This window comes from Colias philodice, chromosome 22 (genome assembly GCF_061535455.1).
Source record: "Colias philodice isolate Cphi_HAF_F1 chromosome 22, ilColPhil1 Martin Lab GWU primary, whole genome shotgun sequence".
Taxonomy (NCBI): Eukaryota; Metazoa; Arthropoda; class Insecta; order Lepidoptera; family Pieridae; genus Colias; species Colias philodice.
In genome coordinates, this window is record NC_143107.1 from 7908869 (window position 1) to 8032665 (window position 123797).

The 123797-nt window shown below is 32.5% G+C and overlaps 3 protein-coding genes across 5 annotated transcripts; 2 read left to right on the top strand and 1 right to left on the bottom strand.

The window, feature by feature from the left end:
* The first annotated feature begins 23999 nt into the window (after window positions 1-23999).
* On the top strand, window positions 24000-90799 carry tup (LIM1_Isl and LIM2_Isl domain-containing protein tup). 2 transcript variants are annotated; one of them, XM_089709356.1, is made up of 10 exons: window positions 24000-24437; window positions 62661-62850; window positions 79927-80057; window positions 80586-80653; window positions 81342-81447; window positions 85643-85760; window positions 86373-86535; window positions 87038-87142; window positions 88229-88336; window positions 88756-90799. In XM_089709356.1, exons 1-10 carry the CDS (start codon window positions 24335-24337, stop codon window positions 88858-88860), a joined length of 1197 nt encoding a protein of 398 aa, XP_089565482.1. In that variant the 5' UTR covers window positions 24000-24334; the 3' UTR covers window positions 88861-90799. The 2 variants fall into 2 exon arrangements, with proteins under 2 accessions (XP_089565482.1, XP_089565483.1); XM_089709357.1 differs by having other exon boundaries at window positions 87041-87142.
* LOC149478538 (uncharacterized) lies at window positions 25222-28422 on the top strand. The gene is made up of 2 exons (XM_089709393.1): window positions 25222-25509; window positions 26473-28422. Exon 2 carries the CDS (start codon window positions 26474-26476, stop codon window positions 27956-27958), a length of 1485 nt encoding a protein of 494 aa, XP_089565519.1. The 5' UTR covers window positions 25222-25509; window position 26473; the 3' UTR covers window positions 27959-28422.
* A 4846-nt stretch (window positions 90800-95645) lies between the features above and the next one.
* On the bottom strand, window positions 95646-121255 carry LOC149478539 (uncharacterized). Of its 2 annotated transcripts, XM_089709289.1 has the most exons (19): window positions 121199-121255; window positions 120797-120998; window positions 119199-119336; window positions 118429-118486; window positions 117150-117236; window positions 112628-112719; window positions 111431-111839; window positions 110989-111060; window positions 108736-108838; window positions 108056-108178; window positions 107495-107588; window positions 106735-106853; window positions 104899-105158; window positions 103251-103401; window positions 102092-102207; window positions 101790-101863; window positions 101355-101423; window positions 100669-101145; window positions 95646-95876 (listed from the first exon to the last, which is right to left on the bottom strand). In XM_089709289.1, the coding sequence occupies exons 1-19, from the start codon at window positions 121207-121209 to the stop codon at window positions 95745-95747; spliced, it is 2787 nt and encodes a 928-aa protein (XP_089565415.1). In that variant the 5' UTR covers window positions 121210-121255; the 3' UTR covers window positions 95646-95744. The 2 variants fall into 2 exon arrangements, with proteins under 2 accessions (XP_089565415.1, XP_089565417.1); XM_089709291.1 differs by lacking the exon at window positions 110989-111060.
* Window positions 121256-123797: the final 2542 nt, after the last annotated feature.

Here is a 123797-nt window from a genome sequence, read left to right on the forward strand (position 1 = left end):
TTTATGTAAATAAGCCGCAGTTCGCGACAATAAAAATAAAACAATAGTTTTATTCAACACTTCAAAAAAAACTTTATCGAGTAGGAACGTTAAGTTTTACATTTAATACATAGGTAATATTTTAATTAACAAGACAAATGTGAAAAGTAAATCGTAATAAACATTATTTCAAAATTCGAACAATGCGTCGAACACATTCATTTCAAATAGAAACATAATATGGCGCTTGCAAGAGAGATAGATATATGTGTCAATACAAAAACTTTTACTTTTATTTCTATTTATTCGGTATAATTACGACTTAATAGTGATAAATATGATCATTATAAATACAAATAGGAATTAACAATATCACAAACACGTGACACAACGAGTATTTTACCGATTCCATCCGTGGTCATACAATATGTTTCAAAACACAAACTTTTACTATTATTTCAATTTATCCGGTATAATTAAGACTTAATAGTAATACATAATAATATGATCATTATAAATACAAATAGTAATTAACAATATCACGAATACGTGGCACAACTAAAATTTTACCGATACCACCCGTGGTCATTCTCCTTTAAGAAGTCGGACAAAATGGTATAGAAGAAAATAAATTTGTGTCTAAATAAGGAAGTTAACGGTCAAGTCTGTAACATTGCAGACAATGGCTAAACTAACACATACATAAGAATACTTTTAAAGAAACAATTGTCTTGTAATTATATGGCCAAGTACCGTTCGTCCAGTACCTAGTTAAATGATGTCAGAACCGCATTTTTATTATTTTTAAATTATATTACAATTGATTGAACTTCTAAAATTGCTCTTAATTCTTGGAATTTTATGCCTTTCACCAAATTGTATAATTACTTAGATATTTATTTATTGCAAAAGAACGTTGTAATATTACATTGAAATACAATTTAAGACTTGATTACTATAATTATATAGCTTGTAGATATAGCTTAAAGATAATTTAGCCTAATCATTATATATATAAATAGGATATCGTAGTTTCATACCACAATCTTTGCCTAGATAAAGTGTAATTTTTTTTACAAATTCTTTACTTGGATACAGCATTATAGACCGACGTTTTTTTTTTGTTTATTTTTCATATTTTTTTATACAATCACTAATAACATTAAGGATTATAACTATATAATTTAATTAATGTTAAGTAGAAAACAGCCACAACCACAAGGGCGCGTATAATCGTATGATGCAATGCGATAATCTGACGTGTCTGATGTGTGACCACCCTTATCAAGGGTCGGACTTTGCCCTTTATTGTGAGACTAGCTTTTGTCTGTGATTTTGTCTGTATTGACGAGATGTTGAATTCTTATTTCTATTTATAGGAATGATTAAAAAATGGTTTAAGTTTAAATTCAATTGTTTATAAAAACTATTGGTTAGTGAAAATCACATCAATTAGGTACCTAAGTATCAATTTACATTTTTTGAGGTGCGAATTTTATGAAAAACGGTTCAGTTTTTTTACCTTATAAATAATTAATGAAAAATAAGATATGTAACTTTTAAAAGTTTAGTTTGGTGTAAGACCACCGATGTGTTACACAAAAATAGGTATCAAAATAACCTCCATTCACACAATCGGTTAAAAACAGCATAACGCCGTCCCTGTGATGTTTACAAGCAATTTCCCTAATGCACAAGATAGTATTGCAACCGCACACATGGCTTATATGAAATATTCATGACTATACGCCGAGTTATTGAAATTATTGGACGAGTTTATGCTGTAGTGTGACGATTTTGTATCAGAATTCTGTGAATATTCTTGTTTATTATGTTTGTCATTATAGATTTGGCCAATGCGGTATATTATCGTCAAACTAATAATTTTTTTTTATCAAACACTCATCTAAAAACAATTATCTTAGTTTTTATAAAGAAACTTGGGCATGTTCGTGTTAAAATGCGGTAGGTATTGTAACAGGTACATGTTTTTTACATTTTCAGATTACTGTACTAACACCATAGCTGCAAAATTTTCCTCAAAATGTTCTTTAACTTTTCTCGATTGGAGCAGTTGTTTATATTATTATTAACCTATGAGGTTTTGAATTTTTTTGCTCCTTGCCAACTGTTGAAGACCAGACCTTTGTAAATTGGTCTAGTACATAGAACATTTATCTTTTTTTCATATAATTAAAGAGTAAATAATTAATAAATAAGGAAAATTAAGTGCCAACTGAGTTTATTAATTGAACGAAATTTCATTGCCTGATGTCACAGGCCTTAGGAAGCCACACAAAATTTGTTTTTGTTATCCTAATACTGTAATACAATATTTTATCTTATGCCATAAATAATAATTTTATCTTACTGTCACACTGTTGCATACCACAACACCAACTTCTCATTTCAATTGAACACAAAAACTGTACATTATTGGTTGCAATGACAGATTGCTGTAAGCCGCTTCGATTCCCTGTTTGCACATATCATTAGCTATTAACACCCCACGATTAGACTTATTATGTTTTGCAGTTATTTGAAATAATATAAAAAAACATGTTTATATTAGATTTGAACCTTTACTATTAGATTTATATGTAAGTAGGTATACCTACCTAGATACATAAAGGTTTTATAAGTAAAGTACTTTTTTGTTATTTGAATAGGTATTATGTGTTTGATTGTTATAAGTGAATCATAATTTAAATCAAATCAAATGGTGATTTGATTCTTGATTAAAACGAATTAAAAAAATTTTAGATTTGATTTAGCTGAGAAGCTACATACTTCTAACGTGGGAAGAAACAATTTAATTTCTAAAAAGTAGTAGTAGTAGCTTTAGATTCTATTAGTCCATGGTAGTAGTCAATTTTGTGATAGTACGAAAAATATCACAACCATTAATCATAAAAAATAAAATACATAACTACCTAAATAGGTACATCAACATCACGTAAAATCATCCAAATTTTTTGCAACAATAACTAACCGACCAAATAAATGTATCCAAAACAGAATTTATCATCTTTTCTTGTCAATCCACATAAACGATGAAGGCGGATGTTTTGCAACGATTTATCATAAAAAACCGCCTAAGGCGCGGGTCAAACACAAGCGGCGCGGGCGCGGGCGTGCCATAAGCGCACCTCTTGAATCTGTTTTGCACCACGTCCTTCTTATACATTTTGTATGAAAGAATTTTGGAAAGGCGACGAGGCGGCACGCCACGGTTGCGCCGCGGGCGTACCGCAGGCGTACCGCAGGCGCGCTTCCCCCATCGCATCCAAATAGAGGTCAATTCACGGTCATACACAATCAAAAACAAATCGGGTGGTATAGACCGGGAGATACTGACACAAAATTTCGAGTCATTTGTAACAGGATGGCGGTTCTACGGGGGTCTTAGTACGCAATGACAAAAACGAAAATGATGGTGTGAACGCTGGTACCGGTGGCTTAGTCGCGTGGGCGTTAGTCGAACTCGTCGGAAAAATAGCGAAAGTCAAACGATTTGTAACACAAAAATTTTAGAATTTACCGATAGCCCATAAAAAAGAAGTAGGCGGTAGTGTCATGCCATACTTTTCCGGTGTGACTTACAGCCCGCCATACCGACGCGAATGTGTTGATTTAAATAAAACAATTATTCAACCATTTGTACCAGGCTAACTTTTGCACAGGTAACCATCGTCGTGCAGCCATTTACGAAAATCGCCATGCCATACTTTTCGGACGATTCCAAAAGGTCGCCATACCGCCGAAAATCTACAAAAAAATTTATTTCGCCAAATTTTTTGTACCAGTATTGCATTTGGATTTTTGGAGAGTATTTGATAAAATGTGACCATTGTTATATTTGCCATACTTCTAGTAGGGGGAAAAAGTGCTGTCATACTTAAAAAAATAATTTATTATTAATTTATATAAGTGAAAATTTCCAACACCTAGATCTTTGAAATTTTGTATTTATATTCGTTGATCCTCAAACTTACAGGAAAAATAAGTGCCATACTGTTACAAATCGTTTGACTTTCGCTATTTTCCGACGAGTTCGACTAACTTCCACGCGACTAAGCCACCGGTACCAGCGTTCACACCATCATTTTCCTTTTTGTCATTGCGTACTAAGACCCCTGTAGAACCACCATCCTGTTACAAATGACTCGAAATTTTGTGTCAGTATCTCCCGGTCTATAGTAGGAGACGGTAGTCTGTCAGTCAAAAATGTGTTCTCTCTGTGTGGAATTATATAGAGCTGCTATTATATACCCTTCTTCGTTTTGTTTTTAAAGATGAATTGAATTAATCGATGAAATGATTTACACAGGTGATGGCAGTAGGGAAAGTGAAAATGAAGAAGAGCATAATGAAAGTTCCCATGTATTTACAATGTCAGAAATAAAGATAATCCTGATTTTGATTGTGTTTTTTATTTATTTGTAATTGTAATAATATTGTGGAATGATCAGTACTGTAAATACTTTTGAACTGAGATTTTAATGATAAGATTATATGGTTTAAATGTAAACCTGTGTTTGAAAACCATATTTTATCTATACTAATATTATAAAGAGGAAAGGTTTGTATGTATGTATGTATGTATGTATGTATGGTTTTCACGCATAAACTAGGTACTGGACCGATTTTGATGAAATTTGGCACAGATAATCTTTAGACCCTGAGAAAGAACATAGGCTACCTTTTATTGCGAAATATGTACCACGGGCGAAGCCGGGGCGGACCGCTAGTACAATATAAATTTTGTGTTATTTTAACCTTCTTTTCTTCCATCATTACACCAGTACTACTTTAAAATTACTTTAAAAGTACTATAAAATTTTCCAAGTAAATTCCAACATTTCCAACAAAGATATATTTGCAATCGTGGGGTTATCCTCGCTATTTACTTACAAGGAATTATCAAAACAAAATCGTTACTTTCAAATTAATGTTAATCTCTTTTAGTTTTAGCACAAAAAACATAATTTTACTAAATTATGCATGAAGAAAATGCATTTAACCACTCTATATAAATATCATTTTCGGACGCCAACAGCGCGCCCGATGCGCGCCGGCAGCGCGCCCGAGGCGCGCCGGCAGCGCGCCCGAGGCGCGCCCGCGGCGCGCCGGCTGGCGCGCCCGCGGTGCGCCCGATGCGCGCCGCGCCGCTTGTATATGTCCCGCGCCTAAAAGCCATTTACAAGATGGCGGAAATTCGCGCCAATATTAAATGCAATATGGCGAACCGGCACGCGCCGTTCTGTTGACGAAAATAATAAATTAAAGGAGGTTTTATGGCAAAACGGTTTTTTCTATTGGTTAACCTTGCTTGGAGATATTTTAAGTGTTTTCGATTTTGACATTATACATTTTTTATACGATTTTTAAATCCTTTGAATGTTTAAGAATACGATGTCGATAAGATTATTCAAAACGACAAATCCAAAAGAACCCGTCAGTTAAAAACGTAATAAGTTCCCACCTAGAATCAGTTATGTAAGTAGGTAAATGTATTTTCATATTAAAGTTCTTCAAAACAATAAATAGACCCATTCTATAGACACACTTATGGAATTAAACAAAAGATAAATCGAAGCAATTATTAGTCGCAATTCTTACTTCCGAACACATTATTGTTGACAATAAGGATAATTTTGCAATCACCACCAATATGTCACTTTTATTACTCAGCCAGAGACAATAAAAACATTTATAGATAACTCTTCAAGCTTTATGTATAGAGTTGACATTCCTCTATTTCGTAATTCGAATCCCGAAGAATTTTCGAACGATTTTTTCTAATTGTTCTTTTGTCTACACAACAATGAACTATAGCTCACAAGAAATAAAGTCGACATTTGAACAATCAACATTTAATTGCGATTCCGTATTATCAATAAAATATTTCGTAAACGTTACTATAATTTAAATTTAGACGCAACAACCATAGAGTTCGAAATGCGTTCGACCTCCTTTGTCAGAAATTTGAAAAAGAAACGTATAGAACAATAGCGTCCATTTGGCGGCACGCGGCGCGCACGCTCCGACATGGCGTCGAATTTTGACAGTCATTAGAATGTTTTGTGTTGATTAGATTAATGTGCGGTCTTCGATTTCCACTACGAAACTCGGGATATTTATGGCTGAATAAAATGTTTTAGTGTGTAATGTTTCCTTTGCGGTGCGCGGCTGCTTTTTTACTATGTTTATTTTTATTACGATTCGCCTTTGGCGTATTTATCCCTTATTATTTTTGTTTGTTGAGTCAATAGTAAATGTTCAAGATAGTTTTAACTTTTATTGTTGATATTAATGCAATAAAATCTCGATTATTTTAAAATAAATATGCAATAACAATTAATTATACTTAGGTATCTATAGATACGTAAAGAATGAAAAGCAAAATGACTGTGATAAGAAACCTGCTAAACTATAACTACCACCTACTAAAGGTCAACAACTTATATATGAAATAGGATTTAGATTACTATCTACTATAAGTAACTTATCTAGCTGTGAATCTTCAGTAAAACCTATCTATTTTGTTCTATAGGTGTCGCCAGAAATAATGTAGGTACCTACCTACTTTTTCTTAAAGTTACAACTTTAAGAAAAAGTACATTATTTCTGGCTTTCTGTGTATAGGTCCTTATAAATACGATGCCAGGCCGAGACAAATGGCAGACTAATAGAATAATAAGGAATAGAAGCTGTTATCGCTGATTATTGATATAAGCTCATGACATAATATGTTGGTACCTAATTGTTCGGTCACACTACCAACGACGACGACGGCCTCGACCAAAATCCCCATCCAGCCGAAATTTGTTCAAAATAAAATATTAAAATTATCCCAAACCGTAACAATTTTACATGTGACACGTGGCCTCATGAAAAATTGTGTCAAAAATCGATAAATTTGATCTCCCAACGGGCTACAAATTGGATTATGGCTTGGAAAATAATGAAAAAATAATACAACGGTTGTTTTTGACCAGCTGGTGAAGGCACGTGACTGCTATGGCCCCGCGGGGACGATAGGTGACATGATATTCACTTCCTAGATGTATAAATAACTTTGGAATTGGCAGACGTTTGTATTCACATGGGTGTAGGAATGTTTGGAAAACATTAACGCATTTTTATAAAGTAGGCAAGATATTTGAAAAATTTGTTAGGTGGAAATACTAGTCTCTTTAAACATAGGTAGGTATAAATAAGAATTACTGGTAGGTGTGCGATATTTAAAATAATTTGTAAGTGGTGAAGATGTACGCTAACAAATAAACCTGTTTATTTATGTATTTATTTATCATAAGTGTAATACTTGCTATGCTTGCTATATTTTACGATCCATTTCAGATTTCTATTAACTATATTCCAAGTAGGTACCTGCCTATCTAAACATTAAAACAGAATCTATATTTTAAAACAATATTTTTGGGTATATTTTCTCAAAACCTGTGTTAAAAGTATAACCCTACATGAACATGTGTGACACGAAAGAGAAATATTATTCTTGAATCATCTAATTGACATTCTACATTTTTTGACAAAAACATGCATAACAATAAAGTATGAGACCTAAGCATCACCCTTGCGGCACACCCCCGCATTAACGTGAGTTTTAATCAAAAAATCATGGGTGTGAAATCTAAACACGAGGGGAATAGTTTTTCCCATATCGATAATGAATATTGAGGTAAAAAAAAACACGTTTTTTTTCATACATTTGACGTGTGCATTTAATCAGAAGACAATCAGGAAATTATTTTGTGTCAATACACATAATCGTAGGGTTGTGATTTTGACGAGCGATGCACCGATGACTCCGTGATTTGTTTGCAGGAAATTACTAAAATTGTTTTTTTACGTGTAATTGTAAGGTGGGGTGGATATCCGGGTGTTGATAGGATCTTTCATTAATTTAGCTTTTGTTATAATATATAGATTTGGCTTCTAGGATATATTTTGTACGACACTGTTAGATTTCAATTAATTTTGTTTAAGATGATACATGGGATAAATGTTGTTCTGCAAACATAGTCTCAGATTTCAGATTTTTTATTCGGCTTTTATGAAGAATATAAAACTCAAAAATTTATTTATTCAATTAGACTTCTTTTAGAAGCACTTTCGAATCGTCAATACATTTTTTACATTTACCACCGATTCGGAAAGCAGTACAGTACCTATCTACGGAGAAGAACCATAGTTGCTCTTTAAATACCTAGACTGCGATTTAGATTACAACTGACTCGAACAACTTTATATGACTGCACAAATTTGGTTAAATTCTATTCCTAAATTTAAACAAAATAGTCATAGTATACTATGTATATATAATATGTGTACTGTAAACTGTTGGGTACAGAACATACATATTTATAGACATCATAACACCATTTTTTATGTATTCCTACAAAATACAAATAAAATATGACACTGCCTAGGTAGGTACATACATTTTACATAGGTAGCTGATATTATGAAAAGACAAAATCGTATTAGTGCTTATATTAGCATAAATAATTATATGTTATGACAAAGAATATACATATAGACTCAATAAAAATTCAGAAATATATTAAATTTATATTAATTTTATTAAATTTTTGCTACATTTACGTTCTAGTTCAAAATAATATAGATATATCTTCCAATTAAAATATCCTGCTGATAACAGAAAGAGCCTGTTAAGTGTTAACATAAAATTGTCATATAAATGCTATAAATAAAGGTCAAATTTAGCATTATTAACACCAAAAATGATAACATCGTTCATAATATCCTTGAATTCCTTTCAGATCGTCTATCAATCTTTATCTTTAAAGAGTCACTGTTGCCTGTATTACGCAATATTATTATTTTAATAGTTGTATTTTAATAGTTTAATTTGTAGACTGATTACCTAGATTGTACCTATATCTTCTAAGGGCCGATTTTTCAATGCTTGGATAAAACTTATTCGTCGAATAATGTATAAAACTACCATTTTAAAAACGTATTCTATTTGCCCGTATTTGACAGTTTACGTGACATTTTAATATTATCGTGTAATACTTTATTGGACGGATACGTTTTATCCAAGCATTGAAAAATCGGCCCTAAATAAAATAAAACCAATTGAATACCTATCATGGTAAATGTACAAAAGACGACCTTAATAACAGAAAGCAATTTCTTTAAGGCAACCTGCAACACAAAAAGACAAAAGACATGAAACGTCACGGCTTGCTGATGGAATTACTAATTACCTATTATAGTACCCACCTAATTCCAATTTTAGTTGACTTTATTTTTTTTCATTATTTGTCATCTATCACATCTCCTTTTTGAAGTCGGTTAAATATTTAAAAGCGTTATTAGAGTACAATAAGTGGTGTAGCAAGGATCAATGGAGTGTGCTAAGTTACAGCACCCCATATGTTGGAAATTCGTATAGCGCGACTAGGTTTTGATACTTTTGACACGTTTACAGTTAAATAGTAATTATAGAAAAGTGTACGTATGAATGTTTTATGCAATTGTCCGTTGTTGTGGTTGTTTTAAAGGTTTTCGAATAAGGTATTATTGTTGTCTTTATGTACTTAATTAATTAATAGTAATTTAGTATTGATTCAACTTAGGTAATTGAAACCGTGAAATTTTAAAGTAAGTATCTAATGTGTAATAAAAAAATTATAATATGTAAAAACTAATCTTTAAGCATTTAAAATTTAAATACAATTTAAATTATTCACAATATTCAGTGAAATAAAAAGAAACACTAGATAAATTAAACAAACACCGTTCAAACTCAAACTCAAATGATAACAGCTTATTATTTAAAGGATTAAAACTGTTCTGCCAACCGCCACCCCTCAAGCATTTGCGCGTACGCAATGACGGACGTATCAAAAGAAATTGTTTTCAATACGTATGAATATTAATTATTATAGTGGAATAATGCACAAAATATGCCTCCCCCGACCTGTTGTGCATTTTGATTTTTTAATTTAATTATTCAATAATATGCAAAGGGCTTCTTTTCTTCTTTTTGTATAGGGCTGTCAAATTGTGAAAGATTTGATTGAGGTAACTTATTTTGTGATGTTATAATAACGAGTTTTTTTAAGTATAAAATAAGTAATAATTTAATTGTATAGCGAATTTGTTATGTTTAAAATGTTTATAATTAGCCTTTTTTGTTTATGTTTTAAATGTAAACTAAATGTTCAATATTAATTTGTTTGTTATTGAGTTTATTTTAATAGGTCTGAGTGAGCTGTCAAGTTACTCCTAATACTCCTAACCTAAGTTACTCCTTATAATGTATTAACTATATAATGTCAGTCAAAGTCCCGTCAAAATCAGTCCAAAGATTAGCCGGAACAGACAGGCAAAAATTACTTAAACTCTAAACTCTATTTTGGAAATTGGTTTCACCGGCACAATATTCATGTAAGATTTTTTTACTATGTATTTCATTTTTATATTGATTCAACCTGTGTAGAGACAGGGTGTGCAGCTAGTCAATGTATAATAACATATAATGGATGTTCTACCCCTTTTTCACTACAATGACTGTCATTTTCCCAAATCGCCTGCCATTTGTATCAATTTATGTTCCCGCTCTTTTTACCGATTATGTCTTGTGAGTTGCAGTTTTTTCTCATTTATTCTAATAAAATATACATTTTATGTGGTTGGTTTTAGCTTAAATAGCAGAAATAATTCTGGAGAGTAAAAATTCATTTCATTCATTCGCGACGATAGACGACGATAGACGACGCGGTTGGCGCAGTGGTAAAGTAACTGCCTACTGAGCCGACGGTCCCGGGTTCGATCCCCGGTCAGGGCAAATATTTGTGTGATGAACTCAATTATTTGTTCTTGGGTCTGGGTGTTATTATCTATATATGTATTTATTAAATATTATATTTATCGTCGCCTAGTACCCACAACACAAGCCTTAATTGAGCTTAATGTGGGACTAGGTCGATTTGTGTAATAATGTCCTATAATATTTATTTATTATTTATTTATTTATATTCATTCATTCAGGTAAAAAACCTACGCTTTTATTTTTTAAACTCCTCAAAAGTTTACTAGAATTAGAAAAGTCTGATGAAACTATGTTATTATCAAAGCTTATTGCAGTTTGTCTATATACAGATAACCTCTTAAATAGCTGAATTGATTTTCATGAGTTGCTTACGTTACGTTGCTTCGAAGTGAAAATTCATCTGTCATCATATTAGAGTTACAGCCTACGGGTTATATTATATTATAGACATTCAAACAAAGAGAATAGTTATATGTATTTTAGATCGCATATTATACTGGTGTATTTATAATTAAATGATATGCATAAGTTTCAAAACATATAACAAATCTCACTACTTAAAAACTTATAAAAATTAGATACACATCTACCTAATAAGAAAATTTAAATAGATTTTCGATAAATCTCAAATCAGGCTACATCCCATCCCCAAAAAGGCTTTAGATTATCATATTATTATGTCGATACAATGAAGAACTGTCCCTTCGATTAGGATTAACACGGTTAAGCGCTGGTGTGCGCGGCCAAGCGTGGATGGGTCGTCTATTGTTGGAATGTGGTCGATTATTTTATGAGTTTTTAATGATATTGATAAAGGTTATTTTAACACTCTTGGTAAAAGAGTGTTAATAAGAATACAATACGATCAGAGATAGTTGTCAAAAATCAAAATCATCTTAAATTTCATCAAATTCAATTTCTTTGTTTGCGAGAAAAACATGCGTTGTGCGTTTTAAAATTTCATCACTGGCCGCGAAAGTACCCAAACCCCTTTGTAAGAGGAATTAGGACAACAGAAAAACTTCATTTAATAAAATAAATTCCTTACTATCACGACGCTTTCCGTATATTAAATAAGAAATGTTTACCTTACTTTTCACATAAAAATAGTCTTGAGTGTTTAATGTTTGTAACGTGGTATATTTTTAGAAATTAGTGATTTTTCCTTTCCTAATAACATTGAGACTTGAGAGCTTTAGGCTGCTTTTCCACAAATAATGTGCGAGATTGTGTAGCGAGGAATGTTTGTAAATAACCAATAATATCGCTTCAAACTTCAAACTAAATGAAGTTCCTCGCTAGTCGCTACACATCTTCATTGACTTTATACTAAAACCTCCCTCGTGAATCAGTCTATCGAAATCTAATAAACTCATCGAAATATGTTGCGTAATTTTAAAGATTTTAAGCATAAAGAATACAAACAGACACGGCGGAAACAGATTTTGTTTTATCTATACGATTTGCTAATATTATAAAGCTGGAGATTTTGTTTTTTTGAATGCGATAATCTCAGGAACTACTGGTCCGTTTTGAAAAATTCTTTCCGTGTTAGATAGCCCATTTATCGAGGAAGGCTATCTTAATACTATTATAAAGGCGAAAGTTTGGATGTATGGATGTATGGATGTTTGTTACTCTTTCACGTAAAAACTACTGAACCGATTACAATGAAATTTAGCACACATATAGAGGGTAACTTGGATTAACACATAGGATAGGTTTTATCCCGGAAATCCCACGGGAACTATGCGGGTTTTCCTTTGAAAACGCGGGCGAAGCCGCGGGCGGAAATCTATAGGCTATATATCATCACGCTAAGACCAACAGGAGCGGAGCCACGCGGGTGAAACCGCGGAGCGCAGCTAGTACTATATAACTATGTAGTGATGTACTAAAAATGTCTCAAATTCTTTAAAGTGACAAATATATTTTTTATGTTACAAAGGAATGTATTTTGTTAAACACCAGTAGGGATTGCTCGCTAATCCCATCACACAGTCAAGCGTGAAACGGTCTTATGGGATGCATGTGCTGACAGCTTTTGATGGATTACGTTGGCTTTTTTGGAGCTTTTCAACAAGCTTATTGATTTATATCTATGTAGCTTATTCGTGAATACTGTTGGAGAGGTTAAAGAGGCTAGGCTGTTACTTGAACGCTTGGCTAGTTAGCTAATAGGTATTTACTATTTAGTGTTCCTTTTTTGCATTCATACCTACATAATAATATGTCGTTGTTTTTGTCTCTTAGTGCTTTATTTATTTTACAAAAATATAATGTGTCTTTACAAAAGTAGAGACCTCTTAACTTTTGTAAAAATCATTCAACATACAGAAGCTCGAAAGATATGAAAAGCCATACTCAGAAAGGGAAAATTTCCAATTCTAAAATCGATTAGGTACCAATAATTACTACCTACTATATGTCAAACCCACTACATCAATAAACAACTGCACCATGAGCTATACTTACACATAAAACAACAGCTGTATGGCGCCAGACATCAAGAAAACTCAAGTGGTTCGGTGTGTTCAAAGGGACAGATGAACAGTAGCTCGGAACACTTGAAATCAATGCTAGCTCTGTAAGCGCGGGTTACTTGAGTGTGTTTTGAAGGAATTTAGGGGTTTAAAACACGTTTTTATTTGTTTTTTCTTTTTTTTTTTTTTTATAATCGATAGGCAGACGTTTGACCACAATCCCACGGCCCACCTGATGGAAAGCGGCGATGTGGTCTACTTAGGTGCACGTCTGCCTAGGAGGAGCCTATTCACCCTAGCTTTGAAGAGGTCCAGGTTGTATTGCTCAGGAAAAATAGTGGTAGGGAGTGAATTCCATTGTTTGGCTGTTTTAATTATGAAAGAAGACTCGAAGCGACGAGTTCGAATGTTGGGGATATCCACAATGAAAGGATGAAACCCCTCGGCACGCCTCGAGTTACGATTGAGGAATGGAGAGGAGGGAATTAAGTTATGTAAACCTAACGCACACTCACCGAAGTGCAACCTGTAGAACACCGAAAGACATGCCACCTCACGACGGTGCTCAAGACTCAAGAGTCGAGCATCAACTAAGGGAGAGTTGTTAATAATACGTTTGGCACGTCTTTCAATTGAATCCAAAGCTCCAAGGTGGCATCTAGCCGCGCCTGCCCACAAGTGACTGCAATACTCCACACACGAGCGGACTTGAGCTTGGTAAAGATTAAGAAGCTGTCCCGGTGTGAAGCATTGCTTGACCTTGTTCAGAATTCCGAGCTTTTTGGCGGCAAGATGGGCCTTGGATTCAATAAACTGACCGAAGTTGAGTGTAGAAGATAAAGTGACACCAAGCAACTCCAGACAGTCGGCTATTGCTAGAGGCACATCTCGGAAGATCGGAGTGGATGTTATAGGACTCCGTTTTGCGGAAAACAGACACGCTTGAGTTTTGGATGCGTTAAACCCTACAAGATTGGCATCGCCCCAATCGGACACAGCCTGAAGAGTTAGGTTTAAGCGAGCAATCATGTCCTCCCGAAGAGATTCGGTCTCAACCTTTGAAGTGCGGGCACTGGACTTGTATCTTTCGACAATAGTGCTGTCATCTGCATAACTGAACATATTCGGAGCAATCATGTCGTCTATGTGCAGAAGAAACAGTGTTGCCGAAAGAACGGACCCCTGCGGAACGCCGGCATTGATCGACATTGGCTCTGAAGAGCTACCATCAACAACAACTCGTATGGACCTGTCCCGCAGAAAGTCAGCAATCCAAGTGCAAAGGTCTCTTGGAATTCCATAAGAGGGGAGCTTGTTTAGAAGACCTTCGTGCCAAACCCTATCGAAAGCCTTTGAGATATCCAAAGAGACCGCAAGGGCCTCTCCGAATTCCTCAACGGCCTCCCCTACAAGATGTGTCACATGCACTAAGAGGTCGCCAGTAGATCTGTTACGCCTAAAACCGTACTGGCGGTCATTCAACAGGTCGTTGGCTTCCAGGTGCATGAGGAGCCGATTGTTCAATATACGCTCCATAGTCTTGCAGAGTATGGAGGTTATTGAAATCGGACGATAGTTAGTTGGATCTGACCGACTGCCCTTCTTTGGAACGGGTTGAACGTTGGCAAGCTTCCAACTTTTAGGGACAACTCCAGTTTTCAACGAGAGGCGAAACAAACGTGTCAGGATAGGAGAAAGTTCAGGAGCACATGTTTTAATTGTTGTTGTTGTTTTGTCCGTATGTTAAAGTATTATTGAAATAGATACAGCAGTAAGGTGGAACAGATAGACGGATTGAATGATTCTATATCTATTTTATATTTTTAGAACACACGCGTGCTTCTCACATAGTATTGCCAAAAAAGTCCCCTGTACAAATTTTCTCAAAGAAGGACTCATTTCGGTCCATTCCTACTTGGGCTTTTTTGCAACTAGAAGGAGCCTATTGCTTTATTTATTTATTAAATTTATTTGAGGTAACAGATATAGGATTTATTATACCTTACAGATTAACATACCTACATAATATGTATAATAATTTAATTATTAATACCTATATATACTCTTCTCAATATATATCTATTATCTACTCTCTCTGAAAAATTTGTTCAGTGGCTGCGGGGAATTGTAACATACCTACCTACAAACCCACAATATATGTTACGATTTCAATGAAATTCGAGGTACGAAATTTACCCCTAAATAACAAGAACAACATTTCAAACTCAAAACTATTTTTTTTTTATTCATGTCACTTTTATTTTTAAGTCATTTTTAAATTGCCCCTGTATTTAAATAATATAAGTAAGTACTCAATATATGGGATATATATTGCATAATGTTATGTCAATACAGTTTTTTTATAATAATAAGGTAGACACAGACGGACGGACATACCGACCTGGCGTCGCTTATCACGGATATAAATTCTCTCAGCTTGCGTTAGTCACATGTTGATAGGAAAGAATGTTCTCGAATATTTGGAATACCATCGAATTTAGTGTTTTATGTTTTTATTTTTCTATTAGTGTATTTGTTTTTATCAACTAAATAGATGTTTGATGTGTCTACCGTAGATTATTGTCTGGTTCAGGTAAGGTAATGTATGTAGATGAGATTATGTTTATGTAACTAATTAGGTATTAAATTACATGGTTTTTGGAGATTATTCTGTAATAAGAGCATCCTTTTTAAACGGGAAAAGTATTCGGAGCCACGCGGGTGAAACCGCGGAGCGCAGCTAGTGTAACATACCTATGTGTGTGCGTTAGTGTGCTGTTTTTGAAGATCGAATGTTTTTCTATCTACTTTTTACTAATAATATCATTGTTTACAACACAATAAAACAAATGTTCATGTTTTAGCCATATGCCAGTAGCACTTATCGCCTAACCAAGTGATATTGATACAGGAATTAGCTTATCAACGTTATCTGATATCGAAATGTGCCTATATTTATTCTCAATAAAATGTTGATAGTGTTATACTTTTTGTTAGTTATCACTTGATTGTAATGCACTTTATTGTAAGCTCTTGACTAATTTTCGTCAAGTATTTTGGGTTATTTTTACAATAATATGTAGTTAAAAAAAACTAAAAAACACGCTTTTCATAGAAAACCGAACTAAAAAATAGAAAATGTTATCAAATTATTGTATTGTCATCGGTCCTCAATAAATCTACAAAGTTTGAACGAAATCTGGCCGTTTAAAGTGGGTCAAAATCGCGCCCAAAGAAGTCGGTTACAAACATACAGGTGAAGCTAATATCACAAATAATGGTAATACTGTGCTAATATAGCTTGTAAAAAAGGAAATAGTAGTAGTAGATATGCTTAGGATTTGTTAATTACTATAAGCTTGTGCTATAAGTATGCTATTATATTATTCTATGTTTTTTCTATTTATGTATATAAAATAAAATGAAACATTTTTTTTTTCAGGCTAAATATTTTCAGGACAATTTTCACACACGGCACGATGTGATCCCATAGTAAGCTTACGCTTGTGTTATGGAAACCAGATGGCTGATAAACATACATATATAATTTTAAATAAATACTTATAAAGATAATTAACACCCAGACACAGAACAAACATTTATGTTCATCACACAAATATTTGCCCCGGCTGGGAATCGAACCCACGAACATTATTATGGAACATAGAAGAATACCAGAGAAGAGAAACTAAATGCTCTTAGATAAAATTTAATCCCTCTTTTCAGTGTGCCTTTTGAATTGACTATAGGTAAATAATTTCAATGTTCTTAAAATTGCTGAATATTCACTTGTAGGTACCTACTTCTGATATTGTTTGAGTTGAAATACTTAGGTACCTTTTAAAATTTTAAATACCTAACTAACATAGGTAACTAACCTAACCTTTTAAATACCTGTTAAAACAGCTGATCCTTCTTGTATGAAATTCGGCACATAGAATTTAGGCTGGATTAGTATATCGGCTATTCTTTTTACCCGACTACGGCAAAGCAAAAGGAGGGTTATGATTTTGACAGGCTATGTATGTATGTATGTATGTATGTATGTTCATCTGTTCCCTCGTAACTTCTAAACTACTTATCAGAATTCGACAAATGACATATCATTAGAAGCGTCTTAATTGTCCGCTGGTTATAGGCTATATGGGGTTTCACAAAATCTAATGTGGCGCCCTCTAGCGGACAAAACATACAGAGTAAAAAAATAAAGTTAAGATAAATATGCCGTGTTTGGTATCATTTGAAAGCTTTTTACTTGCACATTTTGAATATATATATATTACTAGCATTTGCTTGTGACTTTACCTGTATTCATGGGCTGATTGCATATAATTCACATCTTTTCGTTCATAGCTTCTTTATTAGTTCATCAATTTAACTTTTGTTTTATACCTACTTTTTCAGCGTCGTTTTTTGTCGTAGTTGGGTTTTAGTTGTTTTACTTTTTATCTTGTTGCCTGTACAAAGTAGCCGTAAAGTTTATGGTGTCCATTAAGTTTCCTTCTTTCGTTTTCCATAAATACCCAGTTTAACCATAAACAAGGAGTATCAATGGCGAAGTCCCCTCGAAAATGAATTAGCCGCAATCAATAAAATGGCGGACGTTCTGGTTACATCCGGTTTCACCCCGCTTCCGGTCAAGGGAATTAATGCCTTTGTGTCTTGCGATTGCAGATTCTGTATTGATTTTATGGTAAGATTGCGTGTTGAATGCTCAGGGAGGAAGACATCTCAATAAGACCCAGAATAACAGAATTAGGTAGGTACCTAATGTCGATGGAGACGAAAAAAAAATGTCTAAAGATCACATACTTTACGAGTAGAACCGATGAACCAACTATAAATTTATATTTAAAACTTAGAAATCTGCATGATGTAACTCCCCTTCAGTAAAAGAGTTTTCAAAGCCGATGAAAAATTATTTGTTTGTTTACTACAAACATACAAAAAAAATACAGTCCTTTAAAATAAAAGTGTAGATGTTACAAATAAGGATTTAATTAGACACACCATATTGATAAAAGGACATTTCTCACGCCACTAAAACAAACTACATATTCTACTCCCTAATTCAATTAGTACCAGTAATGTAAATTTAAACTGGACCGAACGTGATGTGTTTATTAATTTGTGTAGCTCTAATAGGGTAAACAGTGCTGTCAAATACCGTTCTTCTATAACATGTTTATCAGATCTCAGTACTGAATATCATTGCATAATGTTTCAGCAAAAACTGAGGACTGAGAAATTGCTGTTTCGATTTTTTTTACCTACTCTTTTTTAAAAATAAATTTAAAATGAGGACTCTATTTTAAAGAAAAAAATAAAACTAAATTTGTAAAAGAAAAGGTGTAAGATTAGTGTGGGTATGTATGTGTGTTGCAATGTAATCCGAAACGGTTGATCCGACTTGATAAAGTTTATTTTAATTAAAAGTTTTGTAAGCCAGTACTATTCTATTGTTATTTGTTAAATCTAATCCTAATTACCTATACCAATTACGACTTTTATTATTATGAAATACAATTTTTATTTTTTACAAGCCTTGTTTTTATTCATCACTTTTTATTTTAACAAATCGTGTCGTTTTATGAATAAAATATATCATTATTTCTAGAACCTAATATTCTATGTGCATAATTTTAGTAGAACTTCCCTCATAGATATTATTTAATAATCCGTGAACAAACATATTGATATCATGGAAATATATTTAAAATTGTAAACACATACCTATCTCGTTGTAATTAAAAATGAAAAACATTATAACTTATCAATGGTAACTGGTTCACCTTTGAGAAATAATAAGAATAAAAAACTTGTTAAATATGTAACTAGTTTTATACGAATATCATTTAAAAAATATAGATAAATTATATTTTGCATAATATGAGTTATCAAGACTTCATTATATATGGTAAGTTTATTGAATAAGTTAAAAGTCGAAAATAAAAGCAAGGATCAAAACACCTTGTAAGTAGGTTCATACCTAATAATATAATAGGTACTTACTATGTATTGGCTTTTTTTTGTGAATTAAAATAAGGGCAGAAAGCTAGTATATTTATAGATATGTATATGTATACCTACCTAGCTGATATTAGGTTTTGTAAGTGACGGGTAACCTTAGGTAAACCGTGGGCGGACAGCCAATATTCACATAAATCTTAATAGATTACTCATAAACGCAACACAACACTACAATAAATAAATAACATTCAAAGCCTCCTTTGTCAAAACAAATTAAAAAAAAACTAAGCCACGAGGTGCGATCACACTACGCTGACCGCCATAAGTATAATACATCATAGTAGCTAAGCTCAGAATCCCATTAAACAACTACAAAAGTGATGTCTCATGCCACAAAAAGAACACGCCTCGAGTAGCATCAGAATATTTTTTGTCACGCGATCTTTTATCTGTGAAAGCCGACAAAAGAGCAACGCTGAAAAAACTTGTCCATTCTTTGACGTTCCCGCGCTAAATACTGCGCTTGGCGCGAAAAGTGACATTGTACTTTTTTTTCTGTAATGGCACAGATCAATACATTATCTGATGGATTTCCCGCCTTATGTGAAAAAACAGATTATAGTAAAACCTCTTTTGTCAAAATAATATAGATATTTAATACGGTCGCGCTCATTTAGGATGCTCAAAATTTAGTCACACTCTAGTGTTTTGAATAAAGGATTCTGTTTGTAAACATGTAAGTATGGATTTCAGATAAATTTCAATGAAATGAAGTGTCATTGTGAAGCCGAAGGTGTTATTACAAGATGTTTAGGCATATAGATAAAAGTAGGAGCTCATTTACAAATGAAGAAACAACCTAAAACTATCTTAAAAGATTTAAGTCGTTTATAAGACTTGATAAAAATAATTTAAAGAATACTTTTAATAGACACTACGTAAATAATAAATTTAAAAACTTTTTTCTAGTCTGCTTATTTCGCTTAGGTATACCACGACGTCACGACGCGGGACGTAGATTCGAATTAAATTTTGAATATACATCCTAAATAGTCGAAAACACAGCATAACTATTTTTGTTTTTACAAAAATCAATCGGTAAAGAATCCGAATAGTGCGGAAGGCTTTTTTGACAATAGTTTTGCGAATAAAACAAACAAATTGCGTACAAATTATATTCAAATATATTATAGAAACAAAAACTACCACAATATTGGAAAAATTCCCCTTTCGTTCCTGTTATCATGATTACAATATAATCGGATGAACACATCTGTACATCAATTCTAATTCCGACCCCATGTAATTAACTAATAGTGATCACGCGACTTTGGTCATGCTATACCTACGCTATTTTATTGTAAAGTCAACTTGTATGATGATGATATTATGATCACTTGTGGCTAGCTTTATGCCCGTGACTTTGTTCGTAATCATTCTTTATTTCTATCTTAAAACAATTAGGTACCTACCTACTACCTATAAAATCTATACAATTACTGACACAATACTTAATAAAAAACTATATTTAGTTTAAATATAGGATTATGTATTCTGTGATATAGGCATAATTGACCACAATATGCTGCCTATAATGCTAACAAAATAAGAAAATCGAGTCAAAGGCAATTAAAAAATACGATTCGAAAGTGTTTAGATCTAGGTAGTTAGGTACCTACACAAAACAAACCTCTCATGCTCCAATTACGTCATAAATCATGAATTTAAAGACGAAACTAAAACAATAGCCACATTCCAACTAATTATATTGTCAACGTGTGAGGTTATAAAAAATTGGCGCCAAAGTTCGCGCCGAACTTCGTTAGCCATAGATAAAATAGTTCCAAAGATAATAGAGATATCTCACAGATGTGACAATGTAGATTAAAAATATTTTATGAAAATAGACCTTAGGTTAAAAGAGCAAGGGTTGTTTTCCTATTTAAATGTTTTTGCGACAGATTTTGTAGGAAACGGAAATAAGTGCAGATGTTTTTTAAAGTGACGTAATAGGGTGCTTATGTTATCTCTGATGTGTGAGCTTTTTGCGTATTTTGTGCTTAACTAGTCTTTCTTCTTTTTCGTGTTTAAATGATTAATAAATTACTTTCTAATTATATTTGATGAGATCACCAATATTATATATAATATTGATCACGAATATGTCATAGAAGAAAGATATTATCTACCTACCTATAAATGATTAATGAATGTCCTTCACGAGCCGGTATTCAGAAGTTAGAAGTTACTCTCTTAAAATAAATTTAATTTTATACGATGTTATAGTTTTTGTTAATTTCATATTGAAGTTATTATATTCCTATTTTATACCTATTTAGGCAATAATTTAAGTTTTTAGGTACTTAGATACCTAGGTATCTACTTAAATAATTAAATTATTAATTTTAACCATTAAACATTGTAATATTATACCAACCGTATCAAAGCTTTTGAGAATATTTTCACATTTGCCTTCACCGGGAATCGAACCCTCGACTGTAAATCTAAGCACTATAAGCACTCTACCAAAGGAGAGATTATTTATTGAGAATAACATTAACGTTTTTATTAAACTGTACTAAAACGTATTTGTTTTATTTTCACTCATCGATGATTAATTCTAAGAAATTATTGTAATTTATAACAACTATTATTGTTACATTACGAATAACATTACTTTTTATAAAACCATACTTTTATTAGTCATATGATTAATGGTGTTTTATTTTATTATCATAAACTAGCTGTGCTCCGCGGTTTTACCCGCACTGCTCTACACCTTAGTGCGAAGATATAATATAGCCTATAGCCTTCCTCGATAAATGGGCTATCACAGTGAAATATTTTTCAAATCGGGCCGTGGTTCCTGAGATTAGCGCGTTCAATTAAACAAACAAACAAACTCTTCATCTTTATACCTAATATTAATATCCTATTAGGATGAATGTATGTGTAGATGTGTATGTTTGTTACTCATTCACGCAAATACTACAGAGCCGATTACAATGAAATTTAGCACACATATAGAGGGTAACTTGGATTAACACATAGGATAGGTTTTATCCCGGAAATCCCACGGGAACGGGAACTATGCGGGTTTTTCTTTGAAAACGCGGGCGAAGCCGCGGGCGGAAAGCTAGTGGATCATAAATGTAAACTTCTAAGAACTCATTGTAATTTATATCAACAATATGTCAAAATAAATAATGACTGGTATGAATGCGAAATGTTATCTATAAAACTAATGGATCTATTTAAATTCAGTTTTTTGAAGAGATTTATTATTTTAAATGTCAGCTGCGTTAAAATAAAAATACCTACTTAGGTACCTACCTATTCTAAACTTTTAAGATTACTATAACCATATATTTAGGTACTTATGTAGGTAGGTACCTACCTAGGTATCCGGATGCCACAGTTTATACCTTATTATTAATTCACTAGCCTCTCGTCCCGGCTTTACCCAGGTTATATCAACATAACCTATTTCATTTAGGAATAAATCATCTTTTCAAAGAATTTTTTAAATAGGTAGGTAATAACTAATTAGTAAATACTTCCCTAATAGAGTACAGTAGGTAGAGTAATAGAGTACCTAATTTTTAGTTTATGTTAATAATAACAATTATAAACAAGACAGAAGTTTTATTCATATAATAACTTATTAGGTAGGTAGGTAGGTATAATTATAAATACCTTCCTATTACTTAGGTATACAAAATAAATATATACCTACCTAGAGCAACACCACTCGCTCTACAAACATGTTTTTAGAAGATACTAATTGCAAAAGTAGGTATATAAAATATACCTACCTAAATATCAGGTTTCACAAGAAGTTAAATTCACCTTTTGGGAAATCGGTTAAGAAGACAACAAAAAGAGCTTTTCAAACACATATAGAGCTACATATTTCAATATCTGTGTAGGAAACTGTTTTGTAGTATAAAAGGTTGTTATTATTTTTAGCTTACCGCCTGCGGCTTCGCCCGCTTTGTCTAAAACCTAATAAATTATATACTAAAACCTTCCTCTTGAATCAGTCGTTCTATTAAAAAAACCGCATCAAAATCAGTTGCGTAGTTTTAAAGATTTAAGCATATACAATGGGACATAGGGACAGAGAAAGCGACTTTGTTTTATATCTACTATATGTAGGTACCTAGTGATTTATTATGATAATAAAATATTGCAGAACAATTTTATCTGAAATATTAAAACACCAATAAACACTTAAAAATTCCAACCAACTTAACCTGCCTAATAGACACTTAGATAACTACTGTAAAAACTGTGTTAAATAAAATATAATTTCATTTTACCTACTTAATTAAGTTTCACCAATTAATCCATATTCGAATACTCACAATTATAATCCGAAAAGCAAAAGCCAATATTTAAATCAGTCCACGATTAAAACCTAAAACATGAAAGATCAACAAAACTAGATTGCAGACCACAAAAGGACCGAAACATAAATCATACTCATTATATCTGAACAGGATTATTTTTTACCCAAGAAAATGTTCAAAAAAACATCAAAAGCCTGCGAGGGGGTCGCCATTTTGTGAGGGTCTATAACCGCGGGGCGGGAAAATGGGAAGCTTCCGACCAATCAGAACGCAGCATTCGATGAGGCGTTCTGCCAACCGACCAATCAGAAAGAGGGCCGGTTCACTCATGCGCTTTGGCGTCGATCCATAGAATTATACATATAGTACGGCAGTATGGGCTTGGCTTCTGCCGCGAGAGGGTGTGCTGCTCTTTTATTTTTTTTATTGATTTAAAAAAAATGACGAAGTGCCTAAGAACGGAATAGTGTTAGTGTTCTTTGTGATAGTAGTAGAGTTTAATAGTATTAATAGCCTTATCTTTGTAAATCGATTATAATAATTAGTGTTAAAACTGTGCTTTACGTCGAACCATTGTGTTGGTGTTCAACGAAATAAGAAAAAAAAAATAGTGCCGAAAAACTTAACCCGAAACTGCGCGCGTGGTATTTGACATTAAACAGTGACTGGGTTTTTGGGGCCCGTGTGTTCAGACGCGGGTGGTAGGATCTGATATAGGGATGGTGATGGCCAGTGGTGGTGGCGGGATGGTGCAATCCCCGCCGGACATGCTGCACCATCACAATATCATGGACACCTCCTCCCATGTGGAGATGATGCCGAGTGAGTACTGAGAATATGATTTAAAACAAAAAAGTTTCAAAAGCTCTCAGAAATATAGCAAGAACAAATTGGTCAAAGATAATTTGTGTTTATTTTGACAACTCTACCGTTGCTTGTTTTCCTGTTAGGTGTAGAAATAAAAAAAATGTCGATTGTGTTAAAATACTTAAATTTTAAGTTTGTGAAAATTCTACTCGACACGGATATAGAGTCAATTAAAATATTCTATATTATAATTAAAGGCATTTTCTAAAGCCATAAAATAAAAGATGCACATAATTTATGGAAAATTGTTGTATGTTTTACGACTCCCATTAAATATTTTAACGGTGTGAAACATTTATACCAATCGGATGAAATATCCAATTAAAATCGATGCGATTAATTAATAATTAAAATTCCACATCCATCTTCATAAAATCCAAAGTGAAACTAATAACAATATTTTGCAAGGTATCCCGCATGACAAAATCGTGTAAAACCTAACGCCAAAGTTGTATCGGAGTGCAATCTGCTAATTCTGATAAAAATCTCGGAGCAGCTGAGATATTTTGTTGAAAAAATTTCGATCACTATCTTTATATAGCGGCTCCATGCCACCGGGACACTAACGTGTGACCTTATATTTAACCCATTGACCACCGAGCGGCCCGATCGGGCCGAGACACAATAGATTTTCTATTGTGTCTGTGATCCGAGGACTGACGGATAGCGTATCTAATAGTGCAGCTCTTTGGTTTTGGAAATTGATGTATTTTTTATTGCATTTATTTACACCATCGTCGATTAAATGGAAAAATGACATTTTTCAAATTTTTTGGAAAATAAGATTATCACCTAAAACGAGTCTACTTATATGATTCTTTTATATGTAAAAACGACACTTTAAAAAGTTCACGCTAAGTTCACTAGATGTCGCAAGTGTCATTTCGATTCTCTGTGGTCATCCGCCATTTTGATTGTAGAAAAATGTCCCTCTGTCATTTGCCACCGGCCACGACACTGAACACACGTGCGTTTTTGAAGAAAAGTGACATTTCTAAAAAATTGTGTTTGGATAAGACTATAAAAGGTAAGAAATATTATAGAAAAATGTATTTCTTTGAGAAATTACCTTGTTACTTTGAAATTGAACTCCAACTATGACAATATCTTAAATAGAAAAAGGTCATTTTTTAAAATGTGACTACGTTTTGTGAAATGGAGTTAGTGAAACATGACATATTTGGACAAATTACATTTTTCTATATAGTTTTTGCAAATTTAGTTGCATGAAGTTTATCAGAAAAATGTCATAATTTTTAATATGACTGTGTTTGTTTATTAAAAATACTTTTTGTATGGATTTTGTAAAGAAATGTCGTTTATCTTGTAAAATTAAACGCATTTTATGAGATCTTAGCGTTAAAAGTACAAGTTAATAATTATTATACTACTAGCTTTTGCCCGTGACTTCGTTCGCGGGGAAAAGTTACTTTCGGCAGTATTTTGTTTTGACCAATAGAGGGCGCTATATGTCCGGAATAATTTTTTTTTTTTAATAAAAACTATCCTACTTATGTACTTTCTCAAGTTCCAAACTATGTCTGTACCAAATTTCACATTTATAATATTAGTAAGGATTAGGATTTGTTGATTCTATTGTTTTATAATTTTTATTTCATTTTTATATTTATTATACTTTTTAGGGTTCCGTAGCCGAATGGCAAAAAAACGAAACCCATAAAGATTCGTCATGATTGTCTGTCTGTCTCGTATGCCACAGCCATTTTATTCCGAGACTATAAGGATTACACAGTTGAAACTTTGTAGGTAGATGTATTCTGTAAACCGAAAAACGGAATTATTTAATCGGATAGGTCTTTAAATTTACCTGGAGGTTCTTAAAACCCTTCAAGAGCGAGTCCGACTCGTACTTTTCCGGTTTTTTATTTGTGTCTGTTTTAGCAGACGTGGTATCAAAACGTAAATCATATTTTACAATTTAAAATTATATTACATCAATTGGCTTGATTAGTTTAATTCTTTGTTTTAGGATGAAGCGTGGTGAAAAAATGATAAAAATGATTATGTCCAAGGGACTTTCTGAAAATAATCTTGAGAAGAATGAAGAACAGATAACTAACGTATCTGAAGTAGTTGTCCAGGGCTATATCTCAGCTACAGAGAATATAGAACCATCAAACATAGTATCCACATCCAAATTTTGCGAGATTATTAACGTAGAGCCACTGCAAACTGATTTTAATTCCATACGCACTCCATTGAATAATTTGAATAACAATGTTCAGACGTCGAATCTTATTAGCAAAAATTCTTTTTCGGATTCACAAATTACTCCATACCTGCCGATTGATCAACCTGGGCCTAGTAGGATTATTGTGCGAACTCCCGTAAGTGATTCAGTATCAGAAGAAAGTACTGACGTTCTCCATTCCAAGATTTCAAGCAATATAATAATATCGGAATCGGATATATCCTCTGATGATGACGATAGTTGTTCCAACTCCATACCTGATAGTCAAAATGACTTCTCGCCTGACGATACAGATAATGACCCGGATTTTGTACTACGCGAAGATCTTGCAGTGTCATCATCTTCGGAGGATGAAACCGCTACAATTAATGATAATACAGTTCAGGATGGAAATGATAAAGCGAAGAAGGGCAGAAAAAGAAAAGCTGTTCCTGAAGAATGGAGAAAAAATAAAGCTAAGCTATTAAGAAATTGTGGAAAAGCGTATATATCGACATCGAAGTCACAAAAACCAATGCCAGAAAGACAAATGAAACCAACATGTACTGAAAAATGTAAACTGAAATGTTATAACAAGATTAGTGAGGAGAAGAGGCAACTTATTTTTATGAATTTTTGGAAACTGGGAGATTTAGATAAGCAACGTCAATTTATCAATAAACATGTAACTGCAATTAAACCGAAGTACAGATATATTCGCGAAGGAAGTACAAGAAAAGATTATAATCATGCATTTAATTTTGAAGTTGACAGAGATTTAATTCGAGTTTGTAAGACTTTTTTTAAAAATACTCTGGGTATATCAGACAGACCGATTAGAACAGTAATTTCAATGCAAAACTCTGTAGTTGGGGGTTTTCTGAAAGATGACAAAAGAGGCAAGCATGGTAAACACAATAAGCTTGACACTGCAATTATTGATGGGATTAAAGAACATATCAATTCTATACCTAGAATTGAAAGTCATTACTGTCGAGCTAGTACGAGCCGGGAATACATTGAAGGAGGTCTCTCTATTGCACAATTACATAGAGACTATGTTACAAAATATCGTACAGAAAATGTTCCTCATGCTGATTATCAAATATATTACAATATATTTACCAAAGAGTTCAATATTTCATTTTGGTCTCCAAAAAAGGATCAATGTGAGGATTGCGCAGCTAAAGGTGCGTATAAATTAAGCGCGGCAGCCGCGCGAGCCAATGTTCGACCAGAGTTGACGTTCATTTGCTGCGCGAGCCAATATGTAGATATATTTTAAGTTGAACGTAGTTGCCGCGCGCGGCAGGCGATCCATCACGAACATATCTTCTGTAGGTCGCCAAAAGTGTAGTCATTTTCTTTTTCAAGTTAGGAATAGGTATATCCATTTTCTTACTGATTTCTACCCACGCATCATACCTCAGCGATTTATTGTGGCATTGGGAGGATTTGCTGTTCCACAAAAATTCATTAGCACCATACAAACGGCACTTTTCGTTGTCCATTTTTACATATACGCCGCGCGAGCCAAATCTCCAAAACTACAAACCGTCCACACGGCGCGCGAGCGAACGACTGAAGCTCCTTTGATGCGGTCTCAAAAACCGACAGCGAGCGGATCGCCCCGCGGCACGTTCGAGCGCGGCAATGTTCGCGTCGCCGCGCGCGGCGATCCCGTCTACATAGTGCGCGGCCGCAACGCGCGCCAATGTTCGATGGTTTGCCGCGCTTAATTTATACGCGGCTTTATAATAATGCAGAAGATAAAGAGCCGTTAAAAGCCAAATACGACTCTCATCTAGAAGAAAAAGATTTAGTAAGAAAAGAAAAACAGTTCGATAAAGAAAATACCAATGGAAAATGCATAGTTGCCGTATATGATTTGCAAGCCGTGATGCCGTGTCCAAGAGGGGATGTTTCTAATTTTTATTATGTTTCAAAACTAAATGTTCTAAACTTTACTATTTACGAACTTGGATCGAAAGACGTGAACTGTTACGTTTGGCATGAAGGTGAAGGCGGAAGAGGAGTCAATGAAATTGGATCCTGCGTTTTAAGTTATTTAAGAAGCCTGCAAGAAAATACTAAGGATGATTTTGAAGTTATATTTTATAGCGACAACTGTTGTGGGCAACAAAAAAATAAATATATGATTGCAATGTATATTTATGCAGTCACTAATTTAGAAAATTTGACGGCTATTACCCACAAATTTCTAATAAAGGGCCACTCACAGAATGAAGGAGATTCTGCACATTCTGTGATAGAGCGTAATATTTCAAGATCCTTGAAATCCGCACCTATTTACGTCCCGGAACAATATATTACTTTGATTAGAACCGCTAAAAAAAAAGGAAATCCATACAGAGTCCATGAACTAAATCATGAAAGTTTCTTTGACATTAAGAAAATCGCAGACGGAGTTGGATCAAATTACTCAATTAATGAAGATAGAGAAAAGGTAAAAATGGGGGATATTAAAGTTATAAGAGTGGAGAAAATTCACAATGATCGATTCTTTTACAAGTGTTCCTATAAAGAAGATAGCTTCAAAACTATAATGGTCAAAACTCGAGCTAGCAAAATAAAAAAGAATAATTTTAGTTCAGAATTACAACCGCTGTATTCGTCAAAATTACCTGTATCTGAAGGTAAGAAAGCAGGTATACTTACACTTATAGATAAAAATATAATACCTAGATTTTATAAAAACTTCTATGAAAATCTGTGACTTCATTGTTTTTTGATATTTTTCTATTTTACCATTGTTATTTTTCTAGAAGAGTTTTGTTTATTTTAGACTACTTTTAATTGAGAAGAGACTGAAGTTTTAAGTTAATGCTTTAATTCTATATTTTTGGTAGTATTTTTGTTTTTGGATTTTTAATTGTTACTAAAAATCAAAATAATGGTACCTCTATTTGATTTTTAGATAAAACTTTTTATTAATAGAAGACTTTTATTTTAGTTTACTGAAACTAATTGTTCTTTTCTTTTTACAATTTTTTTTAAGTATGTTAAAAAAATAGCTTTAAGTTTAAGTTTGATCTCAATAATATTCTAGCCATTGATTTATATAATTAGACAGTGTTAATTTTAAGATAGGGGTTTGTTAAAATGTTTTATTTCATTATAAGTAATTTTAAGTGGATGTGTCATCCTTTATAGATCTCAAATTGTAAAATAAACTCACTTAATAAAACAATTTTTCCATTATGAATTTATTTTTTTTAGAAAATCCGTGCTTGTCATATTTTTTTTTTATGTAGAAAAAAGACACTTCTTGCTAGAAATGATTCTATTTCAAAAATAAATAATTAACACACACACCACCTAAATCCCCTCGTAAATACCTTCTAAATGATATATGACACTTCTATGTAAATATAACACTTTTATAGAAAAACGAATTTTAATGAAACTAAAAAATTCAAACGGTTGTACTGTAAAATTTGTACTTTTTGAATAACGTCATTTTTCTATTTAACCGACGAATTATGAAGACGTTTTCTTGTACATAGGTGATCTGTATGGTAGGTACAGGTTTGCTCAAGATGTTTTTTTGGGAATAAACTGATTACTACTTATTATCTAGGTACTTTTAACTTGAGAACAAATAGGTACACGCTGTGTTTTATTCCTACCAAAATTGAATCATACCTACCTAGATATTTATTTTATTTCACATAAGTACCTAACACAAATCTAATGATCAAAAGTTACTATCAATTTATTTTATCAAATAGGTAAATAATTTTGAATCCAAATAAAGTCTTATACGCATTTACGCCTTTCATTATAAACATCAGCATCTATCCAAAAAGAAACAAACATTTCCAATCAACAAATGGACCGTAACTTCTCTAAAACAATACTAATCAAAAATCCAAAATCCATCCAATCTCGAAGTTTAACCAATAAACGTAATGTGGGGGGTTGATTGATTTATAAACGGGGATCGTTTCAACCCCGCTATTATTTCTGCTAATGCAACCCCCGCGATTTGGGGTTACGTGATTTATTCCTGATTTTAACTTTGCGTGAATATATTTTTTGAGACATTCCTAGGTAAAAATCTATAAATGATCTTTCAATATAAATTTAATGAAGGTATACCTATTTATATAATTACTAGCGGTCCGCCCCGGCTTCGCCCGTGGTACATATGAAAAATAGATGTTGGCCGATTCGCAGACTTACCCGATATGCACAGAAAATTTCATGAGAATCGGTCCACCCGTTTCGGAGGAGTATGCAGACTAACATTGTGACACGAGAATTTTATATATAAGATAAATTAATACAATTTCTTCTACCTATAAACTCAAACAAACATTTATTTATTCAATTAGACTTCTTATAAAAGCATTTTTGAATCGTCACAACATTTTTTAACATTATAGGTAAAGGTAAGTATAGATACCATAGTTGTTATTTGCTTGGACGCGCTTCACTTTCTTTATTTTATAAAAAAGTAATTAAAGTCTATTAGACCATAAACAAGGTCTAGACCTAATCAATTATTAGCCTTAATAAAAAGTTGTTATTGCAATATCCTTTTAAAAATAAATGATAAAAGACAGGAATAATTAATAACACCTATATTATACATTTAAGTAGGTACTTACCTACTTATATCACTCACGCAAATACAACACTTTTTTCAGCCGTTTATCTAAACTTAGGTATATTATAGACAGGAAATATCTGTTTTTTTTTGTTTGCTACAGTTATACTGAAAAACTACTGATAAGTAGATATGTAATTACTAATTAGGTAGGTACCATTAGGTACCTAGCTTCAATTTGAAAGCTACACCTTTACCGAGGAACGTAATAAGCCCGCGGGACAAGTGGCTTGTTTTCAGTGTAGGTACCTACATTAAAATGAATATAAAATACTAGATTGGTACGTTATCTAATATCTAAGTATGACTACCTAACGCGAAAGTAGGTTTATCTGAATCTTCGCTTCTTCTTCACACCTCAAGTCTCAACCACTAAACCGATTTAGATGAAATTTGGTAGGTACAGAGATACTTTGAGACCCGAGAAAGGATAGCTTTTAAACCGGAGTCCCGGGAACGGGAACTATGCCGGTTTACCTTTAATACGCGGACGAAGCCGCGGGCGGAAATTCAGTTTATAAATTGAATATTATAAATTGATTGATAAATTGAATAAAAACCGTAAAAACTAAAAAACAGAAAATAAATTTGCAACAAATTTCCCAGCCAGCTCTCGGCCTAACAGCTGTTAACGGAGCATCGATCAAAATAATAGTTTAATTTAATTACAATTTATTTAGTTACATAATTATCCGTTTAACAGCAGGTGTAGTTAAGCCTTAAAAATACTATATATATATTAGTTATCCAACCCGACTTGTGTATCTAGATATCTACTATTATCTATGTAAGGACGAAAGTATTTATGACTTGATACTAACTATATTAAAAGGTAGGTAAATAGATATCATAATAATTAATATAGTCAAAAAAACTAAACAAAACGCATAAACTCATGAAATTATTGCATTGTCAGCGAGCCTTGATAGGTGTAAGTAGGTACAAAGTTTGAATTCAAATCAAAATCGAGTCAAGGAGTCGGCTACAAACAAATATACAGGTAAAACGAATAAAAGCGTGTTAAAAATTAAAAATTAACGTGGTCATGCGCTTCACGTACAATGTATATTCATAGGTAGGTACCTACCTACCTACTTAAATGTTTGTGAATAGTTTTCTTTTAATTTTCGTAGCATCGGAATGTCCTCAACTGATTTTGATGAAATTTGGCACAGACAATCTTTAGACCCTGAAAAAGAACATAGGCTACCTTTTATTGCGAAATATGTAGGTACCACGGGCGAAGCCGGGGCGGACCGCTAGTCGGAAATAAACTTCAGTTATTTAATCACGACATATTAACAAAATATCTAGGTACCTACGTGATAGTGAAAACTGTTTTAAAATCCGTTGCGTGGTTCATTTGTTGGATAAACAGACAGTTTGATATAAAACTTTCCTTTTTAACCAATGTTTTTAACCGACGTTTTAAACAACATTTGAGCCAACACGTACCTAGTATTTTCTTCCCTTTTTTACTAATGTATATTATTTAGTTGATTTATTTTCAATGTCAGTGTAGTATAGGTGTTTTGAATGTTGAAGATGATGATTCTAGATAAATTCCTCGGTAGGGGAAAAATCTAAACTTTAAAAACGTTTACCTACTTAGGTACTCTAGATTTTTGGAAGCTTTTTTTAACTCTCATTTAACCTCAAGATCATATTTATTTTATTTTTATATACATTTTTAGGGTTCCGTAGCCAAAATGGCAAAAACGGAACCCTTATAGTTTCGTCATGTCCGTCTGTCCGTCTGTCCGTCTGTCACAGCCGATTTACTCGGAAACTATAAGTACTACAGTGATGAAATTTGATGGGAATATGTGTTGTATGAACCGCTACAAAAATATGACACTAAATAGTAAAAAAAAGAATTGGGGGTGGGGCCCCCCATACATGTAACTGAGGGATGAAATTTTTTTTTTCGATGTACATACCCGTGTGGGGTATCAATGGAAAGGTCTTTTAAAATGATATAAAGTTTTCTAAAAAACATTTTTCTTAAAGTGAACGGTTTTTGAGATATCAGCTCTCAAAGTCGTAAAAAGTATGTCCCCCCCCCTCTATTTTTATAACTACGGGGTATAAAATTCTAAAAAAAATAGAGGTGATGCATGCTAATTAACTCTTTCAACGATTTTTGGTTTGATCAAAGTATCTCTTATAGTTTTTGAGATAGGTTGATTTAACTGTAATTTATTATATTTGCTGCTACGGAACCCTTTGTGCGCGAGCCCGACTCGCACTTGGCCGGTTTTATTTTAAAGAATAATTCAAGTAATTATTGTATTATATTTCTACCTGAATCATAACCTTAGGTACATATTGCCCTACCCACCAAGGCTAAGTATTACCTAAGTAGGTAAGCAAATCTACAACTTTATGCGTAATACCATGGACGAATAATTTAACTGTTCCTAAAGATCTGTTTATACTTGATATTAAAAAATATACCTATTTTAAAATTGTTTGATTGGCCAGTTCGTAATTATTATTTTATTTACTCTCGTTTTATACCTATATAGTAAAAATATTACAAAACTAAACTAAACACAGTTCTTTGGCATACCTAACTATGAAAAAATTAAATTTTAAATTCATATGATTTGAACTGAGAAACTACAATTTCTTGTCGGCTCCTCTCTGTAAACGGCTGTTCAAACCGGAGGTAAATAGTTTTTTGTACTTCGTAAAGCGCCTCTAAAATATTTCTAGTGATAAAGTCAATATTTAGGATTCAAGAACGAAGAAGAAATCTTAAACTATAGTTCTTATGAGATAGGTATATGAATTATGTTGATACGACTACCTACGTCTAGCTTAGAAAAGAATCTGAATAACTATAGATAAGAGATAATAAATTCAATTTACCTATTCAGTATAATATTATTCGATATGTATAACATATCTATTCAGTATATGGACTATGGAGCTATGTTAAATCTATACTATAATATTATAAAGCTGAAGAGTTTGTTTGTTTGAACGCGCTAATCTCAGGAACTACTGGTCCGATTTGAAAAAATTCTTTCGGTGTTAGATAGCCCAATTATCGAGGAAGGCTATAGGCTATAGGTAATATATCATCACGCTAAGACCAACAGGAGCGGAGCCACGCGGGTGAAACCGCGGAGCGCAGCTAGTATTATATATGTATTCGTCTAATTACGCCGTAAATTTAAAACGAAGGTAAAATAATTGAAGAAAAATGTTTCCCATCATAATGTACCTACTATAAATAATATTACCACATAAATAAATCTCAAACGGCCCTTAAATTTCTAAACATCGAACTTAGAGAAAAATCTAATATTTATTTACTTTCAAAATGACTCCCAAACGAGCCAAAACTTGTACTATGGAAAGTAGACAACGGATAAACATACATAAACATATATTTTAATATAAGCATAGGTACCTAATATTAACATAAATGTATGATGTTAAAACTAAAATTTTAAACTGACTATAAATTACATTACAAATTCCCACTTTTTTATATTTCTTTCTCTTTCCCTCACACACACACAACGTACACATGGTACCTACACACACAAACATACTTACATTCAAAGAAACTAAAATATTTTTAAAGTTTTTGTAGAAACTGCTTTTCAAACCGGTGGCAGTTAATTTATATGTAAAATGATGATTTAAAAGCATTTCTAAAAGAATTCTTTGATAAACATGTGTTTAATTTAATTTTGAAAATAAAAATTTATGTTGATGTGAATCATTTTTGGTTTTACGGAAAAACTAATGATCAGATTTGACTGAAATTGCATATGAAAATTATAAATTATGGACTCAAAATTGTCGAAAATTGTCTTCTAAGGGCTGATTTTTCAATCCTTGGTTAAAACTTATTCATCGAATAACGTATTAAACTACCATTTCAAAAACGTATTCTAATTGCCCGTATTTGACAGTTTACGTGACATTTTAATATTATCGTGTAATACTGGATAATATTGGACGGATAAACCAAGGATTAAAAAATCGGCCCTAAGAGCGTATACGCACTATGCGGGTAGCCGGCAGCCGCATTGCGGGTAGCCGTCCGGCTGACCGCAAGCACAATTATGTATGTAATATTCATTTCTATGCGCACTGTGCGGTCTGCGGTAGCCGCATCGCAGTGCGCATAGAAATGAATGCTCTAAAACTACTACGAGAAGCCGTGATAAAAATATTGACAAATAAATATATCTGAAACCGCAACATTGTAGGAAACTTGTGTGCCTATAGGTATTGTAATAACAAAAAGCACAGCTTTAGATTTCTTATACTATCTGTGCCCTGCGGTTTTACCCGCATTGCTCCGCTCCTGTTGGTCTTTAGCGTGATATACCTACACAAACATTTTAAAAACATGCTTGTTTATTTTACATTTTGAAACCTAAACTATGTCCTGATAAAACTAAAACTTTATCGATAATATATAAAGCGTTCACGCAAAAACAGACAAACAGATTTCAAAATAATTACCACACATTATTACGACCATATAACAGTAGCTTACCTACAGAAGTTCAAAATCCGTCGGTATCGGTAAAGCAATTTAGTATATAGGTGTGAAGCTACCGCTTTAACGTAACAATAAAATCTGTGTGGTGGTCCCTTTACTAATATTTATAAAAACCCTGGAATGCCTTGAGACGAGACGGTTTAATAAAAAAGCTTTGACCGACATTGAAAATGGAGGTTGTCGATTTAACACGTAGTTAGAGTAAATATACATAATTTTATAGGTTTGTTTATGTAGGTATTTAAAAAAGATTTACTCGTTCTGTACAAATGTGATTACAGGGGCTGTACCTAACTACCTACCTACTAATATGACCTCTTATTCCCAGTCAGTTTACGCCGTGAATTGAACTGACGGGCAAATTCATATAATACCATAATGAACCATGGCTGGTTATTGCGTCGCAATTTTTTCGCGTCATTTGTAACAGGATGGCGGTTCTACAGGAGTCTTAGTACGCAATGACAAAAAGAAAAATGATGGTCCGAACGCTGATACCGGATGCGTTAAGATACTGTAATATAAAATATAACAGTATCTTAAGATAAAATATTATAGTATCTTCACCGTGTGTGACGCGCTTAATTTGAATTTGCCTGTCAGTTCAATTCACGGCGTAATCTGTCTGGAAATATGAGGTCATAATACGGCCCCTGAGGATTTATAAGGAAGAATAATCTCTTTAATATTTCAATAAGTAATTTAATTTTTGTCTATTTTCGGTTATAACATCAGATTGTTGTGGTATAAAAGGCCCTTCAAACTGTTAGAAAATTCAGCCTATTTTCCTCATAAAATATAATGTAGTGCCTATTTGTTAAATGTTTTCAAAATCGCTTCAACAGTTACGGACCATAATTGGCACATACAAAAAAAATCCTCTTCATTATAAATGATAGCCTTAAAAGACCTTTAAAACAAATATATATTTATATCTTTATTGTAATATTTCTTTAAATAAATACAAAAATAATTTGGAAAATCCAAAAGTGCACGCCTCATAATTTTTTTTTAATAAATATTTATTAATTATTATTTTTGTTTATTTAATAACAATTAAACCACATCGAATCAGACCCTGAAAAATGAAAGGGTTCTATTCCTGAGCATACTCAAGCGTAAGAGAAAAAAAAAGACTCGATTAGTAAAGTATTTCGGTCGCTATCGTGTTAACAAGAAAAAGGATCCGCACATACAGACACACGGACGTCCAAGACAGAACTTTTTTAAACTGTTTTTTAACTAGTTTAAATAACAAAAATGACATCAAAAATATCATGAACGTTAAAAATAGTGTTTTTTCTTAATATATGTGTGTATGTATTATCTTACAAGTGCAATGTATGATACATAAAGACATTTTAAGTTTGAAAAATCAGATGTTTTGCGCGAAGTGACAGTAGTACCCACCTCAACGCTTCGCTTATGAGGCGTGCAAAATAAACAGTAGCCATACCATCCCCCAACAACATATGTTTAACTAGATACGAACTGTCTGTTTGTTCGTGATAAGAATTATGTATACACATGTTATTACTTACCCCTATTTGAGGTTATTCGCTTGGAAAATCGACAATTAGCATACATGGTGTTGTTACTATTTATGATAAGGAAGGAGTCAATCTTGGAGTAAAGTTCAGAATAGAAAAAAAAAATAATGTAAAAGTATCATGAATTTATGAGAATGATTAAGATGTGCCGCGCGGTTTCACCCATATTGCTCCGCTCCTGTTGGTCAGCGAGATGATATTATATTGTGATGATATATAAGCCTAGATAAATGGTCTATCTAACACCGAAAGATTTTTTCAAATCGGACCAGTAGTTCTTGAGATGAGCGCGTTCAAACAAACAAACTCTTCAGCTTTTTATTATTAGTATACCTAGATTTCCATTCGTTTAACTATTTAGGTAGGTATATAAAATCTAACCTTCTGGTTTAACTAGTTAGTTAGAATTTAACAGAAACGGCTAGGCCGATTTTTATGAATTTCTTTGTGCAAGTAGGTACCTATATTCAATTCTATGGATGTCAGATCGTGAGTTATATAAAGATTTTTATTTATTTGTTACATTCATATACTAAAGTAAACTAAATAATTTAAAGGCTAAATGTCCATGTCGTTCACAATAATTTACAAACTATAGAAAAATACATTAAAATTATAGTTTTAGAACCGTTAAAAATATCCAAACATGCCTACCTAAGAAGGTAAAGTTGTTTAATTATTTAGCGTGGCTGCAGTTGCAGTTAAATGGGCAGAATCTAAAAATATCCAGTTATTTGCGAAGATTGTTAGCGCGTTATAAAATACTGTGTGCGCTTGCGCATCGAACGCGCACTTACGTGTGAAATGCGTTATTGTGAATGCATGGAATTATTGTTAACCGACTTCGAAAAATGATTCTTAAGTTGGCTGAATTTTTTAAATGGGTTTTTTAATGTTGTCTAAATATTTTTCTTATGGTGTTTGGTAGGTTTGGAAAGCAATTAATATCGTAAAACAATATTAGGTATAGTGTGCAAAAAAACCATGAGTAGGTAATACATGTCTGTCTATGTAAACACTCGATAAGAATGACCCGACGTTTGTGGCAGTCGGTAAAAATAGATAAGCTTGGTAAAAGCCTATAAAATTATCTATATTCTATACTAATATTATAAAGCTGAAGAGTTTGTTTGTTTTTTTGTTTGAATGCGCTAATGTAAGGAATTAGTTATTTTGATTTGAAAAATTATTTCTGTGTTAGATAGCCCGTTTATCGAGGAAGGCTATAGCACGCTATAGGCTATAGGTAAAACATCTGAAATTAATTTTACACAAATAGATACAGTCTATGTTAATATCAAATTAGTCGAAGCTAGTTGCAGCAATTTATTATCTTTAGATCTATTGTGAGGAGAGTAATACATTTTTAAACAATTTACGATAGCAACGAACACATAATTAATGATCTAGTTCTTTCTTAAAAACATTAATTAAAGACTTTTTAACGGATTTTAAACGCGATTTAGTCAGCATAAGCTGATATTTCAAAAATTTCACAGCGAACGTGGTCACGGGGAAACAGATGTTCCTGACCACTATATTCTCATTTCTCGTATTCTACTCTCTTTACAAACTTACTACCTAATATTGGATCAAACTCAAATACTACTCAATTAATTTGAAAAATTATTTTGCTACTAGCTTTCCACCCGCGGCATCGCCCGCGCAGAAAGATCAAAGAAAAACCGGCATAGTTCCCGTTCCTGTGGGATTTCCCGGATAAAACCTATCCTATGTCCTTTCTCGGGTATCAAAATATCTCTATACCAAATTTCATGCAAATTGGTTCAGTAGTTAAGGCGTGATTGAGTAACAGACAGACAGACAGAGTTACTTTCGCATTTATAATATTAGTATGGATTATTTAACTACATCTTTACAGAGTAATATGTATATTGTATATAGGCTTTTTTATATTTTTGATTCGGAATACCGAATCAACCGGACACTACAAAAACTACCTACCTATATTTACTCAATCTATCTGTCTAATTACCTTTAAATAATAACCTACAGGCTATAACCTAGTGCTAACCTTAATAAGCACTAAAAAGCACGTTTTTCCATTTACAATACTCAATAAATCCAAATTCGATATAAGCAAATAGAATGGTACGTGAGACAACAAAAGACGAATTTGTCGGCACCTATGAGATGTTTTTATAGTTTACCTTTTTCTGTCTTATGAAAACTTTAATCTTTAGTAGTGGTATAAAAATTGGAGTCGAGCTTTATGATTTAACTAGCTGCGCCCCGCGGTTTTACCCGCAGTGCTCCGCTCATGTTGGTCTTATTATCCTGATGATATATTATATAGCCTATAGCCTTCCTCGATATATATGGTCTATATCTAAAACAGAAAGAATTTTTCAAATCGGTCCAATAGGTCCTAGTTCCTCAGATTAGCGCGTTCAAACAAACAAACCCTTCACCTTTATAATACATATTAGTATACATAGTAATTAAAATTAGCTATAGGAATATAACTAGATTTCCTGCCGCAGCTTCTCCCGCATTTTCAAAGAAAAACCCGCAAAGTTCCCGTTCCTGTGAGATTTCCTAGATAAAATGTAGTCTATGTCTTAAACTGGGTCTTCAGCTACCTACATACCAAATTTCATTGTAATCCGTTCAGTAGTATTTGCGTGAAAGAGTAACAAACATCCATCCTCACCAACTTTCGCATTTATAATATTAGTAGGATGTACTCACTTTGAATTATTTGACTCAAACTGGTGTCTTCGCAATATTTAGTAGGTACATTTTGCTTCTAATTCCCATATTTTTTTGAAATTTTCCCTTATTTGATTATAGTCATTCTTAAATGAATATTTTTTTCATCCGTCATCACCACGCCGCGCTGGCCTGCGTATAATATTTTTAATTATTAATTTACCATGTTATGACTTCAAATTACATAGTTTCCGGCTCTCTGTAGAAACTGCTTTCCGAACCGGTAGTACCTAAATGCCAAATGGTAGTACCTACTATGATATTAAGATGATTCAAAAGAACTTCAAGAAAATTTAGAAAAAGACTGAGATAGCTTCAATACAAATTACCATTTTAAAATAAGTTCCATACATTGTGTAAAAACAAAATGACTGTATAAGGGTGCACTCACACACATCAGTCACCGTCAAGTCACCGATGACTGATCGGTGACGGTTCGTGTACGTATCCACAAACACCAGTCACCGTCATGTTGTCCGTCAGTCACGTCGCCGGTTTGACTGAATCATTGAACACATACATCAGGTTAGTCAGTGATTAGACGTGTGTCACGCTAGAGAACATGTAGCAATTGACGGTAGCACGACGCTGACTGAACTGAGACGTGACGGCACCGGGTGAGTGGGGATAAAAGTATGATACATGTATGGAAAGATTATTTGACGTGCCTGACCGGTGACGTCACTGATAGATTTCGTGCCGGCGACTGTCGTGTGGGAACAGAGTCATACTAGAACTATTGATACATATTTTTTTTTAATCCTGTCCGGTGACGTGCCGTGACGGTGACTGATGTGTGTGAGTGCACCCTAAATTGTATTTTTTAAACTAATAAAACAGCAAAAATATCCATGATAAAATATTGTATGAGCCACTTCCTAGTCGCTGTTTTCGACTATCGTAATAATATTATAACGACAAAAAACCTTATATTACCTATATAAAATAATTCTAGTCTATCAGAACTTACGTCTATTATTTTTAATTTTTTTTTATTTATAATAATTAAGTATAAAGTTCTTAATAACAACACGACTTTTTTTCCACTTCCCAAACATCTATCAATTGAACAAAATTCACCATAATACGTTCAGCAGTTACGAGTAATAACAAAATACAAATGTATATTACTAAATTTTCAGTCAACCATAATAGCCCTTAATCATTCCATATAAGGTAATAACGATCAAGTATTATTGCTAATTGGTTAGAACTGTCATGGCGCCTGCAATAACTTAAGGATTAATGAGATATAATGATAAGAAAGGGGTAGCCTTACCAACTTAGGCTGTTTGCATACGAAGCGGTTTTCTAATACGCAAGCGTTTTTCTGAGCATGAAACGAGTTTCTGCACACCAAGCGTTTTTCAAATAAGCGCTCAATCGAATAGTATATCTGCAAGATAGGCCGTTTTCGGTTCACTCTGCAATTTTCTAGATAAAGCTGTTTGCAGCAGATTAAGCGCTTTCTCGAACAGCAAACGGTTTTCTGAGCGGCAAGCGGTTTTCGAAGCACCAAGCTATTTCCTGCAATAATCGTATTGAAATGTAAATAGCGCTAGATGATTACGTGATTTTGGTATTCCAAAACTAGGTTTCCTTAACAGCTAGTAGAAAGTTAATCGAAAAGTAATTTGTTTGAAAGCTAGGGCCTGTGGCTTTACTCGCGTAATGCCAGAGTAATAAGTAGCCAATGGGCTATGTGATTTATTTATTATAATAATTAAAACGGTATTATACCAATAATGATATTATACCAATAGTGATAATTCAGAAAATAATTTATCTGTACCTATCCGTGTTACTTATTATATAGTACAGATCCGATCTACTGCTTTTGTGTGACACAGTAACAAACATCCATCTATCATCACAAACATACAATTTTATAATATTAGTAGATTTTTAGAAGTTTTAAGATTCATCATAAGTATTTATAGCGTTTACACGCCTCGTGTGTGGACAGCCTTAAGTCCCGGCTTTGATGCGCCGTGTAGGTGTTATGTGCGTTATCTTGATCTATATATAAAACGGGTCGGCGTGTCCGTCAGTACGGTGATCCAATTTTTATATGGGCCCGGAATTCAATTTCGAAAGTGAATCTTTTAGTTTGTTTTTATTTTTTATCTGGTTTTGTTTCTGTTTGTATCATTTTTATATTATTTCGTTAGTTAGGTATAACAAGAGACTAGCAAAATTTTACATTGCATTCATTTTTATTTTTCTATAAGTAGATATGAACTTATTAAAGTTATACTTAAATTAAAAACAAAAACTACAATAAAGATAATATCTACTTAGTTAATATGTACTTATAATATCTAATTAGACTCAGAAAATTATAGAATTATTAATCTACTTACCTTATCTAAAATCTAATTATGTTTCTAATTAACCGGACAACAGTCAGTCAATCTTTGCAAACATTTTCAACTATCTCAAACATATTTATAACACTACTAATAATTAATAAACTAAACACAGTAAAATACAATATTCACATATAACTGTAAAACGTAAATAAGTTCCTACAGGCCATCGTTACCAAATCTAATAAAATCTAACCATTACGAAATCAAACATGGAACGTAAAAAATGTTAATTTAACGTTCCTAATATGCAAATTGTACCAACAACTGGCCATAGAGCATTGAACACAAAAAAAGAACAAAAAAAAGTAAAATCAACCAGTTTAATAAACCTCCTTATCGGATGCGTAAATTCTGTCAATTACAGAAGAGGCAGAGGCCTGAATTTCGCTTTAAAAAAACACCCCGCCACTGGCGCCGTCCAGAGATAACGCGGGATTTTTTTCTGACATTTCTTTTGTTTCTTTTTTTTATAATCTGTGGACGTTATAGGTCCTTTATGGTGGACAGTCGATAAGTCGAGGTTACACGAACCCGTTTATTTAATCTTTGGATTTTTATTTCGATTGTATTGCGTTTTATTAACGTCGTTTTGAATGTTTTAAATTGTGTGTAATGTCATTATTGCGGGATTATTATAATTTTATGTTTTAATACAGGTAAAATCCTTGACTAGTTAATTAAAATATAATTTCAAAACATTATTAAATTTGGATAAATAATCTCTGTACCTATTTATTTGTGCATGAAAGAGTTAGGTACATCCATTCGTCACCATAAAGCTTCACGTTACAAGTTTTTATCCAAATAACATTTAATCATTTGGAACAGTAGGTAAGTAACAAGGTAAATGATTATAAATGGACAATTTTCAATTCTACCTACATTAAAGTCTAAATATTCCTTATAGGACCTAAATAATATAGCATTCTTGCGTAATAGGTATAATGTTTTGAATTGAATTTGTTTATATATAACATTCGAACTATTTAATTACCCACTTACCTTCAAATCGTCCCAAAAATGCAAGTTAACATTTCAAATCTCCAAATGACTGAGCGAAAACAATAATATTTCACAAACCTATCACAACGGTCAATCATAATTTGCCACAAACAACGCCCCTATTGACAGCTGTCAAATTAAACTGACATCTCCATAGCGCGCGCTTTTGTTGCGACCAGAGACAATGATTTTTTTTTTTACTTTTTTTTCTCGGAACTCTATGGGCTATGACCAATGAGCTAAATATTTTGCTAGAACAACAAAAGATGTGATAAGCGTGGCGCCTCGTACGTACCTGTCGAATCTCCAAATTTGATTAGAATGTTTGCTTTACCGTTTCGTAAATATTTTATAATTGAGTCATGGGTTTTGTGAGTACTGTAAATAATTGTTGTGTACGGTATTTAAAAATATAATGAAATCATTTTAACCGCCACATGTATTTATATTTGGGACAATTTTATTTAGATTTAATAGTTAAGTGATAAAAAAAGGCTATAAAATAGATAAAAGTTAGTAGTAGGTAAGTAGGAGTAGAATCCAATGAAAAAAATTTATATGTTCTATAGGTACCTCTTATTGATACATTAAATTTTTTGAACAAACAACTTACTACACATAATGTGTTATGTGGCAGTAATAGGTAGATACCTAATCATGTAGGCATGTATTAAAATTATGTAGAATATCTTCAAACAATAATTTATTTACTAAAACATTCGTTATTTAAGTAGTAAAGCGTAACAGGTTTATAAAATTAGCAAACAAACTTAAGATTATTTATTCACATTAAAATATTCTTCAAGCTCCAACGCAATATTTAGAAGCCACTTATCGCATTCAAAGCCACAATAAGAATATTCTAATCCTGTTTTTGTTCAGAAATTTGAGAAACCAACGCGTAAAAACAATAGTTTACAATTTACATCGACGGCCAAATATGTTCTAACTTCTAAGCTTACAAAATAAAACCTTTTTCCTTTCACTTTCGGGTATATTTTGTCTGTAAAAAAAATAAGGCGCCAGAATTTTGTCGCCTGGCCGTTAATTTCCGGTGTGGGGTTTTTTTTTGTCTCTGCCCTGCCGTAGGTCAGTGACCATGTTGAAACATTGTCTCTGCCCCAGCTAATGATTTATAGATTTGGCTGACGCTTGTTTTTTGTTCTTTTTTTTCCAATTTCGGAAGTCGACATCTTGACGTTAAATATTTTTCCAATAGTTAAACTGGTTGTAGGTTTATTTGATTTTTTTATGTAGATAATAAATAGAGATTTTCATGTTTTTGTTTTTTATTACCGCCATTTATGTCAAAGGTTTTATATAGCGAAAGTGGAGGGAATGAGGACAAAATTGTAATATGCAAGTAATAAAATATTTCAATAGGTACGAGTATTTTGGCTATATAAATATAAAACGGAGAAATTTTGTTTACATTTATTGTATGATGTAACCTTTATATAGGTATATAAGATATATTTACCTATAGTAGATATTATAGCAAGAGCTTAGAACCGCGTATGGTTCTCCGTTCAATTGATGATACAAAAACAATTCCTCTCGCACAAAAGTCTAACCAGTTACTAAAACATAAAGGTAATAATATACTAATATTATAAAGATGAAGAGTTTGATTGTTTGAGCGCGCTAATCTCAGGAACTGGTCCGTTTTTAAAAATTCTTTCGGTGTTAGATAGCCCATTAATCGAGGAAGGCTATATAATATAGGCTATATATCACGCTAAGACCAACAGGAGCGGAGCCACGGGTGAAACCGCGAAGCGCAGCTAGTCAGAGATATTGGAAAAATCCTCATACCCTCCTAGATAACACAAGACTTAAATTAATCACATTACAGTTTTTATTTCAGGTAGGTAAATTAATTTATATACAAATTACTAGGTACAACCTACTTAACTAGTAGAGCGGTAATATGAAATATGACTGCTAAGTATTTAAAAACGAATCGATCATTTTAGTATGAAGACAATCATTTGTACCATTTTAACTACATTTCACGCTTTGCAGAGTTTTATTAAAATAAGGAAAAATAATATGTGTAATAAATACAATATTTAACTAACTGTAACAATGAATCATCATAGCACATTTTAGTATTATGAGAAATGAGGAAAAATATTACAATTATTTGAAACAGGTTGTTGTTAAAATTTTGAAAACAATCGATGCAGAACATGAACTTAAAAACAAGACATACTAAATTAAAAAAAAAATGTTTATAGATAAAACAATAGAACATAGGTAGTGGCTATTATTCTCTGTTATTTTTTATTGTTAAATATATATTTTAATATATAACTTATCAGTGGTCAACTAGTATATAAAAAAAATGTGTGCGTGTAGATACTAGTGTACACACGTAAGAAGTGAAACTTCTTTATGACCTTATTTTTCAAAACATAATTTACTACATATATGCAACTTTACAGAAAAAATGTTACACTAAATTTTTTCCAACCCCGATGAAGAAGTTTCACTTTAAAAATCAGTATAGGAGGTGCAATAAGTGGTCAGTATTGAATCGGAAACTATTACGTGTAAAAACATACATACCTAAATAATTTTTACATACAGCAAAGATAATAATAATTACTATATTGAATTTTCATAAGATCAACAGATATAGGTACCTATACTAGTCTCATAATTTTATAGTTTCTAATCCCATTTTTTACACATTTAATTTTTTATTGCGTAATAATAAAAGATTTTTTACATATCAAATTAGGGTTATCAACGAATTTTTTCGTTAAACAGACGTCAAGAAAAAAATAGTTTCAACTTACATTTGAACAGAAGGCTCTTATAATCCGGACTAACCTTTTACTATCCTTGTCATAAAACCTTTACGGTAGCAGGCTTGATTTTTTATTTTGGTCTTAAGCTGGGAGCACAACGAGAGAAGTAATATGAGCTTTGAATTTATTATTTTTGGCTAAGCCTCCACGTATTAAACGGAATTCATAAAAATAATGTACCTAATCGATGTAAAAATGTATTTACTATTTATATCTACAGATTAAACTTTTTATTAATATTTTTCGAACTATTAATCTAAAGTTAGATATGTATAAAGATATTTAATTGCAGTAGGTCATAACTAATATCTAAGTAAAACAAATCATCACATTTATCAATTCAAATAAATTTCATTTCTATAGGTAGGTACCTATTATGTGATTATTGTCATTTTTTAACGTTGAAGATAAAACTGTACAATTAATAGATTGAGATAAAGATATGTTGTAGTTTAAATCTCACTACTCGCTAAAAGAAACACTAATTAATTATATCTTACTTTTCATTACTTTTAAACCATAAATAACAAAAATCCAGATATCTGTTGGTAATTATCCAAAATATGTACACTACATACCAAAAATTACACGAATAAACACATTTTTCGAAAACACGAATATTCTAAGTGTGTCACAAGCTTAACTTAAGCTCAGCTTAGCCGAAGTAATCCGACGTACAATGTTCTTAAATAAAAATCCTTCACAACAGCGTTAATATAACGTTTCTCATTTTATAATTACTTTTATTTTACCAATTAATATGCGATAATTAATAAAAAGTATATTTGTACAGAAATAAAATAAAACGAATCTTTTAATAACTTGAGAACGTCTGGATTTTATTGTTTTATTTGTTTACTTAATCTCCGTCTCTTTCAGTCTAATAATAACAGTTAAATCATTTGAAAAAATTATTTATAAATGATAAATCATAAAACTTTAACGTTTACTTGATGGAAAGCTATTGAAATGGATGGACTTGTTTTAGTGATACTCATGCTGTTGTGACAGCTTTAACGTCATATCCGGTGTAAAAGTGTTCTATGAAGTGTTGATACTACCTAAGTATTTGTTATGATTTTACACTATTTTACTCATAATTTGATGAGCGATCTTCACTTTGTGATAAGTATACCTACTTAATTAAGTATTTATAGAGTTGACAATCAGTAAAAAGTCACTCAAAATTGTAATTTTGTAGGTACCTCATTAAAAATATACATATATCAAAATCAAGCTCATTTATTTACTCAATTAGTCGTACAGATGTACATTTGAATCGGTAATCGAAATCAATATAAATTAATCACACACGAATCGTAAGCAAAGCCGCGGGCGTAACTTAGCTATCTTATCTTGAGCTAAGCAAGATCTCGCATGAGTCAAGCGTGAGAAGCTAAACTTACAAGTCATTAGAAGTTATCTATATGAATCATATCTTGCTACTGTACTGTGGCTACGAAATCAGCGGGTAGATATGAAATCGCTATAAGCGTTATGGCGACATGGTTTAATAATGACGTCGTTGGTTGGAAGGTAGAAAGAGTTAAAACTAGTGTTGTTTCTTTCTAGCACTAGAGTTCGGTCCCTTTCTGTCTGTCTTTTGTTCCTTTCTAAAGCTTATAAATATTAAATTCACTTCCATAATATTACACCTCTTTTTGTGATCATATAGTTAGGTATAGGAAATGTGAAAGATCTCTCAATAACGATTAAAAATAAACAAATATCTTGTTATATAGTAAAACTAGCTGCTCCGCGCGGTTTCACCCCCGTGGCTCCACCCCTATTGGTCGTAGCGTGATGATATATAGCCTATAACCTTCCTCGATAAATGGGCTATCTAACACCGAAAGAATTTTTCAAATCGGACCAGTAGTTCCCGAGATTAGCGCGTTCAAACAAACAAACATACAAACAAACAAACTCTTCAGCTTTATAATATTATAGTATAGATTATGCATCAAGAGCTATTTTTACACTTTCATGTTTACACGATGAATGAGAGATATTTTTAACCCACTCAAAGCCGTAGTAGGTACGTACATGTAGTTAAAACTCTCCCTATAAAGTGTACTTATTACGTACTACATTAATTTTAATGTATTTTTTTAAAACCGCTCCCGCGTCCGCTTAGCGCATCCAACCCGCTATGGCCCGCCACACATCTCATTTGACATCTACATCCGCGTATCGGACGCCATCTTGAATCGGGCCTCACCTGATCGGAGATTATTGTTATTATTGATATATCATTGAATTTGACTGAGTAGATATTAATGTAGGGCTGGTATTTTATTTAATATGATAAAAATATAGATAGATAGAAATTAGACGCCTTTTTTATGCTTTTGGGAAATAGCGTGATTTATTAAGTGTGTTATATTGTTATTTATGTCACAATCCTTTAAAACTTGGTTTTAATATTATTTTCATTCATTTTTTTTGTATACCTATTAGCTACATTTCATTCCAAACTAAGCGAAGCCAAGTCAGGGCAAACAAGTAGTATACGGTCTACTGTCCTATATAATTTATATTTATTTTTTATACATTTATGTTCAGTTGTCATACTTTACTTAACTGCACTGGGTGGTTTATTTTGTTTAAAATTATAATTTATAAGTGAAATTGTAATGAAGTTTAACCCGTATAATAATAACTAAGTAGGAATTATCATGGTATTATATTTAAAAGTATAAAAATAACAAAAAATAAAGAGCGTAATTTAGAAAGTTAATGCAGTGTTTACGTTTCTATCTATTTTTAGAAAATTAGCAAACTCATACATATTTAATCATAGAAATTAAGTTAATTAACTTTGCACAGTAGGTACACATTGTAACCTTTACGTTAAGTATAATATTATAAGGAGTAACATTTGTCGCAAAACGTGACCCACGTCTGCCCTTTACCCGACTATGGCAAACAAAGGAGTGTTATGGTTTTAAATATATTAGGAAATATTATCACGTAGTTGTCTTTGTACATATAACTACATTCATAAATAATTATTTAGTTAAATCGCGAATCATTTATAGTTCAAGTGTTTTTTTGACACAAAAAATATATTGCTAAAGAAAACGTTAATAAAATATACATACTATAATAATTAAAAAAAACAGTAAAATATACAGAATAAGGATTTGAAACTCATGAATAAAAAAAATATTTAATTCAACACACGTTAACAAGAAACATAGTTTTTAATTAAATTCTTAATGATCTTAAAAAAGTTTTTATTAAAATTAAAACATCTATAGCAACAGTAAAAAACACTTTTTATAAATATCAAAATATGTTACTAAAAAAGCTATGTTGCAACCAAGAAGCTTATATCTAATACCTACACTGGAGATTTCAGTATGAACATTAACTTATTACAAGTCATATTTTCTTGTTACAAGTTAATGTTCATACTGAAATCTCCAGTGTATTAGATATGAGCTTCTTGGTTGCAACATATAATATCTCCCGTATGTATTACTTTACTCTTTGATATATCTCTAGAAAAAAGTACTGCCAGTACACCACGTTCTAAATACCCGAAAATTAATCGGGCCAAAAACAAAGACTACACCTGACCGGTTTTTTAATAAGGTATCTGTCCCGCTCTCAAGTGTAGGCGGAAGTGTCACCCAATTACGTTTTGGTTATTTTTTATTTATTTTTTTTTATTTCGGGTCAACGAGCTAGGGCTCATGTGCTTTCCGATTTGAGGTTATGAACTAGCGCGTTAGATTTTTAGGGTTCCGTAGCCAAAATGGCAAAAACGGAACCCTTATAGTTTCGTCATGTCCGTCTGTCCGTCTGTCCGTCTGTCCGTCTGTCACAGCCGATTTACTCGGAAACTATAAGTACTACAGTGATGAAATTTGATGGGAATATGTGTTGTATGAACCGCTACAAAAATATGACACTAAATAGTAAAAAAAAGAATTGGGGGTGGGGCCCCCCATACATGTAACTGAGGGATGAAATTTTTTTTTTCGATGTACATACCCGTGTGGGGTATCAATGGAAAGGTCTTTTAAAATGATATAAAGTTTTCTAAAAAACATTTTTCTTAAAGTGAACGGTTTTTGAGATATCAGCTCTCAAAGTCGTAAAAAGTATGTCCCCCCCCCTCTATTTTTATAACTACGGGGTATAAAATTCTAAAAAAAATAGAGGTGATGCATGCTAATTAACTCTTTCAACGATTTTTGGTTTGATCAAAGTATCTCTTATAGTTTTTGAGATAGGTTGATTTAACTGTAATTTATTATATTTGCTGCTACGGAACCCTTTGTGCGCGAGCCCGACTCGCACTTGGCCGGTTTTTATTTTTTAACCTAGCGCATTTTTTATTTGTAATCTGTGAATGGTGGATTTATTTTTGAGTTTTATTCTTTAATTTAGTTTGTTATCAAATTATTCAAAAGCATGTCGAAAAATATCTGAATAAGTGATATAATTATGAATGTATAATTATTTTTAATGATTTCTGACGTAAATCCTTTTTTGGCGTTCATTATACATATTATTATCTAGGTACATTAATTTTTAAGAATAATATTAAGCAGAACAGGCAAATAACAGGTTATTTTAATTATTTGTCGATTTATGATACATTGTTATGCCGCCAAAACAACAGCAAAAAAGTCCCAAAAAAAGTCTCTCAAAAAAGAAATACTGAATGAACTTTCGAACTTTATTATTAAACGAATTTACGAACTTTCTTTCTTCTGTATTATTATTTCTACCACACCTATTTTATTATGAATTTAGTAGGTAATTTACCTCAAAATGACTTCACCCCACCGCGCGCCGTCCGCCATAGAGCAAACACGAAAAATTTTCCAAACCATATTTAACTTTTTAATATTTACCCTTACTATTACCCACGAATACTTTGAAATACCGCGGTAGGACTCGCTAATTTTAAACCGTCCTCAATAAACAAACGGACAAACCAACAAGACGTGTAACAAGGGTCAAAATCGCGTAACAGCAAACGAACATTTTAACACATTTTTCGTATACAACGTCCGGCGGTTTCACGCGAGTATGGCTCTTAAGTGCAGTGTAAATTTGATTTAATATGTTTGTCCAGTCATTACACTGCACGTTTCTGTTTTTATATTTCAAAGGGATGCCTTTTTCGAATTTGTATTGAGATGTTATTATGTGCTAACCGGTGTATCACGAGAGAACTTACCTTCATATAAATTTGTTTTATCTACTATTCAAAACTTACCTATAAACATAGATTGATGCGATTTGCACAAATAGGTAACAAAGGAAACTAATGTATTTACGAGAAGTATAAGTAAGCCATTTTTTATCTCAAATATATAAATCTGTATGCAAATTGCATTTTATTACACAGTTTAAGTAATTTCCGATACGACATTTTTTACGTTTCAATGATATTGAGTATTTGTTAACCTTAATAAATAAAAATATAGACTAAAAAATTATATAGTTTTGGACGATACTTCACGATATTACGACATTCGAACTTTAAATACTTATTCTATTTTTAAATATTTCGACTATACGTATGTGTTATCAATTTATTACTAAAAATTTAAAATAAAAACTATTATAAGATCAGTATCTTTAATTACTCTTCTCTATAGAAACAACTTCCTCTACCTAAATACTTTTAATATCTATTGGTACCTAATATTATTTTTGTGATTATTTCAATCAAAAAACGATTCTTAGAAGTTCAATTACTTAGAATTAAAATGCACAGATAATATTATAGATAATAATAATATGTATGTACTTCCACGTATAAAAGCGGCAAAAATAAATAAAATTACCTTCAAAATAATTAGATTGAAACAAAAAATATCTCGATAACAGTGTGACATTTAATTGACCTTGAAAGTAACATTATAAATATTCAATTGTATCTGTTTAAAATTTTTGTCTCTGGTTTGATGAACTTTGTATTTTTTTTTAATTTATAATCTGGAACGTCTTTCTGTATTTTTTTTTTTAATTAATTAATATTTCACGCGTTTATTATTATAAAGATTATTGTGAAAAATTTATATTTATATTTATAAAAATTTATAAAATTTATAATTATTGTGAAAAATTCGCTCATTGTCAATTTTAACAATATGAGGTAAGTCCTAAACATTTTCTGACTAGTTTTTGACAAGAAGTGGTTTAAGTATTTTAATTTGATTAAAGTATTGTAGACTAAAAGAATATGTGTATAGAATCTTCCTAATTATCTACTAACATAATATGTGAAGTTTTATAAATGTAAATAAAATAACGGTACAAAATAACTTGATTACGTCATAATATTATTGCATCCATGGCGAAGCCGGTTGTATGAGAAACTCGGGATTTGATATACGGTTTCTAGGTTTTTAAAATCTCCTGAAGGATATTTTGTTGTCTGTTGAGATAAAATATGTATCTATTTTCGAAAGCAAATGATTATGAGTATTGTTGTTTTATATTACAAGTTTTGCGTATTAATCGATAGTGACGTCACTATAAATAGCGACATATTGTACCACGATCGTGACATATTATGGGCCCTCTTCACAATGGGCAGCGTTGGGCGAGTAAAGGCAATCACGATAGTGTCAACTACACTATATGTCTACTAGCTTTCCACCTGCGGCCTCGCCTGCGTTTTCAAAGAAATACCCGCTAATAATAATAATAGTTCCCGTTCCCGAGGGATATCCGGGATAAAACCTTGCCTATGTTGCTCAGTGAAGATGCAGCTTTCTAATGGTGAAAGAATTTTTGAAATCGGTCCAGTAGTTTATGCGTGAAAACCATACATACATACATAATTACAAACCTTTCCTCTTTATAATATTAGTATAGAAGTACATATAGATGATCGGCCGGGCCGTCATTGTAGATGTTTATTCATAATCGCCGTAATGGCGACAAACATCGACGATTTGTTGGACCAACGCTGCCCATTGTGAAGATAGCCCATTAAATATTCATTTTGTTTCTATGTAACGGAGAGTCTAAATTCAAATTATTCTAACTTGATGAAAGTGACGTCACAAGATGGCGGGCGCATGCATGTTCCCGCGTATAATGGTCGAAACATTTCCCTTAAAGAAATACTGGATACTGGGATAATCGCGCGATAAGCGACACGCCGCGGCGTCTTTGTGTTGCCACTTTACGTTCGCCGCCTCTCGTTCTGATTATTGGACGTAGGGTTGCCATGAGCATTATTTTAATTATTTTTAGTTTACTTCATCGTTAAAAAATTAAGTTTTATTATTTTAGTGATGTGTAGAAGTGAGATTTCATGTGTTGTTCGTTAAAATTAAAAGTGTTAAACCATGTTTTTTTTTTGTAAATTTATAAAATAAAATGTGTATAATAGATAATTTAAATGAAAATGTATATGCGTACTTTTAAGTTTTAAGTTAATGTTTATCATAATATTAAAATATGTTATTTATAATTTATACAAATTACTACTTTTTCCTTGTTTGACTTCGCGCGAATGTTATAAAAAATGTGAAGGTCTTGAAATGCGTCCAAAAATGCTTGTAAAGGAAGTCTAGATGATTAAAATAATAAATACATGAATTTTTAATTTAAGCTAGAGATTATATGACCTTGAAGGACTATTGTTTTATAAAGCTTTTTTTACTTTTCCCACGATTTTTAGAAAAATAAAACGAAATGTCCAGTAGTCATATAAAATTTTTTTAAAATTTAATAAATAGCCTTTTTATTTTTAAATATGACCTTCTAAGCATGTTTAAAAATAGATTTTTTTGTATTTTTAAATAAAAAAGTCACCACTTAAACAAAATGAACAAATCAGTTATTTTTTTATATTATTGTCATTTTATATGCCAATTAGTGTCACAAAATTTAAATTATTTGCCTTAATTGGAATTTTTTCGAATATTCCGCGATTAATTGAGGATATTTGTAATCATTTATTTAAATAAAGACTATTTTTAGCTCGATTTCTGCACTTGATATGTAAATAGGTATCGTATTACAAAATGACAGAGAATATTTATAAAATTTAAATCAATTAATAATACGAAATTTACCTTAATACTTCATATAATAATATTTTTTGTATTAAGTTAATTGTTATAATAACAAGAACTGTCACATCATGCAAAAACTGATGAACTGATTATGATGAAAATTTACATAAACAAATATTAACAGTGTTATGTGCAACTTAAAAATGTCACAAAAAATAGGAAATTTCAATTTTATTATATTCAAGGAAAATAATAACCTTATTGATATGATCTGAATTAATTTATGAATTATTTATTTTTCTGCTATATTCTTTTTATGGTTTAAAAATATTCTTATTAACATAATCAAATATATCGAACGGCACGTGACTTGCATAATCATATTTATTTTATATTTAAATTCAGATTTAAGATAATATCTATGGTAGTAACAGACAAGCAAATATAGTTTTATATTTCCTAATATTTTTCACTTCAAAATACATATATATAAAATGAATTAAACATCTTAATACCGTTATGTAAAAAAGAAAGAACATTCTAAAAATAAATATGTACTTACTTACTTTATTTTAATATTTTTCACTTCTATAAATATATAAAATGAATTAAACATCAGCTAATACCGTTAAATAGAAAAGAAAGAATATTCTAAAAATACTAAAATTACTATTTTTAAAATAATTATGGATCTACATTAAAATATACCGTTCTTGGTTAGTAGTTACCTAGTACCTTCTCCGGAAATATTCTAAAATAAAATATGTTTATTGCAATAATTATGTTCGTGTAGGTATGTCTTTCATCATACTTAATTATACATAATTAGCATTTTTAAAAGATTTAATCAGGATATTTCCCACACAAATACTAAAATAAAACTTTCCAAAGGGAATCTGATCTGCTATAGAAATCCAAATTGAAATTTTTTGAATATGTGTAATTTATGTATAAGTTAGCTGTTATTTTTGACGTGACAACGTTTTATAATTCGATAGAGCCGGCTGCACGCACAATCGGACGTTGTCACGTTCAACTATCGTCAGTAAACCGACTTTACAGACAACCAATTTTTTATCCCTTGCAATATTAATAACTCTGTTTTTGTTTTTGAAGTGAAACTTCTTTATCGGGGTTGGAAAAAAATTTAGTGTAACATTTTTTCGTTACGCGTGACATTTTTCCGTTACCTACACGCCATCTTTTTCTTATCCCTATCACGCGTGATTCGACGTATTTCTGTAGTTGCATATAGTAAATTATTTTTTGAAAAATAAGGTCATAAAGAAGTTTGATTTCTAACGTGTGTACACTAGTACACGCACACATTTTTTTTTCGTAAATTGTTTTGCAAACAGTTTATAATAATATATTCTGTAACAGGTGAACTAATAAAATCATTAAAAACTAAATTTATACATAGATAATAATCAATACAAAAATGCATGAACTGATTTTTAATCTGAATTTAAATATATATAATATTTGTTTATCTTTTTTTGAAATGCGTACAAAAATAATACTTAATACCCGGGCAGAGACAAGACCAGTAGTTAATATGAACATAAAAATTACAATATGGTACTAAATTATTTACTAAAAAATGTAAGCTTCTTGAAAAAAATACACTTACCGTTAAGCAACCTCCTTGCTTTGGAGTGGGCGAAAGATAAAAATAGCGTAAAATAATCACACAAAAAACGTACAACGAAATTGTTATTTTTAATGTTAGTTAAAAATAGAGTGTAGGTATCTACTTTTTACTCATTAATTATTTATGTTATAAAGTTTGTGTAATTTTAGTTTGCATTAGTTTGGCATTTTATTAAAAAAAAAAATCACACTACTAACTTTATCTAAGTAGCTCCCTATATTTCGTCTTCTACCATTTTATTGAAAATAAATATCTAGAGTTATATCATTTGTGTATTATCTAAATAAATTAATATTAAAAATAATGTAAAACAAAAAGGTGGCAACCCTATAACTCCGGGCTCATTATTGACACTATAAATTCTAACGCACATTTTTAAACTTCAGCTGTGTGCGTGCACACACACATACTCAACTAATTTACAATCGATTTTGAAAGAGCGTAAGATAAAAATGTATTGTGTATGTTCTTCTTAATTAAATGTAGCGTGGATTATTTTAATTAACTACCTGTTTTCTTCGTCTTTGCTTGCGTTGAAATAGAGTAAAACAACTAGCTTTTAGTAAACGTATTTAATACACTAATAAATATTATAAATAATAAAATCTGTCTGTCTGTTTCGCTTTCACGACTTAACGACTGCGCCGATTTCGATGATATTTCAAAAGAATAGCTGTTGGAGACCCAGAGTTAAAAGCAGGCTATTTTTAAGCTCAAATCCTAAAGGGTTGAAATGAGGATGCAACTCAGCAAGTCTTTGTCCGCGGGTGAAACCGCGGGGCACAGCTAGTTTCATATACCTAATTAATTAACCGAATACCTTGTTGAATTTAATTACTTATACTTACAAGTTCCATACCATAATAAAAAAACCCCTTGGTTTTATGTACGGGAGTTAATTTAAATTGTAGCAGTCTATATTCCTAGAATATTATTTTTAGCTTACCTACCTCATCATCATCATCATCATCATCAGCCCATATATTATGTTCCCACTGCAGGGACACGGGCCTCCTATGAGGGTACAGGCCATAATCCACCACGCTGGCCAAGTGCGGGTTGGCGGATGACACATATCGTCGAACTTTTGATTCTTCGACATGTCGGTTTCCTCACGATGTTTTCCTTCACCGTTCGAGCAGTGGTGATGTTACAACATGCGCAGATAAATTGAAAAATCAATTTATTTCCTGCGCGCTCGCCCGGTCTCGAACCCCGGACTTATCGATTCGAAGTCCGAGGTCTCACCACTGAGCCACCACCGCTGCTTACCTACCTACCTACCTCAAAATTAAATTTTAAACATAATTATTGTTTTTGCGTAGTTTTTAATTTTTTATTCGTAAACAGGAAATTTCAAATTAGGTACACTGTACACATCGAAGCAAATTTTTTACATACAGTATAACTCCAATTATCCGAATTAATGGGGACCGGGACCCATTCGGATAATCAAATATTCGGATAATCGGATTTAAAAAAAATATTGCCATTGGAGAGAATAAAAGCTACGTTTTGATATTGCACTATTTTTTTATTGAATTAAATGAAAGAAACATGAAATTTTCACATGTTTTAAATATTTTTGCAATCATTTTTCTTATTTCCTCTAGTGACAACGCATCTTTATCATCATCATCCTCTCCATATTCTTGTTAGGGGTAGAATAATAGCGCACTTAGACTTTTTTTGGACAATTTTTTGTGATTCGGATAATCGGCGATTCGGATAGTCGGAGTTCGGATAATTGGAGTTCTACTGTATATTTTTTTACGTAGGTAGGTACTTACCCACACAACAGTATGTTAAGTTACCGTTAACTCAACCAAATTATCGCAACTTAAAACACTTGTACTTAACACATCCGGTTCAGATCAGCGCAGCGTGGTGCAAATGAACAAACATTATCACTTTCGACACAGCACTACTGAATTAGTAACGTGACAATCATATAAACTGGTTATATTGACGCCATGTTGATTAATACTTAGTTGGACATGTGATTTCACTTAGCCTTAAATTCATTCTAGCTGTGCCCCGCGGTTTTACCCGCATTGCTTCGCTCCTGTTGCTCTTAGCGTGATAATATATAGCCTATAGCCTTCCTCGATAAATGGGCTATCCAACACCGAAATAATTTTTCAAATCGGACCAGTAGTTCCTGAGGTTATCGCGTCCAAACAAACAAACAAACTCTTCACTTTTATAATATTAGTATAGATGTAAAATATTTCAGCTACTAGATACTAAATTAAGATCGCATCATTTTTTGTTCAGTAGTTTATGAGCTTTACTCTAAAGTACATACATTTTTTATAGATGACTCAAATAAAAGTTAACAGTTACATTTTTATAACTAACCAATTAATTATAGTTAAAATTATTGTTAACTCCCATAAATTAGTCATTCATGGCTACCGAGTCATTAATAGATTAATTTACGACTTCTTTATGACGTCATTAACGACGAATCATTTCGAGTTTTATTGCATTCCTTAAACAGACTGATTAAAATTTAATTATGTACCTACCTACTTAAAAAGTTATTTTTGTTTTCTCTGCTATATTTAAAAAAAATCTCTTATCATCTTTCTGTATTCAACCGACTTCAAAAAGGCTTATTTCAACTTATTTTTGGGTTTGTTACCACTGAACTTTTTTGATGATATTTTTTTGTTTGATAGCTTGTGCTTTAGTTGGTCCGATACAAATTTTGTCAAGCTCTGACCATTTTAAGGTTTAGTACGTTGTTAAAAATCCATAAAAATCATTTTAAACAATAAGTATTACCTAAGTATCTACGCGTAAAACCTAGTTATTTCTTTTTCTATTTCTATTCCTTAGATAACGAGGAAGTTTAAGTAAATCCACGAAGAAAACACAACACAATTACATTTAAATCACCGCCCCAAGTGACGCACAGACAAACGCACAAGTTCATATTATTAATAACAACAAATATAAAACAAGGCTCAGTACTAAATCCCAAGTTTCCGCATCAAGAAATCAATTAAAAACCCCTAATTAGTGCAAAATAAAGTACAATTAGCGATTGTAAAGTTTGTAATACAATAATAATTGCATTTCGCTTTATTGACAGTTATTTTTCATTAACACTTGTTAAAAGGGAACGGTTTATGCGTAAGTGTAACAGTACCTTCAATATAAAATGTTGGTACGAAGTATTTTTTTTAATGAGGTTTTTGCCATATTGTGGCTGACGCTGAAGTAGAACCTAGATATTGAATGATAGCTATGTTTTACATAATTTATTATTTTGGTAGTTGGCTTGTATTAGAGGTTAAAGATTACTGTTACAGTAGCTTGGTAGAGATGGCCTAAAAATGTCCCAGACTTTCAAGCATTGTTCAGTAGCATTTCCTTAGTTTTGTTTTATAGGTGTTATAACATAATAATACAATATGAAAAGGAACTGTTCCTTTGCATTTAAATAGGTATTATGATTTACGAGAAGATAGGTGGTCTTGAATGACTCCTTCTGCAAAGTTAGATAACTAATTAACTTCGATTAAGAGAAATACTTCATTACTTTTAAATGGAACAAAATTTTTAATTATCTGAAAATCGAAAAGTATAACAGTTGTAGGTAGGTACAATGCATCTGCCCCATTCCTAGTATCTAATCTGCCCCCATACCCCACAAGGGGACAAATATTGTCACAGTATTGCATAAAACATCCAGTCATGCTGTTTAAACACGCATTAGTTCAGTTAACTGTTTCTTGCAAGTGAAACCTCATAAGTCATGTGTTCGTTTGATGTATTGACACAATAACTGGACCGATTTTGATGATTTTTTTTTCATGTTTGTTGAATGCATTTTCAAAATTGGCTCAATCGTATTGGAGTAAATTGATAGCTAAAATGAATGTTTGTTCAAAAAGCTAACCTTTCAAAGTTGAAATTATTAACATTGGGTGATCAACAAGTTTTTAGTTTTACACATCTCTAGTATTAATTATTTATGTCATTTAAACTTGGCTAGCTAGTTACCTACCTAAATCTGTGCCTATATGGATAGTTTTTTTTCCATAAATAGACTTCAAAACAGAGTTTATTGCCACCTCTATTCTTGAAGCTGCTTTCTGAATCAGACTTCAGAGGTAGGTAAATGGTAAAACTGTATTATGATTTGTTGTACCTATGCCTACGCTATTTAATAAGTACCTATGCTACAGTAATCAATTGTACTTAAAGTTGATAAACTTACCGTTTAGGTACTAACTTATTTTAATAAAAATTATAAGATTATTGAGTTGTTCTGACTTCTGATAAATGATAGCAAACCTACAATATTTATTTACACCATTATGTAACGCATTTTCGTTATACTAGTACAGATAGTATAAATTATAAAATATACAGACGATACAAAACAGTAGCATAAAGAACATAGAAAGAGATAGCAAAGCGAAATAGATACAGTCTCTCGGCTCCTAAGGCGTGGCTTGAATACGCCCATCCGATCGATTTTTATATAATTTATTCATATTTTTATTCACGAACCCCGTGGAGTTGTAAACAATGAATGAATGAATAATTTTAAGTGTGTATCTTGTAGAAACATCGATTGATAATTTTATAATACCTATAATCGACTAGATCCGCCCGCGGCTTCGCCTGCGTTTTCGAAAAAAAATCCGCATAGTTCCCGTTCCTGTGGGATTTCCGGGATAAAAAGTAGCCTGTGTCCTGTACTGGGTCTATCTAAATACAAATTTCATTGTAATCTGTTCAGTAGTAGGTATTTGCGTTATAGAGTAACAAACATCCATCCATCCTTTCAAACATTCGCATTTATAATATTTAGGTAAGTAGGTAGGTAGGATAGGATGTTATACCTACCTATTAAAGAAAAATATTGTTCAGGAAGTTTGTCACTATTAAACTACGTAACTATTAAGCCGATGTTGATGAAACTTTTGTTTAACAAAAGCTCTTGGGAAGCAAAATTGAATTAATAAAAATATTGTTGGTAATTTAGTTAAATATTCTTATTACGTACCTAGGACCTAGGTCATAAGTAGGTAATATAGTCTTTAGTCTTATAAAATGATTTATGAATTAGGTACCTATAGGTATCTATATCACGGCATCACGTGTGAACGGGTGGACCGATTTCGATAATTCTTTTTTATTATATTCCTTGAAGTACAAGGATGGTTTTTATGTAGAGAAAACGTAAATACCTATGTACCACGGGCGAAGCCGGGGCGGACCGCTAGTTGTAGAATAAAATTAACAAGGTAGCTAGGACCTAGGTATCTACTTACCTACTAAACAAGCACTCTTGTTTACAGTTTACAGTTAAATGAACAGACTTTTCAACTTTTCTGGAAGGTACCTACAACAATATTCTAATTTCTTGATACATAAACATAATAATATTTGTGAATTTAATAGTAATTGATGTTACATGCCAAAAATCTCACTCAAAACCGTTCATCCGTGTAGGCGTAATTATCACACAAAGATACATAATCCACTGAATTTTTAACATTTTGGTCTACCGATTTTGATAAAACTAATTCTGTCTCATAAATTTAAATAAATATCAGGTAATAAAAAATAATGGTCTGCTTAATGAATTCCCGACCAATCGGTGGACAAACATCTAAGATTTTATTCATTGAAAAATTTTATAGTATTTAAAATTTAATGCAAAAAAATAGGTAGGTGTACCTAAGTTTTTGATTTCAGATGGATTATGGCAAAGAACATGGTATAATTTTATTTATTTATGCTACATTCTCTAAAAAGCATAATAAATTGTTCAAAACAGTAGTTTAATTTGTGTTAATGTGGCCTTGGCTTAAAGAATAAAATATATTTTTTTGGTTTCCAAGCATCATTTTAAAAATTACAGAACAGGTTATGAAAATTATACCTACAACAGATAGAAAACTGCGTTGTTTCTCACTGAAATATTATCTGTATTATTTTTATTTTTTCTGGGTAAAAACAGCAAATGCCCGGGTAAGCGGATATTTAAATATACGTAGGTATTTTATGTTCCTATAAAACTAGATAGGTACCTACCTATGCATACGAATTTAATCTTACCCTTTAAGACTTTAAAGAACACCTACAAGACACAAACAATATTTAAAACTTAATTATAACTTACGCAGGTATTTTTATAAATAGGAATACATATCTATTAGGTTAAGAAGGTATTTGATTGAATACCTAAACCTTAAACCGGCTACTCACATACCTGCAGCAGGGGCAATATTAGAATTGGACCATTTATTGGCTCCTATATTGTGATGTGTATAGGCAAGCAGGGGCAATTTAAAGAACAACTGAAATTGTTACGACTGCCGTACAACCGAGATTGTTACAATATTGCCCCTGCTGCAGGTACGTGAGTAGCCGGCTTAAGCTAATTTGAATTTCCTTTATAAAGCACTAGCTCTCCGCCCGCGGCTTCGCCCGCTTTGTCTAAAACCTAATAAATGATATACTAAAACCTTCCTCTCGAATCGCTCTATCTATTACAAAAAACCGCATCAAAATCCGTTGCGTAGTTTTAAAGATTTAAGCATACATAGGGACATAGGGACAGAAAAAGCGACTTTGTTTTATACTATGTAGTGATACAAACTCATTAAATTACATTCTAAACAAGCCTACCCATTACATATTTATATTTATGCCTCATTTCTCTTGCAGAAAAACTCCGCCTCTCCCTCTGCGTGGGTTGTGGTGGCCAGATCCACGACCAGTACATCTTGAGGGTAGCGCCAGATCTGGAGTGGCATGCCGCGTGTCTCAAGTGCCAGGAATGTAGGCAGTTTCTGGACGAATCCTGTACCTGCTTTGTGAGAGACGGGAAGACGTATTGCAAGCGAGATTATACCAGGTACGAATCTACTTAATAACTTACTTTGAATTATTAATATTACTAGCTGTGTCCCGCGGTTTCACCCGCGGACAAAGACTTGCTGAGTTGCATCCACATTTCAACCCTTTAGGATTTGAGCTTAAAAATAGCCTGCTTTTAACTCTGGGTCTCCAACAGCTATTCTTTTGAAATATCATCGAAATCGGCGCTGTCGTTAAGTCGTGAAAGCGAAACAGACAGACAGATTTTATCATTTATAATATTTATTAGTGTATTAAATACGTTTACTAAAAGCTAGTTGTTTTACTCTATTTCAACGCAAGCAAAGACGAAGAAAACAGGTAGTTAATTAAAATAATCCACGCTACATTTAATTAAGAAGAACATACACAATACATTTTTATCTTACGCTCTTTCAAAATCGATTGTAAATTAGTTGCGTATGTGTGTGTGCACGCACACAGCTGAAGTTTAAAAATGTGCGTTAGAATTTATAGTGTCAATAATGAGCCCGGAGTGATAGGGTTGCCACCTTTTTGTTTTACATTATTTTTAATATTAATTTATTTAGATAATACACAAATGATATAACTCTAGATATTTATTTTCAATAAAATAGTAGAAGACGAAATATAGGGAGCTACTTAGATAAAGTTAGTAGTGTGATTTTTTTTAATAAAATACCAAACTAATGCAAACTAAAATTACACAAACTTTATAACATAAATAATTTATGAGTAAAAAGTACCTACACTCTATTTTTAACTAACATTAAAAATAACAATTTCGTTGTACGTTTTTTGTGTGATTATTTTACGCTATTTTTATCTTTCGCCCACTCCAAAGCAAGGAGGTTGCTTAACGGTAAGTGTATTTTTTTCAAGAAGCTTACATTTTTTAGTAAATAATTTAGTACCATATTGTAATTTTTATGTTCTGAATATTAACTACTGGTCTTGTCTCTGCGCGGGTATTAAGTATTATTTTTGTACGCATTTCAAAATTTATCTATGTATAAATTTAGTTTTTAATGATTTTATTAGTTCACCTGTTACAGAATATAGATATTATTATAAACTGTTTGCAAAACAATTTACGAAAAAAAATGTGTGCGTGTACTAGTGTACACACGTTAGAAATCAAACTTCTTTATGACCTTATTTTTCAAAAAATAATTTACTATATGCAACTACAGAAATACGTCGAATCATGCGTGATAGGGATAAGAAAAAGATGGCGTGTAGGTAACGGAAAAATGTCACGCGTAACGAAAAAATGTTACACTAAATTTTTTTCCAACCCCGATAAAGAAGTTTCACTTCAAAAACAAAAACAGAGTTATTAATATTGCAAGGGATAAAAAATTGGTTGTCTGTAAAGTCGGTTTACTGACGATAGTTGAACGTGATAACGTCCGATTGTGCTTCTTTGTCGCTCGTTCCGTGCTCTCGCTTGCACTTCAAGCCATACATGGAACGCCTCAGAGCGAGGTAACGCCGCATGAGTCATGTTTTTTCGTGCGTGCAGCCGGCTCTATCGAATTATAAAACGTTGTCACGTCAAAAATAACAGCTAACTTATACATAAATTACACATATTCAAAAAATTTCAATTTGGATTTCTATAGCAGATCAGATTCCCTTTGGAAAGTTTTATTTTAGTATTTGTGTGGGAAATATCCTGATTATTACTTTTAAAAATGCTAATTATGTATAATTAAGTATGATGAAAGACATTCACGAACATAATTATTGCAATAAACATATTTTATTTTAGAATATTTCCGGAGAAGGTACTAACTCACTCAACTAACACTCCACTCCCCTCAGCGTCAAGCCTAGCATCGCAATTCTTGGCGTCAATGTTTCTAATGATGTTCAGTTTCGCGATCATTTGGAAGGTAAAGCTTCTCTAGCTTCTAAAAAACTGGGCGTCCTTAATAGAGCGAAGCGGTACTTCAAGCCTGATCATCTCCTTTTACTTTATAAAGCTCAGATACGGCCACACATGGAGTACTGCTCACATCTCTGGGCTGGTGCCCCGTTTTACCAACTCCTTCCACTTGATCGCGTACAACGTAGAGCAATTAGAATGATTGGCGATCCAAGACTTAGCGATCGGCTTGACCCTCTTGCTTTGCGTAGGGACATTGCCTCGCTGTGTGTCTTCTATCGCATATACCATGGGGAGTGTTCAAATGAGCTATTCGAGCTCATACCTGCTGCGGAATTCCATCACCGCACCGCCCGCCACAAAGCCAAGTTCCATGCACATCATTTGGACCGCTGGCGAACGAGTACCGTACGCTTCTCGCGTCACTTTTTTCCACGTACCACCACCCTGTGGAACAGTCTACCAAGTTCGGTATTCCCGCACATATATGACATGGACTTATTTAAAAAGAGAGCCTACACCCACCTTCGAAAGTCGGTAACAGTCTCACAAAGGTAACTTTGTGAGTGCTCATGGGCGGTGGTGATCACCTCACTAGGTGACCCACCTGCTCCGTTACCCGCTCTATTATAAAAAAAAAAAAAAAAAAAAAAAAAAATAACTACTAACCAAGAACGGTATATTTTAATGTAGATCCATAATTATTTTAAAAATAGTAATTTTAGTACTTTTAGAATATTCTTTCTTTTCTATTTAACGGTATTAGCTGATGTTTAATTCATTTAATATATTTATAGAAGTGAAAAATATTAAAATAGTTGTAAGTACATACATATTTATTTTTAGAATGTTCTTTCTTTTTTACATAACGGTATTAACTGCAGGCCGAGACTAATGGAGTAATGGCAGAGAATGGAATAACGCTAAGGAATAGAAACTGCTATCGCTAATTATTGACATACTAGCTGTTGCCCGCGACTTCGTCCGCGATTCGGTCGTTTTTCGTCATTCGTCGTTTAAAAAAAATACGTGACACTTTATTTTTGAATGTTCTTAATTGTCTCTTATAAAATTTAACTACATTAAAATTGAATACTCTGATAAGAAAATCTTAAAATCATCGAAAATCATAGACATCGAATATCTGAGGAAAACATGAATGAATGTGATTTAAATTCTACATTTCTTAGTAATTAAAATAATAATCTAAATTAAATGTAGATTAACAGTTTGAGCGCACCATTATAGAATATGTACCTAAGTAATAAATTACGTTAGTTTACATAGTAACTTTACTAAAAACACGATGACTTTCTTTCGCGCTCGGTACCACAAACTAAACATGTTTGTGGTACGTGGCCCGCGTCACTTTACCCCCCACGAGTTCCCCTCCGTTGCTATGTGAAAATACATTCGTCGCCCTACTGTAGGAAAAATTGTAATACTGCGGCCTGGGCGTTATAACACGCTCAGGGAATTCCTGAGTGCTGATAGACTTCCGTCTATCGGCATTTATACCAATTTTATATTAATATCACCATCTTGAGGAAAAGCTTCTAATGTCGATTTAAAACGCATATATACGGATTAACCTGATGAATTAACATGTTCTAAAATTGTGAAATGAGTTCAGTTTTAAATTCGAGAAATATTGATTTCTTGTATTCGATTATTCGTCGTAGTCGAATACAAAATATATTTAAAGAAACTTAGGTTGGCCTTCAGGCAAAAGGGATCCTATCAAATGATAAACTTGACCTTGTATCTTAAAAGTAAGAATGAAAGGAGCATCTGATAATTGTTGAGCACCAAAGGATCATTTAAAACGCAATACTATAAGAGCTAATATTGTCTAAGAACTGTTTAGATTGCACATGTTCCTCTAAAACTTAAAAGTAGTGATTTCAAAGGTTCCGGCGTATCTTCAAACGAAAGCCGACTCCTTACTCCACTTTAAAGCATTACAAAAAGAACATACTACGTTAATATCGCCTATACAGAAGATGATCTGTAATCAATTGTGAGGTTATAAGCAAACCCACTTTTATATTATTTTGTCGGACCACACCACCGAATTTGTAGATTGATCTTCTATGTTTACCTCTAAGTCATTAAGACTATGTCGAAATCTGTCTGCAATAAGACGGGCCTCTCGCTATTCGTCCGTTTAAAGAGACCAATAGTTTCAATTCTTAATCTTTCATTAAACAAACTTATTAATCGTTCTTGTCTCAAATAATGGTAATATTCGCGTCCCTACTCTAGTCATTGCTTATGCTCATGTTCATCTTCGAGAGATCGAATAATATTATGGTGCACCCTATTATTTGTCAAACGGTCTTCATATTGAGTAAAAGTTTCAGAATTCTCGAGATAAAATATGACGATCGTGATCAGCTGTGAGACGTAATTCCCTCTCAGTGAGGGTTTCGGTCTCACGGGATAGTACAATATGCCATTTGCAATCAGCTGTGAGACGTTATATATACCCTCAGTGAAGGTTTCGGTCTCACAGGATAGTACATGCCGTTCGCGGTCAGCTGTGAGCCGCAATTCTCGTTGTGAAGCGGTTTCAGGTTCGGCATAACACATGTTGTTTTCGGTCAATAGTAAGCCTCTTATCTCTAACGAATAACGATCCTTGAGAACTCTTATTTCTCATTTTCTTAACTTTGCTCGAATTTCGATATATAAAGATTTTTTAGGTGGCACTGATGCGGGTGAATAAAAATTAAAACGGACTAAGAGTGTTATAATCTCAATCATCATCATCAATACATATAATAAAATTGTGGAAAAGTGATGTCTGTACAATTAAAATATGTAGAAAAAAATTAGCAGGTGTTATTATTATCGAGAAATCGAGAGAAACCATTTTTTTCTCTTAAAAGCTCCCCCCCTCCCACTTCCCGAACTCCGATTGACCGTAATTTATTTTTCCTTATATTTTTATCATATCCTTTTCTAATGGGTTTCATCCTACTGCGATTTTTTTTTGTTTCAAAAATTATCTACCCTGGTGTATAGGTAAATTTTCCACATAAAATGTCCTTTAAATTATGTCGTATTATATTTTTAACCCCCGACGCAAAAAGACTGGTGTTATGTGTTTGACCGCTATGTATTTCTGTGTGTGTGTGTGTGTCTGTCTATGGCACCGTAGCTGGCTAACAGGTAAACCGAATTAGATGCGGTTTTTTTTGTTAGGCAGAATATTTTCCGACGCTGGTTCTTAGATAAAGTGTATCAAAATTGGTTCATCCACTTATTATACCTACATAGGGGTAAAAGTGGGAATGAAAAAAATGAAAGTTATAATTTATTTTATATGAAGTTTATGAAATTATTTATTCCTTTTTCTATACACTTTTCTTCGTCTAAACGGTTTAGTTACGTGCTCTCTCTCTCTTCAGCCTTTAGTTACGTGCGTGAGACAGGAAAGATCTAATTTGGATTTGTTTCTGGATTTGATAAAAACTGAGTATCGATTAAGCTGATCAGTGGCTACTGGCTACACCATAGATTATTAAAAACATCCGTTTAAGAAAGGAAGGAAATAGAATTTGCTCCTCTCCCCCCCCTGGTTCCTAAAAAATAATATGACATAATTTAAAAGAAATTTTACGTAGAATTAGTTAGGCATTTCTTTTTTGATTTTCGATATTATATACTAATCATAATTTTTAATTACAATATGTAGTAACTATTTGGTATAGGTTAGGCATTTCATTTCTTGATTTTCTTTAATAATTTGGTACGTAAGTTTTTTAGCTCAGTTTAGTAAGAAATTTTAATAACAATTCTTTAATTATTTATGGTAGTACAACAGTACAGTATGGTTGTACGTATTTACTCAATAATTGTATGTTAAGTAGTAATTCAGCATGGGCGTAGCCACGGTGGGGCTGGATGGGGCGCTTACCCTGGCTTTGATCTGGTAGGTACTAATTGTGAAGGGGAGTGGGCGTGGGCGTGGGATTGGGACTGAACGTGGCATATGGCGTGGGAGTGCGAGTGGGCGCGGGAGTGGGAGCATGAAAATAAAAATGATTTTTTATTGTTGCCCCACCCTGAGCCCATGGTCATAGGTCCCATAGTCACTATTCCACGCGAACGAAGTCGCGGGGACAGCTAGTAGACAAATATAATCAGAAAGCTTTGAACTCCTAAGCTCAACCATAAAAGATAGACATTTATGATGTCGGGAGATATTTTTTATATAATATGGAGAACATTTCTTTCATACTTGATTTCTGTGTAGCTTTAACCATTAAGATACACGCATTAAGAACGCACACGCGACGAAAGCTTAAAAATGGAGTTGCTGCTCTGCTCACGAATATGAAAAATAATTGTACCAAGTTTCGTTTAAATCCGTCGAGTAGTTTTTGTTTCTATAACGGTTATACAGACAGACGGACGGACAAACATTTTTGACGTCGATGTCGATCTCTAATCACCTCGTGATAGTTATTTAGGAAATATATTTCATGTGCAGAATTGACCTCTACAGATTTAATATAAGTAGGTATACATATATTTAGATTCCAATTTCCATGTAACGTTAAATTCGACTATATAATAACTAACAGACAACGCAGGTTACTCTCGTTTCCGTAAGTTGAGGCGGCTACATATTCGGTCCTAATAACATGACTTTTTGTGAACGAAACGACAGCGCGGTTTAATTCGATGGCAACACCATCAGAAAAAAGGAAATATTTTTAACTTTGAAAAAATATTATGATTTACACTATTAATACTATTTTAACATTAACACAAAATATAAGACTGTGAGTGTGTAAAAATAAATCCAGCTAGTTTCACATCACACTTATGTTTATAATTAGGTATACGACATGAAAATATATTAATTACCAAGCAATAATCATACAGATAAATACTGAACAAAAGTATTAACAGTCAAAGTATATTTTTACTAACAACATGTAAATGATGAAGGAATAATAATTATCAACGAACTAACCTTTTTGTATTAGAGTCCCGCCTCGTGATCGAATTATTAAAACACGAAGATTTTTAAAAATGTAACCAATGAACACAATCAATATTAGATTAACCTCAGAGATTAACTGTAATGGTGTCTAGTTTGACTTAAAATAATATACATCTACCCTCACTTTTAAAAATGTAGTATATTCACACGAATTATATAAGCGCACCTTATAGGGAAGGGAAGATTTATTATGGGTTAAAGAGTTAAATAAATAAATAACATAATTATATTTAAATTATTAATTTTTAACATTGTGTTCAGTAGTGTTAACATGTAAATTGATTTGATTTTTACGAAATCTCATAGATGGCGCTGAATCAAATTTGTCTTTATAGTACTAAGATTCATTAAACAGTTTCTCTGCCCAAATTACGTAAATGACGTAGTTTTTATAGTGTAAAGCTAGATAATAGCATGGCTTACTCAAAAACAACATTTAAACATGAGTCTTTAGATTGTACGCTGTCGTAGTACACGGAATACGTAAGAAAAGTAAAGGTTCACAGCTCCTCCCCCGGAGGTGATAGCATGATAATATGTTTAAAAAAACCTCACACGACCTGTTAGTAATATTCATGCAAAATTTGAAGTCAATCTATGCAGTACTTTTCGAGATTAGCTCGGACAAACATACAGACAAACAGACAAACAGACAAACAGACAAACAGACAAACAGACAAAAATTCTAAAAACTATATTTTTGGCTTCTATATCGATTATAGATCATGGATTATGTATTCTTTTAAAAAAATATTCAATGTACAGTTTTGACTTTCCTACGATTTTATTATATGTATAGATAAATGCGAAATTTTGTATGTTTGTTACTTCTTCATGCAAAAACTGCTGAACTGATTTTCACGAATGACACACAGAGAGAATAGTTTTTATTCCGAAAATCCCGCGGGTATGGAAACTATGCGGGTTTTCCTTTGACTACGCGGACGAAGCTGCGGACGAAAAGCTAGAATACTAAAAGCTATTATATTACTAGGTATAGCTATTCTGGCTGTTATGTTCTATTGCTTCTTTTTCGTGTTTTCTCTCAATAAAAACTGTTGCTTATCAAAAACGTAAAAAAAATCGCCGAATTGAATTCAAAAATTTATTAGGATAGCTATAGAAAATATTACAAATTAAATATAAATAAAATATAATAAAAGTAGCCTTTAAGTACTTGATGACGAAATGCGATTTTTTGTTGCCGTTATTAAATGTCTCTACCTCAACGTGGAAACTTTGAACCAATCGGTCAAATTTAAGCGGAATCGCAATGAATATTAAACCCAGTCTTTTATATCAAACAATAAATTAACACAAGTTTCACTCATTTTATCTCACTTCAAGCCTCCACACATTCTTAGAAATAATTTGAAAGTAGGCACAACTTAATGTGAATAAACCCACGCTAAAATTGAAAAAGTATACCTTATAGGCCCTCTTCACAATGGGCAGCGTTGGGCGAGTAGAGGCAATCATGATAGTGTAGAGCCAAAATGTCTATGATCGGCCGTCATTGTAGATTCATATTATCGCCGTGATGGCCGCAAACTTCGACGATCATTTGTTGGACCAACGCTGCCCATTGTGAAGAGTGCCCATTTAAGTTTAGCTGATATCTTATCGCGGTTCTGTCAAAAATATAGCACCAGAACATTTATTAAAAAAGTAGTTTTATATTAATATATTTTATTTTATTAAACAGTTATAAAAACGACTATTCTACGCATTTCAGTGAACAGGCATTATATTTTTTATAGAGATCGCAATGGAACTGCATAAATTAATCTGCAAAAAGTGGAAGAAAAAAACAATTGACTAAAAATTAGAGTTTTCTTTTTTCGAACGTTCAAAGATGGATTCTGTCAATGTCCACTATTATTCGGTTGCACACCAAACTTAGGCAATGGCTCAAAGCTAGACAGCCTGGTTACATTTGCCGCTTTTTTTAGCAACGCTATAAAAACACGCAGATAAAGGCAAATCCGCATACGAATGATTCATTATTAAAATACTACGTATGATCGTGTATTTAGCAGAAATTATCACAAAAGGACGTCATTCAAAACACTAATTTTTTGTGTAAATAAATGACACTGTTATTTTTCGTTTATGAACGAATTTTCCGCTGATGGATGTTATTTTACATAGTTTTATATCTAAAGTATTTATTTACATTTAAAGTTAATATAATTATGTCATTGTTATTGTGTTATATCTAATTTGTTAAATACGTTGACGTTATTTTTATTTGATGATTTCTGATGACTATTGATTTAGAATAATTTAACTCGTGATTGTGTGTCTTTGAAAAATTGTGAACGGTCATTGATTTTTGGGCAATTATTATGGTATCTATCTATTTATTTTATTACTCTTATCATATAAAACTTATTGCTAATATAAGTATACAAAGCAAAAAAAAACAGTATAGTATATTAGGCGGCCTTATCACTTAGAAGTGATCTCTTCCAGGCAATATCTACTGCAATGTAGGAATAAGTTCATACTAAATTACTAGCGGTCCGCCCCGGCTTCGCCCGTGGTACCTACATGTTTAAACTATAATCCTATCTCTCAAGTTGGATCGAACTGCACATGGTGTGTGAATTTTATTATAATCGGTTAAGTGGTTTAGGAGTCCATTGAGGATAAACATTGTGACACGAGTTTTATGTAAATATGTATTAAGATGTTATTCTTCTAATAGTCATTAGAGCCTACTTCATAATTTGAAGACCAAAGTTTCAAAAATTTCGAAATTATAGATTCCCATTATAAAGTTGATATTATTATAGCTATATTATCAACTGAACACCGTTTTCCCAATGCCCAAACAAACGATATAAAGTCATTAACCTCTCAAACGAAATGAACTCCCATTTATACACAATCACATAAAATGACTGACGCATAAACACAACAATCTAATTATACACCCGTTTACAATTACGATTTTAGATCATAGTTTACAATAAAACTTTAAAAAATCATAACCGCACGTCAACATCGGCGCCACTTTTTAAACAACGTCGCATCTACGAAAATAACCTCTGTTTACATTTCTACCCTTCCATCTCCCGGCTAAAATATAGAATTACACATTAGCAAACACAGCTTAGTCTATGCGCGGCCGCGTTCGTGTAGACGCAGCTTTATGCACCATAGGTACGGAATATAATCGTTTGATTTTCTGTCAAACCCATTTGGCTGTATGCGGGGATTGTCTTTGCTTTATGCGCCGAGAAAAACAAACCGGGCTCTATGTATTTTGGCGTCAAAACAAACGTCACTTTGACAGCGCGGCGGGCGGTTGGAACCCGATATGTCTATAGTATATTTGTCCGTTATATCGGAAAAGCTGTCCGATTACTTTTTGTAATGTACTATTTGTTTTTATTTCTTCATTTAAAGTTTGTTTGCGCGCCGGATTTCTCACGATATCCGTGGTATTTGTGACGTCTGTTTCCCGCGCTACACATTTTTTCATCAGTCATGCTTCGTTGAATTAACGGCATCGATGAGTTTTTAATGAATTGATTTATAAATCTACTTTTTAATGCTTACTTTGAAAGTACTTTTAACACACATAATAGACAATCTATTAATTAGATATCTATTTATAGGTACAAAACATAGCCTATCTCTATGAAAACATAAACCTGCCATTTTCTTCTATTTACAACGAAGTTAACATCGTATTTGGATAAATCAGTTTTTTTTAAACAGTTTGTCTAAAAAGTTCAGGAAAATTACCAAAGAATCTCATTGTATAAAATTATCTACTAGGTAATTAATTATTTTTAAAATGCACGCTCCTTTGCTTTTGTTTTACAGACTACACTTGCAGAAAAAGGTTAGTTATTTTCCACATAGGTGCAGAAAAATCTAGTATTTATTTATTCCACTAGATTTCATTAGGTACCTACAAATGCTTTTAAATCTTCCTATTGAAAATGAAAAATTTTTAGTCTTGCAAATAATCTTTACCTATAAGATTTGTCTTAGTAAGCTCTATTAATTTATTTAAAAGCATTGAGATAATATTACTACGTATGGAGGAGACACCACGAACAAAACCTGTGCGCCATTTTTTTGCTCTAACTCAGTTTTAAAAATTATCTAGTTAGGTACTTACCGATAAAAGTTATTCCTTTGCACTTTTCCGTATTATTTGTAATATTTGTGCAATATCGAAACACACACGAAGGCATATTTGATGCGTTTCACTTTAAAACATATAAAAAATGAGAGTGCAGTTACGCCATATGGCGTATGTTGAGCGTAACATAAGTGATGTAGGCGGTGTCGTCTCCATATGTATATCTCAATGTTTAAAAGCAGCATTTTCTATACCTGTAGGTTAGTAACGGTGCTTTGTATTATTTTTACTATTTGCAAATGATACAAAAATATAAAAGGCAAAGAAATCAAAACAACTCAACCCTTTAGTAAGGAAATCCGTGTGTTTACATTACCTCAAGTATCGTATGTCCGTTCGTCTAAACATCCGAAACATTAGTATTTTATATTAAAATGTTTTTCTACCGTTCGGAAATTGGAAAGGAAGGATACATCAATTAATGCAAGTAATTAAATATATTTATGGTGTAAGAATTGTTCCTTCCGTAAGTAAAGAACGGAAATAAAAAGTTTGTGATGTTGGCAATTTCCATAGGTAGACTGATTACATAATAAATTTTAATTATATGGTTGTTGTTTATTAAACTATAGAATTTGAACTATATCATAGTGGAAGCAATTATTACATTGTCACAAAATAGTAGAAAAAAAAGTCTCTTCACCTGCTTAAAACTACGCAATGGATTTGCGTGCGGATTTTTCCGCGAGTAAAGCGGTGGTGCACAGCTAGTATACAGTGGACATTATAATTTAAAATAATTGTGTGTCTGTTATGTTATCACGCCATAACAAGAGCTGTAAATGCACTAGTGCCCGGCATTGCTTCGCTTTTATTGATCTAAGCAAAAGCATGATGATATATTATAATTTATAGCCTTATGAACGAACTTTTCACTGAAAGAATTTTTCAAATCTGACCAATACCTACTTCCTGAATCCTGAGATAGCCGCGATCAAACACACAAATTTTTCAGCTTTATACTAATATTGTAGTCTAAATATAGATAGGTATTATAATTGTAGAGCTGTACTTGAGCAAACTTATCACGAAATTATAAAAGATAAGAAAGAAGAATTAACAATGTGTGCCATGTATTAACTACTTCGTTAACATATACTACATACCTACTAATTCTTTTTTAATTAATTTATTATAAATAAAAATTAAGCTGAATTCTTCGTATGCGTTAAAAATAACTTTTGAATAATTAAACATTAAAAACTTTGAATAATTGGGTAGGTACATTATCTGCATCACCAAAAAGTTCTTACAAAAAATCTTTATCATTTCGCATTTAAATTAATAAATACAGTTTTAACTCAATTATCTTGTAAATTGAATGAAATCATATCTGATTACAATCAATGTACTTGTTATCAGATTCATTGATATCTTTAAACATGATATTAAATGAACTGGAAAAAATACCTATATCTTGCTCAATTTAACGATTTAATTTGGGTAATCTATTTATATAAAAATATTAAGGTATCGTATATAAATACCTACCTAAGGGTAAAAAGTCTAGAATTTATGTCAAAGTACATTTATAAAAAATCTATTGCTAACGATAAATGGGCTATCTCACACCGAAAGAATTTTTCAAATCGGACCAGAAGTTCCTGAGATTAGCGCGTTCAAACAAACAAACAAACTCTTCTTAGTATAGATTTGTCAGTAACTTCAAAAAGCCTGTAGCTAATCATAGAATAACAGTATTCAGGTCTAATTTTCTCTATAAAGATAATATATTTAATAGTTGCGCAACAAGGCAGTGGTATTTTACATTCATATTTAATCAGTAATATATTAAAAAAGCAGTTTGACAAGTCCGTTCAATGCCACCAAGTCGAAATTTAAAATACACCATTTTAATACGTGTTAACAAATAATTTGCATGTTCGTATTCCTTAATTTTACTAACGATCCATATTTTTTTATCAAAAATACATAAATTAGGCTTTAAATGCACATTATTATCTATGTATGTACTAAGGAAAATAACAAAAGGTTCTAAAAACTTGCAATTTTTAACCATTGTTTAATTTTAATTATAAAAATATATGAAAAAATAGAATAAATGATGGAACGCTATAAATTAAACTGTCTCATAAGAGTTAATTTGTGTTTTTCTTTATAGGAAAGAATAGGTTTTAATATAATTCCAAACATTTGTGTATATTTAGTATTTACCTACCTAGTAACGAAACTTAGATAGTAAGGAAAATTAGAAATAGTCTCTCATTCGAATAAAAACTAAACTAAACTCTCTTATTCGTCAACTACTCAACTAGTATATTCTTATAATTTGACTTAAGTACTAGCTGTGCTCTGCGGTTTTACCCGCAGTGCTCCGCTCCTGTTAGTCTTAGCGTGATGATATATAGCCTATAGCCTTCCTCGATAAATGGGCTGTCCACCGAAAGAATTTTTCAAATCGGACCAGTAGTTCTCGAGATTAGCGCGCTTAAACAAACAAACAATCTCTTCAGCTTTTATATTAGTACAGATAAAGATAAGTATAGATTTACCAAGCTACTGCTGTTTTCTGCTATTAAAATTTGATTTTAAACAAGTAGCTCAATAGAAACAGCCATCAAAGAACTCGACAATAAACCCAAAAACATTCTCCATCATTAATAATATATAAATATAACCAGCTGTAGGTATAACCTAAATCTAACCCTACAGCGCTCACCAATTAGCGAAATGCGATACCATCCGACGCATCTACAGTTACCGGGGCACAGATAAATAATATTTTGACACGTGCTAATGGCGGGGTGGCGGGAAAATTGACGTTGGTTTTTTTTTCAACGCGATGACGTTTGGCCATGGTATTGCTATTTTTAGCGAGATGTTAAATTATCAAGAAGCTTATATATTAAAAAATCCTTTAAAAACGTGCAATATAAAAAAAATATAAAACAATTGTTCATACTTATATAACGTAGGCAGGTAACCAAATTAACGATAATCCCACTAACGCTATATCGGCAATAAATTTATACCTAATTAAAAAAATTCTCAAATAGTTAGGTATAGGTAAACCAGAATCTGATGGCAATTAGGGAAATCAAAATTTTGAGTGTGCAACCCTGGGGAAAATGGACTGAACGATCTTGATACTGCTTATTTTTTATTTTGTCCTCAATATCATTAGTCACATTACATAAGTGGACAATACTGTACTTAATAATGAGATATCCACTTAATATTATGTAGGTACATACATGTATAATATACAATTATACATATTACTTTTATACAGGTAATACATATTATTATTTACACATACCTATATTTGTATATTCATTACCAGTATGCCATGTGAAAATATCGATATAATGATAATGTAGATCAAAACTGCTTATAATTTTTTATAAAATAAAATAAAAATAAAATAAAACTATGTTTATTTTCGTAAGTATTAACAGATACACACATTATAAAATTGACTTGGACAGCTTGGACTTGACGAATAGCCGTATTGGAAACTCCTGTAATAAGTTTTCATAAAATTATATTCTAATCAACAAATAATATTATAGTTACCTACATATAATATTTTTTTAATTTTAAGTATCAAAACGGGTAAGTCCAATTTACCAATAAAATCTTCAAAATTGAAAATTGTGATGTGTTTGACCCTTATTCATCGAATGTTTTTCTATACACATTATAAACAACACCTCTTGCTTGTGATCGCAGCGGCTTTTTCGACATTTTCGAAGATTTTTTAGACAAAATCCTAAAAATTATTCATCAACTGCAAAAAAGACAAATAATTTGACAACCAATTTGATAGTTGTCAAATAAGTTGCCACATGAAAATCTTTTATTTCTTAAATATAAATATGCCATCAGATTCTGGTAGACCTATACACACTAAAATTTTAGCTACTATTATGTATTCTGTGCTAAAATATAAATTTTGACGTACTTTTTTCAAAACTTTCATTTCCACAGCCAGATGTCAAAGTTGTAATTAAAAAAAAACATGCCCGCCATTCCGCCAATGACATGACATGTCATAATTTTTCTTCTCAGACAAAAGCGCGGGAAAACTTACCGTAAACTAATATTTAATTGTTATAAAATATGTAATAAAATAATGTTCTGTGTTAATAATATCTCGTATAATATATTCGTCTTATGATGTGTGTGGTCCAGCCAGCTGCATTATGTTGGACCATCTGTATTTATTCAAAGTAATCAGATATGTTGGCGAAAATAGTGCTGTGTTTTGTTGTATTTTGGTGATATTCTTCATTCATAATAGTTGGTAAGAACTTTGTTAATATAGGTAGTTTAATATAGATATTGAAATTAAAGAATTGATAGACTTAGAGCTGATTTATCAAACTTAAAACTTATTCGTCCAATAACGTATTACCTAAACTACCATTTCAAAAATGTATTCTAATTGCCCGTAATTGACAGTTTATAGGTGACATTTTAATATTATCGTGTTGTACTTTATGGGACGGGTAAGTTTTAATCAAGTATTTAAAAATCGGCCCTTAGCAACTTAAATCTAGCATTGGATAAAAATATTACTTGATAATTTTAATTCTGTGATACCTAATTAATAACCAAATAGTATCAACTATCAGCTAACGCTTAGGATTTATATTTTTAAATAATTACTTATTAAAATCATTAAAATGTAGTGATGACTAGGTACCTATAATCCATGTAAAAAACGAGACAATAATATATAAACGAATAAATAAGATTTATTCATTATCTTCATTATTTTATCGTAGATATTACCTAAGCTAAGGACATCTGTGTTTCTTATTGTTAATCCAATAAAAATTTGAGTTGAAATTAAATTCGTTCTAGTAGGTATTTATAACATTGAATCATCTTGTCTTGTTTCTCGCGAATATTTTCATAAAAAACATATCAAAATCTTCTAATACAGATAGGTACCTAGGTATTTGAAAATTCTTCACTAAAAACAAAAACGTGGCAATCACTATAAAACGCTAAAACAGACAAAGGGTGTCTGAAACCCGCATTACCCCCAGGTTATTGACCGTCACTTTCACCCTCCCAATCTTGCTAAAAGCTTTCCGTATATAAGGTGGGTTTAATCGGCCTAATGCGTTATAAAGGGTATATAATTGTATATAAATATCGTAGGTGTTTGTAGTGCTTAAAATTTTGAAATTACGACTTAGAAATTAAAACTAAATACCTACACTTTTAAATCGATCAATACGATAAAAATCGTAATGATTAGAATTTTGTACGGCCAGACTGTTTATTCAATTAAAACAATATTCAGTTGTGGAAAATAATAAAAATTGATACTTACTTATACATAATATGTATATAAGTAAGTATCAATAGTTATGTAGGTATAGTAAATGTAGAGAAGATATTTTCGAAATATTTATTTTATTTTTCTCGATTTATACTGGGAATATAATAATAAAAAAATATTAAGATACAGAAAAATAATATATTGGAATGTAGGGGATGAAAAATACGCGAGCGAAGCTGCGGGATTTTCACGGGGTGTAGATATAGCTGAAGGCTCCGATATGGAATGTTCTACCCTTAGAGGTTCTACCCAATATATCTACCTAAATAAATTGTACATAATATTATTATTTCATGTTACCTATATTATGCCTAATTTAGCGTCAGTAAGCGCTGGCATTTTTAAATAAGTTTAAGAATATAATCACTACATAGTTATATAAAACAAAGTCGCTTTCTCTGCCCCGATGTCCCTTTGTTACATGCTTAAATCGGTTAAATAAAAAAAATATTGATGCGGTTTTTTTAATAGATAAAGTGATTCAAGAGGAAGGTTTTAACTAGTATATAATTTATTAGGTTTTAGACAAAGCGGGCGAAGCTGCCGGCGGTAAGCTAGTAGATTATATTTGTCCCAATTTTTTGAGTGCATGTGTGCATTCCAAATTTAGTGAATTAAAAATTTTAATTCGATGTTATTTTTTTCTCAAAACAATTATTATGTTTTTTGTTATTTATTATTCAAATATGTTTTATATTTCCGCAGGTTATTCGGCACAAAATGCGACAAGTGCGGCGCATCGTTCAGCAAAAACGACTTCGTGATGCGCGCCAAAACGAAAATATATCACATCGACTGCTTTAGATGTTGCGCCTGCGCACGACAATTAATACCTGGTATGCTTTTGTATATTGTTAAAATGAAACTTAAAAAAATAAAAACATACCTAGATAAAACTATGACCTATTATTATATTTATACATGAGATTTTCAAAGAAAAAGTAAAGACATGTGATTATTTTATTATATTAAAACTTTGAGATTAGATATGCTTTCTTTTTAGTTTTGGACGTAAAAAGGTTGCCTGGAAGAGATCGCTGTTTTAGCGATAAGAGATATGTGGGAATTAACTATTAAGTGTTATCATTAATTAATTCATTCAATATTTATAAAAATAATAATAAAAAGCTAAAGCATGGGCTTCCGAAGTAAACCCACTATAGAATTTGAACATCATAAAAAAACTTCGTGAAAATTCGATTCGTTTCATTTTTGTAACATTTAATTTCCCTGATATCGCCTGCACCTGTGTCTTTTGCCTAACCTCTAAAAACAACTTTTCTTCCCAATTAATAATAGCCTTTTGGTTCTATTATTTATTAATTAAATAAATTAATATTAAGAAAATAATAATAACTTTTCAGGCGACGAATTCGCGTTAAGAGAAGGCGGCGCGCTCTATTGTAGAGAAGATCACGATGTTTTGGAAAAGGTAAGTAGATATTTTCAATATTTTGTTTATTGAATGTTTATCTATCTAGGCTTCCATGAAAAAACTTATGTGAAATACATTGTGATCTGCTAAATAAGCTTCAACGCTAAAAAGTTTATAATCCGTTCAGTAGTTTTAGCGTGATTGAGTAACATCCATTCCATACCTACATGTTGTGAAGTCCCGTGTCCCCAAGTGGGGTAAGGGGCAGATGCATTATCCATACATCTGTTTCACTGATCGATTTTAGAGACAAGTAGGTGATCAGCCTTCTGTGTCCTACCAGACCGAGACATTTTTTTTCTTCGTCTCCACCGGGAATCGAACCCAGTACCCCTCGGTTCTACGCTCACGCGTCAACCACTGTAACAAGAAGGCGGTCACCAATACATAGATGATTCTATAAATCAGACATCTTGAGTAGAGTATCCTTTATGGCAAGCAATCACAAAATATAATCGTTTTAATATTTACTTACCTTTTCTTTTAATGTTACTAACAAAAATGTGTCTTATAATTGCTCGAATAAATGAATGAATTATTATTATTGAATTCTTTCATTCAAATGTCCCAACTTACGAATATTTATGTACCTAATTAATTAACTCTTTATTAACTTACTTTATCATGTGTAGGGAAATAAAAAAATATATTTTTCACACCATACAAAACCCTTCCTTTACAACAGAGTGCAAACACAAGCGGCAGCAGCAACAGCAACACGGAGAGCAACAACAACACAACATTGAGCAACAACAACTCGCATCTGCCCCACGAACTGGGCTCTATGAGTGGTGAGTTACAACAACTATGTAATTAAATAAATAATAGTTTAAAAAAACTAATAATAAAAAACACGCTTTATCAAATTAGTGTATTGTCATCGGTCCTCAATAAATCTATAAAGTTTGAACGAAATCTGGCCGTTTAAAGTGGGTCAAAATCGCGCCCAAAAAAGTCGGTTACAAACAAACATACAAACATACAGGTGAAGCTAATAAAAAGCGTGTAAAAAAGGGTGTTCTTTGTCAGAAGTGAAACTTCTTAAAAATTTACCATTTATACGGTCTGGTAAAACGTCTATGGTCTGGTGAAATGTCTTTAGAAAAGTCACTTAAATAGTCTTATGATTAATAAATTGTTTTATTTCAAAGCCAGAAAAAATAACATTACAGTAGTAGGTATATAATATTAGACATGAAAATGGGAAATATGTTTGTTTTATAATAATTTCATTCTTATACTCCAATTTGCCGGTTGGGGAATTTCCTAAGACATATTTTATCAGACAATACCACCAATGGTTATTATAATATCTATGATTACGATCGTAAATAAAAATAATGATAATATCGAAATCAATACTTCCTTCATACTACGAAATTCATGAATCTCCGAAAATAACTAATCTCTCTATTTCATCTATTGATCTCTATCTATTTATCTATTATTATAAATTTAACCTAACTACCTAAGTAATAATTTTAATCGATTCATAATACTTTTTTAAAAATTATCACTCAGTCAAAACTCAAACATAATAATAGTTGAAAAAGCCTAAAGTTTTCAATTCAATCCCACATAATTTTCATCCTACGATCTATGTATAAGTATACGATTTTATTTCGGGAATTTCTATTCGAATTAAAACTTTGTTTTGTTGGATTTAACACGAAAATATATTAAAAATTTGCCGAATGTTTGTATGTAACAGACTCCTCGATTTTGACCCACTTTAAACGGACAGATTCAATTCAAACTTTGTACACTTATCAAGGATCGGTGACAATACAATAATTTCATGACTTTTCTTATAATAGCGTGTGCTTTAGTTTTTAGAATAGATATATTTATTTTTTACTAGCTGCGCTCCGCGGTTTCACACGCGTGACTCCGGTTGGTCTTAGCGTGATGATATATATAGCTTATAATCTTCCTCGATAAATGGGCTATTTAACAACGAAGGAATTTTTCAAATCGGACCAGTAGTTCCGGAGATTAGCGCGTTCAAACAAACAAACAAACTCTTCAGCTTTATAGTGTTAACGTTAAGTATAGATTTGAACGTAACTTAAAATCCTAAGCTTGAATAATTCGTAGATTATAAGTGCAAAATATCTGTACAAGACAGAATATTGGAAATTGAGATTTAATATTGAGTATTACACCTAATACCTTATCAGCTTATCAGCACGGATTCTGGTTTACAATGATAATAGCTAAATCGTACTGTGATTGACTGTACACTGGGGGACACAGCGTGGAATGTTGAATATTTTTAGAATATAGGAAAAGGTATAAAAACATCGATTTGGTTTCTTAAAAAATTAGTACGATATTTCGAAATTACGAAATAACACTTTTTTACTAAAAATTCAAATGATATCAGATTTTTTTGTCAGCAATTATGAAAATGCAGCAGAAAATGTTCCATTATTTTATTTTAATAAAAATACTTCAAAATTCTGAACTTATCAAACAATGCCACTGCTCCTTTTCAACTTAAGAAAAATAAAAAAAAATCCCTAGTCTGTTCGCTGTAAAGTATTCGATACCTTAGAAAAACAGTATCACCAATGAATCGCTTTAAAAACCCATAAAAATTACTTTAATGATTAATCCCCAAAAAAAAAGTTTGCAATTCTCCAAAATCAGATAAAACAAATATCGCTTTTCAATCTCAAAAATAATAATTATGTAAAATTATCAATCACGCCGACTTGCGCGTTGCACTGTACGTTATCGTTCCTTTGACAAACGCCGACAAAGCCGCCGATCCGTTTAATTCGACCGCATGAAAACTCAAGTGCCTGGTTATTTTTTTATCTATAAGCAATTAGTTTGTGACCTTCGCAATATTAACTTTGTTTTAATGCGAGTTACGTATATAAATGTATCTAATACTTATTGTATTGCACGCCTCATAAGCGAAGCGTTGAGGTGGGTAGGTACTACTGTCACTTCGCGCAAAACATCTGATTTTTCCAACTTAAAATGTCTTTATGTATCATACATTGCACTTGTAAGATAATACATACACACACATATTAAGAAAAAACACTATTTTTAACATTCATGATATTTTTGATGTCATTTTTGTTATTTAAACTAGTTAAAAAACAGTTTAAAAAAGTTCTGTCTTGGACGTCCGTGTGTCTGTAGGTATGTGCGGAGGATTTTCTTGTTAACACGATAGCGACCGAAATACTTTACTAATCGAGTCTTTTTTTTTCTCTTACGCTTGAGTATGCTCAGGAATAGAACCCTTTCATTTTTCAGGGTCTGATTCGATGTGGTTTAATTGTTATTAAATAAACAAAAATAATAATTAATAAATAATTATTAAAAAAAAATTATGAGGCGTGCACTTTTGGATTTTCCAAATTATCTCTATATCTGTAACAGATTTATTTACGGCTAGATTATTTTCTAGAGACGTTATGTTAAACCGATTATTTTTAATTCTACGGGTAATCGAACACAGGACGTCGTAAAATATTCTATACAGACACTTTAGTTTTGCTTAATTCGTCTAAATTCGGGTCGGGATGGTTTTTTGAAGTGAAAACTTCTTTATCGGCGTTGGGTATAAAATCTTAAACTCGCGTCAGGAGTCAGGACACGTGACCTGATCGAAAAAGCGTAACACGGATGGATATCAAACATGCTCAACGTTAATAATCAAGTTTTCACTTCTGCCGGCACTCCCCTAGTGCAACCCGTCTTTTTTTTTTAATTTTCTGCAGTTATTATTGCAATCCAAATAGGTAGATATGAATACAATATATCAAAAATCATTTAATTGATATTTTAACGTTAACTAATAAGTATGTATTTCAATGTGAATAGTTGAATACCATGAAATAAAACGATAAATATCCATCTTACATTTCAATTTCACATTAAATTTTAAGTAACATTCGTTGCATTAACAAGTGCATAACATGTCACTTCAAAACAGAACCCCGCTCAAGTTCAAAGTGCATACATCAAGTTATAATAAGCACAAATGACTGACCGTGGATTACAGAGGTGTGAAATGGTTAATCCAGTCTGACCCTTCGCGAGGGTCAGATGTGTAAATTATTTAAGCTAGCTTAACTTACTGTATGGAGTTTTTTAATTTTCAAATTATTGTAGATTAAATTGGGTGTATGATTTTTATTTTTTGGTAATTAAGGTATTTATTCTTTCGAAATAAAATAATTGATTAAGGGCCGATTTTTCAATGCTTGGTTAAAACTTATTCGTCGAATAATGTATATAAACATTAAAAACGTATTCTAATTGCCCGTATTTAACAGTTTAAGTGACATTTTAATATTATCGTGCAATACTTTTTTGGACGGATAAGTTTTATCCAAGCATTGAAATATCGGCCCTTAATTTAAAAAAAAAACACGATATAAATGATATTGTTTTATTGTCGTCGATCATTAATAAGTGTACAAAGTTGGAATTAAATCTGTCCGTTTAAAGTGAACAAAATCGAGTCTAAAGTAGTTTATTGAATTTTGAGGTAGTGTAGATTTTCTGGCTATCATATCCTAAACAACGTACCTTAAATACCCATAGAAATGTCTCCCATATGTACTTTGTTGCACTTTGAAATTAAAATTATTAATATATTAGTGGTTTTTATCCCATCAGGAGTCAGGGAATATATTTATTTATGTATTAATAATAATTTTATTTTTCACGCCCAAAGTTCGATTCCAAATCTCCCTACTTAGGTAATATCTCCTATAATAATAAAAACCCCAAAACCAAATCACAACACCAATTAACTCACAAACCAACAATTTATATTATTTTTGAAATGATACTTCTTTAGGCGCGTCGAGAGCAAAATTTTTGAATTTTGCCAAAGAAGTTTCACTTCTGACTCGTGTACTCGGCACATACGCTCTTTTTATGCCGACATAAAGGAGCCCGTATCATTACGTAATATAAAATAATGTAATAATAAATAAATAATTAATTGAACAGACTCAGGCAGTGAGTCAGGTTCACACAAGAGCGGTAGAGCAAGAGCAGGAGCCGCCGCTGACGGGAAACCCACTCGAGTGAGGACTGTGCTTAATGAGAAACAGCTGCACACACTCAGGTGAGTTATATCTCTCTGTTTAGATATGACATTAAATACAAAAGTACATTTCGTATTTATTGTTGAATAGCTGTGCCCTGCGGTTTTACCCGCATTGCTCCGCTCCTGTTGGTCTTAGCGTGATGATATATAGCCTATATAGTTCGATGAATGGGCTATCTAACACTGGGATTTTTTTCAAATCGGACCAGTAGTCCCTGAGATTAGCGCGTTCAAACAAGCAAACTCTTCAGCTTTATAATATTAGTATAGTGTGGGTCACGAATAGCCGAGTTGGTCAGGCATCCGCCCCGGAATGGCGCGAAAGGATGCGGGTTCGAGTCCCGCTGAGTGATCGAATTTTTTCTATTCTTCATAAATTTATATTTATAAATTTATAAATATTAGTAGAGTTTATTATTATAAGATTAACTAGCGGTCCGCCCCGGCTTCGCCCGTGGTACATGATATTTACGTTTTCTCTACACAGGAACCATCCTCGTACTTCAAGGAATATAATAAAAAAAGAATTATCGAAATCGGTTCAGCCGTTCTCGAGTTATGCGCTTACCAACACATTTTGCGATTCATTTTTATATATAAGATTATTTAAATTTTGTATTAATTCTCCAGAACATGCTACGCAGCGAACCCACGACCAGACGCTCTAATGAAGGAACAACTCGTCGAAATGACGGGACTCAGTCCTCGTGTGATTAGAGTCTGGTTCCAGAACAAAAGGTGCAAGGATAAAAAGAAAACGATGCAATTGAAGATGCAGATGCAGCAAGAAAAGGTTGGTTTCCATTGGTTTTAAATAATTTATAATTTTTTAATTTTTACATTATTTTGAAAAATGATGATGAACAGAAAAATTTGACAGATATATTCGAGTGGCGATAAAAAACCTTTTAAAATTAATAATGAATACTACAACTATAAACAACGACTCACAATCATGCACATAAATTGTTTAAAGCAAAACTGCCTACAAGAGTATGCAGAGTTTAATGACTGGTATAATAGACTTTGGATATTACTACCACCAAACATAAAATAATTTTAATGATTGTTATTAATTTTTCTCTTTTTAATAGGCGACTTGTGTTGTGTTGTGAGTCTAGTTGTTCACAACTTTATATGTATTTATTACAATGAGTGTTTTATCGCCAATTGGGTATTTCTGTACAACGTTTTATAATTGTGTGTGTAGCCGTTCATCTGTGTGTTTTTATATTCTTTATAAATTTATAATATAGTTTACTTGAGTTGCAAATAACCGTAAATTCCCCACCAAGCAGGAGGGTCGTCGTCTCGGGTACATGTCGATGGGAGTTCCGCTTGTTGCCGGATCGCCTGTTCGACATGAACCAACGCCTAATGCTAATGGACTTGCGCTTGAGGTGAGTGACGGACAAACAGACAGATAATACACACACAGAGACATACTCATATACGTTAAACAAACATACATACACAGACACACATAAAATACAATACATAAACAGAAACAAGTAGTTAGTAGACAAGAAACAATAACATTGTTGTGATTTGCCAATTACACATGACGAAGACGCGTATGAATAGGCGCGTACACAGTACCATACTCTTTGATATAAATTATAAATGTCTCTAAACCTAAACCTATACTCATATACATGCACCCGCCATAAGGGACTCGCGCTTTAGATACACATACCTAATACCTATACATACACACAAACTCATACAAACAGAGACGAACACAGAAAGCGTTTACACGTACGATGGGAGATCTTCGCATATTACACGTTCACTCACAAAAACATACATAAAATACCTACAACGCCTCGCGTAGACACACAAATACACATAAACGCGTGGAGAAATTTAAACAAATTGTTTTAATTATAATGTATGAAATAATATTATTTAATTTTTCCAAAAGGTTTTTAATTATATCACATTCATGATAATTTAAATGATGGATGATTGATGATAGCCAATACGTTAAAAAAATTTGAGTGAAAATGAACAGTGCTTATAATAACAATAATGCAGAGGATAATATTAAAGTTTATAATAACACCAAATTAATTAGAGAAAATGAATAGTACGGTGATGAAATTAATACTATTTTTTATGAATATGTTGATGATAATATTAACAATGATGCTAATAACCATTGAGATAATATTACTACGTATGGAGGAGACACCACGAACAAAATCTGTGCGCCATTTTTTTGCTCTAACTAAGTTTTAAAAATTATTATCTAGTTAGGTACTTAACGATGAAAGTTATTCCTTTGCACTTTTCCGTATTATTTGTATTATTTGTGCAATATCGTAACACACACGAAGGCATGTTTGATGCGTTTCACTTTAAAACCATTAAAAAATACCGCTCAACATACGTCACATGACGTATGTTGAGTGGAACATAAGTGATGTAGGCGGTGTCGTCTCCATATTAATATTATCTCAATGCTAATAACATTAAATTTGCAGGTAACAGCATACCAACCGCCATGGAAGGCATTATCAGACTTCGCTTTACACGCAGACCTAGATCGAGCCCCACATCATAGTGCTGCTTTTCAACACCTTGTTAATCAGGTAAAACCATTTTTAATAAATAATTATGTTTTTCATCTATAAATGTAATTTATAGAATTATAGAATCAGCGCAGTCGTTAGATCAATACAATAAATTTTGCACTTTAAAATTTTACCTACATATTAACCAAACTCTTTCAAAAAAATGTGACCCGTCTTTATAAAAAAACGACCCAATACGTCATAAATAAATAGGTATAAAGCATTTTCTGAAACAACTTAACCGATTTTTTTTCCAAAATAGATTTGCAAATTCAATATCACTTAGAAGATTGTAAATCATTTTGTGGAACTAATTAATGTATGTTTACAGAACGTTTACCACTTCATCTAGCTATAACAAAGACTAGAATATTTAAACGTCAATTATAATTTAATTATACAATACAATTTATTAAATTAATAATATTTCTCCCCAGATGCACGGCTACGACGTCCCCCCCCTCCCCCCTCCCCGACCGCACGCTGAAGACAACTACGTCACATACCTCGAGAGCGATGACAGCCTGCCCCCCTCCCCATAGTGCAGACTTGCTTAAATACATACATACAAACACGCTACAAGCATAGCAAACGGCTAAAAATACGAATAAATCAAGAAAATATTGAAAATATCCCCCTCACTCCACACATACATACAACCCCTCACAGCTATACATACCAAACATCTTCAAACACGTTAACAATAAACACAATATCAACAAAAACTTACAATATGGAAATTCCAAAACTTACAGCAAACGCAGTCAAGATAAATACAAACGCTCACAATATCAAACTCACAGTATTACCAATCACACTCACAAATACACATGCACAATATGAACAAAGAATATTTCAATAACTATAAACTCACAACACGGCTCAATTACAATAAACACACTCACAATATCCACAAATATACTCATAACAAACAGACTCATATTATCCACAAACTCACAAATATATCATATACTCACAACATCCAAAAGTAAACTCACAATTTCACCAAATAAACTCACAATATTCCACATTATATAAAAACCATACTTACCTTCGTCCGGAGATTTAAAAGAAAAAGGTGGCAAAAATTGGAAGAAAATTACGGTCATAAATATATAATTTGACAGTAATTTTAATGAACACAAAAATATATAATTGGGAGATTTGACAATACGAGATTTTGTTGAAGCCGCTAACTGGCAACATTGTTAGTTCAAAGCAAGATTTGATAATATGGCATCTGGCAACACTCATCAAACTTCAAAGAAAGATAAAAACAGTAATACTATAAATATAAGAAAGAAAATATTGCAATCCGTACAAAGATTTATATTAAGATGAAATTTATAGCAATAATTGTCATATTTCTTACTGCCATAAAGCACACTTTAAAAATAAGAAAATAAATTGAAATTTCCTAATAAAGATATTGAAAAAAAAAACTCCAAATCTCCCTTCGTATGTAATATTGCCTTATTCCTTATTTATAATTAAAAAAATCTGGATTTTGTGAGCGGAAAATCAATTTATAGTTTTTCAAAATGGCGGATTGAAATAAAATCTCTTTATTTAAGGCCATGTTCTTTCGCAATATTTGTTTTAAAAACGTTAGCGCGTCGCCTTAAATTTAAAAACTTGCCAGTTTTAAATATCATGTGATAATTTGTACATTTTTCAACATTTTGTGTTAGGTTAGGAAATCTTTTCTATATCAAAAGTTTACCACTAGTTATATGAATTTCAATAATATAATCAACTGTATATCTTAACATTACCTTGGGTATTTTATTTTTATTTAAGTGTAAATATGGTGTGTAAATAAATTGTAATATATTTAATTAAGTATTTTTACTTGTAAAATTCATGCTTTTACTAAAATATATTTTTTCGGGGCATTCAATACTGTTGCCATTACAATTTTTATTTTCCGCTTTGTGCTTTTATTTACGTTAAATTCTCTGAATTGTTAATAATTTGTTAATTAATATTGTGCTTTTATACAAAATAATTGTAAACATAATAATGTAAATTTAAAACTTCACTTTTGAACATTGAGGTAATATTACTACGTATAGAGAGGACACCATGAACAAAATCTGTGTGAGTCATACACTTTGTAGATATTCTGCCTCATTACTTAAAAATTAAAATCAATCAATATTGTTTATCTTATTAAAAAAATATGAATAAACTTATTAATTAAAACCAATCAATGTAACAAAAAAATTGGTTTGAGACGATTGGCTCTAACTCGTGTTACAAATAGTGTAGTAACGATGTCCTCTCTAATACATAGTAGTAACTCAATGCGTTTGACTTGTTTTTGTATTGAGATATAAAATAAAATGCAACGGGTGGAGTGCTAATGCTAATCTTCATAGATATTATCAGATGTATAATTTATTATGTATCTAGTTAAAATATACACTGTATTTAGATTGTGAGCATAAATATTATAAATAAAACATCAAGTACCTTATACATTTATTTTTATTTATTCTTCCTTATCCTGATTACCTTTTTAGTTATTAGTGTTAATATTGAAAGGTCCTGGGTTCGATTCCCGAAGAAAACTTAAGAAAGCACTATTGTTCTGGAATAGAATGTCAATAACATTCTTGCCAGTAATAATAAACCTAGTAAAATAAATGTGCAAAATGCATTTTCCCGTTCAAGGGGACATCGGACAAGACATAACTATGGTTTCTACAGTGCTTAATTCATTGAGAACGATGAAATTGGGTTCGATCCTTATGAAAAAAAAAGATTGTACATATTAGTAGGTACTAGCTGTGCTCCGCGGTTTCACCCGCGTGGCTCCGCTCCGCTGTTGGTCTTAGCGTAATGATATATAGCCAATGCCTTCCTCAATAAATGGGCTATCTAACACCGATATAATTTTTCAAATCGAACCAGTAGTTCCTGAGACTAGCGCGTTCAAACAAACTCTTCAGCTTTATAATATTAGTTTATATGTATATTTAAACTTTTGAACTCATGAAACTTGGATATGATACATAGCAAGGCCAAGGTACATTTTCCTAACAAGCTCAAAGTACCTAAAGATAGTAAATAGTAAGTATACATGGTATTGGTACATCTACTGAATTCTTTTTAGGTACCTACTAATAACTATTAGTATTTAGGTATTATTTTTCTTGCTCTATGCTCATAAAATTTTATCACAATTATTATAACATTATGTTCCATAGTAACATTAATTGAGACCTTCAGAAATGATAACTAAATATAAATTATTAAGTTTTATTTTTCATAATCCGGGTTCGATTCTGTTAAAGTTTTCCCCGTAGGATCGTTCTTCATTACCTACCAGTATATGGAAACAAATTGCAAATGCACATTACACAGTAGGTACACTTTTGGCCTTTGGGTATGCGTATTCGTAAAAATGCAACCGAAATTGTTGAAATGTTTCTTCACGCCTAAACTACAGAACCGAATTGAATGAAATGGTACAGACGGTTTTAGAAATCAGACCAGGCTGAGATGGGAAATAGGATAGGTTCTATCGCAGTTTTCCTTGAATAAGCAGGAGGAAAGCTAAATATTGTATACCTACATACTACATAGGTATCATAATGTATAATAATTTATACATAATAGGTCTACAAAAAAGGTTTTGGTGCGTCGTCCGCACTGCATTCGATGTCCGCACTGCTCCGAAGTCCGACACAGCAGTAATAACTAATAAGTAACCTTAGATACATTTTTTGTATAATATTTGTAATAAGTAGTAGGTACCTAGGTACCAAACACTCTATTAACTAGTTATGCGAAAGAGTGTTTGCTTTATTATCTTTATTTCTAATTTCACATGATTTTTGTGAGGAAAATATTGTGGCATAGGTAGATTACTTTTGATAGCGGCGTAACTTGCCCATGAAAATTTCCTTTATTATGCGGAGAAAAATTAATATGGTAGTAATTACTAATATTAATCGACTATGGTCTTAAGTTCGTGATCCGGGATGTTTAGACTTTAGAAATGGTATTTGGAACTATTACGAAAACTTGTTTCAAGTAGGTAATATGCCTTCAAATCGAGGCAACGAGTGGAAAAGCCGATGTGTAGGTATAATGTATGGTAAAAAAAAATCCGGCCAAGTGCGAGTCGAACTCGCGCACCGAGGGGTGTACAATGTAGGTTTTGATTCCCTTGGGAATTTGAAATAATTTGCAGCATAAGCGGCTGTATCTTTTGATTGCGTTGGCTTATAAGTTGATTTTATTATCTACCTACCTACAGCTTAAAGATATTATAGACTTGAGTTTTGGTAAGAATATCAATTTAATACAAGTAAGCGTTCATGAGTAAAATGCTTGTAAGTTTCGCAATTATTCCTATATCTGTGTTATAAGACGTTACTTCGTACCAAATCAAGACTCTGTGTTCATGGAAAGCACCCTGTAGGTTTTGCTTTCCTTGCAAATGTCGAAATTTGCGGAAATTTTCAGCATTTACAAGTGTATCCTTTGATTGTGTTGGCTTATTTTTTTACAGCATCAGGAGACCGTTGATATAAGTATTCGGTATAAATTGATACCTCCACGCGTTCCTGAGAAAATCTGTGTTGACGGACAACAAAGTGATCCTATAAGGGTTCCTTTTTTTCCTTTTGTGGTTCGGAACCCTAAAAACAATGCATTTTTAACATCATGTTTCATAGTACAAGGTATTACCTACAATCAGAACTTTCATTTTGTGATAAATGTGTGTAAGTAATAAAAAAAATGCGAATCCACTGTATATTTTACTAGCGGTCTTCCCAGGCTCCGCCTATTGTACTTACATGTTTACGTTTTATCTACATAAGAACCGTACTTCAAGGAATATTACAATAAACCGTTGACAAGTGTTGCCAATACATTTGACGATTCATTTTTATTATATAGGTATTTGAGTTGGTGTAGGTATTTCATAGGAAAGGTATTTTGTAAATAAAACAATAAATAGGTTTAAAATTCATTTATTAAAAATTCAGTCTTATTGCACGTGTAAAATGTAAAATATTAACAACTATTGACCAAATTTGCCAACACTTACGAACTACAATAATTAAAAATTGGTCATTTCACTTAAGGTAACAAATAATGCACACATGAAATTCATATTTTTATTCATATTAAAACACTTTTCACATAAAACCAACATAATAAAATAAAAATGCAATTATTTCAATCTTTGTCGTTTTATTTGAGATCTTAGAGGAGATAATAACAAACAGTTTTTGGGTATGACATTATTTATTCGTCGAAGCAAAACTAAGTTTTATATGCTTACCTTAATGGTATCTAATAACGAATTGATAATTAAATTCCTTATTAAATAGACCAAAATATATTTAATTTTCATAACTACAAACCAAAATAACTGATTAGAAGTTGAGAAATAAAAATAAATGCAGTTTACTACAAATACAATGCAATTTCGACTCTAATGCTTAAAAAATAAGGAATTTACCTATCTTTTCGTAATTAACTTAAAAATAAAGAACAATTTGCAATATTAATTTTAAAAGGAAACCTTTATGACAACTATTATACTATAGCCAATTAAAAATAACTAGGTTGTTATATAATTAAAAAATATCTTACAAACAAAAAAAGAAATGGGCGATGACCAAATATTTTTTTCTATAAAATGACACATTCGCATATAAATGGTTATTTGTTGAACATATAAAATAACATTTTGATAGTTCTGTAGGCAAAGTGTATTTTTCTAACATTTCAATAACTTAAGTTAAACTGAAACACCTACATATTTGCTTTTAAGTCGTATAAATTTTTTATACACTACAAAAATGAGTCAGAGTAAATAATATATTATAATATACAAGTAAGGTTTAAGAATTTTAATATATATGTAGGTTTGAGCTTATTATATTTTATCTAATTTTTAACATTTTTTCAAGCTTTTTAATAGAATGTAGCCAGTAACGAAAGATCTTATGATAATAAATTTATATTTAAAGTAAAATGTAAGTAAGGAACAGTAGGAGTGACAAAAAACAGGATTTTTCATAATATTAATTTAAATATATCATCATATAATGTGAAATAATGCGAATTTGTACCGCAGATTAACTACAACGAGTAGTTTTAACAAAAAACAGATGATTTATAACCAAATTATACAAAAAAATATAGGTTATGACGTTTTACATACACACTTAGTAAAAACATATTTTTTGTTGAGTAAAGCTAATATTATTTTTATATACTTAGTTAAAATTGTGACCAATCTGTTACAATACAAAATTATAATAATCTCCTAAACTAAATACTAAAAAAAATGTACGTATTTGACATACAATGTAATTAAAAGTTTTTTTCCTGAATTTTAACAAGCACCTTTGAAAATCAAAATCTTTACAATACACACTGCTTAGTATCTAATAATTATTTCAATTTTAAATTCGGTAGTTATTTTAGCCAATATAAAAAACAGCATATACAGACTAAATTAAAACTACTAGCAATCAATTTTCGTGTTAATTTCTATATGAACCTTATTTTTAAACGTTTTATAAGCAAAAAATTTACCTCTAAAGACGACATGCTATTTAACAGTATGAATTTCCATTTTATTTAGTTAAAAAAAAGTTTTTTTTTTAATAAAATATTTACTACCTACAATATTGTAATACATTCAATGTAAAAATGCCGAATAACAAGGCGACAATATTTATTTATTATTAGAACTTAAAAACAAAGCTAAATTACTAGAACAAACTTTTTAATTCTAATCTTCAGTATTTATTTAGTTCTGATCTATTATTATTAGGGAAACGCTAGAAATAATATCTAAACAAAAGTTATGAAAAGTCATCAAGTTAAAAAAAAAATATCTTAAATGAATCAAATATCTCAAATATTTACTGCCTTTGGTACTTAAATAAAGAACATTCTTATATTTTATTGTCAAAAGATTCACACTCAATAATTCGAGGCAATTTTGTAAAGATATTTTAGTATTCCTATATTCAGATTTCAGGACGATAATTTTATGAGAGACAAAACATATAAATGGCTTTATGAACGAGAGAGATAGCACTATTCCGTCAAAAAACTGTATTTATTGGTTTTAGTATATTAAATTTATTATTATTATACGAATCATCATAAGCCCATATACGTTCCCACTGCTGGGACACGAGCCTCTAATGAGGGTACAGGCCATGAACCGCTATTTTTACTGTATTTTTATCAATTTTGATATAGTTTTTCGATCACTCCATAAATAGGTCTTGTCTAAATGAACAGTATGTACTGCATTATAGCTCCGATATCAGAAAAACAAATAAAATTGTATTATCTTTAAATTTACATTTTGGCTAGTAAAAAAAATCCAACACAATAATAGATCACAACCAAATAATTTTACCCCATACAATAACATCATTTATTGCAATACAACAGTAAGCCTGCTGGCGGCGACCATCTTGTTATTGAATTTCTTCTTAAAATTCTCGGCTGCACTTGTCGTCTTGAACGTTATTTTTGCTGTACGTTCCTCTTTATCCAATATTAAACTCTGCAAACAGTAATCCGATGTATTTTCTCCACCAGCTCTCAGACTATATAGGCTCTTATACTATAATACTCTTATAATATGTTAGCTCTTAGACTATACAACACTTACAAGTAGAAACTTAAAAATATAGCAGTCTCTCGGACTATATCAGTCTCTTAGCCTATACAAAGATGTTAAAATTAACATTTGTATATTGAACAATAATAAACACAATACAGATGATAGAAATAGCATACGTACACGTTTACATAAATACAAAAAATATAATTTTTAATACAAAAATGTATTTTTATAAAATATCACAGGATTTGTATCACAGACTAAAAAATAAAAATAATTTGGAAAATCCAAAAGTGCACGCCTCATAATTTTTTTTTAATAAATATTTATTAATTATTATTTTTGTTTATTTAATAACAATTAAACCACATCGAATCAGACCCTGAAAAATGAAAGGGTTCTATTCCTGAGCATACTCAAGCGTAAGAGAAAAAAAAAGACTCGATTAGTAAAGTATTTCGGTCGCTATCGTGTTAACAAGAAAAAGGATCCGCACATACAGACACACGGACGTCCAAGACAGAACTTTTTTAAACTGTTTTTTAACTAGTTTAAATAACAAAAATGACATCAAAAATATCATGAACGTTAAAAATAGTGTTTTTTCTTAATATGTGTGTGTATGTATTATCTTACAAGTGCAATGTATGATACATAAAGACATTTTAAGTTTGAAAAATCAGATGTTTTGCGCGAAGTGACAGTAGTACCCACCTCAACGCTTCGCTTATGAGGCGTGCAATTGACTAGATTTTTATGTGTACATGTGTCATTGATATAAACAATTAAAATAAATGCATGTCATAAAAAAAACAGTAAAACATTACAATAAAATTCTTGTAAATTATACATTATTATGTATTTACTATTTTCCATTTTTATTTATCAAAATGTAAACAAAAAATCATCTTGTATATTACGTTATACATCAAAAGAATTACTTAATGTATTTTTTAAGTTTAAAAACAAACAATTTCTATAACATCTACAAAAACATAGTGCAGGTCCACACTGCGAGCCTAGCGCGGTTGCGACGGCGGGCGCGAAATATCAAACGTATGAAACGCGCCTTTGCGTCCACATTGAAATGACTATGGCGGAAGCCTAGTGCGACGGTAATGAGCGAGCCAGCGCGCGTAGTTTTCAAACTCTCCTATCCGCGCGTTCTGGCCACACTACGGGCCTAGTCAGCTAGCGACCCAATGCGCGGACGGCGGGGGTATCAAACCAGTTCGGTCTTGTCGCTCGACTTCTTATATTATATCCTTTATTATTTTTCGTAAAATAGCGGTAAATACTTAATTGTTGAAGTGAAACTTCTTTATTTATAAGTGCGATTCAATCTAAAACACTTATATACACCACAGTAATTTTTTAGGGTATAATCTCAATTCTTCATATAAGATTCACCCGTTATTCCTCTGTTTTATTTATTTCGTGTACAACTTCTATAATGATCTCATCTCAAAATCGGACTGTCCAGTAAAAATAGCAAATCGTCCAAAGTTTGCAAGACCCGAAAAACGTCGAACCGTTACTTGAGCTCGCGCGTCGGTGTGGCCACCGCGAGCGCCCGCTCGTCGCGCCCGCCTAGGCCGCCGCCACCGCGCATTCAGTGTGGACGCACACATACTTTTGGATATTTTTAGATCTCGAAATGATAATTATTTAAAAGTGACAAAATTTTCTAAATAAACTATATACAGACGAATTTTATATTTTTTACATAGGACATTTTTGCTGTGATTGTATTTATAAAAAAAATCTTATAATAAGAACAACTATTTTATAATAATATATGTATAGAATATGTTTCAATGTTTGCATTTTATAATATAAATTTATAAAGAATAAAAAAAATCGATCACAAGGCAGGATTCGAACCTGCAGCTGCGTCTAAGAAATTTATCAAATTTCAAAGTTTCGATATAACATTTCATAGTATATGTATTGAATAACAATAAAATTAGTGTAAAAATATTGTAAGTGTTGCAAGGTGACTTGATATAGGTGTAATACTTTTAAAGGGGTGAAAGTATTACATTTGGAGTAAAAAATGTAAAAATTAGATACCCTGCTTAATATTAGGTTAATGTCGAATGATGAGTCTTCCTACATTACATTTACGACATACATAGTACACAATACTTACTATTCCTAAAATGTAACATTACTGCCTCTCAGAGAAAGCATAAATTAGGTAGAAACCACTAACACATTACGATACAATACGATACATTTTACAATTCCTTAATCTTTGGTCACTTTTACTTCAACAACGATGTATATTATAGGGGACGCTTAAAAAAACAATTATTTTTTAAAGTGCCTTAATTCTGTTATAAAGTGCGCTTAATTCCTGTATTGAAAATTAATTTATATGGTTATTATAAAATACAAACATTGATTTATTACATAACTTATGTGCGAAATACATACATATATAGATAATATAACATATTATATTCATTATGCTAATTTTAAATGTGTCTAGATTGTAATTAAATGTAGTTTTTAAAGCGACATAAATAGATTTAGGTGTAATTAATATAAAAAAAATTGTCAAAAAATTATATTTTTTCACTGCATGGTATAAAACAAAGTGTCTGTTTGTCCCTATGTATGCTTAGATTTTTCAAACTATGCAACGTTTTTCAACAGAGAATGGTCATCGAGGAAAGTTTTTATAAGTATATAATTTGTTAAGTTTTAAACAAAGCATATGACTTAAGTTATTTTGTTTAAATGCATGCATTGCAAGTAAATAGATTCCATAATAAATGTTATTTCTTGATTTTAGCAACAAGATTATTATAGGAGTCGAACCTATCGAAAATACTGATAAATAGCAATTTAAACCAAATGATATTTCTAATTACGTCAAGTATGAAATTTCACATTTTTAATAGTCAACATTTTTTTTATTATTATTATAACAAGACTATACCAGACTAGAAAAGATATGCTATGTTTGGATAATTATATCGTTATGCCTTTTGCATCTACTTATATAAATAATAGGCTATTTGACAAGGTTTTGAAAACTGTCTCAAATTATTAAGATACGTTTATAGAGCACACAAAACACATGTTTCTTAATTTTTTGTAGTTATTCATTGAGAAAATGGAAAATAAAAACATGATATTCAAATATGCCGCCAAAACACAATTTTGAAGAATATGGCGTCTCGCGACCATGGTGACGTCACAGCCGCGTAAACATCAACTTGCTCCTAGTACTTATTGTTCGTTTTTGTTTTAATTATAGTATAATTAAGTTAATCTGTTTAAAAACCAGAAAATGAGTTCGTATAGGTGGTGTGTAGTTCCTGGATGCAGAAATACAACTATTAAAACCCCTGACAAACTATTTATATGCGCTCCAAAAGATATAAAAATGCGTAGAAAGTGGTTGCAGTTAGCTCGCAGAAATCCAAGTGATATATTATCAATTAAAACAGTTATATTTTTTTGTGATGACCACTTCGATGTAAGTATGGTGTTGAATACCTAGTAGGCAGTTTATTTTATTTGCAATACATAGTATAAATCGTCTCATTACTTACCTGCTTGAGGTTAGATAATGATATATATAAATTGATGATGTACAGAAAGATTCAAACTCATAATCGCACCCTTCAATTCTGTGTTGTCTGTATGTTTTACTAGACACAATTTAAGCCTGATCATCCGGTACCTAATGTTAATGACTCGCTTATTTGATGAAAAACAAAGGGCATAACCTAAAAAATGTATACTTTATAATTATTGTGCTATTGTGATTCATGTTTGTACATTTAACTAAAAAGGTAATGAATGACGATTGAAATATTAACTTACGTAGCTGTTTTCACATTTCTCAATTCAGGAGCGTAAAAATCTGGGTTGTTTTTAAAGAACATGCCAACCATTATAGCGTTCACTTTAGGTAGATTTCTACTGTCTGCTTTTTCGAAATTACAAACAAAAATAACACATAAAGAACAAAACTGATTACAGACACCTTGAATCACAAGAAATAAGTTATACTAGAAGCAAAACCAAAAGCGAAATTCAGCAACGACGTGAGTAAACGTTGGGATCACTTGTTATTTACGCAGCTGTGACGTCATGGCAGATGCAGCCAATCATGGATGTTTTCGGTCACGTGGTAATTTTAAAAAATATGATGTTTTTTCTCGACGATTTATAAATAAATAAGTTATTATTTATATCATTTATTAATTTGAATCGCTTCAAAAACCTTATATATACATATATGGATTACACAAAAAAGTAATTAATTTTTTATACTGTCAAATAGCCTATTGGACCGATTTTAATCAAATTGATTTATATGCGAATAGGCTCTATGTGCAGATTAAACTACTATTTTGAAGATTTTCATCTGCGTTTAACATTTATAATTTCCAAAACGAACATGAACTAAAACTCGAACAAACAATTAGACTTCTTCTAGAAGCGCTTTTAAATCATCATTACATATTTTTTACACTTACCACCTATTCGGAAAGCTTAAAAAACCTAAAAACTACACTATCACGAAATTTCTATCTCAAACGTACGTATTCTTCCCAAATTAACAACTCAATCCCATACCTATCATATTAAAAAAAAAACATACCGACCGAATTGATAACCTCATCCTATTTTTGAAGTCGGTTAAAAAATATCTACTAACATACAGTCATGTAACCACAATCTAGACACAGCCAACCAAAACGCGTATTACCTGTACAAAATCGCCGGCCAAAGTGCGCAATCTCGTATCCGTCATGCCGTGAGGCAAATTGCTCACCGCGGCACTCAAACCCACTTCCCTTGGCTTCGTTACCCCTTCATCATCAGAACCGCTCTCATATTCCACTTGTGGCTCGTCAGACATCTTGCGCCCGTCAGATGACACTTTACGCAAGTCAGATGACACTTTACGCCCGTCAGATGCCACTTTTCGGCTTTCAGATGCCACTTTACGGCCGTCAGATGACAATTCCTTCCTGTCAACGACTTGTATAGTATCGTTTCGGACTATACGTTCAGTGCCTATGGATTTGAACGCTCTACTGAATATTCCCGGGTTCGGTTTCGTGGGGTCGTTCTGGTCGATTCGCGAAAAGACAGATTTCTCTTTGTCACCCTTACGCTGTAGTATTACGCGGCGGTTGGTGAATTTCTGCGCGTTCTCGTCTTCATTTTTGTCTGTTTGTGCCTGTGTATACGATGGTAAAGATATATAAGAATGATAAAACTTTTATTGATGATAAATAAACATGCAAAGGGACAAAGAAATATATAATTATGAGGAAATACAAATATAAATGCATTATCTATCTATGTTTTTAAATAAATATTGAAATCTACATATTTTCAAATAGTCGAATTTAAAACATTACACTAATTCACAATACAAAACAATACCTTTTTAGCATCGAAAACTATCCGCTGTCTAGATTTTGCAGGCGTATTTGTTGCGGCCTGCGGTTTTACCTGCAAATGTGTACACAATAATGTTATACTCTTTTTTCGTATTTACCTCTCAGGCAATTACCTGACTTTCGTATTGCTGTTTTGAAGCGGGTAGAAGTTAAAAAAAAGATCGTGTGTGCCGAGCACACGTGTCAGAAGTGAAACTTCTTTGGCTAAATTCAAAGATACCAAAATCGTCGCCTTACTACATGACATGACGGTATTGCCATGACGCGAAATTTTACCCTCGACGCGCCTAAAGACGTTTCACTTCAAAAATATCTTTTCACAATAATTTTCTCGAATATATAGCATCGAACGGACACTCCTCACTCAATAGAGACATTAACCACTGAACTGATAGTAATTTAATATTATTTAGCTCACCTTTTCAGTTTTCTTTTCGGTTTCAACAATCTTCGTAGAACTTGTCACTATAGTCCTGCGTATTGGTGATTTCTCTGTAATTAGATGATTTCATTAATTAGTTAGTTTTTAATTTTTATAGTATAAGTATTTTAAATGTTTAAAGAATGGATAAAAATCCACAAATGAACGATTTCTTTTAATTATTAAATGGTGCGATGAAGCTAGGATGGTGTAAAATAATTTAAATGTCATTTCTAAATTATAATTCAAGAACAAAAATATACAATGAAAATATTGGTTTCTTTTACCTTTTTTCTTACCTTTCTTTTTCTCCTCATTAGCAGTGAACGTAATCTTTTGTCTGCCCGTTTTTTTGTCGCCATTTTTCGGCGGCAACTTCGAACGAAGATCCGTTTGGGATTTACCGGAATCCGTTCTGAAATTAAAACATTATAAATATATTCTGGCTCGTCAGACATCTTACGCCCGTCAGATGACACTTTACGCCCGTCAGATGACACTTTACGCCCGTCAGATGACACTTTACGACTGTCAGATGACACTTTACGACTGTCAGATGACACTTTACGTGTGTCAGATGACACTTTACGAGTGTCAGATGACACTTTACGAGTGTCAGATGCCACTTTACGCCCGTCAGATGTCACTTTGCGACTCTTCTCGATATACATTTTTAGTTACCATACTCCTCTGAAACGGCTGGACCGATTCTCGTAAAATTTTGTATGCCTATTCGGTAGATTTCAGAATCGGCTAACATCTATATTTCATACCCCTAAGTAGTAAGAGTAAGACAGAACAACGTTCACCGGGACAGTTAGTGTTAATATAATTGTTAGACTTTAGATTTAATAATTTTGTGGATGAATAGTTTTCAGTATTTGCTGTCAAAACATGCTAAGCTGTCGAATACTATAAATTGCGGCTTTCCTTTGAATCGTGGCGCATTCGTACGAATCGTGCCTAGGGGCTCGGACGTTGTTTATACGACGTTCGACCCAACTACCCTCACTTATAAATTTAAATTTATAAAAACCTCCTAAATTACCCTCACTTTTTTAATATTCGTTGACTTGCTGCGATTTGTTATCAACTACCTACATCATTAGGTAGCTGTGTAGAATTGCAGTACATTCTTATTACATTCAAACTAATATTTAACCCGGCCTCGCGTGTAATTTCTTACATAATAATAATATTATAATAACATCAGCAGAGCAGTAAATCAGGTAAAAATAATTCCCTTTTAGAGCAGACGATGTTATACATGGACCGATTTAAATGAATTTTTTTACAAGTTAAACTAATGCGCTTTTCTCCTGTACTTACAAAACGGCTGAACCGATTTTGATGAAATTATTGGCGAATTAAACTCTCGCGCGTTTTTCTACTGTACTTACTAAACGGCTGGACCGATTTCGATGAAACTTTTTTTGAATAAAAACAAATTTTACTCACTTGTCATCCTTAAACCGTCCGGTATCTTCATCATCAGACAATATCCCGTCTATATCACCCAGTATTAGATCTAAATCATCATCACTATCATGTGTTGTTCGCGGTAAGGGGGGGGTTGTACTGTTCACTGGCCGTGGGGGGGTTAGAGCTTCTGTAAAGAGCAACATTTTAATTTGATATTTTTAGTTTTATGGCATTCAAAAATGCTTTATAAATATATAAATTTATAAAGAATAGAAAAAATTCGATCGCTCTGGCGGATCACGAGTGGCCGAGTTGGTCAAGAAGAAGAAAGAATGCGGGTTTGAGTCCCGCTGAGTGATCGAATTTTTTCTATCCTTTATAAATTTATATGTGAAAATTTATACAAAACGCCTGTTTTTAGTGCTCCATCTCGTTTTGATGACCGATTTAAAAAATGATATAAAAAAATCCATATTTACTTGTTTCATTTCACGATTCCAGATTTATTCCAAATTTGCAAATGTAAAAAAAATATTCTGAATTTCTGAATTTGCAAGATAATATTAAATCATTTAAATAATGAAATAAAACGTGAAACGCTACGAAAACCAGTTTAAAACTTGTCACCTAATTGAATTAACTGAATGAAACAGAAACTAAATATATTTATTGAAGTGAAACTTCTTTATCGGGGTTGGAAAAAAATTTAGTGTAACACTTTTTCGTTACGCGTGACATTTTTCCGTTACGCGCCATCTTTGATTGGACGTATTTCTGTAAAGTTGCATATAGTAAATTATTTTTTTGAAAAACTAGCGGTCCGCCCCGGCTTCGCCCGTGGTACATGTTTACGTTTTCTCTACATAAGAACCATCCTCGTACTTCAAGGAATATAATAAAAAAGAATTATCGAAATCGGTTCAGCCGTTCTCGAGTTATGCGCTTACCAACACATTTTGCGATTCATTTTTATACAGGGTGTCCCGCTTTCGGTATACTAAGCGCGAAGGGACTTGTAGTTTTGCATACACTGATCACATAAAAAATACTTAAATAACAAAATTACGCGAAAAATTTTTTGCTAAATTTTTCCTTAAAATCCATGTATTCGTCTCTAGCTTCGCGCAGCCGGCATATACCGCTTCGCTAATGAGAGTATTTTGTCTATGAAAACATAATCTTAAACGATAGCTCACATGCGGGTGGCAAAGTTGGGCGGTTTGCTTGTTGGGGGTGTACACATGGAATTTTAAGAATTCCTCTATTTAAAAAAAAAATGCGTCTGGAATTTTATAATTATTTTTTACGTACTCAGCGTATGCAAAACTACAAGTCCCTTTGCGCTTAGTATACCGAAAGTGGGACACCCTGTATATAAGATAAGGTCATAAAGAAGTTTCACTTCTTACGTGTGTACACTAGTACACGCACACATTTTTTTTACGAATATTGTCATATTAAAACTGCTTTATTCATTATAACAAAAAAAATGTATGCGTGTACTAGAGTACACACGTAAGAAGTGAAACTTCTTTATGACCTTAAAAATGTCACGAGTATGACGTAACGCAAAAATGTAACGCGTACGGCGTAACGCAAAAATATTACACTAAATTTTTGTCCAACCCCGATAAAGAAGTTTCACTTCAATAATGTAATAATAGAATAAGACATAAAAACTCACCGCAAGTAGAGTTAACTTCAACTTCATCTCTCAACGGAGATCTATCTCTCTCTTTCTGTTTCTCTTCCACTCTCACTCTAACTCTTTCTATCTCCGGAGATTTCTCCGTCGTGTCCGGTTTCGTGTCTTCTTCCTTTGTACTTGAAGGTTTTTCTTTTATATCTTTTTCTTTTGAATCTTTTGTATCTTTTGTGTCTCTATCTTTTATGTCTGCTTTCGGTTCGTCTTTTGGCTTATCTTTGTCTTTGATTTCACGCTCCCTGTAACATATTTAATATATTAACTCTCAATTATTATCTCAGATTAAAATTAGCTGTAAGAAATTTGTTTTTTAATTATGAAAATAAATTTTTAAATCATTTATTTAATTTCTGGGACAGATATCTCAACAATTTTTACAAAATTTGCCATTTGGTTAGATAAAAATATTTGAAATGCAAATTATTTGGAATATTTAAGGCGACGATTTTGGTATCTTTGAATCTTAAAGTTTCACTTCTGACACGTGTGCTCGGCACACACGCTATTTTTTATGTTTTTTAAAGCAGATATATGTAACTACTAGCGGTCCGCCCCGGCTTCGCCCGTGGTATCCACATGTTTAAACTATCCTATCTCTCAAGTTGGATCGAACTGCACATGGTGTGCGAATTTTATTATAATCGGTTAAGTGGTTTAGGAGTCCATTGAGGACAAACATTGTGACACGAGATTTATATATGTATATAATATATTATATTCATGGACGTATAAAAAAAGACGGACGCCGTATTACGAACAAACAACGCGAAGCCACCATAGTAAGCTAGCGATCGTGTAAAGACAATAAAAACGCACACACTCTCCCCATTGTAAGCTAGCCATTACGTCGTGAACTAAAGTCCGGTCGCGGAGCAGAAAGAATTTCGTACAATGACCTCTTTACCTACTGACAGTGGTCACAAACATTTTTGAATGAAGTGCAGTTTACATGAAATATTTGGAAGAGAAAATGTTTTTTACTAACTTAATAAATAAATGTCCTTTATTCATTTACAATACAAAAAGTATTGTAAATGAATAAAGGACATTAGTTAGACAGGTAGTTACATTTTAACTTTTTGAATAACCACGATATATTATATAAAAAAGTGTGCGTGTACACACATATGAAGTGAAACTTCTTTATGACCTTATTTTTCAAAAAATAATTTACTATAGGTATACAAAATTACAGAAATACGTTAGTCTAACACGCGATTTCGACTTAGGCGGATTTTGATTGGACATAAAGAGTTTTAGGTTTATTCTTATAACTTTTGAATTCACAAAATCATAATTGAACACCTGACACCAATCAAGCAAACACAAACCTTACGCTCTCAGGTTAAAGGTTTACATTCCCTAAGAACGGCGGTCATTGCACCTGAGCGAGCAAGACACATTATTTTTACGCGGGAGTGACAGTGACAGGTAATAACAGGTTAATGTACGAAATTCTTCCTGCTCCGCGACCGGACTTTACCGACTGATTAACTGCGTCACTGTTTCACAAAAAATATTTAAAATGCCGTCTTGCGTGGTTAAATGGTGTCGCAACAGTACAATTTTAAATAACAAAACACAAGGGATTACATTCCACAGGGAAGCAAGTTATTTCTTTTATGTTTTAATGACAAAATTATTACGGCAAAATTTATAGAAAAAAATAGAGCCGCCATTGTCATCAGGACAGCTGTTGCCATGGCAACATGGCACACACACATGGATGTGTCGCCGCCATTACTAGGCTTCACTCAATGTTTAGGCGATATACCGTCCGTCTTTTTTTATACGTCCATGATTATATTATTATACCTGTCTTGCAACTGTTTCTGCAGTGCGACCGCATTCTTTCTCCTTCTAACTTCTTTCGCGCGCAAAACTCTCTCTCTTAGCGACTCTTGTTCGCGAACTTTCCTTCTGTATTCGCTGTCCTGTTAAATAAATGCAATAAATTAAATTAAATTATATTATGTAAGATTTTATTTTACGTTGAATTGTTGGCTCATTATGATACGATAAACGTCATATTAATTCAAAAAAATTAAAATTTAAAATCGTTAACACAGTTAGTAAGCCTCGGTTTACTTATTTAACTCAAAGTTTTGACACAAGTGGGCTTAAGTGTCTAAATATCAGAAGTGTCGCTAATATCTCACTAAGTGACACTAAATGAAAAAAAATTGTTTGTCTGTAAAGTCGGTTTACTGACAATAGTTGAACGTGACAACGTCCGATTGTGCTTCTTTGTCGCTCGTTCCGCGCTCTCGCTCGCACTTCAAGCCTTACATGGAACGCCTCAGAGCGAGGTAACGCCGCATGAGTCATGTTTTTTTGTGCGTGCAGCCGGCTTTATCGAATTATAAGACGTTGTCACGTCAAAATAGAGAACTTAATTAGAATTTAATAGAGAATTACATGGCAATCGGGTCAGACTCAGCCATGCTGTCGGGCTTTAACACCTGAACAGCGCTGATTTTCAGTCTGCCCGTATTGCATTTCAGTATATCAGCACCATGCCTATATCCCTATATCATCACTATCACATCACAATCACATCACCATCACCACTAACCTCATCATCATGCGGTCTGGCACGTCGTTCCTCCCGGCGATGTTCCCTCATGGGTGAGGGGGAGCGGCGGGGAGGGGGGGAGGGGGACCGCATTCTGTGGGGGGATATATTATATAATTAATAGAGTTAAAATTAGTGTATTGTCACCGATTCTTTGATAAGTGTACAAAATCCATACTAATATTATTTAAATGCGAAAGTAACTCTGTCTGTCTATCTTTTACTCAATCACGCCTAAACTACTGAACCAATTTGCATGAAATTTGGTATGGAGATATATTGATACCCGAGAAAGGACATAGGATAGGTTTTATCCCGGAAATCCCTCGGGAACTATGCGAGTTTTTCTTTGATTGCGCGGGCGATGCCGCGGGTGGAAAGCTAGTTTACTATACGTTATCTACTGTAGTATACTATTGCACCTCATGGTAGGCTTTTTAGTTCCGCTACACTAGGGGCGCTGTACGAAATTCCATACAAACCGCTTACTACAATCGCTAGCGAGTATCGTGTGCATCTCTCATGGTAGAGCTACTGAAGTATCAAACCAAAAAATCTCACCTTCGTCTTAATCCTGCGCGATTAGCGTGTATAAATTCCTCTTGTTTTCGCAATAATTCGTCATCATTGCGTCTTGAACGAGCCAACTCATTCTCTATCTCTATTGTTGTGTTCTCTATGTATCTGAAAAGAGATAAGAAGATTTAGAAGAGAACATTAGATATTGAAGATTTCATTTAGAATAATATATTGAATGTATTTGGTACGCCCAGACAGGATAAAATAACTTTAAATTTATACCCATTATTTAAAAGTGAGTATAGTATAATAATAGAGCAAACTGCAAAACTTAATTCTTGTTTTAATATACTTTACTTTTTTAACCCGCTTTTTGAGTGCGTATACCGCAATATGCAATTTCAGATAATTTTTAAAATATTTTTTTTTTCAGTTCAAACTCAAACTCAAACATTTATTTATTCAATTAAACTTCTTATAGAAGCACTTTTGAAACGTCATTACATATTTTCAATATTTAAAACCGATTCGGAAAGCAGTATCTACGGAGAAGAACCGGCAAGAAACTCCATAGTTGCTCTTTTAAATCATGTCAGTTTTACAATTTAATTTTACAAAATACATATGTAACATCATAATATATTATAATAATAAATCCTAAATCCAAAAAAAAAACATTAAACTTTACAATATTAATAACAAAATATAAATAAAACACATACCTCTGCGGTGATCTCCTCAAATTCCTACTAGCGGCTCTAGCAAGAGCGCTCCTTTGTTCCGCTATGAATCTTTCTGCTGCGTCGTCTATATCTTTTATTGGTCCTGTTTAATATAATATAGTTTTATTACATTGAGATATACATATGGAGACGACACCGCCTACATCACATATGTTCCGCTCACCATAAGTCATATGGCTTAACTGCACGCTCATTTTTTACTTGTTTTAAAGTGAAACGCATCAAATATGCCTTCGTGAGTGTTACGATATTGCACAAATAATACAACTACTAACTAACTTTTCATCGGTAAGTACCTAACTAGATAATAATTTTTAAAACTTAGTTAGAGCAAAAAAATGTCGCACAGATTTTGTTCGTGGTGTCTCCTCCATACGTAATAATATTATCTCAATGTTTTATTATAATAAAAAAAATATATCATAATTATTAGAACAATAACATGAGGGTATAATAATTGTTGGCCAAGCGTGGGTTGTGCATCTTATAATATTGTTAAACTTTAATAATAGTAACATTAATGTTTTCACAATTATTGTTTGCATTTTATTATTTTTTTTTATAAACAATTTTTTACAGATGTTATTCTGTGGCTGAAATGAATTAAGCACTCAGCTTGTTAATGATATAATATAAATATAATGGGCACCGTGTATATATATAAATATAAAGCATTAAAACACAGGATTCAAAAATAACAAACACTCAATATAAAATATACAGCAAACATTCTAATTATTGTTCATATTTAAGAATAAAAAACTAACATATAGTAATGTGACGAATACTAGTTTATATACGTATTTTCTAAATAAACGAACTTCTAAAATGTATATAAAACATAGTCTTCCATATTTTATCACTATATGGTACAAAACTATGTCAATTTCCGCCGTTTGTATGTTTAAATCTTTAAAACTACGCAACGGATGTTGATGCGCTTTTTAATAGATAGAGTGATTCTCGAAGGTCTTCGTATATAATTTAGTAGGCAAAGTCGCGGGAGGAAAGATAATTATTTAAATATACATACGTATTTTGTTTTACAAATAAAGCAAGCCCAAAACATACAATTATTTTTTCTTAAAAGTTCTGTCGATCGCATGTTTCGCGCGTTATTCTTATTTTTTCAACTATTATTTATTTATTTTTTATTTCAAGTGGAAAAGTGTAAAAAAAAACAACGAAACGTGATGTTTTACCATGGACTAATAATTAATATATGTTTTACTTATGTATTATTCGTATTCGTAACATCACTTAGAAATAAAAGCACTAAGCAAAAAAGCTACAAAACCATACAAAAGTGCATCACAAACATTCTAGTGCTAAGCGATATCTAGATATAAATAATTAACTCCACAAATAAGGCAATATTTTATTTAATATGAGTGTTTTAAGTTTTTTAGATTAAAATGGAAATTTGCCATACTTTTAATATTATTATTATGGTCCGGGAGCCAGCAGCAGATTTTATGACCAAGTTCTTCTCAAGCGGTAATTAGTAAAATGCATCAAAGTATAGTATTATGAAGCCTCGTGAACGTCAGCTGGAGCTCGGTTGGGGGGAAGAGCGGTTGTAGCCTCCCGTATCAGCTGACGGTTTTTCCACCAAGATACAGCCAGCTGACATATATATTTATCCACAGTTACATATAAGCTATCATCGGGTAAATTTTTGTTTGAGAGGAAATAACGGAAAATAAATTTTTCTTTAAATTTAACTTTCATGTTCGAGACACCAGCTGACGTATAATACACCATGTTGTAACCAGCTGACTATTTTTTTTCGTTGAGATATTGGGTTAGCTACAATTTGACAAATTTTTAGCTGAGAGGAAATGAATGAATGAATGTATTTTTTTTCCTATGTGCGTGGGAGGCTACAACCGCTCACCCCCCCAACCGAGCGCCAGCTGACGTTCACGAGGCTTTATAATACTATACTCTCATGCGTCTGACGAATTATCTCTTGAGAGGAAATAGTTAACCAAATTTGCACCTGGCTCCCTAACCATTATGTATTTTATATAAGTGAAATGTACAAAGTATGTAATTGAATTTCTTTTATTTTTAATGAGAAGTATATTGCTTTTTAAAGCAAATATTGTCATCTCTTTCTTTCAAAGCATTATGATTACAATAATTTCTTTATTTATATAAACAATTTTTTTGTATTATCTCGATTTTCGGGAGTTAATCATTTCTAATCGTGCAATACATTAAAATTACCGAATTTTTGCTCGAGCGTGGGGCTTAGGGGCGGTGTCTTTTGTATGCGCGTCGGTATGTAAGCTGGCAACCCTATACATATTCATATTATATTAGTGTTGCCAGTTAATTATAAGTTAATTTATTATATTCATTAACTAGTATAAAAACTAAATAGTACAAGAAATTACCAATTTTTAAGTACAATTTTTACAAATTTTTGACAATTACCAAAATCTTTTGAAGTGAAACTTCTTTAGACGCGTTGAGAGTAAAATTTCAATGTTGCATCTTGGCAATACCGTCACGTCATTGAGTAAGGCGACGATTTTTGTATGTTTCAATCTTGCCAAAGAAGTTTCACTTCTGACACGTGTGCTCGGCACGCTCTTTTTTTCTTATTAAATTTTGACAATAACAAAAATCTTGTATTCCTATAATAAATACAAAAAAAAGAACTCACCCTCAACCGGCGGCTGAAAGTTGCCCTTAAAGTGTGGATTGATGAGCACTTTCTTCCCCGTCAACGGGGGCAAATTCGGGGGCAAAACTGGCAACATTCTAACTTCTTGCTCCACGTTTTTACCTGGCAACACTGGTAACGGCTGCCTTATAACTTGGGGCAAATTGGGCACAATTTCCCGGGGCACAAACGGTCTATATACCGGGAACATTGGCCTTTCGAAGTTTTGGTTTGGGAATGTTTCTTCATTAGGACGGTAGAATCTTTGGAAATTTTGGAACTCAGGCCGTATTTCCGGTTGTATTTGTCTATCTTGTGGTGGTTCGTGACGTATTTCCGGTATATCGGGACGCATTTGGGGCGGACTGTGACGGGGAGGGGGGAAAGACGGGCGGGGGGCGAAGTTCGCCTGAAAATGATAGAAATTATGTTAATATTATGCGTTTTTTGTGTCATATGATATAAAGAGATGGTTTCTCAACTTGCGTGAATATATTAATTAAAGTGTTGATATAGTTAGCAATAGCATCAAAATTATTAGTAGATCTTTTTAAGATCGTCGTAAGTTATTAATCATTTCAACTGACAAAATATAAACTAAAAAGAAGTTGGGATACCGGCCATTACACTTATTCAATTTCCTTAAAATGAATTTTTATGTGTCTATGTAATCTTTAAAAATAATCAAATATAAATGAGTGCTTTTTAAATGCATAAATAAAAATTTAAATTGCAGATGTCAAATAACACCTAATTATAATGATTAACACAGCTAATTTACAATAATGCAAAAGATATTTCCCACACAAAATTTTTATTTTATTAAAATAAAAAATTGGTTGTCTGTAAAGTCGGTTTACTGACGATAGTTGAACGTGACAACGTCCGATTGTGCTTCTTTGTCGCTTGTTCCGCGCTCTCGCTCGCACTTCAAGCCTTACATGGAACGCCTCAGAGCGAGGTAACGCCGCATGAGTCATGTTTTTTTGTGCGAGCAGCCGCCTTTATCGAATTATAAGACGTTGTCACGTCAAAAAATATATTTTTAAATGCATAAATAAAAGTTCCCTAATCCATAATTGCTCGTACATGAGCAATATTCATACCGGTATTTCTTTATAGCCGACCAATTATTAATTTTTTTAGTAAATATATACATTTTGTTCAATTAAATTGAAATAACAAACACATCCTCACCCGAAACTGCATATTATTCCGTCTATATGGATGCGCGTGTCTGTGCGGACGCCACGCACCGCGACCCCGAGCACGAGGCACGTATACTTTATCTGGAAATTATAAATAAATAAATATTATAGGACATTATTACACAAATCGACCTAGTCCCACAGTAAGCTCAATTAAGGCTTGTGTTGTGGGACTTGTAGGTACTAGGCGACGATAAATATAATCCTATCCTAATCTTAATACTATTATAAAGGCGAAAGTTTGTAAGGATGTATGGATGTATGGAAGTATGGATGTTCGAGCAGCGAACAAACATTTTATTTTAAATTACTTATTATCCATAGTTACATTACATTAATGACAATTATTGAGCAATAACGTAAATGAGGTCAAGCTGCCTCAGCATTATTATCGTGCGACGGCCGAGCCGGCCGGAAAGCGCAGTTCTTCCATAGCAGCGCCCGAGTGCTAATCTATCCGCTCGAATCCGCGTGAATTATATATAATTATTAGCGATAATTAAAGTGTTCCCAGTTGTCCCATAATATCATAGCATTATTAGCAGCTTATAACGCGACCTAAATACAGTCCACATTCGATGTAATACGTAAACCGTACATTTTCGAGCCGGATTACCGTAAAAAAGTGTGCCGCGTCGCGAGTGTAAAGTGTGACGTGGAACCGGAAATCCACGTGTCCCTTCTTCCCCCGTGATATTTATTCAGCGTATTATCTTATAACTACAAGCAAGCAGCATATCATTCAACAGCAGCCAAAATTAGCATTTTAACGAGATACAAAATCCAGCATTTTCAAGCCATAAAAGAGCTTGCGTCAGCTCCACGTGTCGCCACGCGCATCGCCCCGAGCAAAGTACAGCCAGCCAGCAGCAAAACCCTCTACCAGAATATCTAGCAGCAGCATTCGAGCGGAATAGAAATTAACAGAACAGCAGAATTAGCAGAATCAGCAATTATCTATCAGCGACCAGCATATAGCAAGTAGCAACCAGAAATTATCTATCAGCGACCAGCATATTGCAAGTAGCAATCAGCAATCCGTGAACTGCAAAAGGCATCTAGCAACTAGCATCTAGCAACCAGCAACCAGCATCTAGCAACTAGCATCTAGCAACCAGCAATTAGCATCTAGCATCCAGCATCTAGCAACTAGCATCTAGCAACCAGCAATTAGCATCTAGCATCCAGCATCTAGCAACTAGCATCTAGCAACCAGCAACTAGCATTTAGCATCCAGCATCTAGCGTCTAGCAATCAACAATAAGCGACCAGCAACTAGCATTTAGCATCAGGCATCTAGCATCCAGCAATCAGCATCTAGAAATCAGCATTAAGCGACCAGCAATTGGCATCGAGCATTAAGCATTCAGCAGTCAGCATCTAGCAATCAGCAACTATCAATTAGCAACAGACGATCAGTGACCAAAAATTAGCATCTAGCAATCAGCAAGCAGCAAATAGCCATCAGAAATTAGCAACAAGGAATCAGCAACCAGCAACCAGCAAGACGTAAGCCAGCCGCCTACGTCAGCAGCACGTGCCGCCACGCGTCAACCGCCACGTCAGCCAGCAACAGCAAGCAACCTAAGGTATCCGGGGACGTAGCCACGTCGACCGTATCCGAGACAGCCAAGTAAGAATTTTCCATTTTATTTTTTATTTCTACCGTTTGATTATTTTATATTACAATGGAAGCTTTATATACGGTCCAACTAGAGATCAAAGAGAAAATAAAGAAGTTATTAGCGAATTTTAAAAAAGATAGTGCAGAGCGTAAGAGTATCGAATATTGCAGACAGCGTTTAGATATATTAGAATCTTTATGGGATGAATGCCAGAAAAATCATGAAAAGCTTTTAAAATATGAATCGACACAGCATCAATATTTTATGCGGGAAGAATTTATTAACATTCACGACATTTATATTCGAACAAAGGAAGCGATCAGTGAAGCATATGATAATTTTTTATTACAAAAGCAAGCCCATCTAGAGCCGAAAGCGGGAGGATCCGGTTTAGAATCTCAAACGACGCCTAGGTCTACAACATTTCAATCACGGGGGACCAACAGCAAATTAGACGATTTATCTCGAAAGCAGGAAGTCAATTTTAAAGCATTTATCAGAGCAGTAAGCAATATTGATGTGAATAATTTGGAGGAGAAGTGGGAATATGAAGACTCCCTTCGTATTCTCCACAATCGATGGACAGCGGTGGAAAATATACATTGGGAGATAGTTGGTGAACTTGGAGATGAAGATGAAGCGTACGAAATTAATTTTACTAAGCATGAAAAAATATATATTAATACAAAGAGAGCTATAAATTCGAAAATGTGTGCAACAAGTCATAGAGATAAATCAACTCCGCAGATGGATATACCGACATTTTCTGGCAATTATCATCAGTGGGTATCATTCAAAGACCTTTTTAATGAAACTATACATAAAAATACATCAATATCGAACGCGCAAAAAATGCAATTTTTAAAAGCTAAAGTAAGCGGGGAAGCCGAGCGCCTTATACAGCATTTGCCTATCAGCTCCGATAATTATTTAGTTTGTTGGAACATCCTTAATCATCGATTTAATAACAAAAAGCTAATTTTTACATCGCACGTTAACATATTTCTCAATTTACCTAATATACAGCAGCAATCATATCTAGCAATCAAAAAATTACATGACGTCACATTAGAAAGCTTGCACGCTATAAAAAACCTAGGCGTAGATATAACTACTTGGGATCCGCTATTGGTACATTTATTATCGCAAAAATTAGACAGCGAAACTTATTCTGAATACGTAGAATCATTAAAAAACACTCGAGAGCTCCCTATACTACAAGAATTTTTGGATTTTCTTGAAAACAAATTTACATCGCTTGAATCATCACGAAGAAACCAAAATTCAGCAGCAGAACAAAGATATCATAGAACATCAAACCAATTATTAGCAACGAACAGACAACCCATACATATTAATTCAAATAGAATTAATATTAATAATCAAGTAAAGAGGTCACTGACGTCAATGCACACCTCAGCGAAAAAATGCCCCTTATGCAATTTCGAACACGCGCTCACTAATTGTCCACAATTTATTAAATTATCATTTATGAATAAACTACAAACGGTTAAGCAACTACGGTTTTGCATTAATTGCATTTTTGATCACAATGGAAGTCAATGTACTTCGAATAAACGGTGTCATGTGTGTGCTGGCGCACATCACACGTTATTACACGAATGTTTTAAGCAGCAAGCTAGCGAAAATTTTAGAAATAAAAAATTGATGAGTAGCAACACCCAAAGACAGGTCTATTACAGCCCCAAAAATCAATCGAATATGTCTCAGCAAGATGACTCTGAAGTACTTTTAGCCACCGCATTGGTAAAGGTAACAGCTGAAGATGGCAAACAGCACATAATGCGAGCACTGATCGACCAAGGGTCTCAAATTAGCATCATAACCGAACGAGCAGCACAGCAACTGGGCTTAAAACGTCAACAAAGCAAAGGGATCGTCCTTGGTGTAGGGGGCCAAGAAAACAACTGTCGTGGAAAACTCAATATTAATTGCCAATCTATATATAACAATTTTATCTTCAACGTCGATACATTCATTATGACTAATCTTATAAAAAATCTACCTAATAGATCGTTTGAAAAACATCATATACAGTCCACATTCGATGTAATACGTAAACCGTACAATGGATGTATGGATGTTTGTTACTCTTTCACGTAAAAACTACTGAACCGATTACAATGAAATTTAGCACACATATAGAGGGTAACTTGGATTAACACATAGGATAGGTTTTATCCCGGAAATCCCACGGGAACGGGAACTATGCGGGTTTTCCTTTGAAAACGTGGGCGAAGCCGCGGGCGGAAATCTAGTACTATTATAAAGGCGAAAGTTTGTATGTATGGATGTTTGTTACTCTTTCACACAAATACTACTGTACCGATTACAATGAATTTTAGCACACATATAGAGGGTAACTTTTTTTTTTTTTTTTATTACTACAACCGGCAAAGGAGCGGGCGGTACACTTGATATAAGGTGTTCACCGCCGCCCATAGCAATTGCAACGAAGAATTATTAAATTATTATAAAATCGAATTCAATAAATAATTTGCAGTGAACTTGGATTAACACATAGGATAGGTTTTATCCCGGAAATCCCACGGGAACGGGAACTATGCGGGTTTTCCTTTGATTACTTTTTTGGCTCATAGATATATTATTGGAATGTAAAGAATAACATTTGACAACATCTTTATTATAATATTGATTTATTATGCTACCTCACCTAATCCATTTACTTACAATTTATTTAGAAATATTTTGTTTTAAATCAACTTCAAATTTACAGTTTTATAAACTTAACTACTAACAAATTTTGCAGAACAAAAACTAAATTATTTTAAGCCAGATCAAACCTACAACTTCTCAACTAATACATAGCAATACCACATAGAAAAATAAAGAAAAAGCACTTACCAAGAGAATCCGGTATGTTCCTAATTTGTGGGGTCCGTTGTGACCCCACCGGTCGTTCTGATGTGAATCTCTCCCTATTCAGATCTCCTAAAAGATAATAACGTAACAATTAATTACCAAGTTAATTTTATATAGAAATATGGATAAGTAGATAATATTTTTGATAGAATGCTTGCGGTGAAACATTACTATATTATGTATTAGATTTTCAACATACACAAACATTTATTGCACGCCTCATAAGCGAAGCGTTGAGGTGGGTACTACTGTCACTTCGCGCAAAACATCTGATTTTTCAAACTTAAAATGTCTTTATGTATCATACATTGCACTTGTAAGATAATACATACACACACATATTAAGAAAAAACACTATTTTTAACGTTCATGATATTTTTGATGTCATTTTTGTTATTTAAACTAGTTAACCCATTGACCACCGAGCGGCCCGATCGGGCCGAGACACAATAGATTTTCTATTGTGTCTGTGATCCGAGGACTGACGGATTAAAAAACAGTTTAAAAAAGTTCTGTCTTGGACGTCCGTGTGTCTGTATGTGCGGATCCTTTTTCTTGTTAACACGATAGCGACCGAAATACTTTACTAATCGAGTCTTTTTTTTTCTCTTACGCTTGAGTATGCTCAGGAATAGAACCCTCTCATTTTTCAGGGTCTGATTCGATGTGGTTTAATTGTTATTAAATAAATAAAAATAATAATTAATAAATATTTATTAAAAAAAAATTATGAGGCGTGCACTTTTGGATTTTCCAAATTATTTATTCAATTAGACTTCTTCTAGAATCACTTTCGAATCGTCATTACATATTTTCAACATTTACCACCGATTCGGAAAGCAGTATCTATGGAGAGGAACCGACAAGAAACTCCATAGTTGCTCTTTTGTCAGTACATATTACAATTTAATTTTACAAAATATGTATCTATGTATAATCAGCAACAAATATAATTATTCAGATACAGATTACAGAAAATAATGTTTTATAGTTTCTGTTAGTACATTCAGCAAAATTTCAACTACATAACTAACTAATTTAATGTTTTTGGCTGATTTAATTTCACACACGGCACAATTTGATACCATACTAAGCTTTCGCTTGTGTTATGGAAACCAGATGGCTGATAAACATACATATATAATTTTAAATAAATACTTATATAGATAATTAACACCACACAATTATGTTCATCACACAAATATTTGCCCTGGGTGGGAATAAATAATGATGCTAATAAATTTAGTTATAATTTACTTACCAGCTAGAGGAGCCATTTCTGATGGAACAATTTGTGGAGACTCCATAGGTGCTGCTGGCTGCAAGATAAAATCATTTTTATACTTTTAATTGATTCTAATGTAAATAAATCTAATAAATCTAAACTTTAATTAATACAAGAGGTTGTATGTTTTATTAAAGATTCAAACACGTTCAAAAAGAACATCAAAAATTATGATATTTAATTTATTTAAGTACACATATTTCAACGAGAAAAATGACTTTTCAAAAAACACTGTAGCCATAAACATATTATAAATTTCTATTTATTCTTCATTCTTAACTTTTTCATTTTAACGCTACTAGCTGTGCCTTGTAGTTTTTTCCGCATGCTCAGCTCCTATTAATTGTCCTCGCATATATTATAGCCTTTCTCAATAAATGGGCTATCTAACACTAAAAGGATTTCTCATATTGAACCCATAGTTCCTGAGAAAAACAAACTCTTCAGATTTATAACAAAAGTATATATTTTTAATATTGCACATAAGATCTTAATACTATTATAAAGGCGAAAGTTTGTAAGTATGGATGTATGGATGTTTGTAACTCTTTCACGTAAAAACTACTGAACCGATTACAATGAAATTTAGCATACATATAGAGGGTAACTTGGATTAACACATAGGATAGGTTTTATCCCGGAAATCCCACGGAAACTATGCGGGTTTTCCTTTGAAAACGCGGGCGAAGCTGCGGGCGGAAATCTAGTACTATATAAAAATTATACTTAATTAAAGCTATACTCACAATAGGCGGAGGCACAGCATGTTCCCTCTCATATGTAGGTTCATACGGTGCATAGGTAGAATGCTCTGGACGTTTGTTCGGCACTTCAACTACTATGTTCGGCACTACACACTCCGTTTCTGGCGCGTATTGTACAGGCTGAAAATTGTAGAGATTAGTACTATTTTTTTTTTAAATAAATAAATATTATAGGACATTATTACACAAAACGACCTAGTCCCACAATAAGCTCAATAATTAAGGCTTGTGTTGTGGGAACTAGGCGACGATAAATATAATACAGTGAAACCTGGTTAAGTGAGACATCAAGGGACCTGCAATGTCGTTTCACTTATAGAGGTATTCCACTTACCCAGTGTCTCAGATAGTTATACAGGTATAAATAAATATCTGTCTCATTTACAGAGGGTTCCATTAAAGAGGTGAGGATACAGGTTATTTCAGTTATACAGGTGCTATCATTCAATAAAATATATGGTAGGGTAGAATAAAAATGAGTAAACAAACAATGTTATCTCAGTTACAGAGGTTTATGCATATAAAATTTACTCGCTGTCTCAATTATAGAGGTAACTATGATGATAAATCGAAAGAACAAATCCCAGATATAGAGGTTTATTATGTTTTTTTCGTCCCACTAACAGAGGTAATTCAGTGCCAAAGTGTTGGTACCTCAGCATGAGTTCCAGTTATGGAGGTTTCTCACTTATCCAGGTCCCACTTAACCAAGTTTCATTGTATTTAATATTAATAAATACTTATATAGATAATAACACCCAGACCCAAGAACAAATAATTGAGTTCATCACACAAATATTTGCCCTGATCGGGGATCAAACCCGGGACCGTCGGCTCAGTAGGCAGTTACTTTACCACTGCGCCAACCGCGTCGTCAGAATTGTAGAGATTATGTACTCTTGTTTGAATATTTATAGATATTAGTGTGATGAGATGTGAATCACTGTTATTTTATACTAGCTGCGCTCCGCGGTTTCACCTGCGTGGCTCTGCTCCTGTTGGTCTTAGCGTGATGATATATAGCCTATAGCCTTCCTCGATGAAGGGGCTATCTAACACCAAAATAATTTTTCAAATCGAACCAGTAGTTCTCGAGATTAGCGCGTTCAAACAAACAAACTCTTCAGTTTTATAATATAATAATAGTATAGATGTTTGTCTTCAATTATTTATGAAAACTAACCTATATTTTGTATTAAATAAAACACATCATTTAATCAAGATATAATGTTCAGATTTTTTAAGGTTATCTAACAAATCGCATTTCACAGAGGAAATGGTTGAATCCAAAACTAAACTATAAGATTTCTATGTAGCAACACAAAATCTCATACCAAGCAGGCATATTTTGCTTATTTTGTATAATTTTCGTACATTTCTTTGTAAATTCTGACATGTAATGATTTAGAAAGGTTCATACATACATTCTCTTTTGGTTTATCATACTTTCCAATTACATATATCGAAGCCACCCAAAGCTCTTAACAAGATTACAAACTTATAATAATTTTGTGAAACCCGCGAAAAAATACTTCTTAAAAACCATAAAAACTCGAAGGTTAGATAATTTTAAGCATTACCTGGGTATATTCAATATTTTGTTCAGCATAATCGGTCGGTACAACATCAATTTGTTCTCTGTAAGCTGTTCCCCTTGCCGACGGTACGTTTTGTGAATTCGCACCGTCGTAATCGTCAGCTAACAACTGTTCTTCTTCGTCATTTCCCAAATTATAATCTGCGAGGCTGTGATCTCCTAAATCTTCGCCTAATAAGTCCTCGCTGCAAAAAAAAGTCCGATTCAAACACATGGATAGATTGACCTGACTATACGTATGTTTTTTTCACAACAACACTATGATTAGGCAAATGTTTTTAATTCATATGCAACTAAATTTTATGCTTATTCGAAATGTACACTATGAACTATTGAATTGAGTTAATTAATATGAAATTATTTAATTTTTATCAAAAACACTAACTTATCCGACATGTTGACAAAATAGATCGATGTAGATTATGTAATGTTGCCATCTTCACTACAATACGACTTCATGATGTTTATTGCCATATTTAATTTTAACAAAGCTATTGCATAGCGGCATAGCATGGGCATAGCTTTTATCTCAGACTGAGCGCGGCGACCGAATGTATAAATTCCGTAACGAAAAAACCTAACACCCCCCCACTCCAACCGGCACAGCGTGTCTGTATTCAACGTCAACGTAAACGTATCGATAGTGCGAAAACGCGTCGATAATTATAAAACTTATCGATACAACATGGTCGATAAATTTTGAATTTTAATTTTAATGATAATAATTAAATATTTGTGATTTGAGACACAAGTATTTATCACTATAATTAACCCTTAAATTGTCACCCCTAGATACAGTGCGACACAAAAGAGATGAAAATAAATGAGGGCGCCACCGTCGCTCATATAGCAACACTGATACTGCGACGCAAGCGATCTTGATACTATAGAATAAAAATCCAAAAATCTATATAATATAATCTAAAATAAATACCGCGATTTAAACCGTTATAATTGTTTCATTGTAGCAATAGTGTAAAATATTTAAGACAAAAATACATTAGTATTTTAATTGACCTACCTAGGTCAAATTTTACTTAAATGTATTTGGAATTAGTTATTTTATAAAAATCGGTCAAGTGTTTAGACTGCAGATGCGCACATAGAATCAAACATACAAACAAACAAGCATACATGCAGCTCAAACACATTACCCTCTTTCTGGGTCCGTCGGGTAGAAAAAAACAAGGCGATTTGAAAACCACATATTTTTATTTTTTTTGTAGATAAATTTTGTACATTAATATAATTCATCAAAATTTAAATATTCTACTCCTTCAAAGGACTGATCATCAATCTGTTTCGAAGTACTGGCAAGAGGGTACGCGGCATCTTCAGTATCTGTAAATATGATACAGTAAATATGATTTTTTTTCTTATGGTTTGATTGATTAATAGATAGATAGCTGTATGAAAACAGTTATCACTATACTATGTAGTAAAATCTAAACTAGGTACTTTATTTGAGGCTGGTTGGATTGGATATAACTTCTTGACTCAAATTGTGCTGGTCGCACTATAAAAACTAGTTTTTGTTTACATACAAATAACCTCAAATTAAATTGCGAAAACGTAATAATCGCCATACATACATACATTAAACACTCGTCACTAATGGAATATTCTATTTTACGTAGTACTGAGCAAAAATAAATGGAATCTCACCGGTATATTCTGATGTACGTTTGTAAACGTTTTCCAAATCAGTCAATAAATTTCCAGCTTGAAATTCGGACAAACACCGAATAAAAACTTTATACACCACATCACGGACACCGCTACGTTTAACCTTTTTCATGATGACTCCTTTTTTATTTAAATTTCTTGTTCTAAATAACAATTTTATCTCAATAATTCTCCACTTCACGAAAAAAACAAAAAATTTTTATTCAACTTGACAGCTACATTGCCAATTCAGGGTTGCCAGGTAATGAAAAACGAATTAGTTCCAAAATAATTAATTTCATCTCTTTTATGTCGTACTATAACTTGTGTTTATAATGTCCAAATTTGGAGGATGTGTTGGAATTAGGATAGAAAAGAGGAAAATGAAAAAAAAAATTAAAAATTTTAATTTTTTCTATTGTTTTCACTATGTCACATAAAACGGACACTGCCAATCAAGAAGCTTATATATTATACACTGGAGATTTCGGTATGAACATTTGACGTGTAACAAGAAAATTGTTGTGTTCTATCACTTTCACACCTAACTTGGTATTGCCACTGTTAATACGAAGTTTTCCCAAGGCTACTATGTATGCTGTAATATTCTGTGCAAAAGGTTAGTTTTTGTACATGAGTTTGTTGATAAATTGCCAACAACGTCATTCAGAAGCATTGTTGGATGAGACAATTATTATTTATGCTAAATAAAATAAGTATCTGAACCAATTATTAAAAAGCGATATTCCCTGATTATGGGTAGTTACCATAATAAAATTGTAGCAACTCTCACTTTGACAATATGACATAAGTGTCAAAAAAATTGCGTCGCTTCGAATATTTAAGTTAGGCGCGGGTCAAACACAAGCAGCGCGGGCGCGGGCGTGCCATAAGCGCACCTCTTGAATCTGTTTTGCACCACGTCCTTCTTATACATTTTGTATGAAAGAATTTTGGAAAGGCGACGAGGCGGCACGCCACGGTTGCGCCGCGGGCGTACCGCAGGCGTACCGCAGGCGCGCTTCCCCCATCGCATCCAAATAGAGGTCAATTCACGGTCATACACAATCAAAAACAAATCGGGTGGTAGGAGACGGTAGCCTGTCAGTCAAAAATGTGTTCTCTCTGTGTGGAATTATATAGAGCTGCTATTACATACCCTTCTTCGTTTTGTTTTTAAAGGTGAATTGAATTAATCGATGAAATGATTTACACAGGTGATGGCAGTAGGGAAAGTGAAAATGAAGAAGAGCATAATGAAAGTTCCCATGTATTTACAATGTCAGAAATAAAGATAATCCTGATTTTGATTGTGTTTT

Excerpts from the sequence above, each read along its gene's own strand:
- tup (XM_089709356.1), top strand. The coding sequence starts at position 24,335 with ATGGTGATGGCCAGTGGTGGTGGCGGGATGGTGCAATCCCCGCCGGAC. Across the intron at positions 24,438-62,660 it reads CCATGTGGAGATGATGCCGA|AAAAACTCCGCCTCTCCCTC; the intron begins GTGAGTACTGAG and ends TTTCTCTTGCAG. Across the intron at positions 80,654-81,341 it reads ATCACGATGTTTTGGAAAAG|AGTGCAAACACAAGCGGCAG; the intron begins GTAAGTAGATAT and ends CCTTTACAACAG.
- LOC149478538 (XM_089709393.1), top strand. The coding sequence starts at position 26,474 with ATGAAGCGTGGTGAAAAAATGATAAAAATGATTATGTCCAAGGGACTT.
- LOC149478539 (XM_089709289.1), bottom strand. Across the intron at positions 112,720-117,149 it reads GAACATACCGGATTCTCTTG|ATAAAGTATACGTGCCTCGT; the intron begins GTAAGTGCTTTT and ends TATAATTTCCAG. Across the intron at positions 108,179-108,735 it reads TTGAGGAGATCACCGCAGAG|ATACATAGAGAACACAACAA; the intron begins GTATGTGTTTTA and ends ATCTCTTTTCAG.